Source organism: Procambarus clarkii, chromosome 52 (assembly GCF_040958095.1).
Source record: "Procambarus clarkii isolate CNS0578487 chromosome 52, FALCON_Pclarkii_2.0, whole genome shotgun sequence".
Lineage (NCBI taxonomy): Eukaryota > Metazoa > Arthropoda > Malacostraca > Decapoda > Cambaridae > Procambarus > Procambarus clarkii.
This window is the reverse complement of record NC_091201.1, coordinates 652700-796878: the sequence shown is the minus strand read 5'-3', so window position 1 is coordinate 796878 and position 144179 is coordinate 652700.

The window sequence follows — 144179 nt, the reverse complement described above, 5'->3', positions numbered from 1 at the left end:
TCATCGAATTAGGTAATATTTTGCTATTTTTCAACGTTTATGTGAATTTTCAGTTTATTGTTATTAATTCATTAAATATACGATAAAAATGATGCAAACACATAATTGATTAGAAATTAACCTTAAATACTTCATTTTCAATCAACTATTTGTTTCCCGTTAAAATACTGAGTAAGATGTTGAAAAGGGGAGAAGTTCTGTTTTTATTGCATATATCGACGTTTCAGCCGGAATAGAGCGGTTTTACGTGTACATCTTCCATTGGAAATATAAACTGAAAACCAAGAACATTTTAGTTAATTCTAATGAAAACACATTGTTTTTTATCATTTGTATTGCAAACAACATTGTCACATGTCTTTTCTTGGAACTAAATAATACGAAACCTCGCTCTATGATTTGAAGTTAAAATCTTCAAATATGGTAAAATAGTGACTTTTTTCACGTTTTTCATGTAGTTTGATATTACATAAATATATTCATTTATACCAATATTTCGATACTATTTCATTTATTATCACGATATGTGATTTTGCCTTCAAATCTCAGAATTTCGCATAAAATTGCATTTTAAGCAGGTTTTCTTGCATTTTATATCGTACGAAAAATCATCGAATTTAGCAATATTTTGACGTTTATCATCCCCTTTTCCTTTATGTGATTTAAACAAAATATCATCGAATTAGGCAATATTTTGCCGTTTTTCCACGTTTTGTGAATTTTCAGTTTATTGGTATTAATTCATTATATATACGATAAAAATGAAGCAAACACATAATTGATTAGATAATAACCTTAAATACTTCATTTTCAATCAACTGTTTGTTTCTCGTTAAAATACTGAGAAAGATATTGAAAAGGGGAGAAGTTCTGTTTTTATTGCATATATCGACGTTTCAGCCGGAATAGAGTGGTTTCCGTGTACATCTTACATCTTTCTTTACGTGATATAAACGGAAAATCAGTAACATTTTAGTTCATTCTAATGAAAACACACTGATTTTTATCATTTGTATTGGAAACAACATTGTTATGTCTTTTCTTAGATCTAAATAATACGAATCCTCGCTCTATGATTTGAAGTTAAAATCCTCATATAATGGTATAATAGAGACTTTTTTCGCGTTTTTCATGTAGTGTGATTTTACGTAAATATATTCGTTTTTACCAATATTCCGATACTACTTTATGTTTTGTCACGATATGTAGTTTGGCCTTCAAATCTCAGAATTTCGCAAATGTTGCACTTTTAAGCAAGTTTCTTGCATTTTGTTTCGTACTAAAAATCATCGAATTTAGCAATATTTTGACGTTTATCATCCCCTTTTCCTTTACGTGATTTAAACAAAATATCATCGAATTAGGCAATATTTTGCCGTTTTTCCACGTTTTTGTGAATTTTCAGTATATTGGTATTAATTCATTATATATACGATAAAAATGATGCAAACACATAATTGATTAGAAATTAACCTTAAATACTTCATTTTCTATCAACTGTTTGTTTCTCGTTAAAATACTGAGAAATATATTGAAAAGGGGGAGAAGTTCTGTTTATATTGCATATATCGACGTTTCAGCCGGAATAGAGTGGTTTTCGTGTACATCTTCCATCGGTAATATAAACGGAAAATCAGGAACATTTTAGTTAATTCTAATGAAAACACATTGATTTTTATCATTTGTATTGGAAACAACATTGTCATATGTCTTTTCTTGGATCTAAATAATAGGAATCCTCGCTCTATGATTTGAAGTTAAAATCCTCATATATGGTAAAATAGTGACTTTTTTCACGTTTTTCATGTAGTGTGATTTTACGTAAATATATTCGTTTTTACCATATATTTTTACCGTAAATATATTCGTTTCGATACTACTTCATGTTTGTCACGATATGTAATTTGGCCTTCAAATCTCAGAATTTCGCAAATGTTGCATTTTTAAGCAAGTTTCTTGCATTTTGTTTCGTACTAATTTCTAATCATCGAATTTAGCAATATTTTGACGTTTATCATCCCCTTTTCCTTTATGTGATTTAAACAAAATATCATCAAATTAGGCAATATTTTGCCGTTTTTCCACGTTTTTGTGAATTTTCAGTTTATTGGTATTAATTCATTATATATACGATAAAAATGATGCAAACACATAATTGATATGATAATAACCTTAAATACTTCATTTTCAATCAACTATTTGTTTCTCGTTAAAATACTGAGTAAGATATTGAAAAGGTGAGAAGTTCTGTTTTTATTGCATATATCAACGTTTCAGCCGGAATAGAGCGGTTTTACGTGTACATCTTCCATTCGTAATATAAACGGAAAATCAGGAACATTTTAGTTAATGCTAATGAAAACACATTGTTTTTTATCATTTGTATTGAAAACAACATTGTCATATTTCTTTTCTTGGATCTAAATAATAAGAAACTCGCTCCTTGATTTGAAGTTAAAATCCTCAAATATTGTATAATAGTAACTTTTTCACGTTAATCATGTAGTTTGATATTACGTAAATATATTCATTTTTACCAATATTTCGATACTATTTCATGTAGTCTCACGATATGTTATTTGGCTTTCAAATCTCAGAATGTCGCATAATATTGCATTTAAAGCATGTTTTCTCGCATTTTGTTTCGTACGAAAAATCGTCTAATTTAGCAATATTTTGACGTTTCTCATCCACTTTTCCTCTATGTGATTTAAGGAAAATATCATCGAATTAGGCAATATTTTGCCGTTTTTCCACGTTTTTGTGAATTTTCAGTCTATGGGTATTAGTTCATTATATATACGATAAAAATGATGCAAACACATAATTGATTAGATAATAACCTTAAATACTTCATTTTCAATCATCTATTTGTTTCTCGTTAAAATACTGTGTAAGATATTGAAAAGGGGAGAAGTTCGGTTTTTATTGCATATATCGACGTTTCAGCCGGATTAGAGCGGTTTTACGTGTACATCTTCCATCGGTAATATAAACGGAAAATCAAGAACATTTTAGTTAATTCTAATAATGAAAACACTCATATATGGTAAAATAGTGACTTTTTTCACGTTTTTCATGTAGTGTGATTTTACGTAAATATATACGTTTTTACCAATATTTCGATACTATTTCATGTAGTATTACGATATGTGATTTGGCCTTCATATCTCAGAATTTCGCATAATATTGCATTTTAAGCAAGTTTTCTTGCATTTTGTTTTGTACGAAAAATCGTCGAATTTAGCAATATTTTGACGTTTATCATCTCCTTTTCCTTTATGTGATTTAAACAAAATATCATCGAATTAGGCAATATTTTGCCGTTTTTCCACGTTTTTGTGAATTTTCAGTCTATGGGTATTATTCATTATATATACGAAAAAAATGATGCAAACACATAATTGATTAGATAATAACCTTAAATACTTCATTTTCAATCATCTATTTGTTTCTCGTTAAAATACTGTGTAAGATATTGAAAAGGGGAGAAGTTCGGTTTTTATTGCACATATCGACGTTTCAGCCGGATTAGAGCGGTTTTACGTGTACATCTTCCATCGGCAATATAAACGGAAAATCAAGAACATTTTAGTTTATTCTAATGAAAACACATTGTTTTTTATCATTTGTATTGAAAACAACATTGTCATATATCTTTTCTTGGATCTAAATAATACGAAACTTCGCTCTATGATTTGAAGTTAAAATCCTCAAATATTGTATAATAGTGACTTTTTCGTATTAATCATGTAGTTTGATATTACGTAAATATATTCATTTTTACCAATATTTCGATACTATTTCATGTAGTATCACGATATGTGATTTAGCCTTCAAATCTCAGAATTTCGCATAATATTGCATTTTAAGCAAGTTTTCTTGCATTTTGTTTCGTACGAAAAATCATCGAATTTAGCAATATTTTGACGTTTATCATCCACTTTTCCTCTATGTGATTTAAACAAAATATCATCGAATTAGGCAATATTTTGCCGTTTTTCCACGTTTTTGTGAATTTTCAGTTTATGGGTTTAATTCATTATATATACGATAAAAATAATGCAAACACATAATTGATTAGATAATAACCTTAAATACTTCATTTTCAATCATCTATTTGTTTCTCGTTAAAATACTGTGTAAGATATTGAAAAGGGGAGAAGTTCGGTTTTATTGCATATATCGACGTTTCAGCCGGATTAGAGCGGTTTTACGTGTACATCTTCCATCGGTAATATAAACGGAAAATCAAGAACATTTTAGTTAATGCTAATGAAAACACATTGTTTTTTATCATTTGTATTGGAAACATCATTGTCATATGTCTTTTCTTGGATGTAAATAATGCGAAACCTCGCTCTATGATTTGAAGTTAAAATCCTCATATATGGTAAAATAGTGACTTTTTCACGTTTTTCATATAGTGTGATTTTACGTAAATATATACGTTTTTACCAATATTTCGATATTATTTCATATAGTATCACGATATGTGATTTGGCCTTCAAATCTCAGAATTTCGCATAATATTGCATTTTAAGCAAGTTTTCTTGCATTTTGTTTCGTACGAAAAAACGTCGAATTTAGTAATATTTTGACGTTTATCATCTCCTTTTCCTTTATGTGATTTAAACAAAATATCATCGAATTAGGCAATATTTTGCCGTTTTTCCACGTTTTTGTGAATTTTCAGTCTATGGGTATTAATTCATTATATATACGATAAAAATGATGCAAACACATAATTGATTAGATAATAACCTTAAATACTTCATTTTCAATCATCTATTTGTTTCTCGTTAAAATACTGTGTAAGATATTGAAAAGGGGAGAAGTTCGGTTTTTATTGCATATATCGACGTTTCAGTCGGATTAGAACGGTTTTACGTGTACATCTTCCATCGGTAAAAAACACCGAAAATCAAGAACTTTTTAGTTAATGCTAATGAAAACACATTGTTTTTTATCATTTGTATTGGAAACAACATTGTCATATGTCTTTTCTTAGATCTAAATAATACGAAACATCGCTCTATGATTTGAAGTTAAAACCCTCATATATGGTAAAATAGTGAACTTTTTCACGTTTTTAATGTTGTGTGATTTTACGTAAAAATATACGTTTTTACCAATATTTCGATACTATTTCATGTAGTATCACGATATGTGATTTGGCCTTCATATCTCAGAATTTCGCATAATATTGCATTTTAAGCAAGTTTTCTTGCATTTTGTTTTGTACGAAAAATCGTCAAATTTAGCAATATTTCGAGGTTTATCACCTCCTTTTCCTTTATGTGATTTAAACAAAATATGATCGAATTAGGCAATATTTTGCCGTTTTTCAACGTTTTTGTGAATTTTCAGTCTATGGGTATTAATTCATTATATATACGATAAAAATGATGCAAACACATAATTGATTAGATAATAACCTTAAATACTTCATTTTCAATCATCTATTTGTTTCTCGTAAAAATACTGTGTAATATATTGAAAATGGGAGAAGTTCGGTTTTTATTGCATATATCGACGTTTCAGCTATATTAGAGCGGTTTTACGTGTACATCTTCCATCGGTAATATAAACGGAAAATCAAGAACATTTTAGTTAATGCTAATGAAAACACATTGTTTTTTATCATTTGTATTGGAAACAACAATGTCATATGTCTTTTCTTAGATCTAAATAATACGAAACCTCGCTCTATGATTTGAAGTTAAAACCCTCATATATGGTAAAATAGTGAATTTTTTTCACGTTTTTCATGTAGTGTGATTATAACGTAAACATATACGTTTTACCAATATTTCGATACTATTTCATGTAGTATCACGATATGTGATTTGGCTTTCAAATCTCAGAATTTCGCATAATATTGCATTTTAAGCAAGTTTTCTTGCATTTTGTTTTGTACGAAAAATCGTCGAATTTAGCAATATTTTGACGTTTATCATCTCCTTTTCCTTTATGTGATTTAAAGAAAATATCATCGAATTAGGCAATATTTTGCCATTTTTCCACGTTTTTGTGAATTTTCAGTTTATGGGTTTAATTCATTATATATACGATAAAAATGATGCAAACACATAATTGATTAGATAGTAACCTTAAATACTTCATTTTCAATCAACTATTTGTTTCTCGTTAAAATACTGAGTAAGATATTAAAAAGGGGAGAAGTTTTGTTTTTATTGCATATATCGACGTTTCAGCCGGAATAGAGCGCTTTTCGTGTACATTTTCCATAGGTAATATAAACGGAAAATCAGGAACATTTTAGTTAATGCTAATGAAAACACATTGTTTTTTATCATTTGTATTGAAAACAACATTGTCATATTTCTTTTCTTGGATCTAAATAATACGAAACTCGCTCCATGATTTGAAGTTAAAATCCTCAAATATTGTATAATATTGACTTTTTCACGTTAATCATGTAGTTTGATATTACGTAAATATATTCATTTTTACCAATATTTCGATACTATTTCATGTAGTCTCACGATATGTGATTTGGCTTTCAAATCTCAGAATGTCGCATAATATTGCATTTTAAGCATGTTTTCTCGCATTTTGTTTCGTACGAAAAATCGTCTAATTTAGCAATATTTTGACGTTTCTCATCCACTTTTCCTCTATGTGATTTAAACAAAATATCATTGAACTAGGCAATATTTTGCCGTTTTTCCACGTTTTTGTGAATTTTCAGTCTATGGGTATTAATTCATTATATATACGATAAAAATGATGCAAACACATAATTGATTAGATAATAACCTTAAATACTTCATTTTCAATCATCTATTTGTTTCTCGTTAAAATACTGTGTAAGATATTGAAAAGGGGAGAAGTTCTGTTTTTATTGCATATATCGACGTTTCAGCCGGATTAGAGCGGTTTTACGTGAACAACTTCCATCGGTAATATAAACGGAAAATCAAGAACATTTTAGTTAATTCTAATGAAAACACATTGTTTTTTATCATTTGTATTAAAAACAACATTGTCATATGTCTTTTCTTAGATCTAAATAATACGAAACCTCGCTCTATGATTTGAACTTAAAACCCTCATATATGGTAAAATAGTGACTTTTTTCACGTTTTTCATGCAGTGTGATTTTACGTATATATATACGTTTTTACCAATATTTCGATACTATTTCATGTAGTATCACGATATGTGATTTGGTCTTCAAATCTCAGAATTTCGCATATATTGCATTTTAAGCAAGTTTTCTTGCATTTTGTTTCGTACGAAAAATCATCGAATTTAGCAATATTTTGACGTTTATCATCCACTTTTCCTCTATGTGCTTTAAACAAAATATCATCGAATTATGCAATATTTTGCCGTTTTTCCACGTTTTTGTGAATTTTCAGTTTATGGTTTAATTCATTATATATACGATAAAAATGATGCAAACACATAATTGATTAGATAATAACCTTAAATACTTCATTTTCAATCATCTATTTGTTTCTCGTTAAAATACTGTGTAAGATATTGAAAAGGGGAGAAGTTCGGTTTTTATTGTATATATCGACGTTTCAGCTTTATTAGAGCGGTTTTACGTGTACATCTTCCATCGGTAATATAAACGGAAAATCAAGAACATTTTAGTTAATGCTAATGAAAACACATTGTTTTTTATCATTTGTATTGGAAACATCATTGTCATATGTCTTTTCTTGGATGTAAATAGTACGAAACCTCGCTCTATGATTTGAAGTTAAAATCCTCATATATGGTAAAATAGTGACTTTTTCACGTTTTTCATGTAGTGTGATTTTACGTAAATATATACGTTTTTACCAATATTTCGATATTATTTCATATAGTATCACGATATGTGATTTGGCCTTCAAATCTCAGAATTTCGCATAATATTGCATTTTAAGCAAGTTTTCTTGCATTTTGTTTCATACGAAAAATCATCGAATTTAGCAATATTTTGACGTTTATCATCCACTTTTCCTCTATGTGCTTTAAACAAAATATTATCGAATTAGGCAATATTTTGCCGTTTTTCCACGTTTTTGTGAATTTTCAGTTTATGGTTTAATTCATTATATATACGATAAAAATGATGCAAACACATAATTGATTAGATAATAACCTTAAATACTTCATTTTCAATCATCTATTTGTTTCTCGTTAAAATACTGTGTAAGATATTGAAAAGGGGAGAAGTTCGGTTTTTATTGTATATATCGACGTTTCAGCTTTATTAGAGCGGTTTTACGTGTACATCTTCCATCGGTAATATAAACGGAAAATCAAGAACATTTTAGTTAATGCTAATGAAAACACATTGTTTTTTATCATTTGTATTGGAAACATCATTGTCATATGTCTTTTCTTGGATCTAAATAATACGAATCCTCGCTCTATGATTTGAAGCTAAAATCCTCATATATGGTATAATAGTGACTTTTTTCACATTTTTCATGTAGTGTGATTTTACGTAAATATATTCGTTTTTACCAATATGTCGATACTGCTTCATGTTTTCTCACGATATGTGATTTGGCCTTCAAATCTCAGAGTTTCGCAAATGTTTTTTTTTAAGCAAGTTTCTTGCATTTTGTTTCGTACTGAAAATCATCGAATTTACCAATATTTTGACGTTAATCATCCCCTTTTCCTCTATGTGATATAAACAAAATATCATCGAATTAGGTAATATTTTGCTATTTTTCAACGTTTATGTGAATTTTCAGTTTATTGTTATTAATTCATTAAATATACGATAAAAATGATGCAAACACATAATTGATTAGAAATTAACCTTAAATACTTCATTTTCAATCAACTATTTGTTTCCCGTTAAAATACTGAGTAAGATGTTGAAAAGGGGAGAAGTTCTGTTTTTATTGCATATATCGACGTTTCAGCCGGAATAGAGCGGTTTTACGTGTACATCTTCCATCGGAAATATAAACTGAAAACCAAGAACATTTTAGTTAATTCTAATGAAAACACATTGTTTTTTATCATTTGTATTGCAAACAACATTGTCACATGTCTTTTCTTGGAACTAAATAATACGAAACCTCGCTCTATGATTTGAAGTTAAAATCTTCAAATATGGTAAAATAGTGACTTTTTTCACGTTTTTCATGTAGTTTGATATTACATAAATATATTCATTTATACCAATATTTCGATACTATTTCATTTATTATCACGATATGTGATTTTGCCTTCAAGTCTCAGAATTTCGCATAAAATTGCATTTTAAGCAGGTTTTCTTGCATTTTATATCGTACGAAAAATCATCGAATTTAGCAATATTTTGACGTTTATCATCCCCTTTTCCTTTATGTGATTTAAACAAAATATCATCGAATTAGGCAATATTTTGCCGTTTTTCCACGTTTTGTGAATTTTCAGTTTATTGGTATTAATTCATTATATATACGATAAAAATGAAGCAAACACATAATTGATTAGATAATAACCTTAAATACTTCATTTTCAATCAACTGTTTGTTTCTCGTTAAAATACTGAGAAAGATATTGAAAAGGGGAGAAGTTCTGTTTTTATTGCATATATCGACGTTTCAGCCGGAATAGAGTGGTTTCCGTGTACATCTTACATCTTTCTTTACGTGATATAAACGGAAAATCAGTAACATTTTAGTTCATTCTAATGAAAACACACTGATTTTTATCATTTGTATTGGAAACAACATTGTTATGTCTTTTCTTAGATCTAAATAATACGAATCCTCGCTCTATGATTTGAAGTTAAAATCCTCATATAATGGTATAATAGAGACTTTTTTCGCGTTTTTCATGTAGTGTGATTTTACGTAAATATATTCGTTTTTACCAATATTTCGATACTACTTTATGTTTTGTCACGATATATAGTTTGGCCTTCAAATCTCAGAATTTCGCAAATGTTGCACTTTTAAGCAAGTTTCTTGCATTTTGTTTCGTACTAAAAATCATCGAATTTAGCAATATTTTGACGTTTATCATCCCCTTTTCCTTTACGTGATTTAAACAAAATATCATCGAATTAGGCAATATTTTGCCGTTTTTCCACGTTTTTGTGAATTTTCAGTATATTGGTATTAATTCATTATATATACGATAAAAATGATGCAAACACATAATTGATTAGAAATTAACCTTAAATACTTCATTTTCTATCAACTGTTTGTTTCTCGTTAAAATACTGAGAAATATATTGAAAAGGGGGAGAAGTTCTGTTTATATTGCATATATCGACGTTTCAGCCGGAGTAGAGTGGTTTTCGTGTACATCTTCCATCGGTAATATAAACGGAAAATCAGGAACATTTTAGTTAATTCTAATGAAAACACATTGATTTTTATCATTTCTATTGGAAACAACATTGTCATATGTCTTTTCTTGGATCTAAATAATAGGAATCCTCGCCCTATGATTTGAAGTTAAAATCCTCATATATGGTAAAATAGTGACTTTTTTCACGTTTTTCATGTAGTGTGATTTTACGTAAATATATTCGTTTTTACCAATATTTCGATACTACTTCATGTTTGTCACGATATGTAATTTGGCCTTCAAATCTCAGAATTTCGCAAATGTTGCATTTTTAAGCAAGTTTCTTGCATTTTGTTTCGTACTAATTTCTAATCATCGAATTTAGCAATATTTTGACGTTTATCATCCCCTTTTCCTTTATGTGATTTAAACAAAATATCATCGAATTAGGCAATATTTTGCCGTTTTTCCACGTTTTTGTGAATTTTCAGTTTATTGGTATTAATTCATTATATATACGATAAAAATGATGCAAACACATAATTGATATGATAATAACCTTAAATACTTCATTTTCAATCAACTATTTGTTTCTCGTTAAAATACTGAGTAAGATATTGAAAAGGTGAGAAGTTCTGTTTTTATTGCATATATCAACGTTTCAGCCGGAATAGAGCGGTTTTACGTGTACATCTTCCATTCGTAATATAAACGGAAAATCAGGAACATTTTAGTTAATGCTAATGAAAACACATTGTTTTTTATCATTTGTATTGAAAACAACATTGTCATATTTCTTTTCTTGGATCTAAATAATAAGAAACTCGCTCCTTGATTTGAAGTTAAAATCCTCAAATATTGTATAATAGTAACTTTTTCACGTTAATCATGTAGTTTGATATTACGTAAATATATTCATTTTTACCAATATTTCGATACTATTTCATGTAGTCTCACGATATGTTATTTGGCTTTCAAATCTCAGAATGTCGCATAATATTGCATTTTAAGCATGTTTTCTCGCATTTTGTTTCGTACGAAAAATCGTCTAATTTAGCAATATTTTGACGTTTCTCATCCACTTTTCCTCTATGTGATTTAAGGAAAATATCATCGAATTAGGCAATATTTTGCCGTTTTTCCACGTTTTTGTGAATTTTCAGTCTATGGGTATTAGTTCATTATATATACGATAAAAATGATGCAAACACATAATTGATTAGATGATAACCTTAAATACTTCATTTTCAATCATCTATTTGTTTCTCGTTAAAATACTGTGTAAGATATTGAAAAGGGGAGAAGTTCGGTTTTTATTGCATATATCGACGTTTCAGCCGGATTAGAGCGGTTTTACGTGTACATCTTCCAGCGGTAATATAAACGGAAAATCAAGAACATTTTAGTTAATTCTAATAATGAAAACACTCATATATGGTAAAATAGTGACTTTTTTCACGTTTTTCATGTAGTGTGATTTTACGTAAATATATACGTTTTTACCAATATTTCGATACTATTTCATGTAGTATTACGATATGTGATTTGGCCTTCAAATCTCAGAATTTCGCATAATATTGCATTTTAAGCAAGTTTTCTTGCATTTTGTTTTGTACGAAAAATCGTCGAATTTAGCAATATTTTGACGTTTATCATCTCCTTTTCCTTTATGTGATTTAAACAAAATATCATCGAATTAGGCAATATTTTGCCGTTTTTCCACGTTTTTGTGAATTTTCAGTCTATGGGTATTATTCATTATATATACGAAAAAAATGATGCAAACACATAATTGATTAGATAATAACCTTAAATACTTCATTTTCAATCATCTATTTGTTTCTCGTTAAAATACTGTGTAAGATATTGAAAAGGGGAGAAGTTCGGTTTTTATTGCATATATCGACGTTTCAGCCGGATTAGAGCGGTTTTACGTGTACATCTTCCATCGGTAATATAAACCGAAAGTCAAGAACATTTTAGTTAATGCTAATGAAAACACACTGTTTTTTATCATTTGTATTGGAAACAACATTGTCATATGACTTTAATTAGATCTAAATAATACGAAACCTCGCTCTATGATTTGAAGTTAAAACCCTCATATATGGTAAAATAGTGAACTTTTTCACGTTTTTCATGTGTGATTTTACGTAAAAATATACGTTTTTACCAATATTTCGATACTATTTCATGTAGTATCACGATATGTGATTTGGCCTTCAAATCTCAGAATTTCGCATAATATTGCAATTTAAGCAAGTTTTCTTGCATTTTGTTTTGTACGAAAAATCGTCGAATTTAGCAATATTTTGACGTTTATCATCTCCTTTTCCTTTATGTGATTTAAACAAAATATGATCGAATTAGGCAATACTTTGCCGTTTTTCAACGTTTTTGTGAATTTTCAGTCTATGGGTATTAATTCATTATATATACGATAAAAATTATGCAAACACATAATTGATTAGATAATAACCTTAAATACTTCATTTTCAATCATCTATTTGTTTCTCGTTAAAATACTGTGTAAGATATTGAAAAGGGGAGAAGTTCGGTTTTTATTGCACATATCGACGTTTCAGCCGGATTAGAGCGGTTTTACGTGTACATCTTCCATCGGCAATATAAACGGAAAATCAAGAACATTTTAGTTTATTCTAATGAAAACACATTGTTTTTTATCATTTGTATTGAAAACAACATTGTCATATATCTTTTCTTGGATCTAAATAATACGAAACTTCGCTCTATGATTTGAAGTTAAAATCCTCAAATATTGTATAATAGTGACTTTTTCGTATTAATCATGTAGTTTGATATTACGTAAATATATTCATTTTTCCAATATTTCGATACTATTTCATGTAGTATCACGATATGTGATTTAGCCTTCAAATCTCAGAATTTCGCATAATATTGCATTTTAAGCAAGTTTTCTTGCATTTTGTTTCGTACGAAAAATCATCGAATTTAGCAATATTTTGACGTTTATCATCCACTTTTCCTCTATGTGATTTAAACAAAATATCATCGAATTAGGCAATATTTTGCCGTTTTTCCACGTTTTTGTGAATTTTCAGTTTATGGGTTTAATTCATTATATATACGATAAAAATAATGCAAACACATAATTGATTAGATAAAAACCTTAAATACTTCATTTTCAATCATCTATTTGTTTCTCGTTAAAATACTGTGTAAGATATTGAAAAGGGGAGAAGTTCGGTTTAATTGCATATATCGACGTTTCAGCCGGATTAGAGCGGTTTTACGTGTACATCTTCCATCGGTAAAATAAACGGAAAATCAAGAACATTTTAGTTAATGCTAATGAAAACACATTGTTTTTTATCATTTGTATTGGAAACATCATTGTCATATGTCTTTTCTTGGATCTAAATAATGCGAAACCTCGCTCTATGATTTGAAGTTAAAATCCTCATATATAGTAAAATAGTGACTTTTTTCACGTTTTTCATGTTGTGTGATTTTACGTAAATATATACGTTTTTACCAATATTTCGATACTATTTCATGTAGTATCACGATATGTGATTTGGCCTTCAAATCTCAGAATTTCGCATAATATTGCATTTTAAGCAAGTTTTCTTGCATTTTGTTTTGTACGAAAAATCGTCGAATTTAGAAATATTTTGACGTTTATCATCTCCTTTTCCTTTATGTGATTTAAACAAAATATCATCGAATTAGGCAATATTTTGCCGTTTTTCCACGTTTTTGTGAATTTTCAGTTTATGGGTTTAATTCATTATATATACGATAAAAATGATGCAAACACATAATTGATTAGATAGTAACCTTAAATACTTCATTTTCAATCAACTATTTGTTTCTCGTTAAAATACTGAGTAAGATATTAAAAAGGGGAGAAGTTCTGTTTTTATTGCATATATCGACGTTTCAGCCGGAATAGAGCGTTTTTCGTGTACAATTTCCATAGGTAATATAAACGGAAAATCAGGAACATTTTAGTTAATGCTAATGAAAACACATTGTTTTTTATCATTTGTATTGAAAACAACATTGTCATATTTCTTTTCTTGGATTTAAATAATACGAAACTCGCTCCATGATTTGAAGTTAAAATCCTCAAATATTGTATAATAGTGACTTTTTCACGTTAATCATGTAGTTTGATATTACGTAAATATATTCATTTTTACCAATATTTCGATACTATTTCATGTAGTCTCACGATATGTGATTTGGCTTTCAAATCTCAGAATGTCGCATAATATTGCATTTTAAGCATGTTTTCTCGCATTTTGTTTCGTACGAAAAATCGTCTAATTTAGCAATATTTTGACGTTTCTCATCCACTTTTCCTCTATGTGATTTAAACAAAATATCATCGAATTAGACAATATTTTGCCGTTTTTCCACGTTTTTGTGAATTTTCAGTCTATGGGTATTAATTCATTATATATACGATAAAAATGATGCAAACACATAATTGATTAGATAATAACCTTAAATACTTCATTTTCAATCATCTATTTGTTTCTCGTTAAAATACTGTGTAAGATATTGAAAAGGGGAGAAGTTCGGTTTTTATTGCATATATCGACGATTCAGCCGGATTAGAGCGGTTTTACGTGTACATCTTCCATTGGTAATATAAACGGAAAATCAAGAACATTTTAGTTAATTCTAATAATGAAAACACTCATATATGGTAAAATAGTGACTTTTTTCACGTTTTTCATGTAGTGTGATTTTACGTAAATATATACGTTTTTACCAATATTTCGATACTATTTCATGTAGTATTACGATATGTGATTTGGCCTTCAAATCTCAGAATTTCGCATAATATTGCATTTTAAGCAAGTTTTCTTGCATTTTGTTTTGTACGAAAAATCGTCGAATTTAGCAATATTTTGACGTTTATCATCTCCTTTTCCTTTATGTGATTTAAACAAAATATCATCGAATTAGGCAATATTTTGCCGTTTTTCCACGTTTTTGTGAATTTTCAGTCTATGGGTATTATTCATTATATATACGAAAAAAATGATGCAAACACATAATTGATTAGATAATAACCTTAAATACTTCATTTTCAATCATCTATTTGTTTCTCGTTAAAATACTGTGTAAGATATTGAAAAGGGGAGAAGTTCGGTTTTTATTGCATATATCGACGTTTCAGCCGGATTAGAGCGGTTTTGCGTGTACATCTTCCATCGGTAATATAAACCGAAAGTCAAGAACATTTTAGTTAATGCTAATGAAAACACACTGTTTTTTTATCATTTGTATTGGAAACAACATTGTCATATGACTTTAATTAGATCTAAATAATACGAAACCTCGCTCTATGATTTGAAGTTAAAACCCTCATATATGGTAAAATAGTGAACTTTTTCACGTTTTTCATGTGTGATTTTACGTAAAAATATACGTTTTTACCAATATTTCGATACTATTTCATGTAGTATCACGATATGTGATTTGGCCTTCAAATCTCATAATTTCGCATAATATTGCAATTTAAGCAAGTTTTCTTGCATTTTGTTTTGTACGAAAAATCGTCGAATTTAGCAATATTTTGACGTTTATCATCTCCTTTTCCTTTATGTGATTTAAACAAAATATGATCGAATTAGGCAATACTTTGCCGTTTTTCAACGTTTTTGTGAATTTTCAGTCTATGGGTATTAATTCATTATATATACGATAAAAATTATGCAAACACATAATTGATTAGATAATAACCTTAAATACTTCATTTTCAATCATCTATTTGTTTCTCGATAAAATACTGTGTAAGATATTGAAAAGGGGAGAAGTTCGGTTTTTATTGCATATATCGACGTTTCAGCCGGATTAGAGCGGTTTTACGTGTACATCTTCCATCGGCAATATAAACGGAAAATCAAGAACATTTTAGTTTATTCTAATGAAAACACATTGTTTTTTATCATTTGTATTGAAAACAACATTGTCATATATCTTTTCTTGGATCTAAATAATACGAAACTTCGCTCTATGATTTGAAGTTAAAATCCTCAAATATTGTATAATAGTGACTTTTTCGTATTAATCATGTAGTTTGATATTACGTAAATATATTCATTTTTACCAATATTTCGATACTATTTCATGTAGTATCACGATATGTGATTTGGCCTTCAAATCTCATAATTTCGCATAATATTGCAATTTAAGCAAGTTTTCTTGCATTTTGTTTCGTACGAAAAATCATCGAATTTAGCAATATTTTGACGTTTATCATCCACTTTTCCTCTATGTGATTTAAACAAAATATCATCGAATTAGGCAATATTTTGCCGTTTTTCCACGTTTTTGTGAATTTTCAGTTTATGGGTTTAATTCATTATATATACGATAAAAATAATGCAAACACATAATTGATTAGATAATAACCTTAAATACTTCATTTTCAATCATCTATTTGTTTCTCGTTAAAATACTGTGTAAGATATTGAAAAGGGGAGAAGTTCGGTTTTATTGCATATACCGACGTTTCAGCCGGATTAGAGCGGTTTTACGTGTACATCTTCCATCGGTAAAATAAACGGAAAATCAAGAACATTTTAGTTAATGCTAATGAAAACACATTGTTTTTTATCATTTGTATTGGAAACATCATTGTCATATGTCTTTTCTTGGATCTAAATAATGCGAAACCTCGCTCTATGATTTGAAGTTAAAATCCTCATATATGGTAAAATAGTGACTTTTTTCACGTTTTTCATGTTGTGTGATTTTACGTAAATATATACGTTTTTACCAATATTTCGATACTATTTCATGTAGTATTACGATATGTGATTTGACCTTCAAATCTCAGAATTTCGAATAATATTGATTTTAAGCAAGTTTTCTTGCATTTTGTTTTGTACGAAAAATCGTCGAATTTAGAAATATTTTGACGTTTATCATCCACTTTTCCTCTATGTGATTTAAACAAAATATCATCGAATTAGGCAATATTTTGCCGTTTTTCCACGTTTTTGTGAATTTTCAGTTTATGGGTTTAATTCATTATATATACGATAAAAATGATGCAAACACATAATTGATTAGATAGTAACCTTAAATACTTCATTTTCAATTAACTATTTGTTTCTCGTTAAAATACTGAGTAAGATATTAAAAAGGGGAGAAGTTCTGTTTTTATTGCATATATCGACGTTTCAGCCGGAATAGAGCGTTTTTCGTGTACATTTTCCATAGGTAATATAAACGGAAAATCAGGAACATTTTAGTTAATGCTAATGAAAACACATTGTTTTTTATCATTTGTATTGAAAACAACATTGTCATATTTCTTTTCTTGGATTTAAATAATACGAAACTCGCTCCATGATTTGAAGTTAAAATCCTCAAATATTGTATAATAGTGACTTTTTCACGTTAATCATGTAGTTTGATATTACGTAAATATATTAATTTTTACCAATATTTCGATACTATTTCATGTAGTCTCACGATATGTGATTTGGCTTTCAAATCTCAGAATGTCGCATAATATTGCATTTTAAGCATGTTTTCTCGCATTTTGTTTCGTACGAAAAATCGTCTAATTTAGCAATATTTTGACGTTTCTCATCCACTTTTCCTCTATGTGATTTAAACAAAATATCATTGAATTAGGCAATATTTTGCCGTTTTTCCACGTTTTTGTGAATTTTCAGTCTATGGGTATTAATTCATTATATATACGATAAAAATGATGCAAACACATAATTGATTAGATAATAACCTTAAATACTTCATTTTCAATCATCTATTTGTTTCTCGTTAAAATACTGTGTAAGATATTAAAAAGGGGAGAAGTTCTGTTTTTATTGCATATATCGACGTTTCAGCCGGATTAGAGCGGTTTTACGTGTACATCTTCCATCGGTAATATAAACGGAAAATCAAGAACATTTTAGTTAATTCTAATGAAAACACATTGTTTTTTATCATTTGTATTGAAAACAACATTGTCATATGTCTTTTCTTAGATCTAAATAATACGAAACCTCGCTCTATGATTTGAAGTTAAAACCCTCATATATGGTAAAATAGTGACTTTTTTCACGTTTTTCATGCAGTGTGATTTTACGTATATATATACGTTTTTACCAATATTTCGATACTATTTCATGTAGTATCACGATATGTGATTTGGTCTTCAAATCTCAGAATTTCGCATAATATTGCATTTTAAGCAAGTTTTCTTGCATTTTGTTTCGTACGAAAAATCATCGAATTTAGCAATATTTTGACGTTTATCATCCACTTTTCCTCTATGTGCTTTAAACAAAATATCATCGAATTAGGCAATATTTTGCCGTTTTTCCACGTTTTTGTGAATTTTCAGTTTATGGTTTAATTCAATATATATACGATAAAAATGATGCAAACACATAATTGATTAGATAATAACCTTAAATACTTCATTTTCAATCATCTATTTGTTTCTCGTTAAAATACTGTGTAAGATATTGAAAAGGGGAGAAGTTCGGTTTTTATTGCATATATCGACGTTTCAGCTTTATTAGAGCGAGTTTACGTGTACATCTTCCATCGGTAATATAAACGGAAAATCAAGAACATTTTAGTTAATGCTAATGAAAACACATTGTTTTTTATCATTTGTATTGAAAACAACATTGTCATATATCTTTTCTTGGATTTAAATAATACGAAACCTCGCTCTATGATTTGAAGTCAAAATCCTCAAATATTGTATAATAGTGACTTTTTCGCGTTAATCATGCAGTTTGATATTACGTAGATATATTCATTTTTACCAATATTTCGATACAATTTCATGTAGTATCACGATATGTGATTTGGCCTTCAAATCTCAGAATGTCGCATAATATTGCATTTTAAGCAAGTTTTCTTGCATTTTGTTTCGTACGAAAAATCATCGAATTTAGCAATATTTTGACGTTTATCATCCACTTTTCCTCTATGTGATTTAAACAAAATATCATCGAATTAGGCAATATTTTGCCGTTTTTCCACGTTTATGTGAATTTTCAGTTTATGGGTTTAATTCATTATATATAGGATAAAAATGATGCAAGCACATAATTGATTTGATAATAACCTTAAATACTTCATTTTCAATCAACTATTTGTTTCTCGTTAAAATTCTGAGTAAGATATTAAAAAAGGGAAAAGTTCTGTTTTTATTGCATATATCGACGTTTCAGCCGGAATAGAGCGTTTTTCGTGTACATTTTCCATAGGTAATATAAACGGAAAATCAGGAACATTTTAGTTAATGCTAATGAAAACACATTGATTTTTATCATTTGTATTGGAAACAACAATGTCATATGTCTTTTCTTAGATCAAAATAATACGAAACCTCGCTCTATGATTTGATGTTAAAACCCTCATATATGGTAAAATAGTGAATTTTTTTCACGTTTTTCATGTAGTGTGATTATAACGTAAACATATACGTTTTTACCAATATTTCGATACTATTTCATGTAGTATCACGATATGTGATTTGGCTTTCAAATCTCAGAATTTCGCATAATATTGCATTTTAAGCAAGTTTTCTTGCATTTTGTTTTGTTCGAAAAATCGTCGAATTTAGCAATATTTTGACGTTTATCATCTCCTTTTCCTTTATGTGATTTAAAGAAAATATCATCGAATTAGGCAATATTTTGCCGTTTTTCCACGTTTTTGTGAATTTTCAGTTTATGGGTTTAATTCATTATATATACGATAAAAATGATGCAAACACATAATTGATTAGATAGTAACCTTAAATACTTCATTTTCAATCAACTATTTGTTTCTCGTTAAAATACTGAGTAAGATATTAAAAAGGGGGGAAGTTCTGTTTTTATTGCATATATCGACGTTTCAGCCGGAATAGAGCGTTTTTCGTGTACATTTTCCATAGGTAATATAAACGGAAAATCAGGAACATTTTAGTTAATGCTAATGAAAACACATTGTTTTTTATCATTTGTATTGAAAACAACATTGTCATATTTCTTTTCTTGGATCTAAATAATACGAAACTCGCTCCATGATTTGAAGTTAAAATCCTCAAATATTGTATAATAGTGACTTTTTCACGTTAATCATGTAGTTTGATATTACGTAAATATATTCATTTTTACCAATATTTCGATACTATTTCATGTAGTCTCACGATATGTGATTTGGCTTTCAAATCTCAGAATGTCGCATAATATTGCATTTTAAGCATGTTTTCTCGCATTTTGTTTCGTACGAAAAATCGTCTAATTTAGCAATATTTTGACGTTTCTCATCCACTTTTCCTCTATGTGATTTAAACAAAATATCATTGAACTAGGCAATATTTTGACGTTTTTCCACGTTTTTGTGAATTTTCAGTCTATGGGTATTAATTCATTATATATACGATAAAAATGATGCAAACACATAATTGATTAGATAATAACCTTAAATACTTCATTTTCAATCATCTATTTGTTTCTCGTTAAAGTACTGTGTAAGATATTGAAAAGGGGAGAAGTTCTGTTTTTATTGCATATATCGACGTTTCAGCCGGATTAGAGCGGTTTTACGTGTACAACTTCCATCGGTAATATAAACGGAAAATCAAGAACATTTTAGTTAATTCTAATGAAAACACATTGTTTTTTATCATTTGTATTGAAAACAACATTGTCATATGTCTTTTCTTAGATCTAAATAATACGAAACCTCGCTTTATGATTTGAACTTAAAACCCTCATATATGGTAAAATAGTGACTTTTTTCACGTTTTTCATGCAGTGTGATTTTACGTATATATATACGTTTTTACCAATATTTCGATACTATTTCATGTAGTATCACGATATGTGATTTGGTCTTCAAATCTCAGAATTTCGCATAATATTGCATTTTAAGCAAGTTTTCTTGCATTTTGTTTCGTACGAAAAAACGTCGAATTTAGTAATATTTTGACGTTTATCATCTCCTTTTCCTTTATGTGATTTAAACAAAATATCATCGAATTTAGCAATATTTTGACGTTTATCATCCACTTTTCCTCTATGTGCTTTAAACAAAATATCATCGAATTAGGCAATATTTTGCCGTTTTTCCACGTTTTTGTGAATTTTCAGTTTATGGTTTAATTCATTATATATACGATAAAAATTATGCAAACACATAATTGATTAGATAATAACCTTAAATACTTCATTTTCAATCATGTATTTGTTTCTCGTTAAAATACTGTGTAAGATATTGAAAAGGGGAGAATTTCGGTTTTTATTGCATATATCGACGTTTCAGCTTGATTAGAGCGGTTTTACGTGTACATCTTCCATCGGTAATATAAACGGAAAATCAAGAACATTTTAGTTAATGCTAATGAAAACACATTGTTTTTTATCATTTGTATTGGAAACATCATTGTCATATGTCTTTTCTTGGATGTAAATAATACGAAACCTCGCTCTATGATTTGAAGTTAAAATCCTCATATATGGTAAAATAGTGACTTTTTCACGTTTTTCATATAGTGTGATTTTACGTAAATATATACGTTTTTACCAATATTTCGATATTATTTCATATAGTATCACGATATGTGATTTGGCCTTCAAATCTCAGAATTTCGCATAATATTGCATTTTAAGCAAGTTTTCTTGCATTTTGTTTCGTACGAAAAAACGTCGAATTTAGTAATATTTTGACGTTTATCATCTCCTTTTCCTTTATGTGATTTAAACAAAATATCATCGAATTAGGCAATATTTTGCCGTTTTTCCACGTTTTTGTGAATTTTCAGTCTATGGGTATTAATTCATTATATATACGATAAAAATGATGCAAACACATAATTGATTAGATAATAACCTTAAATACTTCATTTTCAATCATCTATATGTTTCTCGTTAAAATACTGTGTAAGATATTGAAAAGGGGAGAAGTTCGGTTTTTATTGCATATATCGACGTTTCAGCCGGATTAGAACGGTTTTACGTGTACATCTTCCATCGGTAAAAAACACCGAAAATCAAGAACTTTTTAGTTAATGCTAATGAAAACACATTGTTTTTTATCATTTGTATTGGAAACAACATTGTCATATGTCTTTTCTTAGATCTAAATAATACGAAACATCGCTCTATGATTTGAAGTTAAAACCCTCATATATGGTAAAATAGTGAACTTTTTCACGTTTTTAATGTTGTGTGATTTTACGTAAAATTATACGTTTTTACCAATATTTCGATACTATTTCATGTAGTATCACGATATGTGATTTGGCCTTCATATCTCAGAATTTCGCATAATATTGCATTTTAAGCAAGTTTTCTTGCATTTTGTTTTGTACGAAAAATCGTCAAATTTAGCAATATTTCGACGTTTATCACCTCCTTTTCCTTTATGTGATTTAAACAAAATATGATCGAATTAGGCAATATTTTGCCGTTTTTCAACGTTTTTGTGAATTTTCAGTCTATGGGTATTAATTCATTATATATACGATAAAAATGATGCAAACACATAATTGATTAGATAATAACCTTAAATACTTCATTTTCAATCATCTATTTGTTTCTCGTAAAAATACTGTGTAAGATATTGAAAATGGGAGAAGTTCGGTTTTTATTGCATATATCGACGTTTCAGCTATATTAGAGCGGTTTTACGTGTACATCTTCCATCGGTAATATAAACGGAAAATCAAGAACATTTTAGTTAATGCTAATGAAAACACATTGTTTTTTATCATTTGTATTGGAAACAACAATGTCATATGTCTTTTCTTAGATCTAAATAATACGAAACCTCGCTCTATGATTTGAAGTTAAAACCCTCATATATGGTAAAATAGTGAATTTTTTTCACGTTTTTCATGTAGTGTGATTATAACGTAAACATATACGTTTTTACCAATATTTCGATACTATTTCATGTAGTATCACGATATGTGATTTGGCTTTCAAATCTCAGAATTTCGCATAATATTGCATTTTAAGCAAGTTTTCTTGCATTTTGTTTTGTACGAAAAATCGTCGAATTTAGCAATATTTTGACGTTTATCATCTCCTTTTCCTTTATGTGATTTAAAGAAAATATCATCGAATTAGGCAATATTTTGCCATTTTTCCACGTTTTTGTGAATTTTCAGTTTATGGGTTTAATTCATTATATATAGGATAAAAATGATGCAAGCACATAATTGATTTGATAATAACCTTAAATACTTCATTTTCAATCAACTATTTGTTTCTCGTTAAAATTCTGAGTAAGATATTAAAAAAGGGAAAAGTTCTGTTTTTATTGCATATATCGACGTTTCAGCCGGAATAGAGCGTTTTTCGTGTACATTTTCCATAGGTAATATAAACGGAAAATCAGGAACATTTTAGTTAATTCTAATGAAAACACATTGATTTTTATCATTTGTATTCGAAACAACATTGTCATATGTCTTTTCTTGGATCTAAATAATACGAAACCTCGCTCTATGATTTGAAGTTAAAATCCTCATATATGGTAAAATAGTGACTTTTTTCACGTTAATCATGTAGTTTGATATTACGTAAATATATTCATTTTTACCAATATTTCGATACTATTTCATGTAGTATCACGATATGTGATTTGGCCTTCAAATCTCAGAATGTCGCATAATATTGCATTTTAAGCAAATTTTCTTACATTTTGTTTCGTACGAAAAATCATAGAATTTAGCAATATTTTGATATTTATCATCCACTTTTCCTCTATGTGATTTAAACAAAATATCATCGAATTAGGCAATATTTTGCCGTTTTTCCACGTTTTTGTGAATTTTCAGTTTATGGGTTTAATTCATTATATATACGATAAAAATGATGCAAACACATAATTGATTAGATAGTAACCTTAAATACTTCATTTTCAATCAACTATTTGTTTCTCGTTAAAATACTGTGTTAGATATTAAAAAGGGGAGAAGTTCGGTTTTTATTGCATATATCGACGTTTCAGCCGGATTAGAGCGGTTTTACGTGTACATCTTCCATCGGTAATATAAACGGAAAATCAAGAACATTTTAGTTAATGCTAATGAAAACACATTGTTTTTTATCATTTGTATTGGAAACAACAATGTCATATGTCTTTTCTTAGATCTAAATAATACGAAACCTCGCTCTATGATTTGAAGTTAAAACCCTCATATATGGTAAAATAGTGAATTTTTTTCACGTTTTTCATGTAGTGTGATTATAACGTAAACATATACGTTTTTACCAATATTTCGATACTATTTCATGTAGTATCACGATATGTGATTTGGCTTTCAAATCTCAGAATTTCGCATAATATTGCATTTTAAGCAAGTTTTCTTGCATTTTGTTTTGTACGAAAAATCGTCGAATTTAGCAATATTTTGACGTTTATCATCTCCTTTTCCTTTATGTGATTTAAAGAAAATATCATCGAATTAGGCAATATTTTGCCGTTTTTCCACGTTTTTGTGAATTTTCAGTTTATGGGTTTAATTCATTATATATACGATAAAAATGATGCAAACACATAATTGATTAGATAGTAACCTTAAATACTTCATTTTCAATCAACTATTTGTTTCTCGTTAAAATACTGAGTAAGATATTAAAAAGGGGGGAAGTTCTGTTTTTATTGCATATATCGACGTTTCAGCCGGAATAGAGCGTTTTTCGTGTACATTTTCCATAGGTAATATAAACGGAAAATCAGGAACATTTTAGTTAATGCTAATGAAAACACATTGTTTTTTATCATTTGTATTGAAAACAACATTGTCATATTTCTTTTCTTGGATCTAAATAATACGAAACTCGCTCCATGATTTGAAGTTAAAATCCTCAAATATTGTATAATAGTGACTTTTTCACGTTAATCATGTAGTTTGATATTACGTAAATATATTCATTTTTACCAATATTTCGATACTATTTCATGTAGTCTCACGATATGTGATTTGGCTTTCAAATCTCAGAATGTCGCATAATATTGCATTTTAAGCATGTTTTCTCGCATTTTGTTTCGTACGAAAAATCGTCTAATTTAGCAATATTTTGACGTTTCTCATCCACTTTTCCTCTATGTGATTTAAACAAAATATCATTGAACTAGGCAATATTTTGCCGTTTTTCCACGTTTTTGTGAATTTTCAGTCTATGGGTATTAATTCATTATATATACGATAAAAATGATGCAAACACATAATTGATTAGATAATAACCTTAAATACTTCATTTTCAATCATGTATTTGTTTCTCGTTAAAATACTGTGTAAGATATTGAAAAGGGGAGAATTTCGGTTTTTATTGCATATATCGACGTTTCAGCCGGATTAAAGCGGTTTTACGTGTACAACTTCCATCGGTAATATAAACGGAAAATCAAGAACATTTTAGTTAATTCTAATGAAAACACATTGTTTTTTATCATTTGTATTGAAAACAACATTGTCATATGTCTTTTCTTAGATCTAAATAATACGAAACCTCGCTCTATGATTTGAAGTTAAAATCCTCATATATGGTAAAATAGTGACTTTTTTCACGTTTTTCATGCAGTGTGATTTTACGTATATATATACGTTTTTACCAATATTTCGATATTATTTCATATAGTATCACGATATGTGATTTGGCCTTCAAATCTCAGAATTTCGCATAATATTGCATTTTAAGCAAGTTTTCTTGCATTTTGTTTCGTACGAAAAAACGTCGAATTTAGTAATATTTTGACGTTTATCATCTCCTTTTCCTTTATGTGATTTAAACAAAATATCATCGAATTAGGCAATATTTTGCCGTTTTTCCACGTTTTTGTGAATTTTCAGTCTATGGGTATTAATTCATTATATATACGATAAAAATGATGCAAACACATAATTGATTAGATAATAACCTTAAATACTTCATTTTCAATCATCTATATGTTTCTCGTTAAAATACTGTGTAAGATATTGAAAAGGGGAGAAGTTCGGTTTTTATTGCATATATCGACGTTTCAGCCGGATTAGAACGGTTTTACGTGTACATCTTCCATCGGTAAAAAACACCGAAAATCAAGAACTTTTTAGTTAATGCTAATGAAAACACATTGTTTTTTATCATTTGTATTGGAAACAACATTGTCATATGTCTTTTCTTAGATCTAAATAATACGAAACATCGCTCTATGATTTGAAGTTAAAACCCTCATATATGGTAAAATAGTGAACTTTTTCACGTTTTTAATGTTGTGTGATTTTACGTAAAATTATACGTTTTTACCAATATTTCGATACTATTTCATGTAGTATCACGATATGTGATTTGGCCTTCATATCTCAGAATTTCGCATAATATTGCATTTTAAGCAAGTTTTCTTGCATTTTGTTTTGTACGAAAAATCGTCAAATTTAGCAATATTTCGACGTTTATCACCTCCTTTTCCTTTATGTGATTTAAACAAAATATGATCGAATTAGGCAATATTTTGCCGTTTTTCAACGTTTTTGTGAATTTTCAGTCTATGGGTATTAATTCATTATATATACGATAAAAATGATGCAAACACATAATTGATTAGATAATAACCTTAAATACTTCATTTTCAATCATCTATTTGTTTCTCGTAAAAATACTGTGTAAGATATTGAAAATGGGAGAAGTTCGGTTTTTATTGCATATATCGACGTTTCAGCTATATTAGAGCGGTTTTACGTGTACATCTTCCATCGGTAATATAAACGGAAAATCAAGAACATTTTAGTTAATGCTAATGAAAACACATTGTTTTTTATCATTTGTATTGGAAACAACAATGTCATATGTCTTTTCTTAGATCTAAATAATACGAAACCTCGCTCTATGATTTGAAGTTAAAACCCTCATATATGGTAAAATAGTGAATTTTTTTCACGTTTTTCATGTAGTGTGATTATAACGTAAACATATACGTTTTTACCAATATTTCGATACTATTTCATGTAGTATCACGATATGTGATTTGGCTTTCAAATCTCAGAATTTCGCATAATATTGCATTTTAAGCAAGTTTTCTTGCATTTTGTTTTGTACGAAAAATCGTCGAATTTAGCAATATTTTGACGTTTATCATCTCCTTTTCCTTTATGTGATTTAAAGAAAATATCATCGAATTAGGCAATATTTTGCCATTTTTCCACGTTTTTGTGAATTTTCAGTTTATGGGTTTAATTCATTATATATAGGATAAAAATGATGCAAGCACATAATTGATTTGATAATAACCTTAAATACTTCATTTTCAATCAACTATTTGTTTCTCGTTAAAATTCTGAGTAAGATATTAAAAAAGGGAAAAGTTCTGTTTTTATTGCATATATCGACGTTTCAGCCGGAATAGAGCGTTTTTCGTGTACATTTTCCATAGGTAATATAAACGGAAAATCAGGAACATTTTAGTTAATTCTAATGAAAACACATTGATTTTTATCATTTGTATTCGAAACAACATTGTCATATGTCTTTTCTTGGATCTAAATAATACGAAACCTCGCTCTATGATTTGAAGTTAAAATCCTCATATATGGTAAAATAGTGACTTTTTTCACGTTAATCATGTAGTTTGATATTACGTAAATATATTCATTTTTACCAATATTTCGATACTATTTCATGTAGTATCACGATATGTGATTTGGCCTTCAAATCTCAGAATGTCGCATAATATTGCATTTTAAGCAAATTTTCTTACATTTTGTTTCGTACGAAAAATCATAGAATTTAGCAATATTTTGATATTTATCATCCACTTTTCCTCTATGTGATTTAAACAAAATATCATCGAATTAGGCAATATTTTGCCGTTTTTCCACGTTTTTGTGAATTTTCAGTTTATGGGTTTAATTCATTATATATACGATAAAAATGATGCAAACACATAATTGATTAGATAGTAACCTTAAATACTTCATTTTCAATCAACTATTTGTTTCTCGTTAAAATACTGTGTTAGATATTAAAAAGGGGAGAAGTTCGGTTTTTATTGCATATATCGACGTTTCAGCCGGATTAGAGCGGTTTTACGTGTACATCTTCCATCGGTAATATAAACGGAAAATCAAGAACATTTTAGTTAATGCTAATGAAAACACATTGTTTTTTATCATTTGTATTGGAAACAACAATGTCATATGTCTTTTCTTAGATCTAAATAATACGAAACCTCGCTCTATGATTTGAAGTTAAAACCCTCATATATGGTAAAATAGTGAATTTTTTTCACGTTTTTCATGTAGTGTGATTATAACGTAAACATATACGTTTTTACCAATATTTCGATACTATTTCATGTAGTATCACGATATGTGATTTGGCTTTCAAATCTCAGAATTTCGCATAATATTGCATTTTAAGCAAGTTTTCTTGCATTTTGTTTTGTACGAAAAATCGTCGAATTTAGCAATATTTTGACGTTTATCATCTCCTTTTCCTTTATGTGATTTAAAGAAAATATCATCGAATTAGGCAATATTTTGCCGTTTTTCCACGTTTTTGTGAATTTTCAGTTTATGGGTTTAATTCATTATATATACGATAAAAATGATGCAAACACATAATTGATTAGATAGTAACCTTAAATACTTCATTTTCAATCAACTATTTGTTTCTCGTTAAAATACTGAGTAAGATATTAAAAAGGGGGGAAGTTCTGTTTTTATTGCATATATCGACGTTTCAGCCGGAATAGAGCGTTTTTCGTGTACATTTTCCATAGGTAATATAAACGGAAAATCAGGAACATTTTAGTTAATGCTAATGAAAACACATTGTTTTTTATCATTTGTATTGAAAACAACATTGTCATATTTCTTTTCTTGGATCTAAATAATACGAAACTCGCTCCATGATTTGAAGTTAAAATCCTCAAATATTGTATAATAGTGACTTTTTCACGTTAATCATGTAGTTTGATATTACGTAAATATATTCATTTTTACCAATATTTCGATACTATTTCATGTAGTCTCACGATATGTGATTTGGCTTTCAAATCTCAGAATGTCGCATAATATTGCATTTTAAGCATGTTTTCTCGCATTTTGTTTCGTACGAAAAATCGTCTAATTTAGCAATATTTTGACGTTTCTCATCCACTTTTCCTCTATGTGATTTAAACAAAATATCATTGAACTAGGCAATATTTTGCCGTTTTTCCACGTTTTTGTGAATTTTCAGTCTATGGGTATTAATTCATTATATATACGATAAAAATGATGCAAACACATAATTGATTAGATAATAACCTTAAATACTTCATTTTCAATCATCTATTTGTTTCTCGTTAAAATACTGTGTAAGATATTGAAAAGGGGAGAAGTTCTGTTTTTATTGCATATATCGACGTTTCAGCCGGATTAAAGCGGTTTTACGTGTACAACTTCCATCGGTAATATAAACGGAAAATCAAGAACATTTTAGTTAATTCTAATGAAAACACATTGTTTTTTATCATTTGTATTGAAAACAACATTGTCATATGTCTTTTCTTAGATCTAAATAATACGAAACCTCGCTCTATGATTTGAACTTAAAACCCTCATATATGGTAAAATAGTGACTTTTTTCACGTTTTTCATGCAGTGTGATTTTACGTATATATATACGTTTTTACCAATATTTCGATACTATTTAATGTAGTATCACGATATGTGATTTGGTCTTCAAATCTCAGAATTTCGCATAATATTGCATTTTAAGCAAGTTTTCTTGCATTTTGTTTCGTACGAAAAATCATCGAATTTAGCAATATTTTGACGTTTATCATCCACTTTTCCTCTATGTGCTTTAAACAAAATATCATCGAATTAGGCAATATTTTGCCGTTTTTCCACGTTTTTGTGAATTTTCAGTTTATGGTTTAATTCATTATATATACGATAAAAATGATGCAAACACATAATTGATTAGATAATAACCTTAAATACTTCATTTTCAATCATCTATTTGTTTCTCGTTAAAATACTGTGTAAGATATTGAAAAGGGGAGAAGTTCGGTTTTTATTGTATATATCGACGTTTCAGCTTTATTAGAGCGGTTTTACGTGTACATCTTCCATCGGTAATATAAACGGAAAATCAAGAACATTTTAGTTAATGCTAATGAAAACACATTGTTTTTTATCATTTGTATTGGAAACATCATTGTCATATGTCTTTTCTTGGATGTAAATAATACGAAACCTCGCTCTATGATTTGAAGTTAAAATCCTCATATATGGTAAAATAGTGACTTTTTCACGTTTTTCATGTAGTGTGATTTTACGTAAATATATACGTTTTTACCAATATTTCGATATTATTTCATATAGTATCACAATATGTGATTTGGCCTTCAAATCTCAGAATTTCGCATAATATTGCATTTTAAGCAAGTTTTCTTGCATTTTGTTTCGTACGAAAAATCATCGAATTTAGCAATATTTTGACGTTTATCATCCACTTTTCCTCTATGTGCTTTAAACAAAATATCATCGAATTAGGCAATATTTTGCCGTTTTTCCACGTTTTTTGTGAATTTTCTGTTTATGGTTTAATTCATTATATATACGATAAAAATGATGCAAACACATAATTGATTAGATAATAACCTTAAATACTTCATTTTCAATCATCTATTTGTTTCTCGTTAAAATACTGTGTAAGATATTGAAAAGGGGAGAAGTTCGGTTTTCATTGTATATATCGACGTTTCAGCTTTATTAGAGCGGTTTTACGTGTACATCTTCCATCGGTAATATAAACGGAAAATCAAGAACATTTTAGTTAATGCTAATGAAAACACATTGTTTTTTATCATTTGTATTGGAAACATCATTGTCATATGTCTTTTCTTGGATCTAAATAATACGAATCCTCGCTCTATGATTTGAAGCTAAAATCCTCATATATGGTATAATAGTGACTTTTTTCACATTTTTCATGTAGTGTGATTTTACGTAAATATATTCGTTTTTACCAATATGTCGATACTGCTTCATGTTTTCTCACGATATGTGATTTGGCCTTCAAATCTCAGAGTTTCGCAAATGTTTTTTTTTAAGCAAGTTTCTTGCATTTTGTTTCGAACTGAAAATCATCGAATTTACCAATATTTTGACGTTAATCATCCCCTTTTCCTCTATGTGATATAAACAAAATATCATCGAATTAGGTAATATTTTGCTATTTTTCAACGTTTATGTGAATTTTCAGTTTATTGTTATTAATTCATTAAATATACGATAAAAATGATGCAAACACATAATTGATTAGAAATTAACCTTAAATACTTCATTTTCAATCAACTATTTGTTTCCCGTTAAAATACTGAGTAAGATGTTGAAAAGGGGAGAAGTTCTGTTTTTATTGCATATATCGACGTTTCAGCCGGAATAGAGCGGTTTTACGTGTACATCTTCCATTGGAAATATAAACTGAAAACCAAGAACATTTTAGTTAATTCTAATGAAAACACATTGTTTTTTATCATTTGTATTGCAAACAACATTGTCACATGTCTTTTCTTGGAACTAAATAATACGAAACCTCGCTCTATGATTTGAAGTTAAAATCTTCAAATATGGTAAAATAGTGACTTTTTTCACGTTTTTCATGTAGTTTGATATTACATAAATATATTCATTTATACCAATATTTCGATACTATTTCATTTATTATCACGATATGTGATTTTGCCTTCAAATCTCAGAATTTCGCATAAAATTGCATTTTAAGCAGGTTTTCTTGCATTTTATATCGTACGAAAAATCATCGAATTTAGCAATATTTTGACGTTTATCATCCCCTTTTCCTTTATGTGATTTAAACAAAATATCATCGAATTAGGCAATATTTTGCCGTTTTTCCACGTTTTTGTGAATTTTCAGTTTATTGGTATTAATTCATTATATATACGATAAAAATGATGCAAACACATAATTGATATGATAATAACCTTAAATACTTCATTTTCAATCAACTATTTGTTTCTCGTTAAAATACTGAGTAAGATATTGAAAAGGTGAGAAGTTCTGTTTTTATTGCATATATCAACGTTTCAGCCGGAATAGAGCGGTTTTACGTGTACATCTTCCATTCGTAATATAAACGGAAAATCAGGAACATTTTAGTTAATGCTAATGAAAACACATTGTTTTTTATCATTTGTATTGAAAACAACATTGTCATATTTCTTTTCTTGAATCTAAATAATAAGAAACTCGCTCCTTGATTTGAAGTTAAAATCCTCAAATATTGTATAATAGTAACTTTTTCACGTTAATCATGTAGTTTGATATTACGTAAATATATTCATTTTTACCAATATTTCGATACTATTTCATGTAGTCTCACGATATGTTATTTGGCTTTCAAATCTCAGAATGTCGCATAATATTGCATTTTAAGCATGTTTTCTTGCATTTTGTTTTGTACGAAAAATCGTCGAATTTAGCAATATTTTGACGTTTATCATCTCCTTTTCCTTTATGTGATTTAAACAAAATATCATCGAATTAGGCAATATTTTGCCGTTTTTCCACGTTTTTGTGAATTTTCAGTCTATGGGTATTATTCATTATATATACGAAAAAAATGATGCAAACACATAATTGATTAGATAATAACCTTAAATACTTCATTTTCAATCATCTATTTGTTTCTCGTTAAAATACTGTGTAAGATATTGAAAAGGGGAGAAGTTCGGTTTTTATTGCATATATCGACGTTTCAGCCGGATTAGAGCGGTTTTACGTGTACATCTTCCATCGGTAATATAAACCGAAAGTCAAGAACATTTTAGTTAATGCTAATGAAAACACACTGTTTTTTATCATTTGTATTGGAAACAACATTGTCATATGACTTTAATTAGATCTAAATAATACGAAACCTCGCTCTATGATTTGAAGTTAAAACCCTCATATATGGTAAAATAGTGAACTTTTTCACGTTTTTCATGTGTGATTTTACGTAAAAATATACGTTTTTACCAATATTTCGATACTATTTCATGTAGTATCACGATATGTGATTTGGCCTTCAAATCTCAGAATTTCGCATAATATTGCAATTTAAGCAAGTTTTCTTGCATTTTGTTTTGTACGAAAAATCGTCGAATTTAGCAATATTTTGACGTTTATCATCTCCTTTTCCTTTATGTGATTTAAACAAAATATGATCGAATTAGGCAATACTTTGCCGTTTTTCAACGTTTTTTTGAATTTTCAGTCTATGGGTATTAATTCATTATATATACGATAAAAATTATGCAAACACATAATTGATTAGATAATAACCTTAAATACTTCATTTTCAATCATCTATTTGTTTCTCGTTAAAATACTGTGTCTTTTCAATACTTCATATTGAAAAGGGGAGAAGTTCGGTTTTTATTGCACATATCGACGTTTCAGCCGGATTAGAGCGGTTTTACGTGTACATCTTCCATCGGCAATATAAACGGAAAATCAAGAACATTTTAGTTTATTCTAATGAAAACACATTGTTTTTTATCATTTGTATTGAAAACAACATTGTCATATATCTTTTCTTGGATCTAAATAATACGAAACTTCGCTCTATGATTTGAAGTTAAAATCCTCAAATATTGTATAATAGTGACTTTTTCGTATTAATCATGTAGTTTGATATTACGTAAATATATTCATTTTTACCAATATTTCGATACTATTTCATGTAGTATCACGATATGTGATTTAGCCTTCAAATCTCAGAATTTCGCATAATATTGCATTTTAAGCAAGTTTTCTTGCATTTTGTTTCGTACGAAAAATCATCGAATTTAGCAATATTTTGACGTTTATCATCCACTTTTCCTCTATGTGATTTAAACAAAATATCATCGAATTAGGCAATATTTTGCCGTTTTTCCACGTTTTTGTGAATTTTCAGTTTATGGGTTTAATTCATTATATATACGATAAAAATAATGCAAACACATAATTGATTAGATAATAACCTTAAATACTTCCTTTTCAATCATCTATTTGTTTCTCGTTAAAATACTGTGTAAGATATTGAAAAGGGGAGAAGTTCGGTTTTATTGCATATATCGACGTTTCAGCCGGATTAGAGCGGTTTTACGTGTACATCTTCCATCGGTAAAATAAACGGAAAATCAAGAACATTTTAGTTAATGCTAATGAAAACACATTGTTTTTTATCATTTGTATTGGAAACATCATTGTCATATGTCTTTTCTTGGATCTAAATAATGCGAAACCTCGCTCTATGATTTGAAGTTAAAATCCTCATATATGGTAAAATAGTGACTTTTTTCACGTTTTTCATGTTGTGTGATTTTACGTAAATATATACGTTTTTACCAATATTTCGATACTATTTCATGTAGTATCACGATATGTGATTTGGCCTTCAAATCTCAGAATTTCGCATAATATTGCATTTTAAGCAAGTTTTCTTGCATTTTGTTTTGTACGAAAAATCGTCGAATTTAGAAATATTTTGACGTTTATCATCTCCTTTTCCTTTATGTGATTTAAACAAAATATCATCGAATTAGGCAATATTTTGCCGTTTTTCCACGTTTTTGTGAATTTTCAGTTTATGGGTTTAATTCATTATATATACGATAAAAATGATGCAAACACATAATTGATTAGATAGTAACCTTAAATACTTCATTTTCAATCAACTATTTGTTTCTCGTTAAAATACTGAGTAAGATATTAAAAAGGGGAGAAGTTCTGTTTTTATTGCATATATCGACGTTTCAGCCGGAATAGAGCGTTTTTCGTGTACATTTTCCATAGGTAATATAAACGGAAAATCAGGAACATTTTAGTTAATGCTAATGAAAACACATTGTTTTTTATCATTTGTATTGAAAACAACATTGTCATATTTCTTTTCTTGGATTTAAATAATACGAAACTCGCTCCATGATTTGAAGTTAAAATCCTCAAATATTGTATAATAGTGACTTTTTCACGTTAATCATGTAGTTTGATATTACGTAAATATATTCATTTTTACCAATATTTCGATACTATTTCATGTAGTCTCACGATATGTGATTTGGCTTTCAAATCTCAGAATGTCGCATAATATTGCATTTTAAGCATGTTTTCTCGCATTTTGTTTCGTACGAAAAATCGTCTAATTTAGCAATATTTTGACGTTTCTCATCCACTTTTCCTCTATGTGATTTAAACAAAATATCATCGAATTAGGCAATATTTTGCCGTTTTTCCACGTTTTTGTGAATTTTCAGTCTATGGGTATTAATTCATTATATATACGATAAAAATGATGCAAACACATAATTGATTAGATAATAACCTTAAATACTTCATTTTCAATCATCTATTTGTTTCTCGTTAAAATACTGTGTAAGATATTGAAAAGGGGAGAAGTTCGGTTTTTATTGCATATATCGACGTTTCAGCCGGATTAGAGCGGTTTTACGTGTTTATCTTCCATCGGTAATATAAACGGAAAATCAAGAACATTTTAGTTAATTCTAATAATGAAAACACTCATATATGGTAAAATAGTGACTTTTTTCACGTTTTTCATGTAGTGTGATTTTATGTAAATATATACGTTTTTACCAATATTTCGATACTATTTCATGTAGTATTACGATATGTGATTTGGCCTTCATATCTCAGAATTTCGCATAATGTTGCATTTTAAGCAAGTTTTCTTGCATTTTGTTTGGTACGAAAAATCGTCGAATTTAGCAATATTTTGACGTTTATCATCTCCTTTTCCTTTATGTGATTTAAACAAAATATCATCGAATTAGGCAATATTTTGCCGTTTTTCCACGTTTTTGTGAATTTTCAGTATATGGGTATTATTCATTATATATACGAAAAAAATGATGCAAACACATAATTGATTAGATAATAACCTTAAATACTTCATTTTCAATCATCTATTTGTTTCTCGTTAAAATACTGTGTAAGATATTGAAAAGGGGAGAAGTTCGGTTTTTATTGCATATATCGACGTTTCAGCCGGATTAGAGCGGTTTTACGTGTACATCTTCCATCGGTAATATAAACCGAAAGTCAAGAACATTTTAGTTAATGCTAATGAAAACACACTGTTTTTTATCATTTGTATTGGAAACAACATTGTCATATGACTTTAATTAGATCTAAATAATACGAAACCTCGCTCTATGATTTGAAGTTAAAACCCTCATATATGGTAAAATAGTGAACTTTTTCACGTTTTTCATGTGTGATTTTACGTAAAAATATACGTTTTTACCAATATTTCGATACTATTTCATGTAGTATCACGATATGTGATTTGGCCTTCAAATCTCAGAATTTCGCATAATATTGCAATTTAAGCAGGTTTTCTTGCATTTTGTTTTGTACGAAAAATCGTCGAATTTAGCAATATTTTGACGTTTATCATCTCCTTTTCCTTTATGTGATTTAAACAAAATTTGATCGAATTAGGCAATACTTTGCCGTTTTTCAACGTTTTTGTGAATTTTCAGTCTATGGGTATTAATTCATTATATATACGATAAAAATTATGCAAACACATAATTGATTAGATAATAACCTTAAATACTTCATTTTCAATCATCTATTTGTTTCTCGTTAAAATACTGTGTAAGATATTGAAAAGGGGAGAAGTTCGGTTTTTATTGCATATATCGACGTGTCAGCCGGATTAGAGCGGTTTTACGTGTACATCTTCCATCGGCAATATAAACGGAAAATCAAGAACATTTTAGTTTATTCTAATGAAAACACATTGTTTTTTATCATTTGTATTGAAAACAACATTGTCATATATCTTTTCTTGGATCTAAATAATACGAAACTTCGCTCTATGATTTGAAGTTAAAATCCTCAAATATTGTATAATAGTGACTTTTTCGTATTAATCATGCAGTTTGATATTACGTAAATATATTCATTTTTACCAATATTTCGATACTATTTCATGTAGTATCACGATATGTGATTTAGCCTTCAAATCTCAGAATTTCGCATAATATTGCATTTTAAGCAAGTTATCTTGCATTTTGTTTCGTACGAAAAATCATCGAATTTAGCAATATTTTGACGTTTATCATCCACTTTTCCTCTATGTGATTTAAACAAAATATCATCGAATTAGGCAATATTTTGCCCTTTTTCCACGTTTTTGTGAATTTTCAGTTTATGGGTTTAATTCATTATATATACGATAAAAATAATGCAAACACATAATTGATTAGATAATAACCTTAAATACTTCATTTTCAATCATCTATTTGTTTCTCGTTAAAATACTGTGTAAGATATTGAAAAGGGGAGAAGTTCGGTTTTATTGCATATATCGACGTTTCAGCCGGATTAGAGCGGTTTTACGTGTACATCTTCCATCGGTAAAATAAACGGAAAATCAAGAACATTTTAGTTAATGCTAATGAAAACACATTGTTTTTTATCATTTGTATTGGAAACATCATTGTCATATGTCTTTTCTTGGATCTAAATAATGCGAAACCTCGCTCTATGATTTGAAGTTAAAATCCTCATATATGGTAAAATAGTGACTTTTTTCACGTTTTTCATGTTGTGTGATTTTACGTAAATATATACGTTTTTACCAATATTTCGATACTATTTCATGTAGTATCACGATATGTGATTTGGCCTTCAAATCTCAGAATTTCGCATAATATTGATTTTAAGCAAGTTTTCTTGCATTTTGTTTTGTACGAAAAATCGTCGAATTTAGAAATATTTTGACGTTTATCATCTACTTTTCCTTTATGTGATTTAAACAAAATATCATCGAATTAGGCAATATTTTGCCGTTTTTCCACGTTTTTGTGAATTTTCAGTTTATGGGTTTAATTCATTATATATACGATAAAAATGATGCAAACACATAATTGATTAGATAGTAACCTTAAATACTTCATTTTCAATCAACTATTTGTTTCTCGTTAAAATACTGAGTAAGATATTAAAAAGGGGAGAAGTTCTGTTTTTATTGCATATATCGACGTTTCAGCCGGAATAGAGCGTTTTTCGTGTACATTTTCCATAGGTAATATAAACGGAAAATCAGGAACATTTTAGTTAATGCTAATGAAAACACATTGTTTTTTATCATTTGTATTGAAAACAACATTGTCATATTTCTTTTCTTGGATTTAAATAATACGAAACTCGCTCCATGATTTGAAGTTAAAATCCTCAAATATTGTATAATAGTGACTTTTTCACGTTAATCATGTAGTTTGATATTACGTAAATATATTCATTTTTACCAATATTTCGATACTATTTCATGTAGTCTCACGATATGTGATTTGGCTTTCAAATCTCAGAATGTCGCATAATATTGCATTTTAAGCATGTTTTCTCGCATTTTGTTTCGTACGAAAAATCGTCTAATTTAGCAATATTTTGACGTTTCTCATCCACTTTTCCTCTATGTGATTTAAACAAAATATCATCGAATTAGGCAATATTTTGCCGTTTTTCCACGTTTTTGTGAATTTTCAGTCTATGGGTATTAATTCATTATATATACGATAAAAATGATGCAAACACATAATTGATTAGATAATAACCTTAAATACTTCATTTTCAATCATCTATTTGTTTCTCGTTAAAATACTGTGTAAGATATTGAAAAGGAGAGAAGTTCGGTTTTTATTGCATATATCGACGATTCAGCCGGATTAGAGCGGTTTTACGTGTACATCTTCCATTGGTAATATAAACGGAAAATCAAGAACATTTTAGTTAATTCTAATAATGAAAACACTCATATATGGTAAAATAGTGACTTTTTTCACGTTTTTCATGTAGTGTGATTTTACGTAAATATATACGTTTTTACCAATATTTCGATACTATTTCATGTAGTATTACGATATGTGATTTGGCCTTCAAATCTCAGAATTTCGCATAATATTGCATTTTAAGAAAGTTTTCTTGCATTTTGTTTTGTACGAAAAATCGTCGAATTTAGCAATATTTTGACGTTTATCATCTCCTTTTCCTTTATGTGATTTAAACAAAATATCATCGAATTAGGCAATATTTTGCCGTTTTTCCACGTTTTTGTGAATTTTCAGTCTATGGGTATTATTCATTATATATACGAAAAAAATGATGCAAACACATAATTGATTAGATAATAACCTTAAATACTTCATTTTCAATCATCTATTTGTTTCTCGTTAAAATACTGTGTAAGATATTGAAAAGGGGAGAAGTTCGGTTTTTATTGCATATATCGACGTTTCAGCCGGATTAGAGCGGTTTTACGTGTACATCTTCCATCGGCAATATAAACGGAAAATCAAGAACATTTTAGTTTATTCTAATGAAAACACATTGTTTTTTATCATTTGTATTGAAAACAACATTGTCATATATCTTTTCTTGGATCTAAATAATACGAAACTTCGCTCTATGATTTGAAGTTAAAATCCTCAAATATTGTATAATAGTGACTTTTTCGTATTAATCATGTAGTTTGATATTACGTAAATATATTCATTTTTACCAATATTTCGATACTATTTCATGTAGTATCACGATATGTGATTTAGCCTTCAAATCTCAGAATTTCGCATAATATTCCATTTTAAGCAAGTTTTCTTGCATTTTGTTTCGTACGAAAAATCATCGAATTTAGCAATATTTTGACGTTTATCATCCACTTTTCCTCTATGTGATTTAAACAAAATATCATCGAATTAGGCAATATTTTGTAGTTTTTCCACGTTTTTGTGAATTTTCAGTTTATGGGTTTAATTCATTATATATACGATAAAAATAATGCAAACACATAATTGATTAGATAATAACCTTAAATACTTCATTTTCAATCATCTATTTGTTTCTCGTTAAAATACTGTGTAAGATATTGAAAAGGGGAGAAGTTCGGTTTTATTGCATATATCGACGTTTCAGCCGGATTAGAGCGGTTTACCGTGTACATCTTCCATCGGTAAAATAAACGGAAAATCAAGAACATTTTAGTTAATGCTAATGAAAACACATTGTTTTTTTATCATTTGTATTGGAAACATCATTATCATATGTCTTTTCTTGGATCTAAATAATGCGAAACCTCGCTCTATGATTTGAAGTTAAAATCCTCATATATGGTAAAATAGTGACTTTTTTCACGTTTTTCATGTTGTGTGATTTTACGTAAATATATACGATTTTACCAATATTTCGATACTATTTCATGTAGTATCACGATATGTGATTTGGCTTTCAAATCTCAGAATGTCGCATAATATTGCATTTTAAGCATGTTTTCTCGCATTTTGTTTCGTACGAAAAATCGTCTAATTTAGCAATATTTTGACGTTTCTCATCCACTTTTCCTCTATGTGATTTAAACAAAATATCATCGAATTAGGCAATATTTTGCCGTTTTTCCACGTTTTTGTGAATTTTCAGTCTATGGGTATTAATTCATTATATATACGATAAAAATGATGCAAACACATAATTGATTAGATAATAACCTTAAATACTTCATTTTCAATCATCTATTTGTTTCTCGTTAAAATACTGTTTAAGATATTGAAAAGGGGAGAAGTTCGGTTTTTATTGCATATATCGACGATTCAGCCGGATTAGAGCGGTTTTACGTGTACATCTTCCATTGGTAATATAAACGGAAAATCAAGAACATTTTAGTTAATTCTAATGAAAACACATTGTTTTTTATCATTTGTATTGAAAACAACATTGTCATATGTCTTTTCTTAGATCTAAATAATACGAAACCTCGCTCTATGATTTGAAGTTAAAACCCTCATATATGGTAAAATAGTGACTTTTTTCACGTTTTTCATGCAGTGTGATTTTACGTATATATATACGTTTTTTACCAATATTTCAATACTATTTCATGTAGTATCACGATATGTGATTTGGTCTTCAAATCTCAGAATTTCGCATAATATTGCATTTTAAGCAAGTTTTCTTGCATTTTGTTTCGTACGAAAAATCATCGAATTTAGCAATATTTTGACGTTTATCATCCACTTTTCCTCTATGTGCTTTAAACAAAATATCATCGAATTAGGCAATATTTTGCCGTTTTTCCACGTTTTTGTGAATTTTCAGTTTATGGTTTAATTCATTATATATACGATAAAAATGATGCAAACACATAATTGATTAGATAATAACCTTAAATACTTCATTTTCAATCATCTATTTGTTTCTCGTTAAAATACTGTGTAAGATATTGAAAAGGGGAGAAGTTCGGTTTTTATTGCATATATCGACGTTTCAGCCGGATTAGAGCGGTTTTACGTGTACATCTTCCATCGGTAATATAAACGGAAAATCAAGAACATTTTAGTTAATGCTAATGAAAACACACTGTTTTTTTATCATTTGTATTGGAAACAACATTGTCATATGACTTTAATTAGATCTAAATAATACGAAACCTCGCTCTATGATTTGAAGTTAAAACCCTCATATATGGTAAAATAGTGAACTTTTTCACGTTTTTTATGTGTGATTTTACGTAAAAATATACGTTTTTACCAATATTTCGATACTATTTCATGTAGTATCACGATATGTGATTTGGCCTTCAAATCTCAGAATTTTGCATAATATTGCAATTTAAGCAAGTTTTCTTGCATTTTGTTTTGTACGAAAAATCGTCGAATTTAGCAATATTTTGACGTTTATCATCTCCTTTTCCTCTATGTGATTTAAACAAAATATGATCGAATTAGGCAATACTTTGCCGTTTTTCAACGTTTTTGTGAATTTTCAGTCTATGGGTATTAATTCATTATATATACGATAAAAATGATGCAAACACATAATTGATTAGATAATAACCTTAAATACTTCATTTTCAATCATCTATTTGTTTCTCGTTAAAATACTGTGTAAGATATTGAAAAGGGGAGAAGTTCGGTTTTATTGCATATATCGACGTTTCAGCCGGATTAGAGCGGTTTTACGTGAACATCTTCCATCGGTAAAATAAACGGAAAATCAAGAACATTTTAGTTAATGCTAATGAAAACACATTGTTTTTTATCATTTGTATTGGAAACCTCATTGTCATATGTCTTTTCTTGGATCTAAATAATACGAAACCTCGCTCTATGATTTGAAGTTAAAACCCTCATATATGGTAAAATAGTGACTTTTTTCACGTTTTTCATGCAGTGTGATTTTACGTATATATATACGTTTTTACCAATATTTCGATACTATTTCATGTAGTATGACGATATGTGATTTGGTCTTCAAATCTCAGAATTTCGCATAATATTGCATTTTAAGCAAGTTTTCTTGCATTTTGTTTCGTACGAAAAATCATCGAATTTAGCAATATTTTGACGTTTATCATCCACTTTTCCTCTATGTGCTTTAAACAAAATATCATCGAATTAGGCAATATTTTGCCGTTTTTCCACGTTTTTGTGAATTTTCAGTTTATGGTTTAATTCATTATATATACGATAAAAATGATGCAAACACATAATTGATTAGATAATAACCTTAAATACTTCATTTTCAATCATCTATTTGTTTCTCGTTAAAATACTGTGTAAGATATTGAAAAGGGGAGAAGTTCGGTTTTTATTGCATATATCGACGTTTCAGCTTTATTAGAGCGGTTTTACGTGTACATCTTCCATCGGTAATATAAACGGAAAATCAAGAACATTTTAGTTAATGCTAATGAAAACACATTGTTTTTTATCATTTGTATTGAAAACAACATTGTCATATATCTTTTCTTGGATCTAAATAATACGAAACCTCGCTCTATGATTTGAAGTCAAAATCCTCAAATATTGTATAATAGTGACTTTTTCACGTTAATCATGTAGTTTGATATTACGTAAATATATTCATTTTTACCAATATTTCGATACAATTTCATGTAGTATCACGATATGTGATTTGGCCTTCAAATCTCAGAATGTCGCATAATATTGCATTTTAAGCAAGTTTTCTTGCATTTTGTTTCGTACGAAAAATCATCGAATTTAGCAATATTTTGACGTTTATCATCCACTTTTCCTCTATGTGATTTAAACAAAATATCATCGAATTAGGCAATATTTTGCCGTTTTTCCACGTTTTTGTGAATTTTCAGTTTATGGGTTTAATTCATTATATATACGATAAAAATAATGCAAACACATAATTGATTAGATAATAACCTTAAATACTTCATTTTCAATCATCTATTTGTTTCTCGTTAAAATACTGTATAAGATATTGAAAAGGGGAGAAGTTCGGTTTTATTGCATATATCGACGTTTCAGCCGGATTAGAGCGGTTTTACGTGTACATCTTCCATCGGTAATATAAACCGAAAGTCAAGAACATTTTAGTTAATGCTAATGAAAACACACTGTTTTTTTATCATTTGTATTGGAAACAACATTGTCATATGACTTTAATTAGATCTAAATAATACGAAACCTCGCTCTATGATTTGAAGTTAAAACCCTCATATATGGTAAAATAGTGAACTTTTTCACGTTTTTCATGTGTGATTTTACGTAAAAATATACGTTTTTACCAATATTTCGATACTATTTCATGTAGTATCACGATATGTGATTTGGCCTTCAAATCTCAGAATTTCGCATAATATTGCAATTTAAGCAAGTTTTCTTGCATTTTGTTTTGTACGAAAAATCGTCGAATTTAGCAATATTTTGACGTTTATCATCTCCTTTTCCTTTATGTGATTTAAACAAAATATGATCGAATTAGGCAATACTTTGCCGTTTTTCAACGTTTTTGTGAATTTTCAGTCTATGGGTATTAATTCATTATATATACGATAAAAATGATGCAAACACATAATTGATTAGATAATAACCTTAAATACTTCATTTTCAATCATCTATTTGTTTCTCGTTAAAATATTGTGTAAGATATTGAAAAGGGGAGAAGTTCGGTTTTATTGCATATATCGACGTTTCAGCCGGATTAGAGCGGTTTACCGTGTACATCTTCCATCGGTAAAATAAACGGAAAATCAAGAACATTTTAGTTAATGCTAATGAAAACACATTGTTTTTTTATCATTTGTATTGGAAACATCATTATCATATGTCTTTTCTTGGATCTAAATAATGCGAAACCTCGCTCTATGATTTGAAGTTAAAATCCTCATATATGGTAAAATAGTGACTTTTTTCACGTTTTTCATGTTGTGTGATTTTACGTAAATATATACGATTTTACCAATATTTCGATACTATTTCATGTAGTATCACGATATGTGATTTGGCTTTCAAATCTCAGAATGTCGCATAATATTGCATTTTAAGCATGTTTTCTCGCATTTTGTTTCGTACGAAAAATCGTCTAATTTAGCAATATTTTGACGTTTCTCATCCACTTTTCCTCTATGTGATTTAAACAAAATATCATCGAATTAGGCAATATTTTGCCGTTTTTCCACGTTTTTGTGAATTTTCAGTCTATGGGTATTAATTCATTATATATACGATAAAAATGATGCAAACACATAATTGATTAGATAATAACCTTAAATACTTCATTTTCAATCATCTATTTGTTTCTCGTTAAAATACTGTTTAAGATATTGAAAAGGGGAGAAGTTCGGTTTTTATTGCATATATCGACGATTCAGCCGGATTAGAGCGGTTTTACGTGTACATCTTCCATTGGTAATATAAACGGAAAATCAAGAACATTTTAGTTAATTCTAATGAAAACACATTGTTTTTTATCATTTGTATTGAAAACAACATTGTCATATGTCTTTTCTTAGATCTAAATAATACGAAACCTCGCTCTATGATTTGAAGTTAAAACCCTCATATATGGTAAAATAGTGACTTTTTTCACGTTTTTCATGCAGTGTGATTTTACGTATATATATACGTTTTTTACCAATATTTCAATACTATTTCATGTAGTATCACGATATGTGATTTGGTCTTCAAATCTCAGAATTTCGCATAATATTGCATTTTAAGCAAGTTTTCTTGCATTTTGTTTCGTACGAAAAATCATCGAATTTAGCAATATTTTGACGTTTATCATCCACTTTTCCTCTATGTGCTTTAAACAAAATATCATCGAATTAGGCAATATTTTGCCGTTTTTCCACGTTTTTGTGAATTTTCAGTCTATGGGTATTATTCATTATATATACGAAAAAAATGATGCAAACACATAATTGATTAGATAATAACCTTAAATACTTCATTTTCAATCATCTATTTGTTTCTCGTTAAAATACTGTGTAAGATATTAAAAAGGGGAGAAGTTCGGTTTTTATTGCATATATCGACGTTTCAGCCGGATTAGAGCGGTTTTACGTGTACATCTTCCATCGGTAATATAAACGGAAAATCAAGAACATTTTAGTTAATGCTAATGAAAACACACTGTTTTTTTATCATTTGTATTGGAAACAACATTGTCATATGACTTTAATTAGATCTAAATAATACGAAACCTCGCTCTATGATTTGAAGTTAAAACCCTCATATATGGTAAAATAGTGAACTTTTTCACGTTTTTTATGTGTGATTTTACGTAAAAATATACGTTTTTACCAATATTTCGATACTATTTCATGTAGTATCACGATATGTGATTTGGCCTTCAAATCTCAGAATTTCGCATAATATTGCAATTTAAGCAAGTTTTCTTGCATTTTGTTTTGTACGAAAAATCGTCGAATTTAGCAATATTTTGACGTTTATCATCTCCTTTTCCTCTATGTGATTTAAACAAAATATGATCGAATTAGGCAATACTTTGCCGTTTTTCAACGTTTTTGTGAATTTTCAGTCTATGGGTATTAATTCATTATATATACGATAAAAATGATGCAAACACATAATTGATTAGATAATAACCTTAAATACTTCATTTTCAATCATCTATTTGTTTCTCGTTAAAATACTGTGTAAGATATTGAAAAGGGGAGAAGTTCGGTTTTATTGCATATATCGACGTTTCAGCCGGATTAGAGCGGTTTTACGTGAACATCTTCCATCGGTAAAATAAACGGAAAATCAAGAACATTTTAGTTAATGCTAATGAAAACACATTGTTTTTTATCATTTGTATTGGAAACATCATTGTCATATGTCTTTTCTTGGATCTAAATAATACGAAACCTCGCTCTATGATTTGAAGTTAAAACCCTCATATATGGTAAAATAGTGACTTTTTTCACGTTTTTCATGCAGTGTGATTTTACGTATATATATACGTTTTTACCAGTATTTCGATACTATTTCATGTAGTATGACGATATGTGATTTGGTCTTCAAATCTCAGAATTTCGCATAATATTGCATTTTAAGCAAGTTTTCTTGCATTTTGTTTCGTACGAAAAATCATCGAATTTAGCAATATTTTGACGTTTATCATCCACTTTTCCTCTATGTGCTTTAAACAAAATATCATCGAATTAGGCAATATTTTGCCGTTTTTCCACGTTTTTGTGAATTTTCAGTTTATGGTTTAATTCATTATATATACGATAAAAATGATGCAAACACATAATTGATTAGATAATAACCTTAAATACTTCATTTTCAATCATCTATTTGTTTCTCGTTAAAATACTGTGTAAGATATTGAAAAGGGGAGAAGTTCGGTTTTTATTGCATATATCGACGTTTCAGCTTTATTAGAGCGGTTTTACGTGTACATCTTCCATCGGTAATATAAACGGAAAATCAAGAACATTTTAGTTAATGCTAATGAAAACACATTGTTTTTTATCATTTGTATTGAAAACAACATTGTCATATATCTTTTCTTGGATCTAAATAATACGAAACCTCGCTCTATGATTTGAAGTCAAAATCCTCAAATATTGTATAATAGTGACTTTTTCACGTTAATCATGTAGTTTGATATTACGTAAATATATTCATTTTTACCAATATTTCGATACAATTTCATGTAGTATCACGATATGTGATTTGGCCTTCAAATCTCAGAATGTCGCATAATATTGCATTTTAAGCAAGTTTTCTTGCATTTTGTTTCGTACGAAAAATCATCGAATTTAGCAATATTTTGACGTTTATCATCCACTTTTCCTCTATGTGATTTAAACAAAATATCATCGAATTAGGCAATATTTTGCCGTTTTTCCACGTTTTTGTGAATTTTCAGTTTATGGGTTTAATTCATTATATATACGATAAAAATAATGCAAACACATAATTGATTAGATAATAACCTTAAATACTTCATTTTCAATCATCTATTTGTTTCTCGTTAAAATACTGTATAAGATATTGAAAAGGGGAGAAGTTCGGTTTTATTGCATATATCGACGTTTCAGCCGGATTAGAGCGGTTTTACGTGTACATCTTCCATCGGTAATATAAACCGAAAGTCAAGAACATTTTAGTTAATGCTAATGAAAACACACTGTTTTTTTATCATTTGTATTGGAAACAACATTGTCATATGACTTTAATTAGATCTAAATAATACGAAACCTCGCTCTATGATTTGAAGTTAAAACCCTCATATATGGTAAAATAGTGAACTTTTTCACGTTTTTCATGTGTGATTTTACGTAAAAATATACGTTTTTACCAATATTTCGATACTATTTCATGTAGTATCACGATATGTGATTTGGCCTTCAAATCTCAGAATTTCGCATAATATTGCAATTTAAGCAAGTTTTCTTGCATTTTGTTTTGTACGAAAAATCGTCGAATTTAGCAATATTTTGACGTTTATCATCTCCTTTTCCTTTATGTGATTTAAACAAAATATGATCGAATTAGGCAATACTTTGCCGTTTTTCAACGTTTTTGTGAATTTTCAGTCTATGGGTATTAATTCATTATATATACGATAAAAATGATGCAAACACATAATTGATTAGATAATAACCTTAAATACTTCATTTTCAATCATCTATTTGTTTCTCGTTAAAATACTGTGTAAGATATTGAAAAAGGGAGAAGTTCGGTTTTTATTGCATATATCGACGTTTCAGCCGGATTAGAGCGGTTTTACGTGTACATCTTCCATCGGCAATATAAACGGAAAATCAAGAACATTTTAGTTTATTCTAATGAAAACACATTGTTTTTTATCATTTGTATTGAAAACAACATTGTCATATATCTTTTCTTGGATCTAAATAATACGAAACTTCGCTCTATGATTTGAAGTTAAAATCCTCAAATATTGTATAATAGTGAGTTTTTCGTATTAATCATGAAGTTTGATATTACGTAAATATATTCATTTTTACCAATATTTCGATACTATTTCATGTAGTATCACGATATGTGATTTAGCCTTCAAATCTCAGAATTTCGCATAATATTGCATTTTAAGCAAGTTTTCTTGCATTTTGTTTCGTACGAAAAATCATCGAATTTAGCAATATTTTGACGTTTATCATCCACTTTTCCTCTATGTGATTTAAACAAAATATCATCGAATTAGGCAATATTTTGCCGTTTTTCCACGTTTTTGTGAATTTTCAGTTTATGGGTTAAATTCATTATATATACGATAAAAATAATGCAAACACATAATTGATTAGATAATAACCTTAAATACTTCATTTTCAATCATCTATTTGTTTCTCGTTAAAATACTGTGTAAGATATTGAAAAGGGGAGAAGTTCGGTTTTATTGCATATATCGACGTTTCAGCCGGATTAGAGCGGTTTTACGTGTACATCTTCCATCGGTAAAATAAACGGAAAATCAAGAACATTTTAGTTAATGCTAATGAAAACACATTGTTTTTTATCATTTGTATTGGAAACATCATTGTCATATGTCTTTTCTTGGATCTAAATAATGCGAAACCTCGCTCTATGATTTGAAGTTAAAATCCTCATATATGGTAAAATAGTGACTTTTTTCACGTTTTTCATGTTGTGTGATTTTACGTAAATATATACGTTTTTACCAATATTTCGATACTATTTCATGTAGTATCACGATATGTGATTTGGCTTTCAAATCTCAGAATTTCGCATAATATTGCATTTTAAGCATGTTTTCTCGCATTTTGTTTCGTACGAAAAATCGTCTAATTTAGCAATATTTTGACGTTTCTCATCCACTTTTCCTCTATGTGATTTAAACAAAATATCATCGAATTAGGCAATATTTTGCCGTTTTTCCACGTTTTTTGAATTTTCAGTCTATGGGTATTAATTCATTATATATACGATAAAAATGATGCAAACACATAATTGATTAGATAATAACCTTAAATACTTCATTTTCAATCATCTATTTGTGTCTCGTTAAAATACTGTTTAAGATATTGAAAAGGGGAGAAGTTCGGTTTTTATTGCATATATCGACGATTCAGCCGGATTAGAGCGGTTTTACGTGTACATCTTCCATTGGTAATATAAACGGAAAATCAAGAACATTTTAGTTAATTCTAATGAAAACACATTGTTTTTTATCATTTGTATTGAAAACAACATTGTCATATGTCTTTTCTTAGATCTAAATAATACGAAACCTCGCTCTATGATTTGAAGTTAAAACCCTCATATATGGTAAAATAGTGACTTTTTTCACGTTTTTCATGCAGTGTGATTTTACGTATATATATACGTTTTTTACCAATATTTCGATACTATTTCATGTAGTATCACGATATGTGATTTGGTCTTCAAATCTCAGAATTTCGCATAATATTGCATTTTAAGCAAGTTTTCTTGCATTTTGTTTCGTACGAAAAATCATCGAATTTAGCAATATTTTGACGTTTATCAACCACTTTTCCTCTATGTGCTTTAAACAAAATATCATCCAATTAGGCAATATTTTGCCGTTTTTCCACGTTTTTGTGAATTTTCAGTCTATGGGTATTATTCATTATATATACGAAAAAAATGATGCAAACACATAATTGATTAGATAATAACCTTAAATACTTCATTTTCAATCATCTATTTGTTTCTCGTTAAAATACTGTGTAAGATATTGAAAAGGGGAGAAGTTCGGTTTTATTGCATATATCGACGTTTCAGCTTTATTAGAGCGGTTTTACGTGTACATCTTCCATCGGTAATATAAACGGAAAATCAAGAACATTTTAGTTAATGCTAATGAAAACACATTGTTTTTTATCATTTGTATTGAAAACAACATTGTCATATATCTTTTCTTGGATCTAAATAATACGAAACCTCGCTCTATGATTTGAAGTCAAAATCCTCAAATATTGTATAATAGTGACTTTTTCACGTTAATCATGTAGTTTGATATTACGTAAATATATTCATTTTTACCAATATTTCGATACAATTTCAAGTAGTATCACGATATGTGATTTGGCCTTCAAATCTCAGAATGTCGCATAATATTGCATTTTAAGCAAGTTTTCTTGCATTTTGTTTCGTACGAAAAATCATCGAATTTAGCAATATTTTGACGTTTATCATCCACTTTTCCTCTATGTGATTTAAACAAAATATCATCGAATTAGGCAATATTTTGCCGTTTTTCCACGTTTATGTGAATTTTCAGTTTATGGGTTTAATTCATTATATATAGGATAAAAATGATGCAAGCACATAATTGATTTGATAATAACCTTAAATACTTCATTTTCAATCAACTATTTGTTTCTCGTTAAAATTCTGAGTAAGATATTAAAAAAGGGAAAAGTTCTGTTTTTATTGCATATATCGACGTTTCAGCCGGAATAGAGCGTTTTTCGTGTACATTTTCCATAGGTAATATAAACGGAAAATCAGGAACATTTTAGTTAATTCTAATGAAAACACATTGATTTTTATCATTTGTATTCGAAACAATATTGTCATATGTCTTTTCTTGGATCTAAATAATACGAAACCTCGCTCTATGATTTGAAGTTAAAATCCTCATATATGGTAAAATAGTGACTTTTTTCACGTTAATCATGTAGTTTGATATTACGTAAATATATTCATTTTTACCAATATTTCGATACTATTTCATGTAGTCTCACGATATGTGATTTGGCTTTCAAATCTCAGAATGTCGCATAATATTGTATTTTAAGCATGTTTTCTCGCATTTTGTTTCGTACGAAAAATCGTCTAATTTAGCAATATTTTGACGTTTCTCATCCACTTTTCCTCTATGTGATTTAAACAAAATATCATTGAATTAGGCAATATTTTGCCGTTTTTCCACGTTTTTGTGAATTTTCAGTCTATGGGTATTAATTCATTATATATACGATAAAAATGATGCAAACACATAATTGATTAGATAATAACCTTAAATACTTCATTTTCAATCATCTATTTGTTTCTCGTTAAAATACTGTGTAAGATATTGAAAAGGGGAGAAGTTCTGTTTTTATTGCATATATCGACGTTTCAGCCGGATTAGAGCGGTTTTACGTGTACATCTTCCATCGGTAATATAAACGGAAAATCAAGAACATTTTAGTTAATTCTAATGAAAACACATTGTTTTTTATCATTTGTATTGAAAACAACATTGTCATATGTCTTTTCTTAGATCTAAATAATACGAAACCTCGCTCTATGATTTGAAGTTAAAACCCTCATATATGGTAAAATAGTGACTTTTTTCACGTTTTTCATGCAGTGTGATTTTACGTATATATATACGTTTTTACCAATATTTCGATACTATTTCATGTAGTATCACGATATGTGATTTGGTCTTCAAATCTCAGAATTTCGCATAATATTGCATTTTAAGCAAGTTTTCTTGCATTTTGTTTCGTACGAAAAATCATCGAATTTAGCAATATTTTGAAGTTTATCATCCACTTTTCCTCTATGTGCTTTAAACAAAATATCATCGAATTAGGCAATATTTTGCCGTTTTTCCACGTTTTTGTGAATTTTCAGTTTATGGTTTAATTCATTATATATACGATAAAAATGATGCAAACACATAATTGATTAGATAATAACCTTAAATACTTCATTTTCAATCATGTATTTGTTTCTCGTTAAAATACTGTGTAAGATATTGAAAAGGGGAGAATTTCGGTTTTTATTGCATATATCGACGTTTCAGCTTGATTAGAGCGGTTTTACGTGTACATCTTCCATCGGTAATATAAACGGAAAATCAAGAACATTTTAGTTAATGCTAATGAAAACACATTGTTTTTTATCATTTGTATTGAAAACAACATTGTCATATATCTTTTCTTGGATCTAAATAATACGAAACCTCGCTCTATGATTTGAAGTCAAAATCCTCAAATATTGTATAATAGTGACTTTTTCACGTTAATCATGTAGTTTGATATTACGTAAATATATTCATTTTTACCAATATTTCGATACAATTTCATGTAGTATCACGATATGTGATTTGGCCTTCAAATCTCAGAATGTCGCATAATATTGCATTTTAAGCAAGTTTTCTTGCATTTTGTTTCGTACGAAAAATCATCGAATTTAGCAATATTTTGACGTTTATCATCCACTTTTCCTCTATGTGATTTAAACAAAATATCATCGAATTAGGCAATATTTTACCGTTTTTCCACGTTTATGTGAATTTTCAGTTTATGGGTTTAATTCATTATATATAGGATAAAAATGATGCAAGCACATAATTGATTTGATAATAACCTTAAATACTTCATTTTCAATCAACTATTTGTTTCTCGTTAAAATTCTGAGTAAAAATTAAAAAAGGGAAAAGTTCTGTTTTTATTGCATATATCGACGTTTCAGCCGGAATAGAGCGTTTTTCGTGTACATTTTCCATAGGTAATATAAACGGAAAATCAGGAACATTTTAGTTAATTCTAATGAAAACACATTGATTTTTATCATTTGTATTCGAAACAATATTGTCATATGTCTTTTCTTGGATCTAAATAATACGAAACCTCGCTCTATGATTTGAAGTTAAAATCCATATATATGGTAAAATAGTGACTTTTTCACGTTAATCATGTAGTTTGATATTACGTAAATATATTAATTTTACCAATATTTCGATACTATTTCATGTAGTATCACGATATGTGATTTGGCCTTCAAATCTCAGAATGTCGCATAATATTGCATTTTAAGCAAATTTTCTTACATTTTGTTTCGTACGAAAAATCATAGAATTTAGCAATATTTTGATATTTATCATCCACTTTTTCTCTATGTGATTTAAACAAAATATCATCGAATTAGGCAATATTTTGCCGTTTTTCCACGTTTTTGTGAATTTTCAGTTTATAGGTTTAATTCATTATATATACGATAAAAATGATGCAAACACATAATTGATTAGATAGTAACCTTAAATACTTCATTTTCAATCAACTATTTGTTTCTCGTTAAAATACTGTGTTAGATATTGAAAAGGTGAGAAGTTCGGTTTTTATTGCATATATCGACGTTTCAGCCTGATTAGAGCGGTTTTACGTGTACATCTTCCATCGGTAATATAAACGGAAAATCAAGAACATTTTAGTTAATGCTAATGAAAACACATTGTTTTTTATCATTTGTATTGAAAACAACATTGTCATATTTCTTTTCTTGGATCTAAATAATACGAAACTCGCTCCATGATTTGAAGTTAAAATCCTCAAATATTGTATAATAGTGAGTTTTTCGTATTAATCATGTAGTTTGATATTACGTAAATATATTCATTTTTACCAATATTTCGATACTATTTCATGTAGTATCACGATATGTGATTTAGCCTTCAAATCTCAGAATTTCGCATAATATTGCATTTTAAGCAAGTTTTCTTGCATTTTGTTTCGTACGAAAAATCATCGAATTTAGCAATATTTTGACGTTTATCATCCACTTTTCCTCTATGTGATTTAAACAAAATATCATCGAATTAGGCAATATTTTGCCGTTTTTCCACGTTTTTGTGAATTTTCAGTTTATGGGTTAAATTCATTATATATACGAGAAAAATAATGCAAACACATAATTGATTAGATAATAACCTTAAATACTTCATTTTCAATCATCTATTTGTTTCTCGTTAAAATACTGTGTAAGATATTGAAAAGGGGAGAAGTTCTGTTTTTATTGCATATATCGACGTTTCAGCCGGATTAGAGCGGTTTTACGTGTACATCTTCCATCGGTAATATAAACGGAAAATCAAGAACATTTTAGTTAATTCTAATGAAAACACATTGTTTTTTATCATTTGTATTGAAAACAACATTGTCATATGTCTTTTCTTAGATCTAAATAATACGAAACCTCGCTCTATGATTTGAAGTTAAAACCCTCATATATGGTAAAATAGTGACTTTTTTTACGTTTTTCATGCAGTGTGATTTTACGTATATATATACGTTTTTACCAATATTTCGATACTATTTCATGTAGTATCACGATATGTGATTTGGTCTTCAAATCTCAGAATTTCGCATAATATTGCATTTTAAGCAAGTTTTCTTGCATTTTGTTTCGTACGAAAAATCATCGAATTTAGCAATATTTTGAAGTTTATCATCCACTTTTCCTCTATGTGCTTTAAACAAAATATCATCGAATTAGGCAATATTTTGCCGTTTTTCCACGTTTTTGTGAATTTTCAGTTTATGGTTTAATTCATTATATATACGATAAAAATGATGCAAACACATAATTGATTAGATAATAACCTTAAATACTTCATTTTCAATCATGTATTTGTTTCTCGTTAAAATACTGTGTAAGATATTGAAAAGGGGAGAATTTCGGTTTTTATTGCATATATCGACGTTTCAGCTTGATTAGAGCGGTTTTACGTGTACATCTTCCATCGGTAATATAACCGGAAAATCAAGAACATTTTAGTTAATGCTAATGAAAACACATTGTTTTTTATCATTTGTATTGAAAACAACATTGTCATATATCTTTTCTTGGATCTAAATAATACGAAACCTCGCTCTATGATTTGAAGTCAAAATCCTCAAATATTGTATAATAGTGACTTTTTCACGTTAATCATGTAGTTTGATATTACGTAAATATATTCATTTTTACAAATATTTCGATACAATTTCAAGTAGTATCACGATATGTGATTTGGCCTTCAAATCTCAGAATGTCGCATAATATTGCATTTTAAGCAAGTTTTCTTGCATTTTGTTTCGTACGAAAAATCATCGAATTTAGCAATATTTTGACGTTTATCATCCACTTTTCCTCTATGTGATTTAAACAAAATATCATCGAATTAGGCAATATTTTACCGTTTTTCCACGTTTATGTGAATTTTCAGTTTATGGGTTTAATTCATTATATATAGGATAAAAATGATGCAAGCACATAATTGATTTGATAATAACCTTAAATACTTCATTTTCAATCAACTATTTGTTTCTCGTTAAAATTCTGAGTAAAAATTAAAAAAGGGAAAAGTTCTGTTTTTATTGCATATATCGACGTTTCAGCCGGAATAGAGCGTTTTTCGTGTACATTTTCCATAGGTAATATAAACGGAAAATCAGGAACATTTTAGTTAATTCTAATGAAAACACATTGATTTTTATCATTTGTATTCGAAACAATATTGTCATATGTCTTTTCTTGGATCTAAATAATACGAAACCTCGCTCTATGATTTGAAGTTAAAATCCTCATATATGGTAAAATAGTGACTTTTTCACGTTAATCATGTAGTTTGATATTACGTAAATATATTAATTTTACCAATATTTCGATACTATTTCATGTAGTATCACGATATGTGATTTGGCCTTCAAATCTCAGAATGTCGCATAATATTGCATTTTAAGCAAATTTTCTTACATTTTGTTTCGTACGAAAAATCATAGAATTTAGCAATATTTTGATATTTATCATCCACTTTTCCTCTATGTGATTTAAACAAAATATCATCGAATTAGGCAATATTTTGCCGTTTTTCCACGTTTTTGTGAATTTTCAGTTTATAGGTTTAATTCATTATATATACGATAAAAATGATGCAAACACATAATTGATTAGATAGTAACCTTAAATACTTCATTTTCAATCAACTATTTGTTTCTCGTTAAAATACTGTGTTAGATATTGAAAAGGTGAGAAGTTCGGTTTTTATTGCATATATCGACGTTTCAGCCTGATTAGAGCGGTTTTACGTGTACATCTTCCATCGGTAATATAAACGGAAAATCAAGAACATTTTAGTTAATGCTAATGAAAACACATTGTTTTTTATCATTTGTATTGAAAACAACATTGTCATATTTCTTTTCTTGGATCTAAATAATACGAAACTCGCTCCATGATTTGAAGTTAAAATCCTCAAATATTGTATAATAGTGACTTTTTCACGTTAATCATGTAGTTTGATATAACGTAAATATATTCATTTTTACCAATATTTCGATACTATTTCATGTAGTCTCACGATATGTGATTTGGCTTTCAAATCTCAGAATGTCGCATAATATTGCATTTTAAGCATGTTTTCTCGCATTTTGTTTCGTACGAAAAATCGTCTAATTTAGCAATACTTTGACGTTTCTCATCCACTTTTCCTCTATGTGATTTAAACTAAATATCATTGAATTAGGCAATATTTTGCCGTTTTTCCACGTTTTTGTGAATTTTCAGTCTATGGGTATTAATTCATTATATATACGATAAAAATGATGCAAACACATAATTGATTAGATAATAACCTTAAATACTTCATTTTCAATCATCTATTTGTTTCTCGTTAAAATACTGTGTAAGATATTGAAAAAGGGAGAAGTTCGGTTTTTATTGCATATATCGACGTTTCAGCCGGATTAGAGCGGTTTTACGTGTACATCTTCCATCGGCAATATAAACGGAAAATCAAGAACATTTTAGTTTATTCTAATGAAAACACATTGTTTTTTATCATTTGTATTGAAAACAACATTGTCATATATCTTTTCTTGGATCTAAATAATACGAAACTTCGCTCTATGATTTGAAGTTAAAATCCTCAAATATTGTATAATAGTGAGTTTTTCGTATTAATCATGTAGTTTGATATTACGTAAATATATTCATTTTTACCAATATTTCGATACTATTTCATGTAGTATCACGATATGTGATTTAGCCTTCAAATCTCAGAATTTCGCATAATATTGCATTTTAAGCAAGTTTTCTTGCATTTTGTTTCGTACGAAAAATCATCGAATTTAGCAATATTTTGACGTTTATCATCCACTTTTCCTCTATGTGATTTAAACAAAATATCATCGAATTAGGCAATATTTTGCCGTTTTTCCACGTTTTTGTGAATTTTCAGTTTATGGGTTAAATTCATTATATATACGATAAAAATAATGCAAACACATAATTGATTAGATAATAACCTTAAATACTTCATTTTCAATCATCTATTTGTTTCTCGTTAAAATACTGTGTAAGATATTGAAAAGGGGAGAAGTTCTGTTTTTATTGCATATATCGACGTTTCAGCCGGATTAGAGCGGTTTTACGTGTACAACTTCCATCGGTAATATAAACGGAAAATCAAGAACATTTTAGTTAATTCTAATGAAAACACATTGTTTTTTATCATTTGTATTGAAAACAACATTGTCATATGTCTTTTCTTAGATCTAAATAATACGAAACCTCGCTCTATGATTTGAACTTAAAACCCTCATATATGGTAAAATTGTGACTTTTTTCACGTTTTTCATGCAGTGTGATTTTACGTATATATATACGTTTTTACCAATATTTCGATACTATTTCATGTAGTATCACGATATGTGATTTGGTCTTCAAATCTCAGAATTTCGCATAATATTGCATTTTAAGCAAGTTTTCTTGCATTTTGATTCGTACGAAAAATCATCGAATTTAGCAATATTTTGACGTTTATCATCCACTTTTCCTCTATGTGCTTTAAACAAAATATCATCGAATTAGGCAATATTTTGCCGTTTTTCCACGTTTTTGTGAATTTTCAGTTTATGGTTTAATTCATTATATATACGATAAAAATGATGCAAACACATAATTGATTAGATAATAACCTTAAATACTTCATTTTCAATCATCTATTTGTTTCTCGTTAAAATACTGTGTAAGATATTAAAAAGGGGAGAAGTTCTGTTTTTATTGCATATATCGACGTTTCAGCCGGAATAGAGTGGTTTCCGTGTACATCTTACATCTTTCTTTACGTGATATAAACGGAAAATCAGTAACATTTTAGTTCATTCTAATGAAAACACACTGATTTTTATCATTTGTATTGGAAACAACATTGTCATGTCTTTTCTTAGATCTAAATAATACGAATCCTCGCTCTATGATTTGAAGTTAAAATCCTCATATAATGGTATAATAGAGACTTTTTTCGCGTTTTTCATGTAGTGTGATTTTACGTAAATATATTCGTTTTTACCAATATTTCGATACTACTTTATGTTTTACTACTATATGTAGTTTGGCCTTCAAATCTCAGAATTTCGCAAATGTTGCACTTTTAAGCAAGTTTCTTGCATTTTGTTTCGTACTAAAAATCATCGAATTTAGCAATATTTTGACGTTTATCATCCCCTTTTCCTTTACGTGATTTAAACAAAATATCATCGAATTAGGCAATATTTTGCCGTTTTTCCACGTTTTTGTGAATTTTCAGTATATTGGTATTAATTCATTATATATACGATAAAAATGATGCAAACACATAATTGATTAGAAATTAACCTTAAATACTTAATTTTCTATCAACTGTTTGTTTCTCGTTAAAATACTGAGAAATATATTGAAAAGGGGGAGAAGTTCTGTTTATATTGCATATATCGACGTTTCAGCCGGAATAGAGTGGTTTTCGTGTACATCTTCCATCGGTAATATAAACGGAAATTCAGGAACATTTTAGTTAATTCTAATGAAAACACATTGATTTTGATCATTTGTATTGGAAACAACATTGTCATATGTCTTTTCTTGGATCTAAATAATAGGAATCCTCGCTCTATGATTTGAAGTTAAAATCCTCATATATGGTAAAATAGTGACTTTTTTCACGTTTTTCATGTAGTGTGATTTTACGTAAATATATTCGTTTTTACCAATATTTCGATACTACTTCATGTTTGTCACGATATGTAATTTGGCCTTCAAATCTCAGAATTTCGCAAATGTTGCATTTTTAAGCAAGTTTCTTGCATTTTGTTTCGTACTAATTTCTAATCATCGAATTTAGCAATATTTTGACGTTTATCATCCCCTTTTCCTTTATGTGATTTAAACAAAATATCATCGAATTAGGCAATATTTTGCCGTTTTTCCACGTTTTTGTGAATTTTCAGTTTATTGGTATTAATTCATTATATATACGATAAAAATGATGCAAACACATAATTGATATGATAATAACCTTAAATACTTCATTTTCAATCAACTATTTGTTTCTCGTTAAAATACTGAGTAAGATATTGAAAAGGTGAGAAGTTCTGTTTTTATTGCATATATCAACGTTTCAGCCGGAATAGAGCGGTTTTACGTGTACATCTTCCATTCGTAATATAAACGGAAAATCAGGAACATTTTAGTTAATGCTAATGAAAACACATTGTTTTTTATCATTTGTATTGAAAACAACATTGTCATATTTCTTTTCTTGGATCTAAATAATAAGAAACTCGCTCCTTGATTTGAAGTTAAAATCCTCAAATATTGTATAATAGTAACTTTTTCACGTTAATCATGTAGTTTGATATTACGTAAATATATTCATTTTTACCAATATTTCGATACTATTTCATGTAGTCTCACCATATGTTATTTGGCTTTCAAATCTCAGAATGTCGCATAATATTGCATTTTAAGCATGTTTTCTCGCATTTTGTTTCGTACGAAAAATCGTCTAATTTAGCAATATTTTGACGTTTCTCATCCACTTTTCCTCTATGTGATTTAAGGAAAATATCATCGAATTAGGCAATATTTTGCCGTTTTTCCACGTTTTTGTGAATTTTCAGTCTATGGGTATTAGTTCATTATATATACGATAAAAATGATGCAAACACATAATTGATTAGATAATAACCTTAAATACTTCATTTTCAATCATCTATTTGTTTCTCGTTAAAATACTGTGTAAGATATTGAAAAGGGGAGAAGTTCGGTTTTTATTGCATATATCGACGTTTCAGCCGGATTAGAGCGGTTTTACGTGTACATCTTCCATCGGTAATATAAACGGAAAATCAAGAACATTTTAGTTAATTCTAATAATGAAAACACTCATATATGGTAAAATAGTGACTTTTTTCACGTTTTTCATGTAGTGTGATTTTACGTAAATATATACGTTTTTACCAATATTTCGATACTATTTCATGTAGTATTACGATATGTGATTTGGCCTTCAAATCTCAGAATTTCGCATAATATTGCATTTTAAGCAAGTTTTCTTGCATTTTGTTTTGTACGAAAAATCGTCGAATTTAGCAATATTTTGACGTTTATCATCTCCTTTTCCTTTATGTGATTTAAACAAAATATCATCGAATTAGGCAATATTTTGCCGTTTTTCCACGTTTTTGTGAATTTTCAGTCTATGGGTATTATTCATTATATATACGAAAAAAATGATGCAAACACATAATTGATTAGATAATAACCTTAAATACTTCATTTTCAATCATCTATTTGTTTCTCGTTAAAATACTGTGTAAGATATTGAAAAGGGGAGAAGTTCGGTTTTTATTGCATATATCGACGTTTCAGCCGGATTAGAGCGGTTTTACGTGTACATCTTCCATCGGTAATATAAACCGAAAGTCAAGAACATTTTAGTTAATGCTAATGAAAACACACTGTTTTTTATCATTTGTATTGGAAACAACATTGTCATATGACTTTAATTAGATCTAAATAATACGAAACCTCGCTCTATGATTTGAAGTTAAAACCCTCATATATGGTAAAATAGTGAACTTTTTCACGTTTTTCATGTGTGATTTTACGTAAAAATATACGTTTTTACCAATATTTCGATACTATTTCATGTAGTATCACGATATGTGATTTGGCCTTCAAATCTCAGAATTTCGCATAATATTGCAATTTAAGCAAGTTTTCTTGCATTTTGTTTTGTACGAAAAATCGTCGAATTTAGCAATATTTTGACGTTTATCATCTCCTTTTCCTTTATGTGATTTAAACAAAATATGATCGAATTAGGCAATACTTTGCCGTTTTTCAACGTTTTTGTGAATTTTCAGTCTATGGGTATTAATTCATTATATATACGATAAAAATAATGCAAACACATAATTGATTAGATAATAACCTTAAATACTTCCTTTTCAATCATCTATTTGTTTCTCGTTAAAATACTGTGTAAGATATTGAAAAGGGGAGAAGTTCGGTTTTATTGCATATATCGACGTTTCAGCCGGATTAGAGCGGTTTTACGTGTACATCTTCCATCGGTAAAATAAACGGAAAATCAAGAACATTTTAGTTAATGCTAATGAAAACACATTGTTTTTTATCATTTGTATTGGAAACATCATTGTCATATGTCTTTTCTTGGATCTAAATAATGCGAAACCTCGCTCTATGATTTGAAGTTAAAATCCTCATATATGGTAAAATAGTGACTTTTTTCACGTTTTTCATGTTGTGTGATTTTACGTAAATATATACGTTTTTACCAATATTTCGATACTATTTCATGTAGTATCACGATATGTGATTTGGCCTTCAAATCTCAGAATTTCGCATAATATTGCATTTTAAGCAAGTTTTCTTGCATTTTGTTTTGTACGAAAAATCGTCGAATTTAGAAATATTTTGACGTTTATCATCTCCTTTTCCTTTATGTGATTTAAACAAAATATCATCGAATTAGGCAATATTTTGCCGTTTTTCCACGTTTTTGTGAATTTTCAGTTTATGGGTTTAATTCATTATATATACGATAAAAATGATGCAAACACATAATTGATTAGATAGTAACCTTAAATACTTCATTTTCAATCAACTATTTGTTTCTCGTTAAAATACTGAGTAAGATATTAAAAAGGGGAGAAGTTCTGTTTTTATTGCATATATCGACGTTTCAGCCGGAATAGAGCGTTTTTCGTGTACATTTTCCATAGGTAATATAAACGGAAAATCAGGAACATTTTAGTTAATGCTAATGAAAACACATTGTTTTTTATCATTTGTATTGAAAACAACATTGTCATATTTCTTTTCTTGGATTTAAATAATACGAAACTCGCTCCATGATTTGAAGTTAAAATCCTCAAATATTGTATAATAGTGACTTTTTCACGTTAATCATGTAGTTTGATATTACGTAAATATATTCATTTTTACCAATATTTCGATACTATTTCATGTAGTCTCACGATATGTGATTTGGCTTTCAAATCTCAGAATGTCGCATAATATTGCATTTTAAGCATGTTTTCTCGCATTTTGTTTCGTACGAAAAATCGTCTAATTTAGCAATATTTTGACGTTTCTCATCCACTTTTCCTCTATGTGATTTAAACAAAATATCATCGAATTAGGCAATATTTTGCCGTTTTTCCACGTTTTTGTGAATTTTCAGTCTATGGGTATTAATTCATTATATATACGATAAAAATGATGCAAACACATAATTGATTAGATAATAACCTTAAATACTTCATTTTCAATCATCTATTTGTTTCTCGTTAAAATACTGTGTAAGATATTGAAAAGGGGAGAAGTTCGGTTTTTATTGCATATATCGACGTTTCAGCCGGATTAGAGCGGTTTTACGTGTACAACTTCCATCGGTAATATAAACGGAAAATCAAGAACATTTTAGTTAATTCTAATAATGAAAACACTCATATATGGTAAAATAGTGACTTTTTTCACGTTTTTCATGTAGTGTGATTTTATGTAAATATATACGTTTTTACCAATATTTCGATACTATTTCATGTAGTATTACGATATGTGATTTGGCCTTCAAATCTCAGAATTTCGCATAATGTTGCATTTTAAGCAAGTTTTCTTGCATTTTGTTTGGTACGAAAAATCGTCGAATTTAGCAATATTTTGACGTTTATCATCTCCTTTTCCTTTATGTGATTTAAACAAAATATCATCGAATTAGGCAATATTTTGCCGTTTTTCCACGTTTTTGTGAATTTTCAGTATATGGGTATTATTCATTATATATACGAAAAAAATGATGCAAACACATAATTGATTAGATAATAACCTTAAATACTTCATTTTCAATCATCTATTTGTTTCTCGTTAAAATACTGTGTAAGATATTGAAAAGGGGAGAAGTTCGGTTTTTATTGCATATATCGACGTTTCAGCCGGATTAGAGCGGTTTTACGTGTACATCTTCCATCGGTAATATAAACCGAAAGTCAAGAACATTTTAGTTAATGCTAATGAAAACACACTGTTTTTTATCATTTGTATTGGAAACAACATTGTCATATGACTTTAATTAGATCTAAATAATACGAAACCTCGCTCTATGATTTGAAGTTAAAACCCTCATATATGGTAAAATAGTGAACTTTTTCACGTTTTTCATGTGTGATTTTACGTAAAAATATACGTTTTTACCAATATTTCGATACTATTTCATGTAGTATCACGATATGTGATTTGGCCTTCAAATCTCAGAATTTCGCATAATATTGCAATTTAAGCAGGTTTTCTTGCATTTTGTTTTGTACGAAAAATCGTCGAATTTAGCAATATTTTGACGTTTATCATCTCCTTTTCCTTTATGTGATTTAAACAAAATTTGATCGAATTAGGCAATACTTTGCCGTTTTTCAACGTTTTTGTGAATTTTCAGTCTATGGGTATTAATTCATTATATATACGATAAAAATTATGCAAACACATAATTGATTAGATAATAACCTTAAATACTTCATTTTCAATCATCTATTTGTTTCTCGTTAAAATACTGTGTAAGATATTGAAAAGGGGAGAAGTTCGGTTTTTATTGCATATATCGACGTTTCAGCCAGATTAGAGCGGTTTTACGTGTACATCTTCCATCGGCAATATAAACGGAAAATCAAGAACATTTTAGTTTATTCTAATGAAAACACATTGTTTTTTATCATTTGTATTGAAAACAACATTGTCATATATCTTTTCTTGGATCTAAATAATACGAAACTTCGCTCTATGATTTGAAGTTAAAATCCTCAAATATTGTATAATAGTGACTTTTTCGTATTAATCATGCAGTTTGATATTACGTAAATATATTCATTTTTACCAATATTTCGATACTATTTCATGTAGTATCACGATATGTGATTTAGCCTTCAAATCTCAGAATTTCGCATAATATTGCATTTTAAGCAAATTATCTTGCATTTTGTTTCGTACGAAAAATCATCGAATTTAGCAATATTTTGACGTTTATCATCCACTTTTCCTCTATGTGATTTAAACAAAATATCATCGAATTAGGCAATATTTTGCCCTTTTTCCACGTTTTTGTGAATTTTCAGTTTATGGGTTTAATTCATTATATATACGATAAAAATAATGCAAACACATAATTGATTAGATAATAACCTTAAATACTTCCTTTTCAATCATCTATTTGTTTCTCGTTAAAATACTGTGTAAGATATTGAAAAGGGGAGAAGTTCGGTTTTATTGCATATATCGACGTTTCAGCCGGATTAGAGCGGTTTTACGTGTACATCTTCCATCGGTAAAATAAACGGAAAATCAAGAACATTTTAGTTAATGCTAATGAAAACACATTGTTTTTTATCATTTGTATTGGAAACATCATTGTCATATGTCTTTTCTTGGATCTAAATAATGCGAAACCTCGCTCTATGATTTGAAGTTAAAATCCTCATATATGGTAAAATAGTGACTTTTTTCACGTTTTTCATGTTGTGTGATTTTACGTAAATATATACGTTTTTACCAATATTTCGATACTATTTCATGTAGTATCACGATATGTGATTTGGCCTTCAAATCTCAGAATTTCGCATAATATTGCATTTTAAGCAAGTTTTCTTGCATTTTGTTTTGTACGAAAAATCGTCGAATTTAGAAATATTTTGACGTTTATCATCTCCTTTTCCTTTATGTGATTTAAACAAAATATCATCGAATTAGGCAATATTTTGCCGTTTTTCCACGTTTTTGTGAATTTTCAGTTTATGGGTTTAATTCATTATATATACGATAAAAATGATGCAAACACATAATTGATTAGATAGTAACCTTAAATACTTCATTTTCAATCAACTATTTGTTTCTCGTTAAAATACTGAGTAAGATATTAAAAAGGGGAGAAGTTCTGTTTTTATTGCATATATCGACGTTTCAGCCGGAATAGAGCGTTTTTCGTGTACATTTTCCATAGGTAATATAAACGGAAAATCAGGAACATTTTAGTTAATGCTAATGAAAACACATTGTTTTTTATCATTTGTATTGAAAACAACATTGTCATATTTCTTTTCTTGGATTTAAATAATACGAAACTCGCTCCATGATTTGAAGTTAAAATCCTCAAATATTGTATAATAGTGACTTTTTCACGTTAATCATGTAGTTTGATATTACGTAAATATATTCATTTTTACCAATATTTCGATACTATTTCATGTAGTCTCACGATATGTGATTTGGCTTTCAAATCTCAGAATGTCGCATAATATTGCATTTTAAGCATGTTTTCTCGCATTTTGTTTCGTACGAAAAATCGTCTAATTTAGCAATATTTTGACGTTTCTCATCCACTTTTCCTCTATGTGATTTAAACAAAATATCATCGAATTAGGCAATATTTTGCCGTTTTTCCACGTTTTTGTGAATTTTCAGTCTATGGGTATTAATTCATTATATATACGATAAAAATGATGCAAACACATAATTGATTAGATAATAACCTTAAATACTTCATTTTCAATCATCTATTTGTTTCTCGTTAAAATACTGTGTAAGATATTGAAAAGGGGAGAAGTTCGGTTTTTATTGCATATATCGACGTTTCAGCCGGATTAGAGCGGTTTTACGTGTACATCTTCCATCGGTAATATAAACGGAAAATCAAGAACATTTTAGTTAATTCTAATAATGAAAACACTCATATATGGTAAAATAGTGACTTTTTTCACGTTTTTCATGTAGTGTGATTTTATGTAAATATATACGTTTTTACCAATATTTCGATACTATTTCATGTAGTATTACGATATGTGATTTGGCCTTCAAATCTCAGAATTTCGCATAATGTTGCATTTTAAGCAAGTTTTCTTGCATTTTGTTTGGTACGAAAAATCGTCGAATTTAGCAATATTTTGACGTTTATCATCTCCTTTTCCTTTATGTGATTTAAACAAAATATCATCGAATTAGGCAATATTTTGCCGTTTTTCCACGTTTTTGTGAATTTTCAGTATATGGGTATTATTCATTATATATACGAAAAAAATGATGCAAACACATAATTGATTAGATAATAACCTTAAATACTTCATTTTCAATCATCTATTTGTTTCTCGTTAAAATACTGTGTAAGATATTGAAAAGGGGAGAAGTTCGGTTTTTATTGCATATATCGACGTTTCAGCCGGATTAGAGCGGTTTTACGTGTACATCTTCCATCGGTAATATAAACCGAAAGTCAAGAACATTTTAGTTAATGCTAATGAAAACACACTGTTTTTTATCATTTGTATTGGAAACAACATTGTCATATGACTTTAATTAGATCTAAATAATACGAAACCTCGCTCTATGATTTGAAGTTAAAACCCTCATATATGGTAAAATAGTGAACTTTTTCACGTTTTTCATGTGTGATTTTACGTAAAAATATACGTTTTTACCAATATTTCGATACTATTTCATGTAGTATCACGATATGTGATTTGGCCTTCAAATCTCAGAATTTCGCATAATATTGCAATTTAAGCAGGTTTTCTTGCATTTTGTTTTGTACGAAAAATCGTCGAATTTAGCAATATTTTGACGTTTATCATCTCCTTTTCCTTTATGTGATTTAAACAAAATTTGATCGAATTAGGCAATACTTTGCCGTTTTTCAACGTTTTTGTGAATTTTCAGTCTATGGGTATTAATTCATTATATATACGATAAAAATTATGCAAACACATAATTGATTAGATAATAACCTTAAATACTTCATTTTCAATCATCTATTTGTTTCTCGTTAAAATACTGTGTAAGATATTGAAAAGGGGAGAAGTTCGGTTTTTATTGCATATATCGACGTTTCAGCCGGATTAGAGCGGTTTTACGTGTACATCTTCCATCGGCAATATAAACGGAAAATCAAGAACATTTTAGTTTATTCTAATGAAAACACATTGTTTTTTATCATTTGTATTGAAAACAACATTGTCATATATCTTTTCTTGGATCTAAATAATACGAAACTTCGCTCTATGATTTGAAGTTAAAATCCTCAAATATTGTATAATAGTGACTTTTTCGTATTAATCATGCAGTTTGATATTACGTAAATATATTCATTTTTACCAATATTTCGATACTATTTCATGTAGTATCACGATATGTGATTTAGCCTTCAAATCTCAGAATTTCGCATAATATTGCATTTTAAGCAAGTTATCTTGCATTTTGTTTCGTACGAAAAATCATCGAATTTAGCAATATTTTGACGTTTATCATCCACTTTTCCTCTATGTGATTTAAACAAAATATCATCGAATTAGGCAATATTTTGCCCTTTTTCCACGTTTTTGTGAATTTTCAGTTTATGGGTTTAATTCATTATATATACGATAAAAATAATGCAAACACATAATTGATTAGATAATAACCTTAAATACTTCATTTTCAATCATCTATTTGTTTCTCGTTAAAATACTGTGTAAGATATTGAAAAGGGGAGAAGTTCGGTTTTATTGCATATATCGACGTTTCAGCCGGATTAGAGCGGTTTTACGTGTACATCTTCCATCGGTAAAATAAACGGAAAATCAAGAACATTTTAGTTAATGCTAATGAAAACACATTGTTTTTTATCATTTGTATTGGAAACATCATTGTCATATGTCTTTTCTTGGATCTAAATAATGCGAAACCTCGCTCTATGATTTGAAGTTAAAATCCTCATATATGGTAAAATAGTGACTTTTTTCACGTTTTTCATGTTGTGTGATTTTACGTAAATATATACGTTTTTACCAATATTTCGATACTATTTCATGTAGTATCACGATATGTGATTTGGCCTTCAAATCTCAGAATTTCGCATAATATTGATTTTAAGCAAGTTTTCTTGCATTTTGTTTTGTACGAAAAATCGTCGAATTTAGAAATATTTTGACGTTTATCATCTACTTTTCCTTTATGTGATTTAAACAAAATATCATCGAATTAGGCAATATTTTGCCGTTTTTCCACGTTTTTGTGAATTTTCAGTTTATGGGTTTAATTCATTATATATACGATAAAAATGATGCAAACACATAATTGATTAGATAGTAACCTTAAATACTTCATTTTCAATCAACTATTTGTTTCTCGTTAAAATACTGAGTAAGATATTAAAAAGGGGAGAAGTTCTGTTTTTATTGCATATATCGACGTTTCAGCCGGAATAGAGCGTTTTTCGTGTACATTTTCCATAGGTAATATAAACGGAAAATCAGGAACATTTTAGTTAATGCTAATGAAAACACATTGTTTTTTATCATTTGTATTGAAAACAACATTGTCATATTTCTTTTCTTGGATTTAAATAATACGAAACTCGCTCCATGATTTGAAGTTAAAATCCTCAAATATTGTATAATAGTGACTTTTTCACGTTAATCATGTAGTTTGATATTACGTAAATATATTCATTTTTACCAATATTTCGATACTATTTCATGTAGTCTCACGATATGTGATTTGGCTTTCAAATCTCAGAATGTCGCATAATATTGCATTTTAAGCATGTTTTCTCGCATTTTGTTTCGTACGAAAAATCGTCTAATTTAGCAATATTTTGACGTTTCTCATCCAATTTTCCTCTATGTGATTTAAACAAAATATCATCGAATTAGGCAATATTTTGCCGTTTTTCCACGTTTTTGTGAATTTTCAGTCTATGGGTATTAATTCATTATATATACGATAAAAATGATGCAAACACATAATTGATTAGATAATAACCTTAAATACTTCATTTTCAATCATCTATTTGTTTCTCGTTAAAATACTGTGTAAGATATTGAAAAGGGGAGAAGTTCGGTTTTTATTGCATATATCGACGTTTCAGCCGGATTAGAGCGGTTTTACGTGTACATCTTCCATCGGTAATATAAACGGAAAATCAAGAACATTTTAGTTAATTCTAATAATGAAAACACTCATATATGGTAAAATAGTGACTTTTTTCACGTTTTTCATGTAGTGTGATTTTATGTAAATATATACGTTTTTACCAATATTTCGATACTATTTCATGTAGTATTACGATATGTGATTTGGCCTTCAAATCTCAGAATTTCGCATAATGTTGCATTTTAAGCAAGTTTTCTTGCATTTTGTTTGGTACGAAAAATCGTCGAATTTAGCAATATTTTGACGTTTATCATCTCCTTTTCCTTTATGTGATTTAAACAAAATATCATCGAATTAGGCAATATTTTGCCGTTTTTCCACGTTTTTGTGAATTTTCAGTATATGGGTATTATTCATTATATATACGAAAAAAATGATGCAAACACATAATTGATTAGATAATAACCTTAAATACTTCATTTTCAATCATCTATTTGTTTCTCGTTAAAATACTGTGTAAGATATTGAAAAGGGGAGAAGTTCGGTTTTTATTGCATATATCGACGTTTCAGCCGGATTAGAGCGGTTTTACGTGTACATCTTCCATCGGTAATATAAACCGAAAGTCAAGAACATTTTAGTTAATGCTAATGAAAACACACTGTTTTTTATCATTTGTATTGGAAACAACATTGTCATATGACTTTAATTAGATCTAAATAATACGAAACCTCGCTCTATGATTTGAAGTTAAAACCCTCATATATGGTAAAATAGTGAACTTTTTCACGTTTTTCATGTGTGATTTTACGTAAAAATATACGTTTTTACCAATATTTCGATACTATTTCATGTAGTATCACGATATGTGATTTGGCCTTCAAATCTCAGAATTTCGCATAATATTGCAATTTAAGCAGGTTTTCTTGCATTTTGTTTTGTACGAAAAATCGTCGAATTTAGCAATATTTTGACGTTTATCATCTCCTTTTCCTTTATGTGATTTAAACAAAATTTGATCGAATTAGGCAATACTTTGCCGTTTTTCAACGTTTTTGTGAATTTTCAGTCTATGGGTATTAATTCATTATATATACGATAAAAATTATGCAAACACATAATTGATTAGATAATAACCTTAAATACTTCATTTTCAATCATCTATTTGTTTCTCGTTAAAATACTGTGTAAGATATTGAAAAGGGGAGAAGTTCGGTTTTTATTGCATATATCGACGTTTCAGCCGGATTAGAGCGGTTTTACGTGTACATCTTCCATCGGCAATATAAACGGAAAATCAAGAACATTTTAGTTTATTCTAATGAAAACACATTGTTTTTTATCATTTGTATTGAAAACAACATTGTCATATATCTTTTCTTGGATCTAAATAATACGAAACTTCGCTCTATGATTTGAAGTTAAAATCCTCAAATATTGTATAATAGTGACTTTTTCGTATTAATCATGCAGTTTGATATTACGTAAATATATTCATTTTTACCAATATTTCGATACTATTTCATGTAGTATCACGATATGTGATTTAGCCTTCAAATCTCAGAATTTCGCATAATATTGCATTTTAAGCAAGTTATCTTGCATTTTGTTTCGTACGAAAAATCATCGAATTTAGCAATATTTTGACGTTTATCATCCACTTTTCCTCTATGTGATTTAAACAAAATATCATCGAATTAGGCAATATTTTGCCCTTTTTCCACGTTTTTGTGAATTTTCAGTTTATGGGTTTAATTCATTATATATACGATAAAAATAATGCAAACACATAATTGATTAGATAATAACCTTAAATACTTCATTTTCAATCATATATTTGTTTCTCGTTAAAATACTGTGTAAGATATTGAAAAGGGGAGAAGTTCGGTTTTATTGCATATATCGACGTTTCAGCCGGATTAGAGCGGTTTTACGTGTACATCTTCCATCGGTAAAATAAACGGAAAATCAAGAACATTTTAGTTAATGCTAATGAAAACACATTGTTTTTTATCATTTGTATTGGAAACATCATTGTCATATGTCTTTTCTTGGATCTAAATAATGCGAAACCTCGCTCTATGATTTGAAGTTAAAATCCTCATATATGGTAAAATAGTGACTTTTTTCACGTTTTTCATGTTGTGTGATTTTACGTAAATATATACGTTTTTACCAATATTTCGATACTATTTCATGTAGTATCACGATATGTGATTTGGCCTTCAAATCTCAGAATTTCGCATAATATTGATTTTAAGCAAGTTTTCTTGCATTTTGTTTTGTACGAAAAATCGTCGAATTTAGAAATATTTTGACGTTTATCATCTACTTTTCCTTTATGTGATTTAAACAAAATATCATCGAATTAGGCAATATTTTGCCGTTTTTCCACGTTTTTGTGAATTTTCAGTTTATGGGTTTAATTCATTATATATACGATAAAAATGATGCAAACACATAATTGATTAGATAGTAACCTTAAATACTTCATTTTCAATCAACTATTTGTTTCTCGTTAAAATACTGAGTAAGATATTAAAAAGGGGAGAAGTTCTGTTTTTATTGCATATATCGACGTTTCAGCCGGAATAGAGCGTTTTTCGTGTACATTTTCCATAGGTAATATAAACGGAAAATCAGGAACATTTTAGTTAATGCTAATGAAAACACATTGTTTTTTATCATTTGTATTGAAAACAACATTGTCATATTTCTTTTCTTGGATTTAAATAATACGAAACTCGCTCCATGATTTGAAGTTAAAATCCTCAAATATTGTATAATAGTGACTTTTTCACGTTAATCATGTAGTTTGATATTACGTAAATATATTCATTTTTACCAATATTTCGATACTATTTCATGTAGTCTCACGATATGTGATTTGGCTTTCAAATCTCAGAATGTCGCATAATATTGCATTTTAAGCATGTTTTCTCGCATTTTGTTTCGTACGAAAAATCGTCTAATTTAGCAATATTTTGACGTTTCTCATCCACTTTTCCTCTATGTGATTTAAACAAAATATCATCGAATTAGGCAATATTTTGCCGTTTTTCCACGTTTTTGTGAATTTTCAGTCTATGGGTATTAATTCATTATATATACGATAAAAATGATGCAAACACATAATTGATTAGATAATAACCTTAAATACTTCATTTTCAATCATCTATTTGTTTCTCGTTAAAATACTGTGTAAGATATTGAAAAGGAGAGAAGTTCGGTTTTTATTGCATATATCGACGATTCAGCCGGATTAGAGCGGTTTTACGTGTACATCTTCCATTGGTAATATAAACGGAAAATCAAGAACATTTTAGTTAATTCTAATAATGAAAACACTCATATATGGTAAACTAGTGACTTTTTTCACGTTTTTCATGTAGTGTGATTTTACGTAAATATATACGTTTTTACCAATATTTCGATACTATTTCATGTAGTATTACGATATGTGATTTGGCCTTCAAATCTCAGAATTTCGCATAATATTGCATTTTAAGAAAGTTTTCTTGCATTTTGTTTTGTACGAAAAATCGTCGAATTTAGCAATATTTTGACGTTTATCATCTCCTTTTCCTTTATGTGATTTAAACAAAATATCATCGAATTAGGCAATATTTTGCCGTTTTTCCACGTTTTTGTGAATTTTCAGTCTATGGGTATTATTCATTATATATACGAAAAAAATGATGCAAACACATAATTGATTAGATAATAACCTTAAATACTTCATTTTCAATCATCTATTTGTTTCTCGTTAAAATACTGTGTAAGATATTGAAAAGGGGAGAAGTTCGGTTTTTATTGCATATATCGACGTTTCAGCCGGATTAGAGCGGTTTTACGTGTACATCTTCCATCGGCAATATAAACGGAAAATCAAGAACATTTTAGTTTATTCTAATGAAAACACATTGTTTTTTATCATTTGTATTGAAAACAACATTGTCATATATCTTTTCTTGGATCTAAATAATACGAAACTTCGCTCTATGATTTGAAGTTAAAATCCTCAAATATTGTATAATAGTGACTTTTTCGTATTAATCATGTAGTTTGATATTACGTAAATATATTCATTTTTACCAATATTTCGATACTATTTCATGTAGTATCACGATATGTGATTTAGCCTTCAAATCTCAGAATTTCGCATAATATTCCATTTTAAGCAAGTTTTCTTGCATTTTGTTTCGTACGAAAAATCATCGAATTTAGCAATATTTTGACGTTTATCATCCACTTTTCCTCTATGTGATTTAAACAAAATATCATCGAATTAGGCAATATTTTGTAGTTTTTCCACGTTTTTGTGAATTTTCAGTTTATGGGTTTAATTCATTATATATACGATAAAAATAATGCAAACACATAATTGATTAGATAATAACCTTAAATACTTCATTTTCAATCATCTATTTGTTTCTCGTTAAAATACTGTGTAAGATATTGAAAAGGGGAGAAGTTCGGTTTTATTGCATATATCGACGTTTCAGCCGGATTAGAGCGGTTTACCGTGTACATCTTCCATCGGTAAAATAAACGGAAAATCAAGAACATTTTAGTTAATGCTAATGAAAACACATTGTTTTTTATCATTTGTATTGGAAACATCATTATCATATGTCTTTTCTTGGATCTAAATAATGCGAAACCTCGCTCTATGATTTGAAGTTAAAATCCTCATATATGGTAAAATAGTGACTTTTTTCACGTTTTTCATGTTGTGTGATTTTACGTAAATATATACGATTTTACCAATATTTCGATACTATTTCATGTAGTATCACGATATGTGATTTGGCTTTCAAATCTCAGAATGTCGCATAATATTGCATTTTAAGCATGTTTTCTCGCATTTTGTTTCGTACGAAAAATCGTCTAATTTAGCAATATTTTGACGTTTCTCATCCACTTTTCCTCTATGTGATTTAAACAAAATATCATCGAATTAGGCAATATTTTGCCGTTTTTCCACGTTTTTGTGAATTTTCAGTCTATGGGTATTAATTCATTATATATACGATAAAAATGATGCAAACACATAATTGATTAGATAATAACCTTAAATACTTCATTTTCAATCATCTATTTGTTTCTCGTTAAAATACTGTTTAAGATATTGAAAAGGGGAGAAGTTCGGTTTTTATTGCATATATCGACGATTCAGCCGGATTAGAGCGGTTTTACGTGTACATCTTCCATTGGTAATATAAACGGAAAATCAAGAACATTTTAGTTAATTCTAATGAAAACACATTGTTTTTTATCATTTGTATTGAAAACAACATTGTCATATGTCTTTTCTTAGATCTAAATAATACGAAACCTCGCTCTATGATTTGAAGTTAAAACCCTCATATATGGTAAAATAGTGACTTTTTTCACGTTTTTCATGCAGTGTGATTTTACGTATATATATACGTTTTTTACCAATATTTCAATACTATTTCATGTAGTATCACGATATGTGATTTGGTCTTCAAATCTCAGAATTTCGCATAATATTGCATTTTAAGCAAGTTTTCTTGCATTTTGTTTCGTACGAAAAATCATCGAATTTAGCAATATTTTGACGTTTATCATCCACTTTTCCTCTATGTGCTTTAAACAAAATATCATCGAATTAGGCAATATTTTGCCTTTTTTCCACGTTTTTGTGAATTTTCAGTTTATGGTTTAATTCATTATATATACGATAAAAATGATGCAAACACATAATTGATTAGATAATAACCTTAAATACTTCATTTTCAATCATCTATTTGTTTCTCGTTAAAATACTGTGTAAGATATTGAAAAGGGGAGAAGTTCGGTTTTTATTGCATATATCGACGTTTCAGCTTTATTAGAGCGGTTTTACGTGTACATCTTCCATCGGTAATATAAACGGAAAATCAAGAACATTTTAGTTAATGCTAATGAAAACACATTGTTTTTTATCATTTGTATTGAAAACAACATTGTCATATATCTTTTCTTGGATCTAAATAATACGAAACCTCGCTCTATGATTTGAAGTCAAAATCCTCAAATATTGTATAATAGTGACTTTTTCACGTTAATCATGTAGTTTGATATTACGTAAATATATTCATTTTTACCAATATTTCGATACAATTTCATGTAGTATCACGATATGTGATTTGGCCTTCAAATCTCAGAATGTCGCATAATATTGCATTTTAAGCAAGTTTTCTTGCATTTTGTTTCGTACGAAAAATCATCGAATTTAGCAATATTTTGACGTTTATCATCCACTTTTCCTCTATGTGATTTAAACAAAATATCATCGAATTAGGCAATATTTTGCCGTTTTTCCACGTTTTTGTGAATTTTCAGTTTATGGGTTTAATTCATTATATATACGATAAAAATAATGCAAACACATAATTGATTAGATAATAACCTTAAATACTTCATTTTCAATCATCTATTTGTTTCTCGTTAAAATACTGTGTAAGATATTGAAAAGGGGAGAAGTTCGGTTTTATTGCATATATCGACGTTTCAGCCGGATTAGAGCGGTTTTACGTGTACATCTTCCATCGGTAAAATAAACGGAAAATCAAGAACATTTTAGTTAATGCTAATGAAAACACATTGTTTTTTATCATTTGTATTGGAAACATCATTGTCATATGTCTTTTCTTGGATCTAAATAATGCGAAACCTCGCTCTATGATTTGAAGTTAAAATCCTCATATATGGTAAAATAGTGACTTTTTTCACGTTTTTCATGTTGTGTGATTTTACGTAAATATATACGTTTTTACCAATATTTCGATACTATTTCATGTAGTATCACGATATGTGATTTGGCCTTCAAATCTCAGAATTTCGCATAATATTGATTTTAAGCAAGTTTTCTTGCATTTTGTTTTGTACGAAAAATCGTCGAATTTAGAAATATTTTGACGTTTATCATCTACTTTTCCTTTATGTGATTTAAACAAAATATCATCGAATTAGGCAATATTTTGCCGTTTTTCCACGTTTTTGTGAATTTTCAGTTTATGGGTTTAATTCATTATATATACGATAAAAATGATGCAAACACATAATTGATTAGATAGTAACCTTAAATACTTCATTTTCAATCAACTATTTGTTTCTCGTTAAAATACTGAGTAAGATATTAAAAAGGGGAGAAGTTCTGTTTTTATTGCATATATCGACGTTTCAGCCGGAATAGAGCGTTTTTCGTGTACATTTTCCATAGGTAATATAAACGGAAAATCAGGAACATTTTAGTTAATGCTAATGAAAACACATTGTTTTTTATCATTTGTATTGAAAACAACATTGTCATATTTCTTTTCTTGGATTTAAATAATACGAAACTCGCTCCATGATTTGAAGTTAAAATCCTCAAATATTGTATAATAGTGACTTTTTCACGTTAATCATGTAGTTTGATATTACGTAAATATATTCATTTTTACCAATATTTCGATACTATTTCATGTAGTCTCACGATATGTGATTTGGCTTTCAAATCTCAGAATGTCGCATAATATTGCATTTTAAGCATGTTTTCTCGCATTTTGTTTCGTACGAAAAATCGTCTAATTTAGCAATATTTTGACGTTTCTCATCCAATTTTCCTCTATGTGATTTAAACAAAATATCATCGAATTAGGCAATATTTTGCCGTTTTTCCACGTTTTTGTGAATTTTCAGTCTATGGGTATTAATTCCTTATATATACGATAAAAATGATGCAAACACATAATTGATTAGATAATAACCTTAAATACTTCATTTTCAATCATCTATTTGTTTCTCGTTAAAATACTGTGTAAGATATTGAAAAGGGGAGAAGTTCGGTTTTTATTGCATATATCGACGTTTCAGCCGGATTAGAGCGGTATTACGTGTACATCTTCCATCGGTAATATAAACGGAAAATCAAGAACATTTTAGTTAATTCTAATAATGAAAACACTCATATATGGTAAAATAGTGACTTTTTTCACGTTTTTCATGTAGTGTGATTTTATGTAAATATATACGTTTTTACCAATATTTCGATACTATTTCATGTAGTATTACGATATGTGATTTGGCCTTCAAATCTCAGAATTTCGCATAATGTTGCATTTTAAGCAAGTTTTCTTGCATTTTGTTTGGTACGAAAAATCGTCGAATTTAGCAATATTTTGACGTTTATCATCTCCTTTTCCTTTATGTGATTTAAACAAAATATCATCGAATTAGGCAATATTTTGCCGTTTTTCCACGTTTTTGTGAATTTTCAGTATATGGGTATTATTCATTATATATACGAAAAAAATGATGCAAACACATAATTGATTAGATAATAACCTTAAATACTTCATTTTCAATCATCTATTTGTTTCTCGTTAAAATACTGTGTAAGATATTGAAAAGGGGAGAAGTTCGGTTTTTATTGCATATATCGACGTTTCAGCCGGATTAGAGCGGTTTTACGTGTACATCTTCCATCGGTAATATAAACCGAAAGTCAAGAACATTTTAGTTAATGCTAATGAAAACACACTGTTTTTTATCATTTGTATTGGAAACAACATTGTCATATGACTTTAATTAGATCTAAATAATACGAAACCTCGCTCTATGATTTGAAGTTAAAACCCTCATATATGGTAAAATAGTGAACTTTTTCACGTTTTTCATGTGTGATTTTACGTAAAAATATACGTTTTTACCAATATTTCGATACTATTTCATGTAGTATCACGATATGTGATTTGGCCTTCAAATCTCACAATTTCGCATAATATTGCAATTTAAGCAGGTTTTCTTGCATTTTGTTTTGTACGAAAAATCGTCGAATTTAGCAATATTTTGACGTTTATCATCTCCTTTTCCTTTATGTGATTTAAACAAAATTTGATCGAATTAGGCAATACTTTGCCGTTTTTCAACGTTTTTGTGAATTTTCAGTCTATGGGTATTAATTCATTATATATACGATAAAAATTATGCAAACACATAATTGATTAGATAATAACCTTAAATACTTCATTTTCAATCATCTATTTGTTTCTCGTTAAAATACTGTGTAAGATATTGAAAAGGGGAGAAGTTCGGTTTTTATTGCATATATCGACGTTTCAGCCGGATTAGAGCGGTTTTACGTGTACATCTTCCATCGGCAATATAAACGGAAAATCAAGAACATTTTAGTTTATTCTAATGAAAACACATTGTTTTTTATCATTTGTATTGAAAACAACATTGTCATATATCTTTTCTTGGATCTAAATAATACGAAACTTCGCTCTATGATTTGAAGTTAAAATCCTCAAATATTGTATAATAGTGACTTTTTCGTATTAATCATGCAGTTTGATATTACGTAAATATATTCATTTTTACCAATATTTCGATACTATTTCATGTAGTATCACGATATGTGATTTAGCCTTCAAATCTCAGAATTTCGCATAATATTGCATTTTAAGCAAGTTATCTTGCATTTTGTTTCGTACGAAAAATCATCGAATTTAGCAATATTTTGACGTTTATCATCCACTTTTCCTCTATGTGATTTAAACAAAATATCATCGAATTAGGCAATATTTTGCCCTTTTTCCACGTTTTTGTGAATTTTCAGTTTATGGGTTTAATTCATTATATATACGATAAAAATAATGCAAACACATAATTGATTAGATAATAACCTTAAATACTTCATTTTCAATCATATATTTGTTTCTCGTTAAAATACTGTGTAAGATATTGAAAAGGGGAGAAGTTCGGTTTTATTGCATATATCGACGTTTCAGCCGGATTAGAGCGGTTTTACGTGTACATCTTCCATCGGTAAAATAAACGGAAAATCAAGAACATTTTAGTTAATGCTAATGAAAACACATTGTTTTTTATCATTTGTATTGGAAACTTCATTGTCATATGTCTTTTCTTGGATCTAAATAATGCGAAACCTCGCTCTATGATTTGAAGTTAAAATCCTCATATATGGTAAAATAGTGACTTTTTTCACGTTTTTCATGTTGTGTGATTTTACGTAAATATATACGTTTTTACCAATATTTCGATACTATTTCATGTAGTATCACGATATGTGATTTGGCCTTCAAATCTCAGAATTTCGCATAATATTGATTTTAAGCAAGTTTTCTTGCATTTTGTTTTGTACGAAAAATCGTCGAATTTAGAAATATTTTGACGTTTATCATCTACTTTTCCTTTATGTGATTTAAACAAAATATCATCGAATTAGGCAATATTTTGCCGTTTTTCCACGTTTTTGTGAATTTTCAGTTTATGGGTTTAATTCATTATATATACGATAAAAATGATGCAAACACATAATTGATTAGATAGTAACCTTAAATACTTCATTTTCAATCAACTATTTGTTTCTCGTTAAAATACTGAGTAAGATATTAAAAAGGGGAGAAGTTCTGTTTTTATTGCATATATCGACGTTTCAGCCGGAATAGAGCGTTTTTCGTGTACATTTTCCATAGGTAATATAAACGGAAAATCAGGAACATTTTAGTTAATGCTAATGAAAACACATTGTTTTTTATCATTTGTATTGAAAACAACATTGTCATATTTCTTTTCTTGGATTTAAATAATACGAAACTCGCTCCATGATTTGAAGTTAAAATCCTCAAATATTGTATAATAGTGACTTTTTCACGTTAATCGTGTAGTTTGATATTACGTAAATATATTCATTTTTACCAATATTTCGATACTATTTCATGTAGTCTCACGATATGTGATTTGGCTTTCAAATCTCAGAATGTCGCATAATATTGCATTTTAAGCATGTTTTCTCGCATTTTGTTTCGTACGAAAAATCGTCTAATTTAGCAATATTTTGACGTTTCTCATCCACTTTTCCTCTATGTGATTTAAACAAAATATCATCGAATTAGGCAATATTTTGCCGTTTTTCCACGTTTTTGTGAATTTTCAGTCTATGGGTATTAATTCATTATATATACGATAAAAATGATGCAAACACATAATTGATTAGATAATAACCTTAAATACTTCATTTTCAATCATCTATTTGTTTCTCGTTAAAATACTGTGTAAGATATTGAAAAGGAGAGAAGTTCGGTTTTTATTGCATATATCGACGATTCAGCCGGATTAGAGCGGTTTTACGTGTACATCTTCCATTGGTAATATAAACGGAAAATCAAGAACATTTTAGTTAATTCTAATAATGAAAACACTCATATATGGTAAAATAGTGACTTTTTTCACGTTTTTCATGTAGTGTGATTTTACGTAAATATATACGTTTTTACCAATATTTCGATACTATTTCATGTAGTATTACGATATGTGATTTGGCCTTCAAATCTCAGAATTTCGCATAATATTGCATTTTAAGAAAGTTTTCTTGCATTTTGTTTTGTACGAAAAATCGTCGAATTTAGCAATATTTTGACGTTTATCATCTCCTTTTCCTTTATGTGATTTAAACAAAATATCATCGAATTAGGCAATATTTTGCCGTTTTTCCACGTTTTTGTGAATTTTCAGTCTATGGGTATTATTCATTATATATACGAAAAAAATGATGCAAACACATAATTGATTAGATAATAACCTTAAATACTTCATTTTCAATCATCTATTTGTTTCTCGTTAAAATACTGTGTAAGATATTGAAAAGGGGAGAAGTTCGGTTTTTATTGCATATATCGACGTTTCAGCCGGATTAGAGCGGTTTTACGTGTACATCTTCCATCGGCAATATAAACGGAAAATCAAGAACATTTTAGTTTATTCTAATGAAAACACATTGTTTTTTATCATTTGTATTGAAAACAACATTGTCATATATCTTTTCTTGGATCTAAATAATACGAAACTTCGCTCTATGATTTGAAGTTAAAATCCTCAAATATTGTATAATAGTGACTTTTTCGTATTAATCATGTAGTTTGATATTACGTAAATATATTCATTTTTACCAATATTTCGATACTATTTCATGTAGTATCACGATATGTGATTTAGCCTTCAAATCTCAGAATTTCGCATAATATTCCATTTTAAGCAAGTTTTCTTGCATTTTGTTTCGTACGAAAAATCATCGAATTTAGCAATATTTTGACGTTTATCATCCACTTTTCCTCTATGTGATTTAAACAAAATATCATCGAATTAGGCAATATTTTGTAGTTTTTCCACGTTTTTGTGAATTTTCAGTTTATGGGTTTAATTCATTATATATACGATAAAAATAATGCAAACACATAATTGATTAGATAATAACCTTAAATACTTCATTTTCAATCATCTATTTGTTTCTCGTTAAAATACTGTGTAAGATATTGAAAAGGGGAGAAGTTCGGTTTTATTGCATATATCGACGTTTCAGCCGGATTAGAGCGGTTTACCGTGTACATCTTCCATCGGTAAAATAAACGGAAAATCAAGAACATTTTAGTTAATGCTAATGAAAACACATTGTTTTTTATCATTTGTATTGGAAACATCATTATCATATGTCTTTTCTTGGATCTAAATAATGCGAAACCTCGCTCTATGATTTGAAGTTAAAATCCTCATATATGGTAAAATAGTGACTTTTTTCACGTTTTTCATGTTGTGTGATTTTACGTAAATATATACGATTTTACCAATATTTCGATACTATTTCATGTAGTATCACGATATGTGATTTGGCTTTCAAATCTCAGAATGTCGCATAATATTGCATTTTAAGCATGTTTTCTCGCATTTTGTTTCGTACGAAAAATCGTCTAATTTAGCAATATTTTGACGTTTCTCATCCACTTTTCCTCTATGTGATTTAAACAAAATATCATCGAATTAGGCAATATTTTGCCGTTTTTCCACGTTTTTGTGAATTTTCAGTCTATGGGTATTAATTCATTATATATACGATAAAAATGATGCAAACACATAATTGATTAGATAATAACCTTAAATACTTCATTTTCAATCATCTATTTGTTTCTCGTTAAAATACTGTTTAAGATATTGAAAAGGGGAGAAGTTCGGTTTTTATTGCATATATCGACGATTCAGCCGGATTAGAGCGGTTTTACGTGTACATCTTCCATTGGTAATATAAACGGAAAATCAAGAACATTTTAGTTAATTCTAATGAAAACACATTGTTTTTTATCATTTGTATTGAAAACAACATTGTCATATGTCTTTTCTTAGATCTAAATAATACGAAACCTCGCTCTATGATTTGAAGTTAAAACCCTCATATATGGTAAAATAGTGACTTTTTTCACGTTTTTCATGCAGTGTGATTTTACGTATATATATACGTTTTTTACCAATATTTCAATACTATTTCATGTAGTATCACGATATGTGATTTGGTCTTCAAATCTCAGAATTTCGCATAATATTGCATTTTAAGCAAGTTTTCTTGCATTTTGTTTCGTACGAAAAATCATCGAATTTAGCAATATTTTGACGTTTATCATCCACTTTTCCTCTATGTGCTTTAAACAAAATATCATCGAATTAGGCAATATTTTGCCGTTTTTCCACGTTTTTGTGAATTTTCAGTTTATGGTTTAATTCATTATATATACGATAAAAATGATGCAAACACATAATTGATTAGATAATAACCTTAAATACTTCATTTTCAATCATCTATTTGTTTCTCGTTAAAATACTGTGTAAGATATTGAAAAGGGGAGAAGTTCGGTTTTTATTGCATATATCGACGTTTCAGCTTTATTAGAGCGGTTTTACGTGTACATCTTCCATCGGTAATATAAACGGAAAATCAAGAACATTTTAGTTAATGCTAATGAAAACACATTGTTTTTTATCATTTGTATTGAAAACAACATTGTCATATATCTTTTCTTGGATCTAAATAATACGAAACCTCGCTCTATGATTTGAAGTCAAAATCCTCAAATATTGTATAATAGTGACTTTTTCACGTTAATCATGTAGTTTGATATTACGTAAATATATTCATTTTTACCAATATTTCGATACAATTTCATGTAGTATCACGATATGTGATTTGGCCTTCAAATCTCAGAATGTCGCATAATATTGCATTTTAAGCAAGTTTTCTTGCATTTTGTTTCGTACGAAAAATCATCGAATTTAGCAATATTTTGACGTTTATCATCCACTTTTCCTCTATGTGATTTAAACAAAATATCATCGAATTAGGCAATATTTTGCCGTTTTTCCACGTTTTTGTGAATTTTCAGTTTATGGGTTTAATTCATTATATATACGATAAAAATAATGCAAACACATAATTGATTAGATAATAACCTTAAATACTTCATTTTCAATCATCTATTTGTTTCTCGTTAAAATACTGTATAAGATATTGAAAAGGGGAGAAGTTCGGTTTTATTGCATATATCGACGTTTCAGCCGGATTAGAGCGGTTTTACGTGTACATTTTCCATAGGTAATATAAACGGAAAATTAGGAACATTTTAGTTAATGCTAATGAAAACACATTGTTTTTTATCATTTGTATTGAAAACAACATTGTCATATTTCTTTTCTTGGATCTAAATAATACGAAACTCGCTCCATGATTTGAAGTTAAAATCCTCAAATATTGTATAATAGTGACTTTTTCACGTTAATCATGTAGTTTGATATTACGTAAATATATTCATTTTTACCAATATTTCGATACTATTTCATGTAGTCTCACGATATGTGATTTGGCTTTCAAATCTCAGAATGTCGCATAATATTGTATTTTAAGCATGTTTTCTCGCATTTTGTTTCGTACGAAAAATCGTCTAATTTAGCAATATTTTGACGTTTCTCATCCACTTTTCCTCTATGTGATTTAAACAAAATATCATTGAATTAGGCAATATTTTGCCGTTTTTCCACGTTTTTGTGAATTTTCAGTCTATGGGTATTAATTCATTATATATACGATAAAAATGATGCAAACACATAATTGATTAGATAATAACCTTAAATACTTCATTTTCAATCATCTATTTGTTTCTCGTTAAAATACTGTGTAAGATATTGAAAAGGGGAGAAGTTCTGTTTTTATTGCATATATCGACGTTTCTGCCGGATTAGAGCGGTTTTACGTGTACATCTTCCATCGGTAATATAAACGGAAAATCAAGAACATTTTAGTTAATTCTAATGAAAACACATTGTTTTTTATCATTTGTATTGAAAACAACATTGTCATATGTCTTTTCCTAGATCTAAATAATACGAAACCTCGCTCTATGATTTGAAGTTAAAACCCTCATATATGGTAAAATAGTGACTTTTTTCACGTTTTTCATGCAGTGTGATTTTACGTATATATATACGTTTTTACCAATATTTCGATACTATTTCATGTAGTATCACGATATGTGATTTGGTCTTCAAATCTCAGAATTTCGCATAATATTGCATTTTAAGCAAGTTTTCTTGCATTTTGTTTCGTACGAAAAATCATCGAATTTAGCAATATTTTGAAGTTTATCATCCACTTTTCCTCTATGTGCTTTAAACAAAATATCATCGAATTAGGCAATATTTTGCCGTTTTTCCACGTTTTTGTGAATTTTCAGTTTATGGTTTAATTCATTATATATACGATAAAAATGATGCAAACACATAATTGATTAGATAATAACCTTAAATACTTCATTTTCAATCATGTATTTGTTTCTCGTTAAAATACTGTGTAAGATATTGAAAAGGGGAGAATTTCGGTTTTTATTGCATATATCGACGTTTCAGCTTGATTAGAGCGGTTTTACGTGTACATTTTCCATAGGTAATATAAACGGAAAATCAGGAACATTTTAGTTAATTCTAATGAAAACACATTGATTTTTATCATTTGTATTCGAAACAATATTGTCATATGTCTTTTCTTGGATCTAAATAATACGAAACCTCGCTCTATGATTTGAAGTTAAAATCCTCATATATGGTAAAATAGTGACTTTTTCACGTTAATCATGTAGTTTGATATTACGTAAATATATTAATTTTACCAATATTTCGATACTATTTCATGTAGTATCACGATATGTGATTTGGCCTTCAAATCTCAGAATGTCGCATAATATTGCATTTTAAGCAAATTTTCTTACATTTTGTTTCGTACGAAAAATCATAGAATTTAGCAATATTTTGATATTTATCATCCACTTTTCCTCTATGTGATTTAAACAAAATATCATCGAATTAGGCAATTTTTTGCCGTTTTTCCACGTTTTTGTGAATTTTCAGTTTATAGGTTTAATTCATTATATATACGATAAAAATGATGCAAACACATAATTGATTAGATAGTAACCTTAAATACTTCATTTTCAATCAACTATTTGTTTCTCGTTAAAATACTGTGTTAGATATTGAAAAGGTGAGAAGTTCGGTTTTTATTGCATATATCGACGTTTCAGCCTGATTAGAGCGGTTTTACGTGTACATCTTCCATCGGTAATATAAACGGAAAATCAAGAACATTTTAGTTAATGCTAATGAAAACACATTGTTTTTTATCATTTGTATTGAAAACAACATTGTCATATTTCTTTTCTTGGATCTAAATAATACGAAACTCGCTCCATGATTTGAAGTTAAAATCCTCAAATATTGTATAATAGTGACTTTTTCACGTTAATCATGTAGTTTGATATAACGTAAATATATTCATTTTTACCAATATTTCGATACTATTTCATGTAGTCTCACGATATGTGATTTGGCTTTCAAATCTCAGAATGTCGCATAATATTGCATTTTAAGCATGTTTTCTCGCATTTTGTTTCGTACGAAAAATCGTCTAATTTAGCAATACTTTGACGTTTCTCATCCACTTTTCCTCTATGTGATTTAAACAAAATATCATTGAATTAGGCAATATTTTGCCGTTTTTCCACGTTTTTGTGAATTTTCAGTCTATGGGTATTAATTCATTATATATACGATAAAAATGATGCAAACACATAATTGATTAGATAATAACCTTAAATACTTCATTTTCAATCATCTATTTGTTTCTCGTTAAAATACTGTGTAAGATATTGAAAAAGGGAGAAGTTCGGTTTTTATTGCATATATCGACGTTTCAGCCGGATTAGAGCGGTTTTACGTGTACATCTTCCATCGGCAATATAAACGGAAAATCAAGAACATTTTAGTTTATTCTAATGAAAACACATTGTTTTTTATCATTTGTATTGAAAACAACATTGTCATATATCTTTTCTTGGATCTAAATAATACGAAACTTCGCTCTATGATTTGAAGTTAAAATCCTCAAATATTGTATAATAGTGAGTTTTTCGTATTAATCATGTAGTTTGATATTACGTAAATATATTCATTTTTACCAATATTTCGATACTATTTCATGTAGTATCACGATATGTGATTTAGCCTTCAAATCTCAGAATTTCGCATAATATTGCATTTTAAGCAAGTTTTCTTGCATTTTGTTTCGTACGAAAAATCATCGAATTTAGCAATATTTTGACGTTTATCATCCACTTTTCCTCTATGTGATTTAAACAAAATATCATCGAATTAGGCAATATTTTGCCGTTTTTCCACGTTTTTGTGAATTTTCAGTTTATGGGTTAAATTCATTATATATACGATAAAAATAATGCAAACACATAATTGATTAGATAATAACCTTAAATACTTCATTTTCAATCATCTATTTGTTTCTCGTTAAAATACTGTGTAAGATATTGAAAAGGGGAGAAGTTCGGTTTTATTGCATATATCGACGTTTCAGCCGGATTAGAGCGGTTTTACGTGTACATCTTCCATCGGTAAAATAAACGGAAAATCAAGAACATTTTAGTTAATGCTAATGAAAACACATTGTTTTTTATCATTTGTATTGGAAACATCATTGTCATATGTCTTTTCTTGGATCTAAATAATGCGAAACCTCGCTCTATGATTTGAAGTTAAAATCCTCATATATGGTAAAATAGTGACTTTTTTCACGTTTTTCATGTTGTGTGATTTTACGTAAATATATACGTTTTTACCAATATTTCGATACTATTTCATGTAGTATCACGATATGTGATTTGGCTTTCAAATCTCAGAATGTCGCATAATATTGCATTTTAAGCATGTTTTCTCGCATTTTGTTTCGTACGAAAAATCGTCTAATTTAGCAATATTTTGACGTTTCTCATCCACTTTTCCTCTATGTGATTTAAACAAAATATCATCGAATTAGGCAATATTTTGCCGTTTTTCCACGTTTTTTGAATTTTCAGTCTATGGGTATTAATTCATTATATATACGATAAAAATGATGCAAACACATAATTGATTAGATAATAACCTTAAATACTTCATTTTCAATCATCTATTTGTGTCTCGTTAAAATACTGTTTAAGATATTGAAAAGGGGAGAAGTTCGGTTTTTATTGCATATATCGACGATTCAGCCGGATTAGAGCGGTTTTACGTGTACATCTTCCATTGGTAATATAAACGGAAAATCAAGAACATTTTAGTTAATTCTAATGAAAACACATTGTTTTTTATCATTTGTATTGAAAACAACATTGTCATATGTCTTTTCTTAGATCTAAATAATACGAAACCTCGCTCTATGATTTGAAGTTAAAACCCTCATATATGGTAAAATAGTGACTTTTTTCACGTTTTTCATGCAGTGTGATTTTACGTATATATATACGTTTTTTACCAATATTTCGATACTATTTCATGTAGTATCACGATATGTGATTTGGTCTTCAAATCTCAGAATTTCGCATAATATTGCATTTTAAGCAAGTTTTCTTGCATTTTGTTTCGTACGAAAAATCATCGAATTTAGCAATATTTTGACGTTTATCAACCACTTTTCCTCTATGTGCTTTAAACAAAATATCATCCAATTAGGCAATATTTTGCCGTTTTTCCACGTTTTTGTGAATTTTCAGTCTATGGGTATTATTCATTATATATACGAAAAAAATGATGCAAACACATAATTGATTAGATAATAACCTTAAATACTTCATTTTCAATCATCTATTTGTTTCTCGTTAAAATACTGTGTAAGATATTGAAAAGGGGAGAAGTTCGGTTTTATTGCATATATCGACGTTTCAGCTTTATTAGAGCGGTTTTACGTGTACATCTTCCATCGGTAATATAAACGGAAAATCAAGAACATTTTAGTTAATGCTAATGAAAACACATTGTTTTTTATCATTTGTATTGAAAACAACATTGTCATATATCTTTTCTTGGATCTAAATAATACGAAACCTCGCTCTATGATTTGAAGTCAAAATCCTCAAATATTGTATAATAGTGACTTTTTCACGTTAATCATGTAGTTTGATATTACGTAAATATATTCATTTTTACCAATATTTCGATACAATTTCATGTAGTATCACGATATGTGATTTGGCCTTCAAATCTCAGAATGTCGCATAATATTGCATTTTAAGCAAGTTTTCTTGCATTTTGTTTCGTACGAAAAATCATCGAATTTAGCAATATTTTGACGTTTATCATCCACTTTTCCTCTATGTGATTTAAACAAAATATCATCGAATTAGGCAATATTTTGCCGTTTTTCCACGTTTATGTGAATTTTCAGTTTATGGGTTTAATTCATTATATATAGGATAAAAATGATGCAAGCACATAATTGATTTGATAATAACCTTAAATACTTCATTTTCAATCAACTATTTGTTTCTCGTTAAAATTCTGAGTAAGATATTAAAAAAGGGAAAAGTTCTGTTTTTATTGCATATATCGACGTTTCAGCCGGAATAGAGCGTTTTTCGTGTACATTTTCCATAGGTAATATAAACGGAAAATCAGGAACATTTTAGTTAATTCTAATGAAAACACATTGATTTTTATCATTTGTATTCGAAACAATATTGTCATATGTCTTTTCTTGGATCTAAATAATACGAAACCTCGCTCTATGATTTGAAGTTAAAATCCTCATATATGGTAAAATAGTGACTTTTTTCACGTTAATCATGTAGTTTGATATTACGTAAATATATTCATTTTTACCAATATTTCGATACTATTTCATGTAGTCTCACGATATGTGATTTGGCTTTCAAATCTCAGAATGTCGCATAATATTGCATTTTAAGCATGTTTTCTCGCATTTTGTTTCGTACGAAAAATCGTCTAATTTAGCAATATTTTGACGTTTATCATCTCCTTTTCCTTTATGTGATTTAAAGAAAATATCATCGAATTAGGCAATATTTTGCCGTTTTTCCACGTTTTTGTGAATTTTCAGTTTATGGGTTTAATTCATTATATATACGATAAAAATGATGCAAACACATAATTGATTAGATAGTAACCTTAAATACTTCATTTTCAATCAACTATTTGTTTCTCGTTAAAATACTGAGTAAGATATTAAAAAGGGAAGAAGTTCTGTTTTTATTGCATATATCGACGTTTCAGCCGGAATAGAGCGTTTTTCGTGTACATTTTCCATAGGTAATATAAACGGAAAATCAGGAACATTTTAGTTAATGCTAATGAAAACACATTGTTTTTTATCATTTGTATTGAAAACAACATTGTCATATTTCTTTTCTTGGATCTAAATAATACGAAACTCGCTCCATGATTTGAAGTTAAAATCCTCAAATATTGTATAATAGTGACTTTTTCACGTTAATCATGTAGTTTGATATTACGTAAATATATTCATTTTTACCAATATTTCGATACTATTTCATGTAGTCTCACGATATGTGATTTGGCTTTCAAATCTCAGAATGTCGCATAATATTGTATTTTAAGCATGTTTTCTCGCATTTTGTTTCGTACGAAAAATCGTCTAATTTAGCAATATTTTGACGTTTCTCATCCACTTTTCCTCTATGTGATTTAAACAAAATATCATTGAATTAGGCAATATTTTGCCGTTTTTCCACGTTTTTGTGAATTTTCAGTCTATGGGTATTAATTCATTATATATACGATAAAAATGATGCAAACACATAATTGATTAGATAATAACCTTAAATACTTCATTTTCAATCATCTATTTGTTTCTCGTTAAAATACTGTGTAAGATATTGAAAAGGGGAGAAGTTCTGTTTTTATTGCATATATCGACGTTTCAGCCGGATTAGAGCGGTTTTACGTGTACATCTTCCATCGGTAATATAAACGGAAAATCAAGAACATTTTAGTTAATTCTAATGAAAACACATTGTTTTTTATCATTTGTATTGAAAACAACATTGTCATATGTCTTTTCTTAGATCTAAATAATACGAAACCTCGCTCTATGATTTGAAGTTAAAACCCTCATATATGGTAAAATAGTGACTTTTTTCACGTTTTTCATGCAGTGTGATTTTACGTATATATATACGTTTTTACCAATATTTCGATACTATTTCATGTAGTATCACGATATGTGATTTGGTCTTCAAATCTCAGAATTTCGCATAATATTGCATTTTAAGCAAGTTTTCTTGCATTTTGTTTCGTACGAAAAATCATCGAATTTAGCAATATTTTGAAGTTTATCATCCACTTTTCCTCTATGTGCTTTAAACAAAATATCATCGAATTAGGCAATATTTTGCCGTTTTTCCACGTTTTTGTGAATTTTCAGTTTATGGTTTAATTCATTATATATACGATAAAAATGATGCAAACACATAATTGATTAGATAATAACCTTAAATACTTCATTTTCAATCATGTATTTGTTTCTCGTTAAAATACTGTGTAAGATATTGAAAAGGGGAGAATTTCGGTTTTTATTGCATATATCGACGTTTCAGCTTGATTAGAGCGGTTTTACGTGTACATCTTCCATCGGTAATATAAACGGAAAATCAAGAACATTTTAGTTAATGCTAATGAAAACACATTGTTTTTTATCATGCGTATTGAAAACAACATTGTCATATATCTTTTCTTGGATCTAAATAATACGAAACCTCGCTCTATGATTTGAAGTCAAAATCCTCAAATATTGTATAATAGTGACTTTTTCACGTTAATCATGTAGTTTGATATTACGTAAATATATTCATTTTTACCAATATTTCGATACAATTTCATGTAGTATCACGATATGTGATTTGGCCTTCAAATCTCAGAATGTCGCATAATATTGCATTTTAAGCAAGTTTTCTTGCATTTTGTTTCGTACGAAAAATCATCGAATTTAGCAATATTTTGACGTTTATCATCCACTTTTCCTCTATGTGATTTAAACAAAATATCATCGAATTAGGCAATATTTTACCGTTTTTCCACGTTTATGTGAATTTTCAGTTTATGGGTTTAATTCATTATATATAGGATAAAAATGATGCAAGCACATAATTGATTTGATAATAACCTTAAATACTTCATTTTCAATCAACTATTTGTTTCTCGTTAAAATTCTGAGTAAAAATTAAAAAAGGGAAAAGTTCTGTTTTTATTGCATATATCGACGTTTCAGCCGGAATAGAGCGTTTTTCGTGTACATTTTCCATAGGTAATATAAACGGAAAATCAGGAACATTTTAGTTAATTCTAATGAAAACACATTGATTTTTATCATTTGTATTCGAAACAATATTGTCATATGTCTTTTCTTGGATCTAAATAATACGAAACCTCGCTCTATGATTTGAAGTTAAAATCCTCATATATGGTAAAATAGTGACTTTTTCACGTTAATCATGTAGTTTGATATTACGTAAATATATTAATTTTACCAATATTTCGATACTATTTCATGTAGTATCACGATATGTGATTTGGCCTTCAAATCTCAGAATGTCGCATAATATTGCATTTTAAGCAAATTTTCTTACATTTTGTTTCGTACGAAAAATCATAGAATTTAGCAATATTTTGATATTTATCATCCACTTTTCCTCTATGTGATTTAAACAAAATATCATCGAATTAGGCAATATTTTGCCGTTTTTCCACGTTTTTGTGAATTTTCAGTTTATAGGTTTAATTCATTATATATACGATAAAAATGATGCAAACACATAATTGATTAGATAGTAACCTTAAATACTTCATTTTCAATCAACTATTTGTTTCTCGTTAAAATACTGTGTTAGATATTGAAAAGGTGAGAAGTTCGGTTTTTATTGCATATATCGACGTTTCAGCCTGATTAGAGCGGTTTTACGTGTACATCTTCCATCGGTAATATAAACGGAAAATCAAGAACATTTTAGTTAATGCTAATGAAAACACATTGTTTTTTATCATTTGTATTGAAAACAACATTGTCATATTTCTTTTCTTGGGTCTAAATAATACGAAACTCGCTCCATGATTTGAAGTTAAAATCCTCAAATATTGTATAATAGTGACTTTTTCACGTTAATCATGTAGTTTGATATAACGTAAATATATTCATTTTTACCAATATTTCGATACTATTTCATGTAGTATTACGATATGTGATTTGGCCTTCAAATCTCAGAATTTCGCATAATATTGCATTTTAAGCAAGTTTTCTTGCATTTTGTTTTGTACGAAAAATCGTCGAATTTAGCAATATTTTGACGTTTATCATCTCCTTTTCCTTTATGTGATTTAAACAAAATATCATTGAATTAGGCAATATTTTGCCGTTTTTCCACGTTTTTGTGAATTTTCAGTCTATGGGTATTAATTCATTATATATACGATAAAAATGATGCAAACACATAATTGATTAGATAATAACCTTAAATACTTCATTTTCAGTCATCTATTTGTTTCTCGTTAAAATACTGTGTAAGATATTGAAAAGGGGAGAAGTTCTGTTTTTATTGCATATATCGACGTTTCAGCCGGATTAGAGCTGTTTTACGTGTACATCTTCCATCGGTAATATAAACGGAAAATCAAGAACATTTTAGTTAATTCTAATGAAAACACATTGTTTTTTATCATTTGTATTGAAAACAACATTGTCATATGTCTTTTCTTAGATCTAAATAATACGAAACCTCGCTCTATGATTTGAAGTTAAAACCCTCATATATGGTAAAATAGTGACTTTTTTCACGTTTTTCATGCAGTGAGATTTTACGTATATATATACGTTTTTACCAATATTTCGATACTATTTCATGTAGTATCACGATATGTGATTTGGTCTTCAAATCTCAGAATTTCGCATAATATTGCATTTTAAGCAAGTTTTCTTGCATTTTGTTTCGTACGAAAAATCATCGAATTTAGCAATATTTTGACGTTTATCATCCACTTTTCCTCTATGTGCTTTAAACAAAATTTCATCGAATTAGGCAATATTTTGCCGTTTTTCCACGTTTTTGTGAATTTTCAGTTTATGGTTTAATTCAATATATATACGATAAAAATGATGCAAACACATAATTGATTAGATAATAACCTTAAATACTTCATTTTCAATCATCTATTTGTTTCTCGTTAAAATACTGTGTAAGATATTGAAAAGGGGAGAAGTTCGGTTTTTATTGCATATATCGACGTTTCAGCTTTATTAGAGCGAGTTTACGTGTACATCTTCCATCGGTAATATAAACGGAAAATCAAGAACATTTTAGTTAATGCTAATGAAAACACATTGTTTTTTATCATTTGTATTGAAAACAACATTGTCATATATCTTTTCTTGGATCTAAATAATACGAAACCTCGCTCTATGATTTGAAGTCAAAATCCTCAAATATTGTATAATAGTGACTTTTTCACGTTAATCATGTAGTTTGATATTACGTAGATATATTCATTTTTACCAATATTTCGATACAATTTCATGTAGTATCACGATATGTGATTTGGCCTTCAAATCTCAGAATGTCGCATAATATTGCATTTTAAGCAAATTTTCTTACATTTTGTTTCGTACGAAAAATCATAGAATTTAGCAATATTTTGATATTTATCATCCACTTTTCCTCTATGTGATTTAAACAAAATATCATCGAATTAGGCAATATTTTGCCGTTTTTCCACGTTTTTGTAAATTTTCAGTTTATGGGTTTAATTCATTATATATACGACAAAAATGATGCAAACACATAATTGATTAGATAGCAACCTTAAAAACTTCATTTTCAATCAACTATTTGTTTCTCGTTAAAATACTGTGTTAGATATTGAAAAGGGGAGAAGTTCGGTTTTTATTGCATATATCGACGATTCAGCCGGATTAGAGCGGTTTTACGTGTACATCTTCCATTGGTAATATAAACGGAAAATCAAGAACATTTTAGTTAATTCTAATGAAAACACATTGTTTTTTATCATTTGTATTGAAAACAACATTGTCATATGTCTTTTCTTAGATCTAAATAATACGAAACCTCGCTCTATGATTTGAAGTTAAAACCCTCATATATGGTAAAATAGTGACTTTTTTCACGTTTTTCATGCAGTGTGATTTTACGTATATATATACGTTTTTTACCAATATTTCGATACTATTTCATGTAGTATCACGATATGTGATTTGGTCTTCAAATCTCAGAATTTCGCATAATATTGCATTTTAAGCAAGTTTTCTTGCATTTTGTTTCGTACGAAAAATCATCGAATTTAGCAATATTTTGACGTTTATCAACCACTTTTCCTCTATGTGCTTTAAACAAAATATCATCGAATTAGGCAATATTTTGCCGTTTTTCCACGTTTTTGTGAATTTTCAGTCTATGGGTATTATTCATTATATATACGAAAAAAATGATGCAAACACATAATTGATTAGATAATAACCTTAAATACTTCATTTTCAATCATCTATTTGTTTCTCGTTAAAATACTGTGTAAGATATTGAAAAGGGGAGAAGTTCGGTTTTATTGCATATATCGACGTTTCAGCTTTATTAGAGCGGTTTTACGTGTACATCTTCCATCGGTAATATAAACGGAAAATCAAGAACATTTTAGTTAATGCTAATGAAAACACATTGTTTTTTATCATTTGTATTGAAAACAACATTGTCATATATCTTTTCTTGGATCTAAATAATACGAAACCTCGCTCTATGATTTGAAGTCAAAATCCTCAAATATTGTATAATAGTGACTTTTTCACGTTAATCATGTAGTTTGATATTACGTAAATATATTCATTTTTACCAATATTTCGATACAATTTCATGTAGTATCACGATATGTGATTTGGCCTTCAAATCTCAGAATGTCGCATAATATTGCATTTTAAGCAAGTTTTCTTGCATTTTGTTTCGTACGAAAAATCATCGAATTTAGCAATATTTTGACGTTTATCATCCACTTTTCCTCTATGTGATTTAAACAAAATATCATCGAATTAGGCAATATTTTGCCGTTTTTCCACGTTTATGTGAATTTTCAGTTTATGGGTTTAATTCATTATATATAGGATAAAAATGATGCAAGCACATAATTGATTTGATAATAACCTTAAATACTTCATTTTCAATCAACTATTTCTTTCTCGTTAAAATTCTGAGTAAGATATTAAAAAAGGGAAAAGTTCTGTTTTTATTGCATATATCGACGTTTCAGCCGGAATAGAGCGTTTTTCGTGTACATTTTCCATAGGTAATATAAACGGAAAATCAGGAACATTTTAGTTAATTCTAATAAAAACACATTGATTTTTATCATTTGTATTCGAAACAATATTGTCATATGTCTTTTCTTGGATCTAAATAATACGAAACCTCGCTCTATGATTTGAAGTTAAAATCCTCATATATGGTAAAATAGTGACTTTTTTCACGTTAATCATGTAGTTTGATATTACGTAAATATATTCATTTTTACCAATATTTCGATACTATTTCATGTAGTCTCACGATATGTGATTTGGCTTTCAAATCTCAGAATGTCGCATAATATTGCATTTTAAGCATGTTTTCTCGCATTTTGTTTCGTACGAAAAATCGTCTAATTTAGCAATATTTTGACGTTTATCATCTCCTTTTCCTTTATGTGATTTAAAGAAAATATCATCGAATTAGGCAATATTTTGCCGTTTTTCCACGTTTTTGTGAATTTTCAGTTTATGGGTTTAATTCATTATATATACGATAAAAATGATGCAAACACATAATTGATTAGATAGTAACCTTAAATACTTCATTTTCAATCAACTATTTGTTTCTCGTTAAAATACTGAGTAAGATATTAAAAAGGGGAGAAGTTCTGTTTTTATTGCATATATCGACGTTTCAGCCGGAATAGAGCGTTTTTCGTGTACATTTTCCATAGGTAATATAAACGGAAAATCAGGAACATTTTAGTTAATGCTAATGAAAACACATTGTTTTTTATCATTTGTATTGAAAACAACATTGTCATATTTCTTTTCTTGGATCTAAATAATACGAAACTCGCTCCATGATTTGAAGTTAAAATCCTCAAATATTGTATAATAGTGACTTTTTCACGTTAATCATGTAGTTTGATATTACGTAAATATATTCATTTTTACCAATATTTCGATACTATTTCATGTAGTCTCACGATATGTGATTTGGCTTTCAAATCTCAGAATGTCGCATAATATTGCATTTTAAGCATGTTTTCTCGCATTTTGTTTCGTACGAAAAATCGTCTAATTTAGCAATATTTTGACGTTTCTCATCCACTTTTCCTCTATGTGATTTAAACAAAATATCATTGAATTAGGCAATATTTTGCCGTTTTTCCACGTTTTTGTGAATTTTCAGTCTATGGGTATTAATTCATTATATATACGATAAAAATGATGCAAACACATAATTGATTAGATAATAACCTTAAATACTTCATTTTCAATCATCTATTTGTTTCTCGTTAAAATACTGTGTAAGATATTGAAAAGGGGAGAAGTTCTGTTTTTATTGCATATATCGACGTTTCAGCCGGATTAGAGCGGTTTTACGTGTACATCTTCCATCGGTAATATAAACGGAAAATCAAAAACATTTTAGTTAATTCTAATGAAAACACATTGTTTTTTATCATTTGTATTGAAAACAACATTGTCATATATCTTTTCTTGGATCTAAATAATACGAAACCTCGCTCTATGATTTGAAGTCAAAATCCTCAAATATTGTATAATAGTGACTTTTTCACGTTAATCATGTAGTTTGATATTACGTAAATATATTCATTTTTACCAATATTTCGATACAATTTCATGTAGTATCACGATATGTGATTTGGCCTTCAAATCTCAGAATGTCGCATAATATTGCATTTTAAGCAAGTTTTCTTGCATTTTGTTTCGTACGAAAAATCATCGAATTTAGCAATATTTTGACGTTTATCATCCACTTTTCCTCTATGTGATTTAAACAAAATATCATCGAATTAGGCAATATTTTACCGTTTTTCCACGTTTATGTGAATTTTCAGTTTATGGGTTTAATTCATTATATATAGGATAAAAATGATGCAAGCACATAATTGATTTGATAATAACCTTAAATACTTCATTTTCAATCAACTATTTGTTTCTCGTTAAAATTCTGAGTAAAAATTAAAAAAGGGAAAAGTTCTGTTTTTATTGCATATATCGACGTTTCAGCCGGAATAGAGCGTTTTTCGTGTACATTTTCCATAGGTAATATAAACGGAAAATCAGGAACATTTTAGTTAATTCTAATGAAAACACATTGATTTTTATCATTTGTATTCGAAACAATATTGTCATATGTCTTTTCTTGGATCTAAATAATACGAAACCTCGCTCTATGATTTGAAGTTAAAATCCTCATATATGGTAAAATAGTGACTTTTTTCACGTTAATCATGTAGTTTGATATTACGTAAATATATTAATTTTACCAATATTTCGATACTATTTCATGTAGTATCACGATATGTGATTTGGCCTTCAAATCTCAGAATGTCGCATAATATTGCATTTTAAGCAAATTTTCTTACATTTTGTTTCGTACGAAAAATCATAGAATTTAGCAATATTTTGATATTTATCATCCACTTTTCCTCTATGTGATTTAAACAAAATATCATCGAATTAGGCAATATTTTGCCGTTTTTCCACGTTTTTGTGAATTTTCAGTTTATAGGTTTAATTCATTATATATACGATAAAAATGATGCAAACACATAATTGATTAGATAGTAACCTTAAATACTTCATTTTCAATCAACTATTTGTTTCTCGTTAAAATACTGTGTTAGATATTGAAAGGGTGAGAAGTTCGGTTTTTATTGCATATATCGACGTTTCAGCCTGATTAGAGCGGTTTTACGTGTACATCTTCCATCGGTAATATAAACGGAAAATCAAGAACATTTTAGTTAATGCTAATGAAAACACATTGTTTTTTATCATTTGTATTGAAAACAACATTGTCATATTTCTTTTCTTGGATCTAAATAATACGAAACTCGCTCCATGATTTGAAGTTAAAATCCTCAAATATTGTATAATAGTGACTTTTTCACGTTAATCATGTAGTTTGATATTACGTAAATATATTCATTTTTACCAATATTTCGATACTATTTCATGTAGTCTCACGATATGTGATTTGGCTTTCAAATCTCAGAATGTCGCATAATATTGCATTTTAAGCATGTTTTCTCGCATTTTGTTTCGTACGAAAAATCGTCTAATTTAGCAATATTTTGACGTTTCTCATCCACTTTTCCTCTATGTGATTTAAACAAAATATCATTGAATTAGGCAATATTTTGCCGTTTTTCCACGTTTTTGTGAATTTTCAGTCTATGGGTATTAATTCATTATATATACGATAAAAATGATGCAAACACCTAATTGATTAGATAATAACCTTAAATACTTCATTTTCAATCATCTATTTGTTTCTCGTTAAAATACTGTGTAAGATATTGAAAAGGGGAGAAGTTCTGTTTTTATTGCATATATCGACGTTTCAGCCGGATTAGAGCTGTTTTACGTGTACATCTTCCATCGGTAATATAAACGGAAAATCAAGAACATTTTAGTTAATTCTAATGAAAACACATTGTTTTTTATCATTTGTATTGAAAACAACATTGTCATATGTCTTTTCTTAGATCTAAATAATACGAAACCTCGCTCTATGATTTGAAGTTAAAACCCTCATATATGGTAAAATAGTGACTTTTTTCACGTTTTTCATGCAGTGTGATTTTACGTATATATATACGTTTTTACCAATATTTCGATACTATTTCATGTAGTATCACGATATGTGATTTGGTCTTCAAATCTCAGAATTTCGCATAATATTGCATTTTAAGCAAGTTTTCTTGCATTTTGTTTCGTACGAAAAATCATCGAATTTAGCAATATTTTGACGTTTATCATCCACTTTTCCTCTATGTGCTTTAAACAAAATATCATCGAATTAGGCAATATTTTGCCGTTTTTCCACGTTTTTGTGAATTTTCAGTTTATGGTTTAATTCAATATATATACGATAAAAATGATGCAAACACATAATTGATTAGATAATAACCTTAAATACTTCATTTTCAATCATCTATTTGTTTCTCGTTAAAATACTGTGTAAGATATTGAAAAGGGGAGAAGTTCGGTTTTTATTGCATATATCGACGTTTCAGCTTTATTAGAGCGAGTTTACGTGTACATCTTCCATCGGTAATATAAACGGAAAATCAAGAACATTTTAGTTAATGCTAATGAAAACACATTGTTTTTTATCATTTGTATTGAAAACAACATTGTCATATATCTTTTCTTGGATCTAAATAATACGAAACCTCGCTCTATGATTTGAAGTCAAAATCCTCAAATATTGTATAATAGTGACTTTTTCACGTTAATCATGTAGTTTGATATTACGTAGATATATTCATTTTTACCAATATTTCGATACAATTTCATGTAGTATCACGATATGTGATTTGGCCTTCAAATCTCAGAATGTCGCATAATATTGCATTTTAAGCAAATTTTCTTACATTTTGTTTCGTACGAAAAATCATAGAATTTAGCAATATTTTGATATTTATCATCCACTTTTCCTCTATGTGATTTAAACAAAATATCATCGAATTAGGCAATATTTTGCCGTTTTTCCACGTTTTTGTGAATTTTCAGTTTATGGGTTTAATTCATTATATATACGACAAAAATGATGCAAACACATAATTGATTAGATAGCAACCTTAAAAACTTCATTTTCAATCAACTATTTGTTTCTCGTTAAAATACTGTGTTAGATATTGAAAAGGGGAGAAGTTCGGTTTTTATTGCATATATTGACGTTTCAGCCGGATTAGAGCGGTTTTACGTGTACATCTTCCATCGGTAATATAAACGGAAAATCAAGAACATTTTAGTTAATGCTAATGAAAACACATTGTTTTTTATCATTTGTATTGGAAACAACAATGTCATATGTCTTTTCTTAGATCTAAATAATACGAAACCTCGCTCTATGATTTGAAGTTAAAACCCTCATATATGGTAATATAGTGAATTTTTTTCACGTTTTTCATGTAGTGTGATTATAACGTAAACATATACGTTTTTACCAATATTTCGATACTATTTCATGTAGGATCACGATATGTGATTTGGCTTTCAAATCTCAGAATTTCGCATAATATTGCATTTTAAGCAAGTTTTCTTGCATTTTGTTTTGTACGAAAAATCGTCGAATTTAGCAATATTTTGACGTTTATCATCTCCTTTTCCTTTATGTGATTTAAAGAAAATATCATCGAATTAGGCAATATTTTGCCGTTTTTCCACGTTTTTGTAAATTTTCAGTTTATGGGTTTAATTCATTATATATACGATAAAAATGATGCAAACACATAATTGATTAGATAGTAACCTTAAATACTTCATTTTCAATCAACTATTTGTTTCTCGTTAAAATACTGAGTAAGATATTAAAAAGGGGAGAAGTTCTGTTTTTATTGCATATATCGACGTTTCAGCAGGAATAGAGCGTTTTTCGTGTACATTTTCCATAGGTAATATAAACGGAAAATCAGGAACATTTTAGTTAATGCTAATGAAAACACATTGTTTTTTATCATTTGTATTGAAAACAACATTGTCATATTTCTTTTCTTGGATCTAAATAATAATACGAAACTCGCTCCATGATTTGAAGTTAAAATCCTCAAATATTGTATAATAGTGACTTTTTCACGTTAATCATGTAGTTTGATATTACGTAAATATATTCATTTTTACCAATATTTCGATACTATTTCATGTAGTCTCACGATATGTGATTTGGCTTTCAAATCTCAGAATGTCGCATAATATTGCATTTTAAGCATGTTTTCTCGCATTTTGTTTCGTACGAAAAATCGTCTAATTTAGCAATATTTTGACGTTTCTCATCCACTTTTCCTCTATGTGATTTAAACAAAATATCATTGAACTAGGCAATATTTTGACGTTTTTCCACGTTTTTGTGAATTTTTAGTCTATGGGTATTAATTCATTATATATACGATAAAAATGATGCAAACACATAATTGATTAGATAATAACCTTAAATACTTCATTTTCAATCATCTATTTGTTTCTCGTTAAAATACTGTGTAAGATATTGAAAAGGGGAGAAGTTCTGTTTTTATTGCATATTTCGACGTTTCAGCCGGATTAGAGCGGTTTTACGTGTACAACTTCCATCGGTAATATAAACGGAAAATCAAGAACATTTTAGTTAATTCTAATGAAAACACATTGTTTTTTATCATTTGTATTGAAAACAACATTGTCATATGTCTTTTCTTAGATCTAAATAATACGAAACCTCGCTCTATGATTTGAACTTAAAACCCTCATATATGGTAAAATAGTGACTTTTTTCACGTTTTTCATGCAGTGTGATTTTACGTATATATATACGTTTTTACCAATATTTCGATACTATTTCATGTAGTATCACGATATGTGATTTGGTCTTCAAATCTCAGAATTTCGCATAATATTGCATTTTAAGCAAATTTTCTTGCATTTTGTTTCGTACGAAAAATCATCGAATTTAGCAATATTTTGACGTTTATCATCCACTTTTCCTCTATGTGCTTTAAACAAAATATCATCGAATTAGGCAATATTTTGCCGTTTTTCCACGTTTTTGTGAATTTTCAGTTTATGGTTTAATTCATTATATATACGATAAAAATGATGCAAACACATAATTGATTAGATAATAACCTTAAATACTTCATTTTCAATCATCTATTTGTTTCTCGTTAAAATACTGTGTAAGATATTGAAAAGGGGAGAATTTCGGTTTTTATTGCATATATCGACGTTTCAGCTTTATTAGAGCGGTTTTACGTGTACATCTTCCATCGGTAATATAAACGGAAAATCAAGAACATTTTAGTTAATTCTAATGAAAACACATTGTTTTTTATCATTTGTATTGAAAACAACATTGTCATATGTCTTTTCTTAGATCTAAATAATACGAAACCTCGCTCTATGATTTGAACTTAAAACCCTCATATATGGTAAAATAGTGACTTTTTTCACGTTTTTCATGCAGTGTGATTTTACGTATATATATACGTTTTTACCAATATTTCGATACTATTTCATGTAGTATCACGATATGTGATTTGGTCTTCAAATCTCAGAATTTCGCATAATATTGCATTTTAAGCAAGTTTTCTTGCATTTTGTTTCGTACGAAAAATCATCGAATTTAGCAATATTTTGACGTTTATCATCCACTTTTCCTCTATGTGCTTTAAACAAAATATCATCGAATTAGGCAATATTTTGCCGTTTTTCCACGTTTTTGTGAATTTTCAGTTTATGGTTTAATTCATTATATATACGATAAAAATGATGCAAACACATAATTGATTAGATAATAACCTTAAATACTTCATTTTCAATCATCTATTTGTTTCTCGTTAAAATACTGTGTAAGATATTGAAAAGGGGAGAATTTCGGTTTTTATTGCATATATCGACGTTTCAGCTTTATTAGAGCGGTTTTACGTGTACATCTTCCATCGGTAATATAAACGGAAAATCAAGAACATTTTAGTTAATGCTAATGAAAACACATTGTTTTTTATCATTTGTATTGAAAACAACATTGTCATATATCTTTTCTTGGATCTAAATAATACGAAACCTCGCTCTATGATTTGAAGTCAAAATCCTCAAATATTGTATAATAGTGACTTTTTCACGTTAATCATGTAGTTTGATATTACGTAGATATATTCATTTTTACCAATATTTCGATACAATTTCATGTAGTATCACGATATGTGATTTGGCCTTCAAATCTCAGAATGTCGCATAATATTGCATTTTAAGCAAATTTTCTTACATTTTGTTTCGTACGAAAAATCATAGAATTTAGCAATATTTTGATATTTATCATCCACTTTTCCTCTATGTGATTTAAACAAAATATCATCGAATTAGGCAATATTTTGCCGTTTTTCCACGTTTTTGTGAATTTTCAGTTTATGGGTTTAATTCATTATATATACGACAAAAATGATGCAAACACATAATTGATTAGATAGCAACCTTAAAAACTTCATTTTCAATCAACTATTTGTTTCTCGTTAAAATACTGTGTTAGATATTGAAAAGGGGAGAAGTTCGGTTTTTATTGCATATATTGACGTTTCAGCCGGATTAGAGCGGTTTTACGTGTACATCTTCCATCGGTAATATAAACGGAAAATCAAGAACATTTTAGTTAATGCTAATGAAAACACATTGTTTTTTATCATTTGTATTGGAAACAACAATGTCATATGTCTTTTCTTAGATCTAAATAATACGAAACCTCGCTCTATGATTTGAAGTTAAAACCCTCATATATGGTAATATAGTGAATTTTTTTCACGTTTTTCATGTAGTGTGATTATAACGTAAACATATACGTTTTTACCAATATTTCGATACTATTTCATGTAGGATCACGATATGTGATTTGGCTTTCAAATCTCAGAATTTCGCATAATATTGCATTTTAAGCAAGTTTTCTTGCATTTTGTTTTGTACGAAAAATCGTCGAATTTAGCAATATTTTGACGTTTATCATCTCCTTTTCCTTTATGTGATTTAAAGAAAATATCATCGAATTAGGCAATATTTTGCCGTTTTTCCACGTTTTTGTAAATTTTCAGTTTATGGGTTTAATTCATTATATATACGATAAAAATGATGCAAACACATAATTGATTAGATAGTAACCTTAAATACTTCATTTTCAATCAACTATTTGTTTCTCGTTAAAATACTGAGTAAGATATTAAAAAGGGGAGAAGTTCTGTTTTTATTGCATATATCGACGTTTCAGCAGGAATAGAGCGTTTTTCGTGTACATTTTCCATAGGTAATATAAACGGAAAATCAGGAACATTTTAGTTAATGCTAATGAAAACACATTGTTTTTTATCATTTGTATTGAAAACAACATTGTCATATTTCTTTTCTTGGATCTAAATAATAATACGAAACTCGCTCCATGATTTGAAGTTAAAATCCTCAAATATTGTATAATAGTGACTTTTTCACGTTAATCATGTAGTTTGATATTACGTAAATATATTCATTTTTACCAATATTTCGATACTATTTCATGTAGTCTCACGATATGTGATTTGGCTTTCAAATCTCAGAATGTCGCATAATATTGCATTTTAAGCATGTTTTCTCGCATTTTGTTTCGTACGAAAAATCGTCTAATTTAGCAATATTTTGACGTTTCTCATCCACTTTTCCTCTATGTGATTTAAACAAAATATCATTGAACTAGGCAATATTTTGACGTTTTTCCACGTTTTTGTGAATTTTTAGTCTATGGGTATTAATTCATTATATATACGATAAAAATGATGCAAACACATAATTGATTAGATAATAACCTTAAATACTTCATTTTCAATCATCTATTTGTTTCTCGTTAAAATACTGTGTAAGATATTGAAAAGGGGAGAAGTTCTGTTTTTATTGCATATTTCGACGTTTCAGCCGGATTAGAGCGGTTTTACGTGTACAACTTCCATCGGTAATATAAACGGAAAATCAAGAACATTTTAGTTAATTCTAATGAAAACACATTGTTTTTTATCATTTGTATTGAAAACAACATTGTCATATGTCTTTTCTTAGATCTAAATAATACGAAACCTCGCTCTATGATTTGAACTTAAAACCCTCATATATGGTAAAATAGTGACTTTTTTCACGTTTTTCATGCAGTGTGATTTTACGTATATATATACGTTTTTACCAATATTTCGATACTATTTCATGTAGTATCACGATATGTGATTTGGTCTTCAAATCTCAGAATTTCGCATAATATTGCATTTTAAGCAAATTTTCTTGCATTTTGTTTCGTACGAAAAATCATCGAATTTAGCAATATTTTGACGTTTATCATCCACTTTTCCTCTATGTGCTTTAAACAAAATATCATCGAATTAGGCAATATTTTGCCGTTTTTCCACGTTTTTGTGAATTTTCAGTTTATGGTTTAATTCATTATATATACGATAAAAATGATGCAAACACATAATTGATTAGATAATAACCTTAAATACTTCATTTTCAATCATCTATTTGTTTCTCGTTAAAATACTGTGTAAGATATTGAAAAGGGGAGAATTTCGGTTTTTATTGCATATATCGACGTTTCAGCTTTATTAGAGCGGTTTTACGTGTACATCTTCCATCGGTAATATAAACGGAAAATCAAGAACATTTTAGTTAATTCTAATGAAAACACATTGTTTTTTATCATTTGTATTGAAAACAACATTGTCATATGTCTTTTCTTAGATCTAAATAATACGAAACCTCGCTCTATGATTTGAACTTAAAACCCTCATATATGGTAAAATAGTGACTTTTTTCACGTTTTTCATGCAGTGTGATTTTACGTATATATATACGTTTTTACCAATATTTCGATACTATTTCATGTAGTATCACGATATGTGATTTGGTCTTCAAATCTCAGAATTTCGCATAATATTGCATTTTAAGCAAGTTTTCTTGCATTTTGTTTCGTACGAAAAATCATCGAATTTAGCAATATTTTGACGTTTATCATCCACTTTTCCTCTATGTGCTTTAAACAAAATATCATCGAATTAGGCAATATTTTGCCGTTTTTCCACGTTTTTGTGAATTTTCAGTTTATGGTTTAATTCATTATATATACGATAAAAATGATGCAAACACATAATTGATTAGATAATAACCTTAAATACTTCATTTTCAATCATCTATTTGTTTCTCGTTAAAATACTGTGTAAGATATTGAAAAGGGGAGAATTTCGGTTTTTATTGCATATATCGACGTTTCAGCTTTATTAGAGCGGTTTTACGTGTACATCTTCCATCGGTAATATAAACGGAAAATCAAGAACATTTTAGTTAATGCTAATGAAAACACATTGTTTTTTATCATTTGTATTGGAAACATCATTGTCATATGTCTTTTCTTGGATGTAAATAATACGAAACCTCGCTCTATGATTTGAAGTTAAAATCCTCATATATGGTAAAATAGTGACTTTTTCACGTTTTTCATATAGTGTGATTTTACGTAAATATATACGTTTTTACCAATATTTCGATATTATTTCATATAGTATCACGATATGTGATTTGGCCTTCAAATCTCAGAATTTCGCATAATATTGCATTTTAAGCAAGTTTTCTTGCATTTTGTTTCGTACGAAAAAACGTCGAATTTAGTAATATTTTGACGTTTATCATCTCCTTTTCCTTTATGTGATTTAAACAAAATATCATCGAATTAGGCAATATTTTGCCGTTTTTCCACGTTTTTGTGAATTTTCAAATTATGGGTTTAATTCATTAAATATACGATAAAAATGATGCAAACACATAATTGATTAGATAATAACCTTAAATACTTCATTTTCAGTCATCTATTTGTTTCTCGTTAAAATACTGTGTTAGATATTGAAAAGGGGAGAAGTTCGGTTTTTATTGCATATCTCGACGTTTCAGACGGATTAGAGCGGTTTTACGTGTACATCTTCTATCGGTAATATAAACGGAAAATCAAGAACATTTTAGTTAATTCTAATGAAAACACATTGTTTTTTATCATTTGTATTGGAAACAACATTGTCATATGTCTTTTCTTAGATCTAAATAATACGAAACCTCGCTCTATGATTTGAAGTTAAAACCCTCATATATGGTAAAATAGTGACTTTTTTCACGTTTTTCATGTAGTGTGATTTTACGTAAATATATACGTTTTTACCAATATTTCGATACTATTTCATGTAGTATCACGATATGTGATTTGGCCTTCAAATTTCAAAATTTCTCATAATATTGCATTTAAAGCAAGTTTTCTTGCATTTTGTTTTGTACGAAAAATCGTCGAATTTAGCAATATTTTGACGTTTATCATCTCCTTTTTTTTATGTGATTTAAACTAAATATCATCGAATTAGGCAATATTTTGCCGTTTTTCCACGTTTTTGTGAATTTTCAGTCTATGGGTATTAATTCATTATATATACGATAAAAATGATGCAAACACATAATTGATTAGATAATAACCTTAAATACTTCATTTTCAATCATCTATTTGTTTCTCGTAAAAATACTGTGTAAGATATTGAAAATGGGAGAAGTTCGGTTTTTATTGCATATATCGACGTTTCAGCTATATTAGAGCGGTTTTACGTGTACATCTTCCATCGGTAATATAAACGGAAAATCAAGAACATTTTAGTTAATGCTAATGAAAACACATTGTTTTTTATCATTTGTATTGAAAACAACATTGTCATATATCTTTTCTTGGATCTAAATAATACGAAACCTCGCACTATGATTTGAAGTCAAAATCCTCAAATATTGTATAATAGTGACTTTTTCACGTTAATCATGTAGTTTGATATTACGTAAATATATTCATTTTTACCAATATTTCGATACTATTTCATGTAGTATCACGATATGTGATTTGGCCTTCAAATCTCAGAATGTCGCATAATATTGCATTTTAAGCAAGTATTCTTGCATTTTGTTTCGTACGAAAAATCATCGAATTTAGCAATATTTTGACGTTTATCATCCACTTTTCCTCTATGTGATTTAAACAAAATATCATCGAATTAGGCAATATTTTGCCGTTTTTCCACGTTTATGTGAATTTTCAGTTTATGGGTTTAATTCATTATATATAGGATAAAAATGATGCAAGCACATAATTGATTTGATAATAACCTTAAATACTTCATTTTCAATCAACTATTTGTTTCTCGTTAAAATTCTGAGTAAAAATTAAAAAAGGGAAAAGTTCTGTTTTTATTGCATATATCGACGTTTCAGCCGGAATAGAGCGTTTTTCGTGTACATTTTCCATAGGTAATATAAACGGAAAATCAGGAACATTTTAGTTAATTCTAATGAAAACACATTGATTTTTATCATTTGTATTCGAAACAATATTGTCATATGTCTTTTCTTGGATCTAAATAATACGAAACCTCGCTCTATGATTTGAAGTTAAAATCCTCATATATGGTAAAATAGTGACTTTTTCACGTTAATCATGTAGTTTGATATTACGTAAATATATTAATTTTACCAATATTTCGATACTATTTCATGTAGTATCACGATATGTGATTTGGCCTTCAAATCTCAGAATGTCGCATAATATTGCATTTTAAGCAAATTTTCTTACATTTTGTTTCGTACGAAAAATCATAGAATTTAGCAATATTTTGATATTTATCATCCACTTTTCCTCTATGTGATTTAAACAAAATATCATCGAATTAGGCAATATTTTGCCGTTTTTCCACGTTTTTGTGAATTTTCAGTTTATAGGTTTAATTCATTATATATACGATAAAAATGATGCAAACACATAATTGATTAGATAGTAACCTTAAATACTTCATTTTCAATCAACTATTTGTTTCTCGTTAAAATACTGTGTTAGATATTGAAAAGGTGAGAAGTTCGGTTTTTATTGCATATATCGACGTTTCAGCCTGATTAGAGCGGTTTTACGTGTACATCTTCCATCGGTAATATAAACGGAAAATCAAGAACATTTTAGTTAATGCTAATGAAAACACATTGTTTTTTATCATTTGTATTGAAAACAACATTGTCATATTTCTTTTCTTGGATCTAAATAATACGAAACTCGCTCCATGATTTGAAGTTAAAATCCTCAAATATTGTATAATAGTGACTTTTTCACGTTAATCATGTAGTTTGATATAACGTAAATATATTCATTTTTACCAATATTTCGATACTATTTCATGTAGTCTCACGATATGTGATTTGGCTTTCAAATATCAGAATGTCGCATAATATTGCATTTTAAGCATGTTTTCTCGCATTTTGTTTCGTACGAAAAATCGTCTAATTTAGCAATACTTTGACGTTTCTCATCCACTTTTCCTCTATGTGATTTAAACAAAATATCATTGAATTAGGCAATATTTTGCCGTTTTTCAACGTTTTTGTGAATTTTCAGTCTATGGGTATTAATTCATTATATATACGATAAAAATGATGCAAACACATAATTGATTAGATAATAACCTTAAATACTTCATTTTCAATCATCTATTTGTTTCTCGTTAAAATACTGTGTAAGATATTGAAAAGGGGAGAAGTTCTGTTTTTATTGCATATATCGACGTTTCAGCCGGATTAGAGCTGTTTTACGTGTACATCTTCCATCGGTAATATAAACGGAAAATCAAGAACATTTTAGTTAATTCTAATGAAAACACATTGTTTTTTATCATTTGTATTGAAAACAACATTGTCATATGTCTTTTCTTAGATCTAAATAATACGAAACCTCGCTCTATGATTTGAAGTTAAAACCCTCATATATGGTAAAATAGTGACTTTTTTCACGTTTTTCATGCAGTGAGATTTTACGTATATATATACGTTTTTACCAATATTTCGATACTATTTCATGTAGTATCACGATATGTGATTTGGTCTTCAAATCTCAGAATTTCGCATAATATTGCATTTTAAGCAAGTTTTCTTGCATTTTGTTTCGTACGAAAAATCATCGAATTTAGCAATATTTTGACGTTTATCATCCACTTTTCCTCTATGTGCTTTAAACAAAATTTCATCGAATTAGGCAATATTTTGCCGTTTTTCCACGTTTTTGTGAATTTTCAGTTTATGGTTTAATTCAATATATATACGATAAAAATGATGCAAACACATAATTGATTAGATAATAACCTTAAATACTTCATTTTCAATCATCTATTTGTTTCTCGTTAAAATACTGTGTAAGATATTGAAAAGGGGAGAAGTTCGGTTTTTATTGCATATATCGACGTTTCAGCTTTATTAGAGCGAGTTTACGTGTACATCTTCCATCGGTAATATAAACGGAAAATCAAGAACATTTTAGTTAATGCTAATGAAAACACATTGTTTTTTATCATTTGTATTGAAAACAACATTGTCATATATCTTTTCTTGGATCTAAATAATACGAAACCTCGCTCTATGATTTGAAGTCAAAATCCTCAAATATTGTATAATAGTGACTTTTTCACGTTAATCATGTAGTTTGATATTACGTAGATATATTCATTTTTACCAATATTTCGATACAATTTCATGTAGTATCACGATATGTGATTTGGCCTTCAAATCTCAGAATGTCGCATAATATTGCATTTTAAGCAAATTTTCTTACATTTTGTTTCGTACGAAAAATCATAGAATTTAGCAATATTTTGATATTTATCATCCACTTTTCCTCTATGTGATTTAAACAAAATATCATCGAATTAGGCAATATTTTGCCGTTTTTCCACGTTTTTGTAAATTTTCAGTTTATGGGTTTAATTCATTATATATACGACAAAAATGATGCAAACACATAATTGATTAGATAGCAACCTTAAAAACTTCATTTTCAATCAACTATTTGTTTCTCGTTAAAATACTGTGTTAGATATTGAAAAGGGGAGAAGTTCGGTTTTTATTGCATATATCGACGATTCAGCCGGATTAGAGCGGTTTTACGTGTACATCTTCCATTGGTAATATAAACGGAAAATCAAGAACATTTTAGTTAATTCTAATGAAAACACATTGTTTTTTATCATTTGTATTGAAAACAACATTGTCATATGTCTTTTCTTAGATCTAAATAATACGAAACCTCGCTCTATGATTTGAAGTTAAAACCCTCATATATGGTAAAATAGTGACTTTTTTCACGTTTTTCATGCAGTGTGATTTTACGTATATATATACGTTTTTTACCAATATTTCGATACTATTTCATGTAGTATCACGATATGTGATTTGGTCTTCAAATCTCAGAATTTCGCATAATATTGCATTTTAAGCAAGTTTTCTTGCATTTTGTTTCGTACGAAAAATCATCGAATTTAGCAATATTTTGACGTTTATCAACCACTTTTCCTCTATGTGCTTTAAACAAAATATCATCGAATTAGGCAATATTTTGCCGTTTTTCCACGTTTTTGTGAATTTTCAGTCTATGGGTATTATTCATTATATATACGAAAAAAATGATGCAAACACATAATTGATTAGATAATAACCTTAAATACTTCATTTTCAATCATCTATTTGTTTCTCGTTAAAATACTGTGTAAGATATTGAAAAGGGGAGAAGTTCGGTTTTATTGCATATATCGACGTTTCAGCTTTATTAGAGCGGTTTTACGTGTACATCTTCCATCGGTAATATAAACGGAAAATCAAGAACATTTTAGTTAATGCTAATGAAAACACATTGTTTTTTATCATTTGTATTGAAAACAACATTGTCATATATCTTTTCTTGGATCTAAATAATACGAAACCTCGCTCTATGATTTGAAGTCAAAATCCTCAAATATTGTATAATAGTGACTTTTTCACGTTAATCATGTAGTTTGATATTACGTAAATATATTCATTTTTACCAATATTTCGATACAATTTCATGTAGTATCACGATATGTGATTTGGCCTTCAAATCTCAGAATGTCGCATAATATTGCATTTTAAGCAAGTTTTCTTGCATTTTGTTTCGTACGAAAAATCATCGAATTTAGCAATATTTTGACGTTTATCATCCACTTTTCCTCTATGTGATTTAAACAAAATATCATCGAATTAGGCAATATTTTGCCGTTTTTCCACGTTTATGTGAATTTTCAGTTTATGGGTTTAATTCATTATATATAGGATAAAAATGATGCAAGCACATAATTGATTTGATAATAACCTTAAATACTTCATTTTCAATCAACTATTTCTTTCTCGTTAAAATTCTGAGTAAGATATTAAAAAAGGGAAAAGTTCTGTTTTTATTGCATATATCGACGTTTCAGCCGGAATAGAGCGTTTTTCGTGTACATTTTCCATAGGTAATATAAACGGAAAATCAGGAACATTTTAGTTAATTCTAATAAAAACACATTGATTTTTATCATTTGTATTCGAAACAATATTGTCATATGTCTTTTCTTGGATCTAAATAATACGAAACCTCGCTCTATGATTTGAAGTTAAAATCCTCATATATGGTAAAATAGTGACTTTTTTCACGTTAATCATGTAGTTTGATATTACGTAAATATATTCATTTTTACCAATATTTCGATACTATTTCATGTAGTCTCACGATATGTGATTTGGCTTTCAAATCTCAGAATGTCGCATAATATTGCATTTTAAGCATGTTTTCTCGCATTTTGTTTCGTACGAAAAATCGTCTAATTTAGCAATATTTTGACGTTTATCATCTCCTTTTCCTTTATGTGATTTAAAGAAAATATCATCGAATTAGGCAATATTTTGCCGTTTTTCCACGTTTTTGTGAATTTTCAGTTTATGGGTTTAATTCATTATATATACGATAAAAATGATGCAAACACATAATTGATTAGATAGTAACCTTAAATACTTCATTTTCAATCAACTATTTGTTTCTCGTTAAAATACTGAGTAAGATATTAAAAAGGGGAGAAGTTCTGTTTTTATTGCATATATCGACGTTTCAGCCGGAATAGAGCGTTTTTCGTGTACATTTTCCATAGGTAATATAAACGGAAAATCAGGAACATTTTAGTTAATGCTAATGAAAACACATTGTTTTTTATCATTTGTATTGAAAACAACATTGTCATATTTCTTTTCTTGGATCTAAATAATACGAAACTCGCTCCATGATTTGAAGTTAAAATCCTCAAATATTGTATAATAGTGACTTTTTCACGTTAATCATGTAGTTTGATATTACGTAAATATATTCATTTTTACCAATATTTCGATACTATTTCATGTAGTCTCACGATATGTGATTTGGCTTTCAAATCTCAGAATGTCGCATAATATTGCATTTTAAGCATGTTTTCTCGCATTTTGTTTCGTACGAAAAATCGTCTAATTTAGCAATATTTTGACGTTTCTCATCCACTTTTCCTCTATGTGATTTAAACAAAATATCATTGAATTAGGCAATATTTTGCCGTTTTTCCACGTTTTTGTGAATTTTCAGTCTATGGGTATTAATTCATTATATATACGATAAAAATGATGCAAACACATAATTGATTAGATAATAACCTTAAATACTTCATTTTCAATCATCTATTTGTTTCTCGTTAAAATACTGTGTAAGATATTGAAAAGGGGAGAAGTTCTGTTTTTATTGCATATATCGACGTTTCAGCCGGATTAGAGCGGTTTTACGTGTACATCTTCCATCGGTAATATAAACGGAAAATCAAAAACATTTTAGTTAATTCTAATGAAAACACATTGTTTTTTATCATTTGTATTGAAAACAACATTGTCATATATCTTTTCTTGGATCTAAATAATACGAAACCTCGCTCTATGATTTGAAGTCAAAATCCTCAAATATTGTATAATAGTGACTTTTTCACGTTAATCATGTAGTTTGATATTACGTAAATATATTCATTTTTACCAATATTTCGATACAATTTCATGTAGTATCACGATATGTGATTTGGCCTTCAAATCTCAGAATGTCGCATAATATTGCATTTTAAGCAAGTTTTCTTGCATTTTGTTTCGTACGAAAAATCATCGAATTTAGCAATATTTTGACGTTTATCATCCACTTTTCCTCTATGTGATTTAAACAAAATATCATCGAATTAGGCAATATTTTACCGTTTTTCCACGTTTATGTGAATTTTCAGTTTATGGGTTTAATTCATTATATATAGGATAAAAATGATGCAAGCACATAATTGATTTGATAATAACCTTAAATACTTCATTTTCAATCAACTATTTGTTTCTCGTTAAAATTCTGAGTAAAAATTAAAAAAGGGAAAAGTTCTGTTTTTATTGCATATATCGACGTTTCAGCCGGAATAGAGCGTTTTTCGTGTACATTTTCCATAGGTAATATAAACGGAAAATCAGGAACATTTTAGTTAATTCTAATGAAAACACATTGATTTTTATCATTTGTATTCGAAACAATATTGTCATATGTCTTTTCTTGGATCTAAATAATACGAAACCTCGCTCTATGATTTGAAGTTAAAATCCTCATATATGGTAAAATAGTGACTTTTTTCACGTTAATCATGTAGTTTGATATTACGTAAATATATTAATTTTACCAATATTTCGATACTATTTCATGTAGTATCACGATATGTGATTTGGCCTTCAAATCTCAGAATGTCGCATAATATTGCATTTTAAGCAAATTTTCTTACATTTTGTTTCGTACGAAAAATCATAGAATTTAGCAATATTTTGATATTTATCATCCACTTTTCCTCTATGTGCTTTAAACAAAATATCATCGAATTAGGCAATATTTTGCCGTTTTTCCACGTTTTTGTGAATTTTCAGTTTATAGGTTTAATTCATTATATATACGATAAAAATGATGCAAACACATAATTGATTAGATAGTAACCTTAAATACTTCATTTTCAATCAACTATTTGTTTCTCGTTAAAATACTGTGTTAGATATTGAAAGGGTGAGAAGTTCGGTTTTTATTGCATATATCGACGTTTCAGCCTGATTAGAGCGGTTTTACGTGTACATCTTCCATCGGTAATATAAACGGAAAATCAAGAACATTTTAGTTAATGCTAATGAAAACACATTGTTTTTTATCATTTGTATTGAAAACAACATTGTCATATTTCTTTTCTTGGATCTAAATAATACGAAACTCGCTCCATGATTTGAAGTTAAAATCCTCAAATATTGTATAATAGTGACTTTTTCACGTTAATCATGTAGTTTGATATTACGTAAATATATTCATTTTTACCAATATTTCGATACTATTTCATGTAGTCTCACGATATGTGATTTGGCTTTCAAATCTCAGAATGTCGCATAATATTGCATTTTAAGCATGTTTTCTCGCATTTTGTTTCGTACGAAAAATCGTCTAATTTAGCAATATTTTGACGTTTCTCATCCACTTTTCCTCTATGTGATTTAAACAAAATATCATTGAATTAGGCAATATTTTGCCGTTTTTCCACGTTTTTGTGAATTTTCAGTCTATGGGTATTAATTCATTATATATACGATAAAAATGATGCAAACACCTAATTGATTAGATAATAACCTTAAATACTTCATTTTCAATCATCTATTTGTTTCTCGTTAAAATACTGTGTAAGATATTGAAAAGGGGAGAAGTTCTGTTTTTATTGCATATATCGACGTTTCAGCCGGATTAGAGCTGTTTTACGTGTACATCTTCCATCGGTAATATAAACGGAAAATCAAGAACATTTTAGTTAATTCTAATGAAAACACATTGTTTTTTATCATTTGTATTGAAAACAACATTGTCATATGTCTTTTCTTAGATCTAAATAATACGAAACCTCGCTCTATGATTTGAAGTTAAAACCCTCATATATGGTAAAATAGTGACTTTTTTCACGTTTTTCATGCAGTGTGATTTTACGTATATATATACGTTTTTACCAATATTTCGATACTATTTCATGTAGTATCACGATATGTGATTTGGTCTTCAAATCTCAGAATTTCGCATAATATTGCATTTTAAGCAAGTTTTCTTGCATTTTGTTTCGTACGAAAAATCATCGAATTTAGCAATATTTTGACGTTTATCATCCACTTTTCCTCTATGTGCTTTAAACAAAATATCATCGAATTAGGCAATATTTTGCCGTTTTTCCACGTTTTTGTGAATTTTCAGTTTATGGTTTAATTCAATATATATACGATAAAAATGATGCAAACACATAATTGATTAGATAATAACCTTAAATACTTCATTTTCAATCATCTATTTGTTTCTCGTTAAAATACTGTGTAAGATATTGAAAAGGGGAGAAGTTCGGTTTTTATTGCATATATCGACGTTTCAGCTTTATTAGAGCGAGTTTACGTGTACATCTTCCATCGGTAATATAAACGGAAAATCAAGAACATTTTAGTTAATGCTAATGAAAACACATTGTTTTTTATCATTTGTATTGAAAACAACATTGTCATATATCTTTTCTTGGATCTAAATAATACGAAACCTCGCTCTATGATTTGAAGTCAAAATCCTCAAATATTGTATAATAGTGACTTTTTCACGTTAATCATGTAGTTTGATATTACGTAGATATATTCATTTTTACCAATATTTCGATACAATTTCATGTAGTATCACGATATGTGATTTGGCCTTCAAATCTCAGAATGTCGCATAATATTGCATTTTAAGCAAATTTTCTTACATTTTGTTTCGTACGAAAAATCATAGAATTTAGCAATATTTTGATATTTATCATCCACTTTTCCTCTATGTGATTTAAACAAAATATCATCGAATTAGGCAATATTTTGCCGTTTTTCCACGTTTTTGTGAATTTTCAGTTTATGGGTTTAATTCATTATATATACGACAAAAATGATGCAAACACATAATTGATTAGATAGCAACCTTAAAAACTTCATTTTCAATCAACTATTTGTTTCTCGTTAAAATACTGTGTTAGATATTGAAAAGGGGAGAAGTTCGGTTTTTATTGCATATATTGACGTTTCAGCCGGATTAGAGCGGTTTTACGTGTACATCTTCCATCGGTAATATAAACGGAAAATCAAGAACATTTTAGTTAATGCTAATGAAAACACATTGTTTTTTATCATTTGTATTGGAAACAACAATGTCATATGTCTTTTTTTAGATCTAAATAATACGAAACCTCGCTCTATGATTTGAAGTTAAAACCCTCATATATGGTAATATAGTGAATTTTTTTCACGTTTTTCATGTAGTGTGATTATAACGTAAACATATACGTTTTTACCAATATTTCGATACTATTTCATGTAGGATCACGATATGTGATTTGGCTTTCAAATCTCAGAATTTCGCATAATATTGCATTTTAAGCAAGTTTTCTTGCATTTTGTTTTGTACGAAAAATCGTCGAATTTAGCAATATTTTGACGTTTATCATCTCCTTTTCCTTTATGTGATTTAAAGAAAATATCATCGAATTAGGCAATATTTTGCCGTTTTTCCACGTTTTTGTAAATTTTCAGTTTATGGGTTTAATTCATTATATATACGATAAAAATGATGCAAACACATAATTGATTAGATAGTAACCTTAAATACTTCATTTTCAATCAACTATTTGTTTCTCGTTAAAATACTGAGTAAGATATTAAAAAGGGGAGAAGTTCTGTTTTTATTGCATATATCGACGTTTCAGCAGGAATAGAGCGTTTTTCGTGTACATTTTCCATAGGTAATATAAACGGAAAATCAGGAACATTTTAGTTAATGCTAATGAAAACACATTGTTTTTTATCATTTGTATTGAAAACAACATTGTCATATTTCTTTTCTTGGATCTAAATAATAATACGAAACTCGCTCCATGATTTGAAGTTAAAATCCTCAAATATTGTATAATAGTGACTTTTTCACGTTAATCATGTAGTTTGATATTACGTAAATATATTCATTTTTACCAATATTTCGATACTATTTCATGTAGTCTCACGATATGTGATTTGGCTTTCAAATCTCAGAATGTCGCATAATATTGCATTTTAAGCATGTTTTCTCGCATTTTGTTTCGTACGAAAAATCGTCTAATTTAGCAATATTTTGACGTTTCTCATCCACTTTTCCTCTATGTGATTTAAACAAAATATCATTGAACTAGGCAATATTTTGACGTTTTTCCACGTTTTTGTGAATTTTTAGTCTATGGGTATTAATTCATTATATATACGATAAAAATGATGCAAACACATAATTGATTAGATAATAACCTTAAATACTTCATTTTCAATCATCTATTTGTTTCTCGTTAAAATACTGTGTAAGATATTGAAAAGGGGAGAAGTTCTGTTTTTATTGCATATTTCGACGTTTCAGCCGGATTAGAGCGGTTTTACGTGTACAACTTCCATCGGTAATATAAACGGAAAATCAAGAACATTTTAGTTAATTCTAATGAAAACACATTGTTTTTTATCATTTGTATTGAAAACAACATTGTCATATGTCTTTTCTTAGATCTAAATAATACGAAACCTCGCTCTATGATTTGAACTTAAAACCCTCATATATGGTAAAATAGTGACTTTTTTCACGTTTTTCATGCAGTGTGATTTTACGTATATATATACGTTTTTACCAATATTTCGATACTATTTCATGTAGTATCACGATATGTGATTTGGTCTTCAAATCTCAGAATTTCGCATAATATTGCATTTTAAGCAAATTTTCTTGCATTTTGTTTCGTACGAAAAATCATCGAATTTAGCAATATTTTGACGTTTATCATCCACTTTTCCTCTATGTGCTTTAAACAAAATATCATCGAATTAGGCAATATTTTGCCGTTTTTCCACGTTTTTGTGAATTTTCAGTTTATGGTTTAATTCATTATATATACGATAAAAATGATGCAAACACATAATTGATTAGATAATAACCTTAAATACTTCATTTTCAATCATCTATTTGTTTCTCGTTAAAATACTGTGTAAGATATTGAAAAGGGGAGAATTTCGGTTTTTATTGCATATATCGACGTTTCAGCTTTATTAGAGCGGTTTTACGTGTACATCTTCCATCGGTAATATAAACGGAAAATCAAGAACATTTTAGTTAATTCTAATGAAAACACATTGTTTTTTATCATTTGTATTGAAAACAACATTGTCATATGTCTTTTCTTAGATCTAAATAATACGAAACCTCGCTCTATGATTTGAACTTAAAACCCTCATATATGGTAAAATAGTGACTTTTTTCACGTTTTTCATGCAGTGTGATTTTACGTATATATATACGTTTTTACCAATATTTCGATACTATTTCATGTAGTATCACGATATGTGATTTGGTCTTCAAATCTCAGAATTTCGCATAATATTGCATTTTAAGCAAGTTTTCTTGCATTTTGTTTCGTACGAAAAATCATCGAATTTAGCAATATTTTGACGTTTATCATCCACTTTTCCTCTATGTGCTTTAAACAAAATATCATCGAATTAGGCAATATTTTGCCGTTTTTCCACGTTTTTGTGAATTTTCAGTTTATGGTTTAATTCATTATATATACGATAAAAATGATGCAAACACATAATTGATTAGATAATAACCTTAAATACTTCATTTTCAATCATCTATTTGTTTCTCGTTAAAATACTGTGTAAGATATTGAAAAGGGGAGAATTTCGGTTTTTATTGCATATATCGACGTTTCAGCTTTATTAGAGCGGTTTTACGTGTACATCTTCCATCGGTAATATAAACGGAAAATCAAGAACATTTTAGTTAATGCTAATGAAAACACATTGTTTTTTATCATTTGTATTGGAAACATCATTGTCATATGTCTTTTCTTGGATGTAAATAATACGAAACCTCGCTCTATGATTTGAAGTTAAAATCCTCATATATGGTAAAATAGTGACTTTTTCACGTTTTTCATATAGTGTGATTTTACGTAAATATATACGTTTTTACCAATATTTCGATATTATTTCATATAGTATCACGATATGTGATTTGGCCTTCAAATCTCAGAATTTCGCATAATATTGCATTTTAAGCAAGTTTTCTTGCATTTTGTTTTGTACGAAAAATCGTCGAATTTAGCAATATTTTGACGTTTATCATCTCCTTTTCCTTTATGTGATTTAAAGAAAATATCATCGAATTAGGCAATATTTTGCCGTTTTTCCACGTTTTTGTAAATTTTCAGTTTATGGGTTTAATTCATTATATATACGATAAAAATGATGCAAACACATAATTGATTAGATAGTAACCTTAAATACTTCATTTTCAATCAACTATTTGTTTCTCGTTAAAATACTGAGTAAGATATTAAAAAGGGGAGAAGTTCTGTTTTTATTGCATATATCGACGTTTCAGCAGGAATAGAGCGTTTTTCGTGTACATTTTCCATAGGTAATATAAACGGAAAATCAGGAACATTTTAGTTAATGCTAATGAAAACACATTGTTTTTTATCATTTGTATTGAAAACAACATTGTCATATTTCTTTTCTTGGATCTAAATAATAATACGAAACTCGCTCCATGATTTGAAGTTAAAATCCTCAAATATTGTATAATAGTGACTTTTTCACGTTAATCATGTAGTTTGATATTACGTAAATATATTCATTTTTACCAATATTTCGATACTATTTCATGTAGTCTCACGATATGTGATTTGGCTTTCAAATCTCAGAATGTCGCATAATATTGCATTTTAAGCATGTTTTCTCGCATTTTGTTTCGTACGAAAAATCGTCTAATTTAGCAATATTTTGACGTTTCTCATCCACTTTTCCTCTATGTGATTTAAACAAAATATCATTGAACTAGGCAATATTTTGACGTTTTTCCACGTTTTTGTGAATTTTTAGTCTATGGGTATTAATTCATTATATATACGATAAAAATGATGCAAACACATAATTGATTAGATAATAACCTTAAATACTTCATTTTCAATCATCTATTTGTTTCTCGTTAAAATACTGTGTAAGATATTGAAAAGGGGAGAAGTTCTGTTTTTATTGCATATTTCGACGTTTCAGCCGGATTAGAGCGGTTTTACGTGTACAACTTCCATCGGTAATATAAACGGAAAATCAAGAACATTTTAGTTAATTCTAATGAAAACACATTGTTTTTTATCATTTGTATTGAAAACAACATTGTCATATGTCTTTTCTTAGATCTAAATAATACGAAACCTCGCTCTATGATTTGAACTTAAAACCCTCATATATGGTAAAATAGTGACTTTTTTCACGTTTTTCATGCAGTGTGATTTTACGTATATATATACGTTTTTACCAATATTTCGATACTATTTCATGTAGTATCACGATATGTGATTTGGTCTTCAAATCTCAGAATTTCGCATAATATTGCATTTTAAGCAAATTTTCTTGCATTTTGTTTCGTACGAAAAATCATCGAATTTAGCAATATTTTGACGTTTATCATCCACTTTTCCTCTATGTGCTTTAAACAAAATATCATCGAATTAGGCAATATTTTGCCGTTTTTCCACGTTTTTGTGAATTTTCAGTTTATGGTTTAATTCATTATATATACGATAAAAATGATGCAAACACATAATTGATTAGATAATAACCTTAAATACTTCATTTTCAATCATCTATTTGTTTCTCGTTAAAATACTGTGTAAGATATTGAAAAGGGGAGAATTTCGGTTTTTATTGCATATATCGACGTTTCAGCTTTATTAGAGCGGTTTTACGTGTACATCTTCCATCGGTAATATAAACGGAAAATCAAGAACATTTTAGTTAATTCTAATGAAAACACATTGTTTTTTATCATTTGTATTGAAAACAACATTGTCATATGTCTTTTCTTAGATCTAAATAATACGAAACCTCGCTCTATGATTTGAACTTAAAACCCTCATATATGGTAAAATAGTGACTTTTTTCACGTTTTTCATGCAGTGTGATTTTACGTATATATATACGTTTTTACCAATATTTCGATACTATTTCATGTAGTATCACGATATGTGATTTGGTCTTCAAATCTCAGAATTTCGCATAATATTGCATTTTAAGCAAGTTTTCTTGCATTTTGTTTCGTACGAAAAATCATCGAATTTAGCAATATTTTGACGTTTATCATCCACTTTTCCTCTATGTGCTTTAAACAAAATATCATCGAATTAGGCAATATTTTGCCGTTTTTCCACGTTTTTGTGAATTTTCAGTTTATGGTTTAATTCATTATATATACGATAAAAATGATGCAAACACATAATTGATTAGATAATAACCTTAAATACTTCATTTTCAATCATCTATTTGTTTCTCGTTAAAATACTGTGTAAGATATTGAAAAGGGGAGAATTTCGGTTTTTATTGCATATATCGACGTTTCAGCTTTATTAGAGCGGTTTTACGTGTACATCTTCCATCGGTAATATAAACGGAAAATCAAGAACATTTTAGTTAATGCTAATGAAAACACATTGTTTTTTATCATTTGTATTGGAAACATCATTGTCATATGTCTTTTCTTGGATGTAAATAATACGAAACCTCGCTCTATGATTTGAAGTTAAAATCCTCATATATGGTAAAATAGTGACTTTTTCACGTTTTTCATATAGTGTGATTTTACGTAAATATATACGTTTTTACCAATATTTCGATATTATTTCATATAGTATCACGATATGTGATTTGGCCTTCAAATCTCAGAATTTCGCATAATATTGCATTTTAAGCAAGTTTTCTTGCATTTTGTTTCGTACGAAAAAACGTCGAATTTAGTAATATTTTGACGTTTATCATCTCCTTTTCCTTTATGTGATTTAAACAAAATATCATCGAATTAGGCAATATTTTGCCGTTTTTCCACGTTTTTGTGAATTTTCAAATTATGGGTTTAATTCATTAAATATACGATAAAAATGATGCAAACACATAATTGATTAGATAATAACCTTAAATACTTCATTTTCAGTCATCTATTTGTTTCTCGTTAAAATACTGTGTTAGATATTGAAAAGGGGAGAAGTTCGGTTTTTATTGCATATCTCGACGTTTCAGACGGATTAGAGCGGTTTTACGTGTACATCTTCTATCGGTAATATAAACGGAAAATCAAGAACATTTTAGTTAATTCTAATGAAAACACATTGTTTTTTATCATTTGTATTGGAAACAACATTGTCATATGTCTTTTCTTAGATCTAAATAATACGAAACCTCGCTCTATGATTTGAAGTTAAAACCCTCATATATGGTAAAATAGTGACTTTTTTCACGTTTTTCATGTAGTGTGATTTTACGTAAATATATACGTTTTTACCAATATTTCGATACTATTTCATGTAGTATCACGATATGTGATTTGGCCTTCAAATTTCAAAATTTCTCATAATATTGCATTTAAAGCAAGTTTTCTTGCATTTTGTTTTGTACGAAAAATCGTCGAATTTAGCAATATTTTGACGTTTATCATCTCCTTTTTTTTATGTGATTTAAACTAAATATCATCGAATTAGGCAATATTTTGCCGTTTTTCCACGTTTTTGTGAATTTTCAGTCTATGGGTATTAATTCATTATATATACGATAAAAATGATGCAAACACATAATTGATTAGATAATAACCTTAAATACTTCATTTTCAATCATCTATTTGTTTCTCGTAAAAATACTGTGTAAGATATTGAAAATGGGAGAAGTTCGGTTTTTATTGCATATATCGACGTTTCAGCTATATTAGAGCGGTTTTACGTGTACATCTTCCATCGGTAATATAAACGGAAAATCAAGAACATTTTAGTTAATGCTAATGAAAACACATTGTTTTTTATCATTTGTATTGAAAACAACATTGTCATATATCTTTTCTTGGATCTAAATAATACGAAACCTCGCACTATGATTTGAAGTCAAAATCCTCAAATATTGTATAATAGTGACTTTTTCACGTTAATCATGTAGTTTGATATTACGTAAATATATTCATTTTTACCAATATTTCGATACTATTTCATGTAGTATCACGATATGTGATTTGGCCTTCAAATCTCAGAATGTCGCATAATATTGCATTTTAAGCAAGTATTCTTGCATTTTGTTTCGTACGAAAAATCATCGAATTTAGCAATATTTTGACGTTTATCATCCACTTTTCCTCTATGTGATTTAAACAAAATATCATCGAATTAGGCAATATTTTGCCGTTTTTCCACGTTTATGTGAATTTTCAGTTTATGGGTTTAATTCATTATATATAGGATAAAAATGATGCAAGCACATAATTGATTTGATAATAACCTTAAATACTTCATTTTCAATCAACTATTTGTTTCTCGTTAAAATTCTGAGTAAAAATTAAAAAAGGGAAAAGTTCTGTTTTTATTGCATATATCGACGTTTCAGCCGGAATAGAGCGTTTTTCGTGTACATTTTCCATAGGTAATATAAACGGAAAATCAGGAACATTTTAGTTAATTCTAATGAAAACACATTGATTTTTATCATTTGTATTCGAAACAATATTGTCATATGTCTTTTCTTGGATCTAAATAATACGAAACCTCGCTCTATGATTTGAAGTTAAAATCCTCATATATGGTAAAATAGTGACTTTTTCACGTTAATCATGTAGTTTGATATTACGTAAATATATTAATTTTACCAATATTTCGATACTATTTCATGTAGTATCACGATATGTGATTTGGCCTTCAAATCTCAGAATGTCGCATAATATTGCATTTTAAGCAAATTTTCTTACATTTTGTTTCGTACGAAAAATCATAGAATTTAGCAATATTTTGATATTTATCATCCACTTTTCCTCTATGTGATTTAAACAAAATATCATCGAATTAGGCAATATTTTGCCGTTTTTCCACGTTTTTGTGAATTTTCAGTTTATAGGTTTAATTCATTATATATACGATAAAAATGATGCAAACACATAATTGATTAGATAGTAACCTTAAATACTTCATTTTCAATCAACTATTTGTTTCTCGTTAAAATACTGTGTTAGATATTGAAAAGGTGAGAAGTTCGGTTTTTATTGCATATATCGACGTTTCAGCCTGATTAGAGCGGTTTTACGTGTACATCTTCCATCGGTAATATAAACGGAAAATCAAGAACATTTTAGTTAATGCTAATGAAAACACATTGTTTTTTATCATTTGTATTGAAAACAACATTGTCATATTTCTTTTCTTGGATCTAAATAATACGAAACTCGCTCCATGATTTGAAGTTAAAATCCTCAAATATTGTATAATAGTGACTTTTTCACGTTAATCATGTAGTTTGATATAACGTAAATATATTCATTTTTACCAATATTTCGATACTATTTCATGTAGTCTCACGATATGTGATTTGGCTTTCAAATATCAGAATGTCGCATAATATTGCATTTTAAGCATGTTTTCTCGCATTTTGTTTCGTACGAAAAATCGTCTAATTTAGCAATACTTTGACGTTTCTCATCCACTTTTCCTCTATGTGATTTAAACAAAATATCATTGAATTAGGCAATATTTTGCCGTTTTTCAACGTTTTTGTGAATTTTCAGTCTATGGGTATTAATTCATTATATATACGATAAAAATGATGCAAACACATAATTGATTAGATAATAACCTTAAATACTTCATTTTCAATCATCTATTTGTTTCTCGTTAAAATACTGTGTAAGATATTGAAAAGGGGAGAAGTTCTGTTTTTATTGCATATATCGACGTTTCAGCCGGATTAGAGCTGTTTTACGTGTACATCTTCCATCGGTAATATAAACGGAAAATCAAGAACATTTTAGTTAATTCTAATGAAAACACATTGTTTTTTATCATTTGTATTGAAAACAACATTGTCATATGTCTTTTCTTAGATCTAAATAATACGAAACCTCGCTCTATGATTTGAAGTTAAAACCCTCATATATGGTAAAATAGTGACTTTTTTCACGTTTTTCATGCAGTGAGATTTTACGTATATATATACGTTTTTACCAATATTTCGATACTATTTCATGTAGTATCACGATATGTGATTTGGTCTTCAAATCTCAGAATTTCGCATAATATTGCATTTTAAGCAAGTTTTCTTGCATTTTGTTTCGTACGAAAAATCATCGAATTTAGCAATATTTTGACGTTTATCATCCACTTTTCCTCTATGTGCTTTAAACAAAATTTCATCGAATTAGGCAATATTTTGCCGTTTTTCCACGTTTTTGTGAATTTTCAGTTTATGGTTTAATTCAATATATATACGATAAAAATGATGCAAACACATAATTGATTAGATAATAACCTTAAATACTTCATTTTCAATCATCTATTTGTTTCTCGTTAAAATACTGTGTAAGATATTGAAAAGGGGAGAAGTTCGGTTTTTATTGCATATATCGACGTTTCAGCTTTATTAGAGCGAGTTTACGTGTACATCTTCCATCGGTAATATAAACGGAAAATCAAGAACATTTTAGTTAATGCTAATGAAAACACATTGTTTTTTATCATTTGTATTGAAAACAACATTGTCATATATCTTTTCTTGGATCTAAATAATACGAAACCTCGCTCTATGATTTGAAGTCAAAATCCTCAAATATTGTATAATAGTGACTTTTTCACGTTAATCATGTAGTTTGATATTACGTAGATATATTCATTTTTACCAATATTTCGATACAATTTCATGTAGTATCACGATATGTGATTTGGCCTTCAAATCTCAGAATGTCGCATAATATTGCATTTTAAGCAAATTTTCTTACATTTTGTTTCGTACGAAAAATCATAGAATTTAGCAATATTTTGATATTTATCATCCACTTTTCCTCTATGTGATTTAAACAAAATATCATCGAATTAGGCAATATTTTGCCGTTTTTCCACGTTTTTGTAAATTTTCAGTTTATGGGTTTAATTCATTATATATACGACAAAAATGATGCAAACACATAATTGATTAGATAGCAACCTTAAAAACTTCATTTTCAATCAACTATTTGTTTCTCGTTAAAATACTGTGTTAGATATTGAAAAGGGGAGAAGTTCGGTTTTTATTGCATATATCGACGATTCAGCCGGATTAGAGCGGTTTTACGTGTACATCTTCCATTGGTAATATAAACGGAAAATCAAGAACATTTTAGTTAATTCTAATGAAAACACATTGTTTTTTATCATTTGTATTGAAAACAACATTGTCATATGTCTTTTCTTAGATCTAAATAATACGAAACCTCGCTCTATGATTTGAAGTTAAAACCCTCATATATGGTAAAATAGTGACTTTTTTCACGTTTTTCATGCAGTGTGATTTTACGTATATATATACGTTTTTTACCAATATTTCGATACTATTTCATGTAGTATCACGATATGTGATTTGGTCTTCAAATCTCAGAATTTCGCATAATATTGCATTTTAAGCAAGTTTTCTTGCATTTTGTTTCGTACGAAAAATCATCGAATTTAGCAATATTTTGACGTTTATCAACCACTTTTCCTCTATGTGCTTTAAACAAAATATCATCGAATTAGGCAATATTTTGCCGTTTTTCCACGTTTTTGTGAATTTTCAGTCTATGGGTATTATTCATTATATATACGAAAAAAATGATGCAAACACATAATTGATTAGATAATAACCTTAAATACTTCATTTTCAATCATCTATTTGTTTCTCGTTAAAATACTGTGTAAGATATTGAAAAGGGGAGAAGTTCGGTTTTATTGCATATATCGACGTTTCAGCTTTATTAGAGCGGTTTTACGTGTACATCTTCCATCGGTAATATAAACGGAAAATCAAGAACATTTTAGTTAATGCTAATGAAAACACATTGTTTTTTATCATTTGTATTGAAAACAACATTGTCATATATCTTTTCTTGGATCTAAATAATACGAAACCTCGCTCTATGATTTGAAGTCAAAATCCTCAAATATTGTATAATAGTGACTTTTTCACGTTAATCATGTAGTTTGATATTACGTAAATATATTCATTTTTACCAATATTTCGATACAATTTCATGTAGTATCACGATATGTGATTTGGCCTTCAAATCTCAGAATGTCGCATAATATTGCATTTTAAGCAAGTTTTCTTGCATTTTGTTTCGTACGAAAAATCATCGAATTTAGCAATATTTTGACGTTTATCATCCACTTTTCCTCTATGTGATTTAAACAAAATATCATCGAATTAGGCAATATTTTGCCGTTTTTCCACGTTTATGTGAATTTTCAGTTTATGGGTTTAATTCATTATATATAGGATAAAAATGATGCAAGCACATAATTGATTTGATAATAACCTTAAATACTTCATTTTCAATCAACTATTTCTTTCTCGTTAAAATTCTGAGTAAGATATTAAAAAAGGGAAAAGTTCTGTTTTTATTGCATATATCGACGTTTCAGCCGGAATAGAGCGTTTTTCGTGTACATTTTCCATAGGTAATATAAACGGAAAATCAGGAACATTTTAGTTAATTCTAATAAAAACACATTGATTTTTATCATTTGTATTCGAAACAATATTGTCATATGTCTTTTCTTGGATCTAAATAATACGAAACCTCGCTCTATGATTTGAAGTTAAAATCCTCATATATGGTAAAATAGTGACTTTTTTCACGTTAATCATGTAGTTTGATATTACGTAAATATATTCATTTTTACCAATATTTCGATACTATTTCATGTAGTCTCACGATATGTGATTTGGCTTTCAAATCTCAGAATGTCGCATAATATTGCATTTTAAGCATGTTTTCTCGCATTTTGTTTCGTACGAAAAATCGTCTAATTTAGCAATATTTTGACGTTTATCATCTCCTTTTCCTTTATGTGATTTAAAGAAAATATCATCGAATTAGGCAATATTTTGCCGTTTTTCCACGTTTTTGTGAATTTTCAGTTTATGGGTTTAATTCATTATATATACGATAAAAATGATGCAAACACATAATTGATTAGATAGTAACCTTAAATACTTCATTTTCAATCAACTATTTGTTTCTCGTTAAAATACTGAGTAAGATATTAAAAAGGGGAGAAGTTCTGTTTTTATTGCATATATCGACGTTTCAGCCGGAATAGAGCGTTTTTCGTGTACATTTTCCATAGGTAATATAAACGGAAAATCAGGAACATTTTAGTTAATGCTAATGAAAACACATTGTTTTTTATCATTTGTATTGAAAACAACATTGTCATATTTCTTTTCTTGGATCTAAATAATACGAAACTCGCTCCATGATTTGAAGTTAAAATCCTCAAATATTGTATAATAGTGACTTTTTCACGTTAATCATGTAGTTTGATATTACGTAAATATATTCATTTTTACCAATATTTCGATACTATTTCATGTAGTCTCACGATATGTGATTTGGCTTTCAAATCTCAGAATGTCGCATAATATTGCATTTTAAGCATGTTTTCTCGCATTTTGTTTCGTACGAAAAATCGTCTAATTTAGCAATATTTTGACGTTTCTCATCCACTTTTCCTCTATGTGATTTAAACAAAATATCATTGAATTAGGCAATATTTTGCCGTTTTTCCACGTTTTTGTGAATTTTCAGTCTATGGGTATTAATTCATTATATATACGATAAAAATGATGCAAACACATAATTGATTAGATAATAACCTTAAATACTTCATTTTCAATCATCTATTTGTTTCTCGTTAAAATACTGTGTAAGATATTGAAAAGGGGAGAAGTTCTGTTTTTATTGCATATATCGACGTTTCAGCCGGATTAGAGCGGTTTTACGTGTACATCTTCCATCGGTAATATAAACGGAAAATCAAAAACATTTTAGTTAATTCTAATGAAAACACATTGTTTTTTATCATTTGTATTGAAAACAACATTGTCATATATCTTTTCTTGGATCTAAATAATACGAAACCTCGCTCTATGATTTGAAGTCAAAATCCTCAAATATTGTATAATAGTGACTTTTTCACGTTAATCATGTAGTTTGATATTACGTAAATATATTCATTTTTACCAATATTTCGATACAATTTCATGTAGTATCACGATATGTGATTTGGCCTTCAAATCTCAGAATGTCGCATAATATTGCATTTTAAGCAAGTTTTCTTGCATTTTGTTTCGTACGAAAAATCATCGAATTTAGCAATATTTTGACGTTTATCATCCACTTTTCCTCTATGTGATTTAAACAAAATATCATCGAATTAGGCAATATTTTACCGTTTTTCCACGTTTATGTGAATTTTCAGTTTATGGGTTTAATTCATTATATATAGGATAAAAATGATGCAAGCACATAATTGATTTGATAATAACCTTAAATACTTCATTTTCAATCAACTATTTGTTTCTCGTTAAAATTCTGAGTAAAAATTAAAAAAGGGAAAAGTTCTGTTTTTATTGCATATATCGACGTTTCAGCCGGAATAGAGCGTTTTTCGTGTACATTTTCCATAGGTAATATAAACGGAAAATCAGGAACATTTTAGTTAATTCTAATGAAAACACATTGATTTTTATCATTTGTATTCGAAACAATATTGTCATATGTCTTTTCTTGGATCTAAATAATACGAAACCTCGCTCTATGATTTGAAGTTAAAATCCTCATATATGGTAAAATAGTGACTTTTTTCACGTTAATCATGTAGTTTGATATTACGTAAATATATTAATTTTACCAATATTTCGATACTATTTCATGTAGTATCACGATATGTGATTTGGCCTTCAAATCTCAGAATGTCGCATAATATTGCATTTTAAGCAAATTTTCTTACATTTTGTTTCGTACGAAAAATCATAGAATTTAGCAATATTTTGATATTTATCATCCACTTTTCCTCTATGTGATTTAAACAAAATATCATCGAATTAGGCAATATTTTGCCGTTTTTCCACGTTTTTGTGAATTTTCAGTTTATAGGTTTAATTCATTATATATACGATAAAAATGATGCAAACACATAATTGATTAGATAGTAACCTTAAATACTTCATTTTCAATCAACTATTTGTTTCTCGTTAAAATACTGTGTTAGATATTGAAAGGGTGAGAAGTTCGGTTTTTATTGCATATATCGACGTTTCAGCCTGATTAGAGCGGTTTTACGTGTACATCTTCCATCGGTAATATAAACGGAAAATCAAGAACATTTTAGTTAATGCTAATGAAAACACATTGTTTTTTATCATTTGTATTGAAAACAACATTGTCATATTTCTTTTCTTGGATCTAAATAATACGAAACTCGCTCCATGATTTGAAGTTAAAATCCTCAAATATTGTATAATAGTGACTTTTTCACGTTAATCATGTAGTTTGATATTACGTAAATATATTCATTTTTACCAATATTTCGATACTATTTCATGTAGTCTCACGATATGTGATTTGGCTTTCAAATCTCAGAATGTCGCATAATATTGCATTTTAAGCATGTTTTCTCGCATTTTGTTTCGTACGAAAAATCGTCTAATTTAGCAATATTTTGACGTTTCTCATCCACTTTTCCTCTATGTGATTTAAACAAAATATCATTGAATTAGGCAATATTTTGCCGTTTTTCCACGTTTTTGTGAATTTTCAGTCTATGGGTATTAATTCATTATATATACGATAAAAATGATGCAAACACCTAATTGATTAGATAATAACCTTAAATACTTCATTTTCAATCATCTATTTGTTTCTCGTTAAAATACTGTGTAAGATATTGAAAAGGGGAGAAGTTCTGTTTTTATTGCATATATCGACGTTTCAGCCGGATTAGAGCTGTTTTACGTGTACATCTTCCATCGGTAATATAAACGGAAAATCAAGAACATTTTAGTTAATTCTAATGAAAACACATTGTTTTTTATCATTTGTATTGAAAACAACATTGTCATATGTCTTTTCTTAGATCTAAATAATACGAAACCTCGCTCTATGATTTGAAGTTAAAACCCTCATATATGGTAAAATAGTGACTTTTTTCACGTTTTTCATGCAGTGTGATTTTACGTATATATATACGTTTTTACCAATATTTCGATACTATTTCATGTAGTATCACGATATGTGATTTGGTCTTCAAATCTCAGAATTTCGCATAATATTGCATTTTAAGCAAGTTTTCTTGCATTTTGTTTCGTACGAAAAATCATCGAATTTAGCAATATTTTGACGTTTATCATCCACTTTTCCTCTATGTGCTTTAAACAAAATATCATCGAATTAGGCAATATTTTGCCGTTTTTCCACGTTTTTGTGAATTTTCAGTTTATGGTTTAATTCAATATATATACGATAAAAATGATGCAAACACATAATTGATTAGATAATAACCTTAAATACTTCATTTTCAATCATCTATTTGTTTCTCGTTAAAATACTGTGTAAGATATTGAAAAGGGGAGAAGTTCGGTTTTTATTGCATATATCGACGTTTCAGCTTTATTAGAGCGAGTTTACGTGTACATCTTCCATCGGTAATATAAACGGAAAATCAAGAACATTTTAGTTAATGCTAATGAAAACACATTGTTTTTTATCATTTGTATTGAAAACAACATTGTCATATATCTTTTCTTGGATCTAAATAATACGAAACCTCGCTCTATGATTTGAAGTCAAAATCCTCAAATATTGTATAATAGTGACTTTTTCACGTTAATCATGTAGTTTGATATTACGTAGATATATTCATTTTTACCAATATTTCGATACAATTTCATGTAGTATCACGATATGTGATTTGGCCTTCAAATCTCAGAATGTCGCATAATATTGCATTTTAAGCAAATTTTCTTACATTTTGTTTCGTACGAAAAATCATAGAATTTAGCAATATTTTGATATTTATCATCCACTTTTCCTCTATGTGATTTAAACAAAATATCATCGAATTAGGCAATATTTTGCCGTTTTTCCACGTTTTTGTGAATTTTCAGTTTATGGGTTTAATTCATTATATATACGACAAAAATGATGCAAACACATAATTGATTAGATAGCAACCTTAAAAACTTCATTTTCAATCAACTATTTGTTTCTCGTTAAAATACTGTGTTAGATATTGAAAAGGGGAGAAGTTCGGTTTTTATTGCATATATTGACGTTTCAGCCGGATTAGAGCGGTTTTACGTGTACATCTTCCATCGGTAATATAAACGGAAAATCAAGAACATTTTAGTTAATGCTAATGAAAACACATTGTTTTTTATCATTTGTATTGGAAACAACAATGTCATATGTCTTTTCTTAGATCTAAATAATACGAAACCTCGCTCTATGATTTGAAGTTAAAACCCTCATATATGGTAATATAGTGAATTTTTTTCACGTTTTTCATGTAGTGTGATTATAACGTAAACATATACGTTTTTACCAATATTTCGATACTATTTCATGTAGGATCACGATATGTGATTTGGCTTTCAAATCTCAGAATTTCGCATAATATTGCATTTTAAGCAAGTTTTCTTGCATTTTGTTTTGTACGAAAAATCGTCGAATTTAGCAATATTTTGACGTTTATCATCTCCTTTTCCTTTATGTGATTTAAAGAAAATATCATCGAATTAGGCAATATTTTGCCGTTTTTCCACGTTTTTGTAAATTTTCAGTTTATGGGTTTAATTCATTATATATACGATAAAAATGATGCAAACACATAATTGATTAGATAGTAACCTTAAATACTTCATTTTCAATCAACTATTTGTTTCTCGTTAAAATACTGAGTAAGATATTAAAAAGGGGAGAAGTTCTGTTTTTATTGCATATATCGACGTTTCAGCAGGAATAGAGCGTTTTTCGTGTACATTTTCCATAGGTAATATAAACGGAAAATCAGGAACATTTTAGTTAATGCTAATGAAAACACATTGTTTTTTATCATTTGTATTGAAAACAACATTGTCATATTTCTTTTCTTGGATCTAAATAATAATACGAAACTCGCTCCATGATTTGAAGTTAAAATCCTCAAATATTGTATAATAGTGACTTTTTCACGTTAATCATGTAGTTTGATATTACGTAAATATATTCATTTTTACCAATATTTCGATACTATTTCATGTAGTCTCACGATATGTGATTTGGCTTTCAAATCTCAGAATGTCGCATAATATTGCATTTTAAGCATGTTTTCTCGCATTTTGTTTCGTACGAAAAATCGTCTAATTTAGCAATATTTTGACGTTTCTCATCCACTTTTCCTCTATGTGATTTAAACAAAATATCATTGAACTAGGCAATATTTTGACGTTTTTCCACGTTTTTGTGAATTTTTAGTCTATGGGTATTAATTCATTATATATACGATAAAAATGATGCAAACACATAATTGATTAGATAATAACCTTAAATACTTCATTTTCAATCATCTATTTGTTTCTCGTTAAAATACTGTGTAAGATATTGAAAAGGGGAGAAGTTCTGTTTTTATTGCATATTTCGACGTTTCAGCCGGATTAGAGCGGTTTTACGTGTACAACTTCCATCGGTAATATAAACGGAAAATCAAGAACATTTTAGTTAATTCTAATGAAAACACATTGTTTTTTATCATTTGTATTGAAAACAACATTGTCATATGTCTTTTCTTAGATCTAAATAATACGAAACCTCGCTCTATGATTTGAACTTAAAACCCTCATATATGGTAAAATAGTGACTTTTTTCACGTTTTTCATGCAGTGTGATTTTACGTATATATATACGTTTTTACCAATATTTCGATACTATTTCATGTAGTATCACGATATGTGATTTGGTCTTCAAATCTCAGAATTTCGCATAATATTGCATTTTAAGCAAATTTTCTTGCATTTTGTTTCGTACGAAAAATCATCGAATTTAGCAATATTTTGACGTTTATCATCCACTTTTCCTCTATGTGCTTTAAACAAAATATCATCGAATTAGGCAATATTTTGCCGTTTTTCCACGTTTTTGTGAATTTTCAGTTTATGGTTTAATTCATTATATATACGATAAAAATGATGCAAACACATAATTGATTAGATAATAACCTTAAATACTTCATTTTCAATCATCTATTTGTTTCTCGTTAAAATACTGTGTAAGATATTGAAAAGGGGAGAATTTCGGTTTTTATTGCATATATCGACGTTTCAGCTTTATTAGAGCGGTTTTACGTGTACATCTTCCATCGGTAATATAAACGGAAAATCAAGAACATTTTAGTTAATGCTAATGAAAACACATTGTTTTTTATCATTTGTATTGGAAACATCATTGTCATATGTCTTTTCTTGGATGTAAATAATACGAAACCTCGCTCTATGATTTGAAGTTAAAATCCTCATATATGGTAAAATAGTGACTTTTTCACGTTTTTCATATAGTGTGATTTTACGTAAATATATACGTTTTTACCAATATTTCGATATTATTTCATATAGTATCACGATATGTGATTTGGCCTTCAAATCTCAGAATTTCGCATAATATTGCATTTTAAGCAAGTTTTCTTGCATTTTGTTTCGTACGAAAAAACGTCGAATTTAGTAATATTTTGACGTTTATCATCTCCTTTTCCTTTATGTGATTTAAACAAAATATCATCGAATTAGGCAATATTTTGCCGTTTTTCCACGTTTTTGTGAATTTTCAAATTATGGGTTTAATTCATTAAATATACGATAAAAATGATGCAAACACATAATTGATTAGATAATAACCTTAAATACTTCATTTTCAGTCATCTATTTGTTTCTCGTTAAAATACTGTGTTAGATATTGAAAAGGGGAGAAGTTCGGTTTTTATTGCATATCTCGACGTTTCAGACGGATTAGAGCGGTTTTACGTGTACATCTTCTATCGGTAATATAAACGGAAAATCAAGAACATTTTAGTTAATTCTAATGAAAACACATTGTTTTTTATCATTTGTATTGGAAACAACATTGTCATATGTCTTTTCTTAGATCTAAATAATACGAAACCTCGCTCTATGATTTGAAGTTAAAACCCTCATATATGGTAAAATAGTGACTTTTTTCACGTTTTTCATGTAGTGTGATTTTACGTAAATATATACGTTTTTACCAATATTTCGATACTATTTCATGTAGTATCACGATATGTGATTTGGCCTTCAAATTTCAAAATTTCTCATAATATTGCATTTAAAGCAAGTTTTCTTGCATTTTGTTTTGTACGAAAAATCGTCGAATTTAGCAATATTTTGACGTTTATCATCTCCTTTTTTTTATGTGATTTAAACTAAATATCATCGAATTAGGCAATATTTTGCCGTTTTTCCACGTTTTTGTGAATTTTCAGTCTATGGGTATTAATTCATTATATATACGATAAAAATGATGCAAACACATAATTGATTAGATAATAACCTTAAATACTTCATTTTCAATCATCTATTTGTTTCTCGTAAAAATACTGTGTAAGATATTGAAAATGGGAGAAGTTCGGTTTTTATTGCATATATCGACGTTTCAGCTATATTAGAGCGGTTTTACGTGTACATCTTCCATCGGTAATATAAACGGAAAATCAAGAACATTTTAGTTAATGCTAATGAAAACACATTGTTTTTTATCATTTGTATTGAAAACAACATTGTCATATATCTTTTCTTGGATCTAAATAATACGAAACCTCGCACTATGATTTGAAGTCAAAATCCTCAAATATTGTATAATAGTGACTTTTTCACGTTAATCATGTAGTTTGATATTACGTAAATATATTCATTTTTACCAATATTTCGATACTATTTCATGTAGTATCACGATATGTGATTTGGCCTTCAAATCTCAGAATGTCGCATAATATTGCATTTTAAGCAAGTATTCTTGCATTTTGTTTCGTACGAAAAATCATCGAATTTAGCAATATTTTGACGTTTATCATCCACTTTTCCTCTATGTGATTTAAACAAAATATCATCGAATTAGGCAATATTTTGCCGTTTTTCCACGTTTATGTGAATTTTCAGTTTATGGGTTTAATTCATTATATATAGGATAAAAATGATGCAAGCACATAATTGATTTGATAATAACCTTAAATACTTCATTTTCAATCAACTATTTGTTTCTCGTTAAAATTCTGAGTAAAAATTAAAAAAGGGAAAAGTTCTGTTTTTATTGCATATATCGACGTTTCAGCCGGAATAGAGCGTTTTTCGTGTACATTTTCCATAGGTAATATAAACGGAAAATCAGGAACATTTTAGTTAATTCTAATGAAAACACATTGATTTTTATCATTTGTATTCGAAACAATATTGTCATATGTCTTTTCTTGGATCTAAATAATACGAAACCTCGCTCTATGATTTGAAGTTAAAATCCTCATATATGGTAAAATAGTGACTTTTTCACGTTAATCATGTAGTTTGATATTACGTAAATATATTAATTTTACCAATATTTCGATACTATTTCATGTAGTATCACGATATGTGATTTGGCCTTCAAATCTCAGAATGTCGCATAATATTGCATTTTAAGCAAATTTTCTTACATTTTGTTTCGTACGAAAAATCATAGAATTTAGCAATATTTTGATATTTATCATCCACTTTTCCTCTATGTGATTTAAACAAAATATCATCGAATTAGGCAATATTTTGCCGTTTTTCCACGTTTTTGTGAATTTTCAGTTTATAGGTTTAATTCATTATATATACGATAAAAATGATGCAAACACATAATTGATTAGATAGTAACCTTAAATACTTCATTTTCAATCAACTATTTGTTTCTCGTTAAAATACTGTGTTAGATATTGAAAAGGTGAGAAGTTCGGTTTTTATTGCATATATCGACGTTTCAGCCTGATTAGAGCGGTTTTACGTGTACATCTTCCATCGGTAATATAAACGGAAAATCAAGAACATTTTAGTTAATGCTAATGAAAACACATTGTTTTTTATCATTTGTATTGAAAACAACATTGTCATATTTCTTTTCTTGGATCTAAATAATACGAAACTCGCTCCATGATTTGAAGTTAAAATCCTCAAATATTGTATAATAGTGACTTTTTCACGTTAATCATGTAGTTTGATATAACGTAAATATATTCATTTTTACCAATATTTCGATACTATTTCATGTAGTCTCACGATATGTGATTTGGCTTTCAAATCTCAGAATGTCGCATAATATTGCATTTTAAGCATGTTTTCTCGCATTTTGTTTCGTACGAAAAATCGTCTAATTTAGCAATACTTTGACGTTTCTCATCCACTTTTCCTCTATGTGATTTAAACAAAATATCATTGAATTAGGCAATATTTTGCCGTTTTTCAACGTTTTTGTGAATTTTCAGTCTATGGGTATTAATTCATTATATATACGATAAAAATGATGCAAACACATAATTGATTAGATAATAACCTTAAATACTTCATTTTCAATCATCTATTTGTTTCTCGTTAAAATACTGTGTAAGATATTGAAAAGGGGAGAAGTTCTGTTTTTATTGCATATATCGACGTTTCAGCCGGATTAGAGCTGTTTTACGTGTACATCTTCCATCGGTAATATAAACGGAAAATCAAGAACATTTTAGTTAATTCTAATGAAAACACATTGTTTTTTATCATTTGTATTGAAAACAACATTGTCATATGTCTTTTCTTAGATCTAAATAATACGAAACCTCGCTCTATGATTTGAAGTTAAAACCCTCATATATGGTAAAATAGTGACTTTTTTCACGTTTTTCATGCAGTGTGATTTTACGTATATATATACGTTTTTACCAATATTTCGATACTATTTCATGTAGTATCACGATATGTGATTTGGTCTTCAAATCTCAGAATTTCGCATAATATTGCATTTTAAGCAAGTTTTCTTGCATTTTGTTTCGTACGAAAAATCATCGAATTTAGCAATATTTTGACGTTTATCATCCACTTTTCCTCTATGTGCTTTAAACAAAATTTCATCGAATTAGGCAATATTTTGCCGTTTTTCCACGTTTTTGTGAATTTTCAGTTTATGGTTTAATTCAATATATATACGATAAAAATGATGCAAACACATAATTGATTAGATAATAACCTTAAATACTTCATTTTCAATCATCTATTTGTTTCTCGTTAAAATACTGTGTAAGATATTGAAAAGGGGAGAAGTTCGGTTTTTATTGCATATATCGACGTTTCAGCTTTATTAGAGCGAGTTTACGTGTACATCTTCCATCGGTAATATAAACGGAAAATCAAGAACATTTTAGTTAATGCTAATGAAAACACATTGTTTTTTATCATTTGTATTGAAAACAACATTGTCATATATCTTTGCTTGGATCTAAATAATACGAAACCTCGCTCTATGATTTGAAGTCAAAATCCTCAAATATTGTATAATAGTGACTTTTTCACGTTAATCATGTAGTTTGATATTACGTAGATATATTCATTTTTACCAATATTTCGATACAATTTCATGTAGTATCACGATATGTGATTTGGCCTTCAAATCTCAGAATGTCGCATAATATTGCATTTTAAGCAAATTTTCTTACATTTTGTTTCGTACGAAAAATCATAGAATTTAGCAATATTTTGATATTTATCATCCACTTTTCCTCTATGTGATTTAAACAAAATATCATCGAATTAGGCAATATTTTGCCGTTTTTCCACGTTTTTGTAAATTTTCAGTTTATGGGTTTAATTCATTATATATACGACAAAAATGATGCAAACACATAATTGATTAGATAGCAACCTTAAAAACTTCATTTTCAATCAACTATTTGTTTCTCGTTAAAATACTGTGTTAGATATTGAAAAGGGGAGAAGTTCGGTTTTTATTGCATATATCGACGATTCAGCCGGATTAGAGCGGTTTTACGTGTACATCTTCCATTGGTAATATAAACGGAAAATCAAGAACATTTTAGTTAATTCTAATGAAAACACATTGTTTTTTATCATTTGTATTGAAAACAACATTGTCATATGTATTTTCTTAGATCTAAATAATACGAAACCTCGCTCTATGATTTGAAGTTAAAACCCTCATATATGGTAAAATAGTGACTTTTTTCACGTTTTTCATGCAGTGTGATTTTACGTATATATATACGTTTTTTACCAATATTTCGATACTATTTCATGTAGTATCACGATATGTGATTTGGTCTTCAAATCTCAGAATTTCGCATAATATTGCATTTTAAGCAAGTTTTCTTGCATTTTGTTTCGTACGAAAAATCATCGAATTTAGCAATATTTTGACGTTTATCAACCACTTTTCCTCTATGTGCTTTAAACAAAATATCATCGAATTAGGCAATATTTTGCCGTTTTTCCACGTTTTTGTGAATTTTCAGTCTATGGGTATTATTCATTATATATACGAAAAAAATGATGCAAACACATAATTGATTAGATAATAACCTTAAATACTTCATTTTCAATCATCTATTTGTTTCTCGTTAAAATACTGTGTAAGATATTGAAAAGGGGAGAAGTTCGGTTTTATTGCATATATCGACGTTTCAGCTTTATTAGAGCGGTTTTACGTGTACATCTTCCATCGGTAATATAAACGGAAAATCAAGAACATTTTAGTTAATGCTAATGAAAACACATTGTTTTTTATCATTTGTATTGAAAACAACATTGTCATATATCTTTTCTTGGATCTAAATAATACGAAACCTCGCTCTATGATTTGAAGTCAAAATCCTCAAATATTGTATAATAGTGACTTTTTCACGTTAATCATGTAGTTTGATATTACGTAAATATATTCATTTTTACCAATATTTCGATACAATTTCATGTAGTATCACGATATGTGATTTGGCCTTCAAATCTCAGAATGTCGCATAATATTGCATTTTAAGCAAGTTTTCTTGCATTTTGTTTCGTACGAAAAATCATCGAATTTAGCAATATTTTGACGTTTATCATCCACTTTTCCTCTATGTGATTTAAACAAAATATCATCGAATTAGGCAATATTTTGCCGTTTTTCCACGTTTATGTGAATTTTCAGTTTATGGGTTTAATTCATTATATATAGGATAAAAATGATGCAAGCACATAATTGATTTGATAATAACCTTAAATACTTCATTTTCAATCAACTATTTCTTTCTCGTTAAAATTCTGAGTAAGATATTAAAAAAGGGAAAAGTTCTGTTTTTATTGCATATATCGACGTTTCAGCCGGAATAGAGCGTTTTTCGTGTACATTTTCCATAGGTAATATAAACGGAAAATCAGGAACATTTTAGTTAATTCTAATAAAAACACATTGATTTTTATCATTTGTATTCGAAACAATATTGTCATATGTCTTTTCTTGGATCTAAATAATACGAAACCTCGCTCTATGATTTGAAGTTAAAATCCTCATATATGGTAAAATAGTGACTTTTTTCACGTTAATCATGTAGTTTGATATTACGTAAATATATTCATTTTTACCAATATTTCGATACTATTTCATGTAGTCTCACGATATGTGATTTGGCTTTCAAATCTCAGAATGTCGCATAATATTGCATTTTAAGCATGTTTTCTCGCATTTTGTTTCGTACGAAAAATCGTCTAATTTAGCAATATTTTGACGTTTATCATCTCCTTTTCCTTTATGTGATTTAAAGAAAATATCATCGAATTAGGCAATATTTTGCCGTTTTTCCACGTTTTTGTGAATTTTCAGTTTATGGGTTTAATTCATTATATATACGATAAAAATGATGCAAACACATAATTGATTAGATAGTAACCTTAAATACTTCATTTTCAATCAACTATTTGTTTCTCGTTAAAATACTGAGTAAGATATTAAAAAGGGGAGAAGTTCTGTTTTTATTGCATATATCGACGTTTCAGCCGGAATAGAGCGTTTTTCGTGTACATTTTCCATAGGTAATATAAACGGAAAATCAGGAACATTTTAGTTAATGCTAATGAAAACACATTGTTTTTTATCATTTGTATTGAAAACAACATTGTCATATTTCTTTTCTTGGATCTAAATAATACGAAACTCGCTCCATGATTTGAAGTTAAAATCCTCAAATATTGTATAATAGTGACTTTTTCACGTTAATCATGTAGTTTGATATTACGTAAATATATTCATTTTTACCAATATTTCGATACTATTTCATGTAGTCTCACGATATGTGATTTGGCTTTCAAATCTCAGAATGTCGCATAATATTGCATTTTAAGCATGTTTTCTCGCATTTTGTTTCGTACGAAAAATCGTCTAATTTAGCAATATTTTGACGTTTCTCATCCACTTTTCCTCTATGTGATTTAAACAAAATATCATTGAATTAGGCAATATTTTGCCGTTTTTCCACGTTTTTGTGAATTTTCAGTCTATGGGTATTAATTCATTATATATACGATAAAAATGATGCAAACACATAATTGATTAGATAATAACCTTAAATACTTCATTTTCAATCATCTATTTGTTTCTCGTTAAAATACTGTGTAAGATATTGAAAAGGGGAGAAGTTCTGTTTTTATTGCATATATCGACGTTTCAGCCGGATTAGAGCGGTTTTACGTGTACATCTTCCATCGGTAATATAAACGGAAAATCAAGAACATTTTAGTTAATTCTAATGAAAACACATTGTTTTTTATCATTTGTATTGAAAACAACATTGTCATATGTCTTTTCTTAGATCTAAATAATACGAAACCTCGCTCTATGATTTGAAGTTAAAACCCTCATATATGGTAAAATAGTGACTTTTTCACGTTTTTCATGCAGTGTGATTTTACGTATATATATACGTTTTTACCAATATTTCGATACTATTTCATGTAGTATCACGATATGTGATTTGGTCTTCAAATCTCAGAATTTCGCATAATATTGCATTTTAAGCAAGTTTTCTTGCATTTTGTTTCGTACGAAAAATCATCGAATTTAGCAATATTTTGAAGTTTATCATCCACTTTTCCTCTATGTGCTTTAAACAAAATATCATCGAATTAGGCAATATTTTGCCGTTTTTCCACGTTTTTGTGAATTTTCAGTTTATGGTTTAATTCATTATATATTCGATAAAAATGATGCAAACACACAATTGATTAGATAATAACCTTAAATACTTCATTTTCAATCATGTATTTGTTTCTCGTTAAAATACTGTGTAAGATATTGAAAAGGGGAGAATTTCGGTTTTTATTGCATATATCGACGTTTCAGCTTGATTAGAGCGGTTTTACGTGTACATCTTCCATCGGTAATATAAACGGAAAATCAAGAACATTTTAGTTAATGCTAATGAAAACACATTGTTTTTTATCATTTGTATTGAAAACAACATTGTCATATATCTTTTCTTGGATCTAAATAATACGAAACCTCGCTCTATGATTTGAAGTCAAAATCCTCAAATATTGTATAATAGTGACTTTTTCACGTTAATCATGTAGTTTGATATTACGTAAATATATTCATTTTTACCAATATTTCGATACAATTTCATGTAGTATCACGATATGTGATTTGGCCTTCAAATCTCAGAATGTCGCATAATATTGCATTTTAAGCAAGTTTTCTTGCATTTTGTTTCGTACGAAAAATCATCGAATTTAGCAATATTTTGACGTTTATCATCCACTTTTCCTCTATGTGATTTAAACAAAATATCATCGAATTAGGCAATATTTTACCGTTTTT